The 115,654-nt window shown below is 54.1% G+C and overlaps 4 protein-coding genes across 15 annotated transcripts; all 4 read left to right on the plus strand.

The window, feature by feature from the left end:
* The first annotated feature begins 672 nt into the window (after positions 1-672).
* Positions 673-54,519, plus strand: HIF3A (hypoxia inducible factor 3 subunit alpha). 10 transcript variants are annotated; one of them, XM_053268176.1, is made up of 17 exons: positions 673-829; positions 21,521-21,711; positions 22,027-22,172; positions 24,591-24,675; positions 26,910-27,019; positions 27,510-27,724; positions 28,775-28,881; positions 31,505-31,652; positions 32,522-32,682; positions 32,762-32,994; positions 33,461-33,556; positions 34,638-35,017; positions 38,560-38,671; positions 38,818-38,908; positions 39,414-39,482; positions 41,339-41,441; positions 43,505-47,286. In XM_053268176.1, the coding sequence occupies exons 1-17, from the start codon at positions 804-806 to the stop codon at positions 43,587-43,589; spliced, it is 2,358 nt and encodes a 785-aa protein (XP_053124151.1). In that variant the 5' UTR covers positions 673-803; the 3' UTR covers positions 43,590-47,286. The 10 variants fall into 10 exon arrangements, 7 of the variants coding, with proteins under 7 accessions (XP_053124151.1, XP_053124156.1, XP_053124150.1 ...); XM_053268181.1 differs by lacking the exon at positions 673-829 and adding an exon at positions 4,323-4,463; XM_053268175.1 differs by lacking the exon at positions 673-829 and adding an exon at positions 18,905-19,238.
* On the plus strand, positions 50,736-65,421 carry PPP5C (protein phosphatase 5 catalytic subunit). The gene is made up of 13 exons (XM_053268186.1): positions 50,736-51,066; positions 54,383-54,624; positions 55,381-55,528; positions 57,343-57,464; positions 58,071-58,136; positions 58,899-58,997; positions 59,654-59,759; positions 61,217-61,359; positions 61,449-61,536; positions 62,063-62,103; positions 63,029-63,207; positions 64,664-64,745; positions 64,950-65,421. The coding sequence occupies exons 1-13, from the start codon at positions 50,751-50,753 to the stop codon at positions 65,010-65,012; spliced, it is 1,695 nt and encodes a 564-aa protein (XP_053124161.1). The 5' UTR covers positions 50,736-50,750; the 3' UTR covers positions 65,013-65,421.
* Positions 65,422-73,439: 8,018 nt separating this feature from the next.
* LOC128333099 (protein jagged-1-like) lies at positions 73,440-97,851 on the plus strand. Of its 3 annotated transcripts, none has more exons than XM_053268183.1 (14): positions 73,442-73,796; positions 77,391-77,696; positions 81,972-82,035; positions 83,172-83,426; positions 83,724-83,784; positions 85,844-85,974; positions 87,059-87,178; positions 88,662-88,796; positions 90,448-90,561; positions 91,527-91,640; positions 92,315-92,361; positions 93,372-93,548; positions 94,139-94,283; positions 95,424-97,851. In XM_053268183.1, exons 1-14 carry the CDS (start codon positions 73,476-73,478, stop codon positions 95,786-95,788), a joined length of 2,355 nt encoding a protein of 784 aa, XP_053124158.1. In that variant the 5' UTR covers positions 73,442-73,475; the 3' UTR covers positions 95,789-97,851. The 3 variants fall into 3 exon arrangements, with proteins under 3 accessions (XP_053124160.1, XP_053124158.1, XP_053124159.1); XM_053268184.1 differs by having other exon boundaries at positions 73,443-73,796; positions 94,142-94,283; XM_053268185.1 differs by lacking the exon at positions 88,662-88,796 and having other exon boundaries at positions 73,440-73,796.
* Positions 97,852-103,601: 5,750 nt separating this feature from the next.
* Positions 103,602-112,847, plus strand: CALM3 (calmodulin 3). The gene is made up of 6 exons (XM_053267958.1): positions 103,602-103,747; positions 108,507-108,537; positions 108,931-109,074; positions 110,186-110,292; positions 110,495-110,630; positions 111,380-112,847. The coding sequence occupies exons 1-6, from the start codon at positions 103,745-103,747 to the stop codon at positions 111,406-111,408; spliced, it is 450 nt and encodes a 149-aa protein (XP_053123933.1). The 5' UTR covers positions 103,602-103,744; the 3' UTR covers positions 111,409-112,847.
* Positions 112,848-115,654: the final 2,807 nt, after the last annotated feature.

Here is a 115,654-nt window from a genome sequence, read left to right on the forward strand (position 1 = left end):
CCACGACAAGGATGTGAATGCGGAGTCACTGCTTTTTGTACCAGGCATGCTCACTCAGAAGTACATCCAATTTATTTGGGATTCCCCCACCCCGCAATAAATGGAAGTTCTCTTCCAATCTGTGTCTAATTCGGAGTCACACCTTCCCCCACGCCCCCACCCAATTGGATGCGGCTTTCTGTTTAGTGGCTAACATTGCATGCACGTTTACAATGCAGTCTTGGGTATGTTTAGTCTGCTGCAGCCCCATGGAGACCAATTACTCCGCCCCACCCCGGGAAAACAAGATTGCAGATCGATCCTGTGCAGTTTGCGGAAAAAACAGACCCGGCGTGACTCCGGATTAACCCTAGGCTGGATGAGCGCTGGGTTGGCCAAGCAGCCTCCGCTGAAGTTTCTGGTCCGCCACACCAAGAGCTCCCACCCACAGCCGCAGTGGGGCACCCTAACCCAGCCATCTTGCCAAGGGGGGGGTCCCACACCCCCAATGTCCAATCAGCGCGCGCGCAAGCGGGAGGAGGCGTGCCAAAGCGGCTTCATTCTGCGGGGCTGGGGGAGGGGGAGCGCCCGGGGGTGGGGGTGGGAGCCAATGGCACGGATGGGGGAGGGGCGGTGGGAGTAGCCCGGAGGGGAGTGGGCTTCGCGGGGAGGGGGGGGAGAAGGCGCTCCTCCGGCAGCAGAGAGAGGCAGCAGCAGGGAGCGCGGCGCGGCGCGGAGGGCGAGCCAGCCGGACGACCCGGAGGGAGGAAGGGAGGGCAGCAGCGCGAGCGAGCGAGCGAGGAAGCGAGCAGCGGAGCCCCGCCATGGAGAATGGCTTGCAGTGCCCCAGGTACAGCCGCCGCAGCCGCCGCCGCAGGCAGCGGCCGGGGGCGGGGAGGGGGGCCGTTTGGCGGCGGCGGCCAGCCCTGGGCGTGGGAAACTTGCCAGCCCCGGCGGAGGCTCGGGGGCGAGCGGGAGAGGAGGGGGAGGAGGGGGAGGGCGGCTCTGGGCCACTTGTCTGCAGCGGGGCGACCTCTCGCGGGGCCGGTGGCGGCGGGCGCGAGGAGGACCCTTGCAGAGTCAGCAAGTGCGCGGCGGGCGGGCGGGCTGCCCTCAAGGGGATGCCTGCTGGCCTGCCTGGGGTCCCCGTGGGGGGGGGATGCGAGTGGGAGCCCCCCGCCCGCCCCGCGCTTCCCCTTCCTGCACGAGGGGGCCGCCTCCTCCTGCTGCCCCCCAACTCCCAGGGGCCCCCCTGTCCGCGTCCCGCCGCCGGGGAGGGTGCGCGGCGCGAGCTTCGGTCGCGATCCTGATGTGGCCCTTCCTGGCCGGGGCATGCGGCGAGATGGGGGGGGCGGCGTTTGCCCTCCGAGGGGCTGCTCCTCCTGCGGGGGACGGGGCGCCTCCCTGCTGCTCGGAATGCCTCTGCCGCGCCGGGAGGGAGCCGCGGCGGGGCCAGGGGCCGCTTGGCAGCCGGGGAGGGCTCGAGCGGGGCGCAGCCAAGAGCGTGGGGGCCAACTGTGCCCCGGCCATTCAAGGCACCTTCCCCCAGGAAGGTGCCCCAGCAGCCAGGCTGCCTGCCAGGTGCGTCGCGGGACCAGCCCAGGCGACCCGGGTGCCTCCTGCTGGGATGGGCTGTGCGCTTTGCAGGGCTCTGCCTGCAGCCTTCGCTTCGCCCTGCCGCGACCTCCCGTGATCGCGACCCCCCAGCCAGAGCATGTCAGCAGAGGGGTCAGATTGGGAGGGGGAGCCAGCACGGGCGGGGTGGGGGGGACACACACACCGATGTCTCTCTCGCTCCGCCACTCCAGGACGTTTGCCGCAATCTCTGCTTGCCTGCTGGGCATTGCTCGCCAAATGCAAACCCTTGCAGGCATGCACAGGCGAGCAAGGTGCCTGCCTGGAAACTCCGGGATGTTGGCCGGGCTCCGTGGACAGTAGCGGAGGGAAGTCAGCCAAGAGGGAGTCGGGGAAGAGACCCCGCTTGCCAAGAGGAGGAGGGGGGGCTGCGGGCGGGGGGGGGGAGGGTGAAGGGGCTCTCCTGCCCCCAAAGAGGGGTGTGGGAGCAGCCGGAGGGTCCTTGGCCGACAGAGCTGGAGCAAAGCGGGGCTTGATGGTGGGACCCAGAGCGGCCGCGTGTGCCGGCGGCGACTTGAGTTTCCCGGGGCTTTTAAAAGTCGGCAGCGGCCGGCTGAAGTTCCTGGAGCAGAACTTGCCCGCCCGCCGGTGTGGTTCGGAGGCAGGCAGGATGCGCTGCCGATGTAGGTCAGGGCTGTGGGGATCATCTCAGAATTAGGTCACCGGCGGCGGGAGCAGGCTGGGGCTGCCCGGACTCTCCCTGGCGCGGCGGGGGTGCAGGACAGCCCTGGGTGGTGCCAGAAACGGGCAGGCGAGTTTCCGGGGGCCGCTTTGGGCTCTCGGGACAGCCGCTCTCTCGGGGACCTTGCAGGCAGCGCAGCAGGCGCCTGGGCGTGGAGGAGCTGCCCCCTCCCCCGTTGGCAGAGCGTGTGGCCAGGGCAGCGCCGCCGGCCCCCGGGGGGGCGGTGTGTCGTCGCCCCCTTGCTCGGTTTCTGCTGGGCTGCCCGGATTCCGCGCGCGGGACGCCCCCCTGAGGAGCAGGGCCTCTGCCCCTGGGCGGCACGGAACGGGCACTGCTGCTGCACCTGCGCCAAGGGCACCCGGCCGGCAGGGACCTCACTGGGCCTTTGGAGTTTGCCACGCGGGGCAAGTGAATTTGTTAGCCGCCGCTGAGCCAGGTGCGGGGAGCTTGCTGGGGCCTGGGTGTACTCGGTGACCCCCCCCCCAAATGAAAGCCTTGCTTAGGGCATACGATACGGCCAGCCTGTCAGAAGTAAGAGAAACGGGCATCGCTCCAGAACAAGGAGCAGCCCTTTCAGGGAAGGAGCAGCCCTCTGAGGATTTCTTGCTTCCACCCCTGCTCCCAGCCAGAGGCAGGCGGCTTGTTCCCTGCCTGCCCCTGCACTTCTGGCTAGTCAGCAGGGCCTTTTGAAGACCCTGAGAGGCCTGGTGGCAGAAAGTTCATTTGAGGGGAGCCCCCTTCTCTGGCTGGCATACTGCGCAACGCTGTGCTTGGGGTGGGATGCGTTGCACAGGGGTGCGAGAGCGCTGTTTCACCAGTGCAAACACAGAGGGGGGCCCTCCTGCACACTTGCACAACTCAGCTTGCACAGTTTTTGCGCTTTTACGATTGTGCATGCGTTGCATTCCACCGGGTGTGTAACTTTGCACCGTCGGTCAGCTGCGGCATCCTGTGGCAGTGCAAGAACCCCAAATTGTGAAAAGGACTCTCAATCCTGGCGTTATCCTTTAACTGATTTGTTTTACTGCCTCAGGTGAAAAGGCTCTATCTAATCATTTCAAATACTAAACCATGCTTTGGATGGGGAGTCCCTCCTCCCTCCATGTGTGGGGCCTGGAGCAATCCCCCCCCCACCCCCAAGGACCTGTTAGAACTCCTTTCAGAGTGCTGGCAAAATAACCTCAGCATCTTAAGTGGAGGCTCTGACCCCTGGATTCCATTTCCTTCTGCTGGTCTCTGTGACCGCCCCCCCCCCCCCCGCCGCCCACCATATTGACTCCAGACCATAGACCCAAACGGCTGTCTGTGCATGGCCTTTCCTGCCCTTCACCCACCTGAGTGCTGCCTCCTGCTGGCCAGGGCAGGAACTGCTCACGTTTGTTAGACTAACTCTGTGGCACCTCAACTTTTTGCAAAGGGAATCCACCTGTGGAATCTCTGCCTGAAGTGCCTCCATGTCGTGTCCCAGCCCATCACCGACCTGGAAGAGGAACTCCAGCAGCTGTCGGTGCCACGTCGTGTGCAGTGCCCACAGCCGATGCCCCGAGCACAGAACTTGCATTTGCAAAAGGAGGCTGCTTACGCTTGGATTAGAGGATCATTTTTAATCCTCGCCTCCCATTTCTGGCTGGTAAGAAGTTCCTGCTAGACGGAGTCCCGGGTGACGTTTCCTGGGTGCCCTGCCACCCTGCCTTCTCCCCCGCCCCCACATACCTCCCAGGGCACCGCAGCTGGGTCCTCATGCCCCCGCCCGCAGCGCCCCCTGGTGGCCCTCCCCGAACTCGCTCTGTGTCCCTTTCACTTCGGCATTTCTCCACTCGCAGGCAGATCAACTGGCATCCGTCCCAACCCAGCCTCCTCCTCGCACATGTCCGTCCTCCGCAGCCTGGGCTGTTGACTGTTTTCCTTCGGGCTGGGAAGCCGGTGGCCCTCGTGTGCTGGAGGATGAACACATGACGGGTCTTGTGTGCATCACGTGTCCCCAGCAGCCCGGTGCCAGGCCATGACGCAGGGGGCGGAGGTAGAGGGCCGTTCCTATATGGAGAGGAGCCTTCTTGGCTTGGAGTTGGCAGCGAGGCGTCGGTCAGCAGGCGGCGAGGGCAGGCAGGGCGCTCCGGCAGGAAGCAGGCCCCGTGGGCACCTTGCCTGTGGGGAGCTCGGCTGGCTGGTGAGTGTGGGCACTGCCAGGGCAGAAGCAGCTGCCGCAGGAGAGCCTTGGCTGGGCTCCCTTCTCGGCTGCCTCTCCCTTTGCTGCTGGGTCCTTCTCTGCTTTCCGTCGGTCTCTGCGCTGATTTGTGCACTTTCCTCTTCCCTTTCTCTCTTCGTGGGATCTCTTGTCTCTTCTGGACTTTTCCGTGCCCGTGTTTGCCCGCCTTCCCCTCATCTCTCCTCTTGCTTTTCTGTTCATGTGGTTTTCTCCTCCTCTTTAGTTTCATCTGCTTTCTCACCTACGTGTGATCCTGCTATTGTAGTCCTCTGTTGTCTGGTTTATTCCTGCATTTGGCCTGTGTGCGTGTTTCCCTCTCTGTGCCTTCTTTTTGTGCCTTCCCCAGCCTTCTTGTTCTCTTCGTGCACGCACGCCTTTCCTCTTTTCCTCTGCTCTCCTGCCATGTTTGCCGCGTCTCTGTGGCTTCTTCTGTTTCCTCTCCTCGTCCGACCTCTCTGCACCCAGGCTGATGGGACTGCTGTTTTCCACCTGTGGCTTGAAGGCCTGGCTGACCCTAACTGTTTTGGGGTTTCCAAGCCTGGTCGTGGTTTCTACAGGGATAGGCAGCAGCGAGAGAAATCCAGCATTTCCACATTGCCTTAAAGAGTGGTTCTGCTATGTCCCGCTAAACTGTCTAGGCTTCCGTGAACCCAGAACTTGTGGCAAATGGGTTTTTGCTTTTGTCTGTGCTCTGCATTTGGATTGTCAGAATCTAGGCTGTGAGGCGTCGGAGTTCTGTGGCACTTGGGGTTTTTTCTTCTGTTGATGGAGATAGAGGAATCGGGCTGGTAAGAGAGGGAATTCGGTTGCGTAAATGGGAACAAGGATTTCTGTTTTCTTTTGCCCTTCCGGAGAAGGACGCGTTCTCTCGAGGGTGGAAGCTGGAGCTGGGACTTTGAGCTTCTTGGTTTCTGGTCCTGGGGAGGATATACTGCCATGCATTTGGATAAGGGGTGTTGCCAGGATTCTGGGTTCTTTCCCCTGAGCCTCATTGCGGACTTGATCTGCAGCTTCACTTCGGAGTCTTTCTTGGGCCATGCCTCGGTTTCCCCCTCTGGCACCTACAGGATGCAAAATTATCTTTTTGTGTCCCTGGACGAGCGAGGGGTCGTTGGAGATTGGCGTTCCCGTTTTGGGGCTGGAAATGACCGGCAGGAGTTGCTGGGGAAGGTGGTGGTATTTAGCCCTTCGGCAGGACGTAGGAATCCTGGGTTTGCCTGCTGATCGGCTTGCTCTCTTTTGGTCTCTTCTAAAATTCTGATTAAACTAGCATTTTGTGGGTGCCAAACAACCCTTGCAGTTGGCAAGTCCCCAGGGAAGTGATTCTTGCTCTTTGTAGGCCAGAGAGTCTTTGGTACAGGAATGTATGTTGCCACTCTCTCCCCACCCAACGCGGTCTTTTGGTGGTTGTGCTTGTCGGACACCTAGTAGTTAATTTTCTAAAATAAGTGCCCGGGCTTGTCCTGGCCTTGAAATGCTGCACCCTTTGACCGGCACGCTCCCAATGCAGATACGTGGTGTCTGGCTGTGAATACTTGCCGGGGAAGTCTGAGTGCTCTGTGCATGTTCAGAAGGGCCCGTTTTACTCCTTTGCATCTTCCACAACTGGCAGTGAACCTCTAGGGCTGAAGCCTGGATCCGATGAACCGCCCATGGGCACCAAACCCAGAGCGGCATGTCTGTAGGATGCGGCCATGATAAGGGATGGAGGAGTCTTAGCTGTAAGATCTGTCCGTCCTCCTTGTCTGAACTGTCCTGTGTCCGTTATCGCTGATCCCCAATCCCTAAAATGAAATGGGGCGAAGAGCGACCTGTTGGCGTAGCGACTGCGAGGGTTGCATAAAAGAATGATGAAAGCACTTCCTCTGTTTGTAAAGTTCTGTGAAATTTGTCTTCATATCTCTGAGTTGGCTTCCAGCACACCAGGTTTGGTCCACTGTTATTCTGCTTGCTTCCTAACCCGCCCTTCTTCAAAAGACATCGCTTGTCTCATTTTATGCTCACAACCACCCTATAAGGTAGGCTAGGCTGAGCTGAAAGAGAGTGACTTGGTTACCCAGCGTGACGGGCATCAGCAGTGGGCATGCACAGGCATTTGCTGAGGCCTGGAGATGGTTCAAGGCTCCTGCCACCTTCAGTGCATGCATGTCGGTGTGATCTCCCGCATGTGCCAGGAGTGCAAATATTCAGTGTGATCTTCAGGTGTCAGTTTCATAGATGCCAGACATGGGAGATGGTACCAGGAAGGAAAAAAGTCTAAAAGTCCGAGGCCGGTTGCAGTGGAAAGGCAAAGCGCTTTGTACGTTCCCAGAGGCACTGTTTCCACTTTTTTATCTTTGCACGTCCAGGAGCAAAATGGGGCTTGGAAGCCCCACCTTCGTGCTCAAAGGCCTTCCAGTGGCTGGAGTCAGCTTTGCCACCAGTGGGCTTTAGGGCTGAAATCCAGTTTCCTTGGTCTCACTCCCTGTTAATGATGTCACGCTGGCTCTCTGCCTCGGCCAGGTGGGGAATGCAGTGTCTTAGCAGCGGTTGGGAGTTATGAATGCAGGATGGCAAGGCTGAACCTGGGCATTTGGGAATGCCCATCTCTGCTGCCCCAGGCTCAGTGAATAGCGGCAGGGTAAGGTCACTCATTTTCAGCCTTGGTCCTTCCATCTGTAAAGTGGGGGCTCTGCCATAACCCGCCTTGCAGGGTGGTTGTGAATGTGAATGAAATATTTTGTTATGTGATTATGGTCTCTGTGCAGCTGAACTGCTGAAGATTATTATCCATAATGATAATTATAATCAGATCTCTTCAAGAGATGGATGCTCTTGGAACCTGGATTATCAGGAGAGATACTTAAGTTCACTTAACACCCATACTTAATGTTCACTTAGCACAGGTTCTCCAACTTGGGTCCCCAGATGTGGTTGGGACTACAGCTCCCATCATCCCCAGCCACACGTGATGATGGGAGCTGTAGTCCAACAACATCTGCGGACCCAAGTTGGAGAACTCCTCCCTTAAGACCTCAGCCACCCTTTGTTATGGTAGGCAAGGTGGTACCAACCAGGGTGAATTTTTCCTCCACTCTTCCTGTGGATGCTTATGAGTGGAGCAGAGGCTCTAGTCCTCATTATTATGTTTTTCTTTTAGTGTTGCTAAAACTTTCCCATTCGTCTTTCTCAAGGCAGCTAACCAAGTTCAATTATTTGTGAGCATGGAAGCAGAGGGCAACAGTTCTGAATGAACAAAACTGGAGAAGATGTGGTGTACTGAGTGCCTGTTGTTTCCTTAGGTTCTAACTCATTAATGTGCCTCCAGAACTTAGGGGTCCTACTTTCTGACCTTCCCACCATAACTCATTAAGTTCCACTTTTCTCCCAGAGTTGGGGGGGAGACCCCAGAGACTCCTGCCTGACAGGTGTGTGCGTGCCATAACCCAACACATTCCAAACTTGGGCCCCCAGATGGTGCTGGACTACAATTCCCATCACCCACCACCATTGTGGCAGGGGATGATGGGAATGGTAGTCCAACACTCTATGACAGGCCTGCTCCACTTAGGCTCCCCAGCTGTTTTTGAACGACAACTCCCATAATCCCCAGCTACAGTGGCCAGTAGCCAGGGATTATGGGAATTGTAGGCCAACATCTGCAGGAGGGCCGACGTTGAGCAGCTTTGCTCTATGGGGACCCAAGGCTGAGAATCCCTGCTGTTAGCGATACACTCTGTTTCACTATTCGAGGCCAGATGCCCTTCTCTTGCCCCCCTCGTCCCCTTAGAGATCACAAAACTCCACTCCCATTCTTAAAGAAGAAGGGCTCACTTCGCCTACAGGACCACAGTGTGTGCTTTGAAGGAGTCAAGGGCATTTCTATCACCCTTTCATGCTTTTATCACAAATGTTGATTTAGTGGCACAGTGCAGCACTCGAAGACTCCCTGCCTGCGTTCCTTTCCTGGGCGAGCAAGGGAGATTTTTGTGTCCTCCTCTGCTTCTGCCCATTGAATCCTTTTCGGAAGTTTTCATTCTTCAAACTCTGACGTGCGGATTTTCGCTCCACGGAGGCCTTTCATTTCGCTGAAACATTTGCTTCTCCAACGTGTATGTCGTTAGTGCAGTATGGCTGTGGTTAGGGGGCAGCAGGTAGAGCCTCCTGGGTCACATTTGGCCCCCCCTAAGTGATGCCACTTCCCCCCTCCCTCCAGTTGGCTTTGCTCCTGGAGTTGAGAAGAAACCAAGGCTGGAGGTGAATAACATTTTAAAAGCAAATGGAACATGGTTCAAAGGAAGCTTTGGTTCCCGTGACCTGTGTGCACACCTCTCCCTTTGTCCTGGAGTCATTTCTGGTCAGAGGTTTTTGGAACGGTCTGAAAGCTTGCTAGACCTGTTCACCAAAGGCGAGGGTGGAGTATGTGCACACACACACACACACACCACACAAGCAATCCTCCTTTTTTAATGTGATCCACCACCTTCAGTTCTCTGAAGGAAAAACACAACTCCCAAGTCCTCACCCCTAATTCTGCCAGGCTGAAATTGACCGTGCCCGTGTTCAGGCGGTCTAAATGGACGAGCAAGGCGGGTTCACTGTGCCACACTATTGCAAACCTTTCTTTGCGGGAATTTGCGACTCTGTGCTGAAACCAGTGCCTCCTGCTTTGTGCGCAGCAGCATGCCAACACACAGAGTGTTTTCAGGTGGTTTCCATGGAGCCGGCATGACACGCAAACTGGTCCTAAACTCTCTGTCTGAATGACATTACATGAAAGGAATCTAGTGCTTTCTGGGGAAGGTGCTTCAGATCTGGCATGAAACCTGACTGGCCACCGAGAGAGGAGAGAATGGAAAATGCCAAACCCTTGGGATGTCTTATCTTGAAAATGGAGAGGGGAGTTATTCTTGTCCCCCCTCCCACTGCTGGATTCAAGGTGCAAATGGGATTGCCCGCTGGTGATTTGAAAAAAATGCCTTCTGAATAGGGGAAGCTGGAGGTGGATTTTGGCTGGTCAGAAGTGTAAACTCTCAGATTTTGGCTCATCAAGGGAGAAAAGCCTACTTCTCAAACTTGAGTCCCAAATGGTGGACTACAACTCCCATCATCCACATTTGGCCACTGGGGCTGTGGGTGATGGGAGCTGTAGTCCAGCGACATCAGGGGACCCAAGTTTGAGAACCCCTGGCCGAGTAGACTGGATATGTTGTCAATAGCTTAACCTCAGCACACCTGCTTGATTGCACCAAATAACTAATTCCGAACCTGAGTCAAAAATACCAGTGGGCAGGAGAAAATCTGGAGCATATTCAAGACTGCTTCACACAGATTAGTTCTTCTTTATTTAACTGTGCTCTCAGGAGGATTCACAAGTGCTATTCCTACCCCCCCACCCCCCATTTTGATTGCATGCTTATGGGCAAAGGAGTGTGCATGTATACAGAGTCCAGCAGCCGTAGTTGCTCCGGATTAAATGATATGGAGTTCAAGGATGCAGATTTTACATGTGGCAGGAGCAATGAGTGGAGAGAGGGAGTAAATGTGATGTGGTGTGCTGTTGTCAGAAGGACCGCAAGTGTGGGGCTGGAGTGCTTTCAGCGGGGAGGAAGAATGCCACCGTCTCTCCCCTTCCCCAACTCTTCTGTAGCCCCTCATGCGAATTTTATGTAGCTTTTTTGCGGGGTTGGGGTGTATCGTATTTTGCCCAAAGCTTTCCACTTCGTGTGTCATATATAAATGGCTTCAGCTCATTTACTACTGAATAATTTCCAGTGATTCTGATGCGTTCGTTTACAAAGAGGTGGGGGCATCTTTTCCGTATCTACAGAGGGGAGCCACGGAAGTACTTCAGCTGTTTTAAAAACGCCGCTGATACGGCTGGGTGAGAATCCAAATTGCAAAATGCCGCCGTGTGCAGTGTATTTTCGGGAGCCCTTGAAAAAGTGGTTGGCGACTCGGTGCCTATTTTAATCGTTGAGAGGAGAATATCTGGATGATGAGCCTCGAGTGATATTTTCCTCCGGTGGTTTTGGAACGCTTTTGCAAACGCAGTTCAGTCCCCCCCACCTTTATGTATTTATCACACGTTGCTGGATCTGATGTTTCTGTTTGGGGCTCCTTTCTCCCTCGCTCCCTTCTGCCCGTACCCCTAGCCGGCAGCAGCAGTGGCGGCAACTCGAGCTGCCATCTGGCGAAGGGCCTGAGCTTTGCGCATTGTAGGCCGGCGCCCAATGGCAGCACAGTGTTCCCAGCCGAAATTAGCAGGCAAACAGGAAAAAGGCCGGGCGCTGGTTGGCTGCTCCTGGCCGACTCTGGCCCCCTCCCGTCGCTCGGCTCACGTAGGCCCGGCCTGAGCAAGGGGCCTCTGGGCTGCCTTCCAAGGGAAGGTGGGGGCGGGCTGCCGCCGCTGCCGCTTTGCAAGCGATACGAGGCGATACGAGGCGCTAGGCCTCGCCAAGGCAGCAGGCCCCAGAGGCCTGAGGGGAGCCTGCATCGAGTCGAGGCCTGCCTGCTGCCTGCCACCCAGGGGCCGGGTGGGGTGGGGTGGGCATCTCCAAAGGCCGGGGCGTGGGGCAGAGCGGCAACAGCCAGCCCCCACACTTCTCAGCGGACAGTGTCCACGGTTGACTCGCGCTAGTCCAGCTGTGTGCACCTCACAGCCTCTCTTGCTAAACGGACCGCAAATCACAGCGCACACCATTAGCAGCTTGGGAGGATTGCTGGTCTGGTGGGTAGCCAGCATGACTTGTCCCCTTAGCTAAGCAGGGTCCGCCCTGGTTGCATATGGATGGGAGACTGGAAGTGTGAGCACTGGAAGAGATTCCCCTTAAGGGATGGAGCCGCTCTGGGAAGAGCAGAAAAAGGTTCCAAGTTCCCTCCCTGGCAGCATCTCCAAGACAGGGCTGAGAGAGACTCCTGCCTGCAACCTTGGAGAAGCCGCTGCCAGTCTGTGCAGACAATACTGAGTTAGACGGACCAATGACCTGACTCAGTATATGGCAGCTGCCTATGTTCCTATGATAGTGTCCGGTTGCATGGGTTGCCACCTGTCTCTCTTCTTCGCCGGCAGAATGGACTTGCTAGGGCCCCGTTTTTCTACCCCAGGAAAAAACCCCAAATCCTCAGTCTCCCTCCTTTTCATCCTCTGAAGGCGAAACTGCCCTTCGCCACCTCACCCTCGGTTCCGGGGTTCATATTGTCCATATTGTCCCTCCCCAATGACTAGACATCGGCTTTTTCTCATGGAGGGCTTGAAATGTGCTTAATGACTCCCTGGTCTCCTGGGGCAACTGTTTGGATGGCTAGCAAAGAAGCAGAATGGCATTGGCTTGAGAATGGAATTTGGCTTCGAGGCCATGTGTGCAAGAGATATATATTGCTTTTCTGCCCCAGGCAGTGTGCATCGGTTGGAAGGACTAGAAATTGGGGCACCTGGGCCCTTTTCTCACCTTGCGACTGGAGCAGAAGGTTGTGGGGTTGAAAGTCCGGCTTGGGTACGGTTTGGGGTTGAGGCAAAGGGTTCGGACCATGGCTGAAAGCTGTCTGTTTAGGAAGGGGGTGGAGTATGCAGCGGGCGTCACCCGACACCAGGATGCCTGGGTCCTCGTTTCAGAGGCCCGTGTGCTTTCTAGGGCAGTGGGTGAATCTCAGCACACGGGTGTCCCAACGGCCTTGGCACCGTTTGCGAGGGAACTCTCGGGCTCTGGTTCCGCCTTGGCCGAGCGCGGGTTCTGTTCCGGCCGTGCTGTTGATTCACACGCTATGCATGTTCTTGGCTTCCTCTGCTGGCCCAGCCAGAGAACAGGCCATGGAAATGCGCCAGGGAGAGGCTGCATTGTCGGCAGGCCGCTTCCCCGCTCGGCCCAAGGAATGTCGGAGGTGGCCTGGCCTTCCTCAGCGTGTCCTGGGAGCCTGGGATTTTCTGCTGAAGCAGGAGGGATGGAGACTGCTGAGTGACAGGCCCCTGTGCTGGGGGAAAGTGGGGTGGGAGGTTTAGGGGGTGTGTGTGCATGCATGCGTGCGTGTGCACTGTCCTTTCGTCCCGCGCACGCTCACCGCATGGCACAGCTGAATCTCAGCCCCCACGCTGAGAGAGAGAGGTGCATTTCTCTGCTGTGGGGTAGCAGTGGGGGAAGGTCAGTATAAACGATTGCTCCACACCAGAGGTAGCTGCATTTAGTTCTCAGCAAGGGATCCTGCAGATGCTGTTATTGCATCAGCATCAAGAGATGCTGCACCTCAGTGTTTGTGGTGGTGGTGCTGTGTTGTGTGTGTGGGCAGTGGGAGAATAACGGTGGGGGGTGGAGTGGCTGTCCTCGTATAAACTGGTTCTGCCTTTCCTCGTACTCCAGAAGTAATTCGACTTTTGACACTGGCCTGAGCAGCTCCCCTGCCTTGGAAGCAGCCTGCATCTTCTAGTCAGCAGGTGGGGAGGAGCAGATCTGCTTGCAGAAAAATCACACATCTTGTGTTTTTGCTAATGCTCTGGAATAACTACCACCCACGGGGTCCATGCACACATATTTGCTAGAGTGGCTGAGAATCACCATAAGCAAGCATCGCCTGTCCTTTCATTGTCAGTGCCGGTTCTGGGAGTTGAGGGTCCCTTGTGCAGGGGATGCCCCCTTAATATGAGAGAGGGAGGAGGTGCACGGACCAGGAATTCTCTCCCCCCCCGAGAATTCCCCCCCGAGAATTCTCCCCCCCCCCGAGAATTCCACCCCCCCGCTTCCAGTAGCTGCTGGTCCTAACAAGCGGGGGGGGGGCATGCCAAAGGAGGCGTGCCAAAGGAGGCTCCCCTCCCCTCCCCTCCCCTCCCCTCCCATCCCATCCCATCCCATCCCATCCCATCCCATCCCATAGCTGGGATACCTGCAGGCTGGCCATTTGTCAGGTAGACTTGTGCAGTGAAACATGAAGCTCCCTCTCACCAATGGCCAGCCTGCAGGCAGCACAGCTCTCCGGTGGGGCAGGAGAGAGAGGAGCAACCCGTGCTGCCTCCTTTGGCCGCCCCCCCCCGATTTGTCAGGGCAAGTCGCTACTGCCCACACCTGAACGCTTCAGGTGTCTTGTGCAAAGCGGAAACGGCGGAGTTATCTCAGGGCATCCTGCCCTTTGCCATCATCCGGAGCGCCCACAGCTTCTCCATCCCCTGAAGCTGGCCCTCCTGACTGGGAATGCGGGGGGGGGGGGGGGGCTCGTCTGTGTGAATGAAATCCGGAATATGCTCTCTGAGAGCCGATGAGGTGGGCAGGGAGTTGGCTGTGGACCTGTGGGTTTCAGGGATGAAACCTGGGCTCCATCGGTGGCCTCGGGCAGACCCGCGTGCCATTGACTTGCGTCCCCGACCTGTAAAATGGGCGCAATGGTAGCGGGCTACTTAAGAAGCGTTGGCTGTAAGCAGGGGTGCACCTAGGTCATTGGGGAGCCTGGACCTAAAGGCCTTTGGAGCCCCCCCCCGCCTGCCTGCTGCCACTGCTGCAAGTTAAGCATCATTTTTTAACATGCCAGTTCTTGAGGGCACAAAGCATGCCATCCAGGACAGACGAAAGAGGATTGGGGGAGGCAGGGGGTGTCATCGGCCCCAAAGTCCAGGGGTAAGAGCATCTCTGGCTGTAAAGGTGGAAATGGAAGCAGCAGGTGCTGGAGGTGCGGGTGGCGTCCTTTGCCCCTGCTGCCCCTCTGGGCCCTGCCCCGCCATCCGGCACAGGCTCAGGTGAAAGGTAGCTCGCCCCTCCCTTAGGCACACAAGCAGGCTCCCTCTCCCTCCCCGCCAGATGTGGAGCGAAGGGTGGGGAGGCCAGGTGGCTGCCAGGAACATTGCGTTCCCACCCAGCCCAGAGGGAAGAGGCCCTTGTGGGGGGAACGGGAGGGGGGCCTCGCTGTGCTCGCCCGGCTGTGCTGTGGGGAGGGGGAGAGGAAGCCGACTGCCTGACATCCAAGTGCCCCCTGGCCTTAGACTCCCCCCCTCGCTGGAAGCCAGTCAGTCGTGAGCCCCCACAGAATCACGGGGGGGGGGGAGGAGCGGCTTTCAAAAACAAGGGGTTGTGTGTGCGGGGGGGGGGCAGAGACGTGGGGTCCCCAGATCCCGGCTGTGCTGGAAGAAGCATTGCCGAATGACCCTCTGCTTTTGCACGCGGAACATGCAAAAAGGCTGCTGCTTTTGTGGGGAGATGGCATGTCCCTGAAGAGCATCGGGGTGCACCCCTTTCTTTCCCGGGGTGATGCCAGAGGTGTCTGGGAGGCTGGCGCCAGGGACGGGAGATCTCTTCCTCCTCCTGCTCCTCCTCCTCCTCCTGCTCCTGGCTTGAGCCGCAGCCGCTTTCCTCCTCCCACCCACTCCCCTCCCTCCCTCCCTCCCCGCGATGAGTCCTTGGCACTGGTCCCTGTCTGCAGTACACAGTGTCCTGGGCGGCCAGGGACAGAGCAGCCAAAGGGACTGCCAAGAGCACGTGCAGCAAGATTTCTGCAGCGGGGGGAGCAGCACAAGACACACACACACACAAGGCAGCGATTAAAGGGCTTGGATCGATGGCGGCGTTGGGGGGGGGGAGCTCAGGGGGCCGGGGGCCGAGGGAGGGCCAGCCAGGGGCTTGGGGGCACCCAGGAGGAAATGACTGGGGATGGGGATGAGGGCGTGGCGGAAAGAGGAGGCGTGTTGAGCGCAGGGAGGGAAGTCTGTGCGGCCCGAAGAGGCAGCCGGGCTTGGAACCACCGAGGGTGTCATTTGAGGTGGTGTCAGGCTCCCTAGTTCTGGGGCGCTGGCCGAAGCCAGGCAGGCGGGAGTGCCTTTCGGCATGTGCAGAGGGCCTCACTCTTGCCACAGGGAGTTTGCGCCGCTAGCTAGAATGGCCTGGGATTGGGGACGAGTGCTTTGGGGGCAGAAGGCGTGGACCCCGAGCAGGACTGAGCCCTGGCAGCTCTCCGGTCCGAAATGCATGTTAGTAGGGGTTGATTCTGCGGTTGGAAGGGACCGAAAGCTAATCTCGCCTCCCACCTGTGGGTCTCTTCACAGCCTGACCCAGTCACAGCACTATAAGCGGAGTACAGGAAGGCGACTCCGGGGAGTGATCCCAGCTACAGGAAGACCACCCTCCGTTGGGCTTACTAGCCAACTGGACTTGGAGAACAGGAGAGGGTTCCTTCCCAGCTCCCCCTTCCACCGGCCCCCAAGCGTGGCAATTGGTCCAACTCTGATTGACACACAACCCACCCACCACCCCATCCTAAAAGGAGTCTTCTCAAGATGCTAGTCCACACTAGTCAACAGCCTCTCTTTTCTTTTTTTTTAAATGACAACCCTTCCTGCCCCAGAAGAGATGTGGGGGAAGAGGTCAAATCCTTGCACCTTCTCACAGCTAGCCTCCTAGGGACTGGTCCCAGCAATCAAAATATTTCTGATTTCCCTGGTGGTCTCCCAGCGTGCATTTGCATCAATGCAGGGGTTCTCCCCCTTGTTGTCCCCAGATATGGTTGGGCTGCAGCTCTCACCATCCCCAGCCACAATGGTGGGGGGGCCCTGCATGAAACAAACCGATGAAAAGACATGTGCTCGATCAGCTAAAACTTCTTGAATCAGCAGACGGCCCTCGCTGGAAGGAGCTGCCTGGTCTTTGAGGGGACCCCCCCTGCCCCCCAGGACTGGCCTAGGCAGGGCACCAGACAGGGAGGGGTGCAGACGGCTGGGTCGTGTGCTACCCACGCCGGGTCCCCTTGCCCCCACAGGTGCACACCTCCCAGTAAGTTAGAGGGCGTACGTTAAGGAAGATCCTGTCTTGGAAGGACTATATATATATATGGGGGATCCCTTGGATGGGAAGGAAGAGATGTTGCCAGACACAGACTTTTTAGGTAGAAATGCACAGGATACCAAGAAGGGAAGAGGCAGCAGGCGGGCAGCTGAGCGGGAACTCCCCATCCCTGTGGCTTGGCTGCCCATTTTGTAGCCTGCCTCTCCCTGGCCGCGGTGCGTTATAACCCTGCCGCCATGTTGCACGGCGACGCCATTGTGATGCGCTGTGGCAGGCTGGCCGCGGCAGGAGCAGACGGCGGGCGACAGGGACCACCTGCCCACCCACCCACCCACCGGGAGGTGCCCACCCATGCGGGTGAAGGGGGGCACCCAAGCGGGCAGGGGGCACCAAAGTCAGGCCTCGCCAGGGAGGGGGTGCAATCCTTGGTCCGGCCCTGAGGACGCCACATCCGAGCAGCCCTGGGAGCGGGGAAGCTGGCTGCCGGAGTGGTCCTTGGGCTCAGCCCCCTTGCCCTGCCCCCTTCCTCTCCCTTCCACTGTTGTGGCATGCAGGGGGAAGCAGGTCTGTGCAAAACACCCAGGCGGCAGCAGGCAGCGTGTGTGCGAAGTGGAGATATTCTCAGCGGAGGAAGGAAACTGACGTCAGAGATGCTTGATCTGAGCAGACGGCCCTGGTGATGCAGGCGGGATTTGCATCTCCTGCTGCTATCAAGCAGGGACAGCCGCTGCCGCCGCCGCCGCAGAAGGGCCAGTGCTGGGATGGGGCTCAGGTCCTGGCGCCCAGCACTTCTGCCTTGAGCTTCTTCCAGGACAGTGAACTGGCCACCCAGCCTCTCTGGGGAATCTTGGTGGGCGCAGACCAGAGGAGAGGCAAGATGCCAGGCAAGGCACCGAGGTCTCTGCGGCTCAGTCCCGTTCTGACGCTGGGGGTTTCTCCCAAGTGCGCTCGCCTGTTTTCAAATCGAAGCCTGCATAGTTGCACATTGCCACGGGGAGGCTGGAAATGGCACAAACATTTGCACAGGTTGAGCCCTTTGCACTAGTGCAGACACGTTTGTGCTCATGCATCCCTAGTCTGACTTGGCAAAGAGGCACCTTTTAACATGGTGCTTCTCTTTATTGAGCAGGGGGAGAGGAACTGGCCCTCTCCACCCCCTCCAGTGACTGTTGTTGCTGGTGTGTGTCTTATGTTTCTTTATAGATTGTGAGCCCTTCGGGGACAGGGAGCCATCTGATTTATTTATTATTTCTCTGTGTAAACCGCCCTGAGCCATTTTTGGAAGGGTGGTCTAGAAATCGAATGAATAAATGAAAGAATGAATGAATAAATAAATAGTCTGGAACTCAAGTTCCGGACTTATTTTTATCTTTTCCATTTGATGTTTACATGTATATCCCGCTCTTCCTCCAAGGAGCCCAGAGCAATGTCCATGGTTATGTTTATCCTCATAACAAACCTGTGAGGTAGATTAGGCTGGGAGAGAAGTGACTGACTAGGAGTCACCTAGTGAGATTTGTGTCTTGACAGGGATTTGAACTCGGCTCTCCTCAGTCCTAATCCAGCACTCTAACCACTAGTGAGTGCCACAGCCTTACAGAAGCTTGGTGTTAGGATGTCAGCCAGCGTTTCCAGAAGAGCGTGAACCTGCCCCTTTTTGCTTGAAATGAACCACTTCCTGTCTGAGATGCTTTCTTGTAAATTCTGTGTGGATTTTGTCTTCTAATATAAAGTGGCACCTAGCAGAGCTGGTTATCCTCTCTGATCTTCAAAAGAGGATTGGAGAAATGCAGGAAGGATAGTCCTAGTGACAGCTATTAGCCATGTTAACTAAATGGAACCTGCAGGCTCAGGGGCAGTCTACCACTGAAACCAGTGGCAGGAGGCTGTCCATGCCTTGTTTGTGAGCTTCCAAGAAGCTTCAGGTTGGCCACTGCGAGGCAGTCAGGATATTACGTGGACTCCTTCAAATGCTTCACGAGCGTTCCTGTGTAGAGGAAAGTTGCCGCATCGGAATGGTCATAAGAACATAAGAACAGCCCTGCTGGATCAGGCCCAAGGCCCATCTAGTCCAGCATCCTGTTTCGCACAGTGGCCCACCAGATGCCATTGGGAGCCTACAGTCAGGAGTTGAGGGCATGCCCTCTCTCCTGCTGTTGCTCCCCTGCAACTGGTACTCAGAGGCACCCTGCCCTTGAGGCTGGAGGTGGCCTACAGCCCTCCGACTAGTAGCCGCTGATAGACCTCTCCTCCATGAAGTTATCCATACCCCTCTTAAAGCCATCCAGGTTGTTGGCTGTCACCACATCTTGTGGCAGAGAATTCCACAAGTTGATTATATGTTGTGTGAAAAAGTACTTCCGTTGGTTGGTCCTAAATTTCCTGGCAATCCATTTCATGGGATGACCCCTGGTTCTAGTGTGATGTGAAAGGGGGAAGAATTTCTCTCTATCCACTTTCTCCACACCATGCATGATTTTATAGACCTCTATCATGTCTCCCCGCAGTCGTCTTTTTTCTAAACTAAAAAGCCCCAGGTCCCAGCGCCTCCAGCTAGCCAGTGTTTTTGTTGTGATTGTTGACAGCTCTTAACCCCCCCCCCCCCGCGCATACACATGGCCTCTTGCGCCTGGCCGCGCACGAGGATCCCCCTGCTTGCTCTCGGCCACGTCTGCTGACCTGTGGCCCACCTGGCCAGGGGCCAGGCCTTCTAGGTGAACCCTCTTCCTGTGTGTAAAGCGAGAGCAGATAAGACAGGGTTGCACCTTGTGGCATAACAGGCTGTTCTCGGCCACCCAGAGTCCCGGAGCGACGGGCAGCGCGCCAGCGGACAGAAATGGAACAGCCTGTACTACCCTTAATGGGACCAGGGAGGGAGGAGTGCTGGGCATAGGGGGTGGAAGGCTCCGGCTGCAGCCTCTTCCACTCGGGGAGTGAGCGGCGAGCGAGCTCTGGGTATGCGGCGCCGGCGGCGGAAGCGGCTGAGGGGCAGGAGGTGGCACAGGTGTGGGTCTGTGTTTTGGGGAGGGGTGAGGGGAGATGGGTGGCTGCCCACGACTGGGGCCAGCTAGGATTCTTGGAGGGAGCTTTACGGAAGGACCGGGACGGGGCAGCGTTGGTGCCGGCTTGCAGGGGAGGCTTTCCCCCGACGAAGCCCCGACTGCCCGGCGTCCGGTGACGCCACGGGGCTCGCTCTGTATGGTTCCGTGGGCAGCAGCCTCAGAACAGTGCCTCCTTCCCCGGACTGTGGGTTTCCAAGAGGCCGCTGCAGATGGGTTGCGGCATCTTCCAGGTTTGGGGGACGACAGGCTTGCGGCGGGAATCTGTGCGGCGGTGCGGGTGTCCGTTTCCTGGCACTTCTGGGGGTGCGGCTCTCTGTGCCGTCCTGCAGCGTGGCCGGTTGTGTGGGATTTCTGCGGCGCCTGGCAAATGCATTCCGTGCCCTCCTGCGAGTTTGGGGGTGCCTTCTTGTGGCAGGCGATGGCACGGTGCCTCTCCAAAGCTCCGGGTGGTGGGTGTTCCCTGCCATCTTCGTGAGCTGTGGGGAGATGTGGGTCTGCCGGGTTCTCGGGGGTGTCTGTGTCCTTTCTGAGGCTTGTTTGTTTCTTGAGGAGCCCCTCGGCTGCCTGGGGACATATCGGGGGGAGGCGGAGAGGAGAGGCTTGTGGGGAGAACTGCACGCCGGCCAGCGATCAGAATGGGCGAAGGGAGTGGGCTGAGGGGTGCCACAGAGAGAGAAGGGGCAGGCTTGCTTCGTGTGCGCCATACAGGCTCAGCTGGAATATTTGGGTGCCGGTGAACCAGAATGTGGGGCCTGCCTGGTATAGGCCTTGATCGGGGCCGTGGGATTGTGGGGTGAGGCTCAGCTGCTCTGTGGTGCGTCTGAGATGATCAGACTTCGCCGGCACAACTCTCTTCCGTATGCAAGCGAGGGGTGGTCTTCTCATTCTGCCAGGCTTTGCCAGCCTTGCCCCGTCCAACCCCCAACCCGCGTTTGCAGTTCCTTTCTTCTTTGTGGGATCTTCCCCCCCCCAATCATCTCTTTGTAGGCTGGGGGGTCTTCTGGGATGTCCCTGATTCATCTCGTCCAACCCCCAGGGGCCCCTTTGAGCTGGTTTGCTTGTCTGAGGCGCTTCTGTTCTGGTGGGCCTCGGGTGGCTTTTGCGTCGGTTGTGGTTGTGAGGGGAGGGTCCGCGTTCGCGGCAGGCTCTGTCTCAGCCTGTCAAGAAGAGGATGCGCTGTGTCTGCAGGGGGTGGTGTGTGAGGATCAGGTGCCTGGCCTGTTGGGGGAATGTGATCCTTGTAGCCCTGGCGGTGTGTGATGTTCAAGGCGTGCACACTCTGCACATGCAGATCTGTACACATGTGTAGTGACGCATGGATTCTGCTCCACGTGCCTGAGAAGTCCACTTCCTAGCCCTGCCCTGCAATTCTACGTCCCGGTGCTTTTTAAAGTACAGCCATGCACACAAAAATACGCACCTGTGTACAGACACCTGTGTGTAACGACTGAATAAAGTTTGTGGGGTGTCGGAGAGAGATGGGGAGAGAGAAGGAGAAGCTTGTGAGAAGCATATCAGTCACAGCTGTTTGTGTGGCCGTTGGGAGTGTGTGAATAATAGGGACACACAGGAAGCTGCCTGCCTTCCACCGAGTCTGACCCTTGGTCCATCTAGCTCAGTATTGTCTGCACAGACTGGCGGCAGCTTCTCCAAGATTGCAGGCAGGAGTCTGGAGATACCAAGGAGGGAACCTGGGACCTTCTGCATGCAAGCATGAAGAGGCTCTTCCCAGAGGGGAATCTCTTGCAGTGCTCACATGCAGTCTCCCAGGTGGACCCTGCTTAGCAAAGGGGACAATTCGTGCTTGCTGCCACAAGGCCAGCTGTGTGTGTGTGTGTGTGTTTGAGTGTGCTTTCATGACTACACCTCATGTGGACAGCGCTCTCGAGAGCCGGCAAGCTCAGACTGACAAATGGGCCAGTCTCCACACAAGGGCAGCCCCGATTTTGCTTTGCGTGGGGCATCCAAGAAGACCAAAGGTAGCTTGGGTGAATTGCTGCTTTGAAAGCCATGTCACAGTGCAGGTGACATAGTGCATAGCGGTAAGCATAGTACAGTTGTGTGTCTGTGCGTGGGGGGGGGCGTGATGGGAATTGTAGTCTCACAGCAGCTGGCGAGCCTCAGGTGGGCCACTGCTGACATCATGTGCAGAAGCCGGCCCGGTCGGCTGCCAAGTGGCCCCCTTCCGGTGCTGGCGCTGACCTTCTGCGTCCCTCCTCTGCAGGTCGACCACAGAAATCCGGAAGGAGAAATCGCGGGATGCAGCACGATGCCGGCGCAGCAAGGAGACGGAGGTGTTCTACCAGCTGGCCCACACCCTGCCCTTCGCCAGGGGGGTCAGTGCCCACCTGGACAAGGCCTCCATCATGCGCCTGACGATCAGCTACCTGAGGATGCACAAGCTGCTGACCTCTGGTGAGGAGCATTGCCTTTGCTTGTGGGGCCGGCCCCTCCCTGCCCCAGGGGGGCCAAGGGAGACTGTTCCCAAGCCCCACAGGGGAGCCACCACCCCCCAACCCCAGGGGGCCAGGTATGTGGTCCTCAGCCACAGACTGCTAAAGGCCGCTCCCAGTCATGCCCGATGATGCCACCTAGAAGGGGTCTCTTCCTCCATCACCTGTACTCCATTCCTTGGAGCCGAGGGTTTGGCACGGGCACTGTGGCATACTCAGGGCTCACTGTTGACCTGGCCTTGTCCCTAAGCAAGCATTCCCTGCTTCCCCGTAACAGGAGAATGGAGAGATGAAGTGGAAGCCGAGGAGCAAGTGGATTCCTATTACCTGAAGGCCCTGGATGGCTTTCTCATGGTGCTGACTGAAGAAGGGGACATGATCTACCTCTCGGAGAATGTCAACAAGCACCTGGGCCTCAGTCAGGTGAGGGGGCTGCTGTCCAGCTGGGGCAGGAAGGCACCTGCGTGGGGCGGAAGTGTGGGGAACATGCCACGGGCAGGAATCAAGCTCGGGAGGCAAAATGTGGCAGATCCATGGAAGAAAACTGGGAACTCCCTGCTGCAGGCAGCCAAGGCCTACAAGCCAGAAGGCAGGGGGAAGCTGAGGGGTGGGTCCTCCAGCTGTGTGTTGGGGTGGGAGATCCGTCCAAGCAGTTCTTCCCAGGCAATGGTTTTCAGCTCCGCCAGGGCAAGAGAATGTGCAAGATCCCCCTGGGAATCAAAGGTCCGTGCCTTCCGGGCACATCTGCTAGCTGAGCAAAGAGGCCCCTTTTCAAAGTGGTGGTTCTCTTTATTGAGCAGGGGGAGAGCAACTGGCCCTCTCCGTCCCCAGCACAGCATCCCTCCAGTGGCTGTTGCTGGTGGTTATCTTCTGTTTCTTTTTTAGATGGTGAGCCCTTTGGGGACAGGGAGCCGTTTTTCTTGGTTTGTTTGTTTATATCTATGTGAACCGCTTTGGGAACTTCTGTTGAAAAGCGGAATATAAATATTTGTCGTAATCTCTGTATTCGTATGTGGCAGAGCAAGTGAAAGAGCTTGACAGGGAGGAGAGCTGGTCCTGTGGCCGTGTGAATTGTCCCCTTTTGATGAGCAGGGTTTGCCTTGGTTTGCATTTGAATGTGTGACTCCATGTGGTTGCTGTAAGATATTCCCCTTAGAGGATGGGGCAGTAGTTCAGTGGTAGAGAATCTGCTTTGCAGGCAGAAATTCCCAGGTTCAGTCCCTGGCAGCATCTCCAGTGAGGGTTGGGAGAGACCCCTGCCTGAAACCTTGGAGAACTTGAGCTAGGTGGACCAAGGGTCTGACTTGGCGGAAGCAACTTCCCATATTCCTATGTATTCACGGCGACATTGCATGTACACTGTCCTTTTGTTCTAAGCAGCGGGAGGAACATTGGAAGCTGCCATATCCTGAGTCAGACCACTGGTCTACCTAGCTCAGTATTGTCTACACAGACTGGCAGCGGCTTCTCCAAGGTTGCAGGCAGGAGTCTCTCTCAGCCCTATCTTGGAGATGCTGCCAGGGAGCGAACTTGAACCTTCCGCTGCTCTTCCCAGAGCAGCCCCATTATCCCCTGAGTGGGGAATCTCTTCCAGTGCTCACACTTCTGGTCTCCCATTCATATGCAACCAGGGCAGACCATGCTTAGCTAAGGGGACAAGTCATGCTGGCTACCCACAAGACCAGCTCTCCTCTCCTCTCAATAGCCAAGGAAATATTGGCTTCTATGAAGCAGAACCCGGGGCCTTCTGAAAGAGAGTTTTTCATGCGGAATTGGTTTGCGTATACTTTGAACATTGCTTGCGCAGCTTTTTAGTCGGGAAACAAATGTCTTCACATTGTTGCTGTTTCTGTGCATTGAGAGAATGTTCCGAATGTTCTCAAAGGCGGCTGTGGCAATAATTGCCTTTCCAGCTGTGCTGAATGACACCCAGTGTGGATGTTTCCCTGGCAGTGCTAAAGAGATTTTTACAGATCTTTCTCCCCACCAGCGGCAAATTGATTCCTAAATGGATCTCTTTGTTGTGCTGGAATATTTAAAATATGGTGATGTCTTTGACTTCGTTCACCCACGCAATCTGCTTGTTTGGAGACTCAGCCTTCAGGAAACTGATGTGTGGAGAGGAGAGCAGTCCTAATGCTGCAGTCCTAAGTGGGTTTACTAGGGAGTAAGCCCCACTGAACATAATTGGATTTACTTCCAAGTATGCATGAACAGGATTATGTTGCTAAGGCCCCAGTTCACGCTTCTCCCGTGTTTGGGATTTGCGTTTTCTCCAAAGCAAATGGAAATGAAATAATATCGTTGCCTCCGAATGTCTCTCTGGAGTATTTTGCAAAACGCCCTGTTTATTCATAACATTCCTCTTTAGAAAGTGACATGCGCTGGTGTGGCTGCCGAACACTGATTTTGAATTCATGCAATTGCCGAGCAACCCTGACCGACAAAAACAGTTTGGTTGGGTCTCGCCCTGCTATCGAACTCTGCTGGCTGTACTCAGGCCAAGCCTCTGCTGCCCCCGTCTCTCCCTAACACCCTTGAAAAACTTTGGCTGGAGAGGAGAGAAATCCCAGCCGTGCAGGCCAAACGCAAACGCCGTTTGCGTGTTCTGGCTTAATGGTCTACGTGGGAAGCTGAATGGGAACATGGGGAGGGGCTGGGATTTCGGATTGGCGGGCGCTGCCTGGAGCCGGCCAATCGGCTGGCTGCTGGCAGGCTGATTCTCTTGCACATGTCCTAGCATCTGGTGTCACGTTTGTGGGCTGCCCCCAGCCTCTCTCCCCCCCCCACTCCCACCGCTTTCTGACGCTCCTGATTGGCTTTCCCTCTTTCTCCCGCTAGCTGGAGCTCATTGGTCACAGCGTCTTTGACTTCATTCATCCCTGCGATCAAGAAGAGCTTCAAGATGTGCTGAGCCCCAGGCAGGGTGAGTCATCACTCTCTCCTAGGTCGTCGTCATCATCATCATCATCATCATCATCATCACTGCAGGGAGGCCGGTCTCCAGCCTGCCCTTCTCCCGCGTGGGTCCTCATCCCCCCCCCCATCCATGCACACTCCACCCTGCCCACTGGCACGCATCTTTGGGGCCCGGAAAGGGTTGTTATAGGCCAGGTGGGGGCCAGCTGTGAAAAGGTGTGTTCTGTGCACCTTCTGTGCACCATCCTCCTTGTGCCAGGTGGAAGCATCACATCTTAACTGCTCGCGATGTGCGCACGCACGCACACACACACACACGCAGAGAGGATTGGGCTGTCAGGTTCTGTCTCCCTCCTTCCCAAAACGTTTCTTGGCTGGTGTCAAGGCTGATGTGCATCCCTGCCTCGCTCCACCAGGCTCAGCGGTCTGCATGAGCTGGTCTTGTGGCAGTGCGCATGACTGGTCCCCTTTGCTAAGCAGGGTCTGCCCTGGCGTGCATTTGAAGGGGAGACTACATGTGTGAGCACTGTAAGATATCCCTCTTAGAGGAAGGAGCCGCTCTGGGAAGAGCGTCTGCTTGCTTACAGGCAGAAGGTTCCCAGTTCCCTCCCTGGCAGCATCTCCAAGATAGGGCTGAGAGAGATTCCTGCCTGCAGCCTTGGAGAAGCCGCTGCCAGTCTGTGCAGACAGTACTGAGCTAGACGGACAAATGACCTGACTCAGTATCTGGCAGCTTCCTAGGTTCCATGTCTCCAGCTTCCTCAAGTGGTTCTGCCTTTTCTCCCTTGCTGCCTCTTATACCTGGACCTCCCCTCCTCCAGCACCTTCTCCTCCCATCTCTCTAGCCCAATTCAGACATTGTGCTGCACGAGTGTACAGGTGTCTGTACACTCATACATGTTTTTTGTGTGGATGACTGCCCCTTTGTTCATTTTAATGGTGAACCTGGGTACCGGCCTCCTTACATGCAAGGTAATGCTTCTGTCTGTACCCGTGCTCAACATAATGTGTGAATCACTCTCCCTGTGTACAAATCTGTACCTGTGTACACTGTGCATGCATAATGTCTGAATAGGGCGCCTGCCTTTATATCCTGATTTACCCTCTTCCAAAGGTTAAAATCCCTCCACTCACTCCCCCTTGTTGTCTCTTAAGCCTGGAACTGCCAGTTAGCACTCCTGACGTGCAGCATAACGGCATCCGTGCCTCCTTCCCTGCAAAACCTCTTCTCTCCGCCGCCTTCCTCCGCTGTCTTCTCCCTCCGTTGAAATTTGAGTTGCAAGCTCCTTCAGGTGGAGATCTGCTGTCTTGGGTGTGCTGCTGCATAAAGCGCCGTTCACTGCAATAGCGCTGTCTGAATAAGAGAGCTGGCGTGACATCGTGGCAAAGAGACAGAGCTGCCACTTCATGAGTCTCAAGGCCTGTTCACACAATCATTTGAATCCAGGTTTACTGTGGGTCACTGACATTAGTGTGATTGTGTGAACCCACGCCAAGGCGGGAATCTCAGATTTATCTTGGGCAGGCTTGCACAACATAAGGCCCGGGGGCTGCATCTGGCCCCCTCCAGGGGCGGGCCCCAAGTTTTGTGGTGCCTGAGGCAAGGTGCAAAAGTCCAAATTAAGCTTTGAAAGTACATGAGGGGCAGGAAGGAGAAAAGGTTGCTAGCAAGTTCCTCTTCTCTCTTTATGCTGTGGTTAACTAATAATTGCTTTCATTTATATATTTAATAATTTATTTAATACAATAAAGTATTAAATAAATAATAATATATTTAATACAATAAAGTAATTAATAATTGCTTTCATTTATATTTAATATTTAATTTTAATGTAGTCATTCATGTGCAGAACATTTTCCTCGGTCTCCACACACCAAGTCATGGTTGGTTCTGGCCCACTGGAGTATTTGTGTTGTGCATCCATCCCTGATCTAGGGCCATAAGCCAGCTTGACATGGGATCGCACCATGTTGGTAACCCACATTAAACCTAGATTCAAAGGACTGTGTGAACAAGGCTTTGAATCCTGCCTCAGCTGCGAACTTAACCAGGTGATATGCAGATAATAATCCTGAACCTTCCTACAAATGCTTTATTATTGTGAGTGATGTCCAAATAATAATAACAATCCCTCAGATTAGGATTCCCATTAATTTTACGCCAGCAAAGACATGCCGTCTTCGACCGCATTTCTGCACCCCTCACCGTGATGGGCTTTCTCATCCCTGATCTTCCTCCAGGTTTCTCGAAGAAGAAGGAGGTGAAGACGGAGCGCAGCTTTTCCTTGCGCATGAAAAGCACCCTCACCACCAGGGGGCGCACCGTCAACCTCAAGTCCGCCACCTGGAAAGTGAGTGAGGCCCGTGTGGAGCTCCAGGGAATGGGGGAAGAGTCCAAGGCAGGAGGGATGGCTCGAAGTCTGAGGCTGGGAGCTGAGCTTGTAGAGCAGGTTTCCACCCCTGGAACAGGCTGCAGGATTCTTGTCACCCCCTCTCAACTCAGCGATTGCCCGTTTCAGCGGCAGCCAGCCCACCCACCCCCCTTCAGAAATATTTTGGACCTCAAAACAGGGCTTTTCAAGGGGAAAGGTGGGATGAAAACACCTTCAGTAACTAAATCTTAGAAGGCAGCATCTCCAGGTAGGGCTGGGAGAGACTCCTTGGAATGATGCTGCCAGCCAGGGTAGGCCATGCTGGGCTAGATGGACTTTACCCAAGGCAGACAAGAGGCTGCGCTGTGCTTGTGGGCTCCCTGGAGGGAATGAGAAGCTGGACTGGACGCCACATGCGTCCTCACCCAGCAGGAATCTTCACTTTCCATGCTGCTCTGCTGTCCTGCAGGTTCTGCACTGCGCTGGGCATATGAGGTCCTACGCGCCCGCCAAGCCGGCTGGCGGGAAGGAGGCCGAGGGCGGTTTCGTGGAGCCCCCGCTGCGTTGCCTGGTGCTGATCTGCGAGGCAATCCCCCACCCCGCCAACATTGAGACGCCCCTGGACAGCGGCACCTTCCTCAGCCGACACACCATGGACATGAAGTTCACCTACTGTGACGACAGGTGAGCACAAAGCTGCTGGACCCTGGGAGTCTCCCCGGACAGGTGAGTCCTCTCCAGTGCTCCCCGGAACAGGGTTTCCCAGATGGCGTGCAGTGCCCTCTCTCTTTCATGTCTTCGTGAAGCTCCTTTTGGTTGCACCACATTTTCTGTCTTGGAGACCCGAACGACGGTTTCTCTGTTTCTCCCCGAGAGAGCCCACTTTTCCATTATTGTATGGTATCCCTTCGAAGGATGGGCGGAATGGAGCAGGCTTCAGAGATTGGCCGCTGGCGGTTAGCTGTGTGAAACCTCCATGTTCAAGGGCAGTGACCTTGCAAGGGAGGCCAATGGCAAGGAGAGGGAGGGCTAAAGCTTTCTTCTGCTTCTTCTGGGTTTCTCTGTGGGGAGACAGGATAGAGGTCTATAAAATCATGCATGGTGTGGAGAAAGTGGATAGAGAGAAATTCTTCTCCCTCTCACATAACACTAGAACCAGGGGTCATCCCATGAAATTGATGGCCAGGAAATCTAGGACCAACAAAAGCAAATACTTTTTCACACAACGCATAATCAACTTGTGGAATTTTCTGCCACAAGATGTGGTGGTAGCCAACAACCTGGGTGGCTTTAAGAGGGGTTTGGATAACTTCATGGAGGAGAGGTCTATCGACGGCTACTACTCGGAGGGCTATAGGCCACTTCCAGCCTCAAAGGCAGGATGCCTCTGAGTACCAGTTTTAGGGGAGCAACAACAGGAAAGTGGGCATGCCCTCAACTCCTTCCTGTGGGCTTCCAGAGGTATCTGGTGGGCCATTGTGCGAAACAGGGTGCTGGTCTAGATGGACGTTCTTGGGCCTGATCCAGCAGGGCTGCTCTTATGTATGTTCTTACGAAGACAGTGGCAGGAATTTGCTCCCATCAAGGGAACCGTTTTGGGACATCTGCACCCACAGGCAGGGGTGTGGTGGCGTGTGTCAGTTTATATGCTCACTGGAATAATAGCCTCAGCCCTGGGAGGAACACATTGCTGTCTCATTCTGGGTGTCTGCCTCTCACTGTCTCTCCGGGCAGGATTGCTGAGGTGGCTGGTTACACGCCTGAGGACCTGCTGGGCTGCTCCATCTACGAATACATCCACGCCCTGGACTCGGATTCTGTCAGCAAGAGTATCAACACCCGTAAGTCAACCATACCCAGAGTCTTGCCTGTCTTTTCCTGCCTCCTGTTCTCGAGGGGTGAGGTCCTGTTCGGGAAATGCCATTCCCTGCCGCGCAGAAGGGGAACGCATGAATCGATCTGATTTCTAGCACCCTTGGCGGGATACGGGGTGTGGTAATGGGAACAGAGGCCGACATTCTGATAGCCGCAGATTTCGTTCAGTTCTGTTCAACTCAACTTAAGATTCTAGTATTGATGACAGCTAATGCTGGGTTGGAAAAATGATATGTGATTGCTCTCTGCTGAAGTCTGAAGAGCCAGAGAGGGGCTGAAGACGAGGCTTAAATTTCTCGACCTTTTTAATGTGTCCCTACTCTGTGGCCAGCGGAAGCAGAGTAAATAATGCAAAATTAACGTATGCTAATTTGCTTGGTCCGTATAATACAGTGCTCTTCATTGTAAGGCTTGGGGGCCAGGGGCGCGTTCGGTGCTGCACTTTGCTCAACGCTGGGGGGCTCCTTTAAGGAAAACGGAGCCCTCTTGAGCCCCTGCATGGAAGTGTAGCTCTTCCTGGCTCTTTCCTCCTAGATCTCCTAAGAGAGGACTCCGCCTCTCTTAAAGACCTCCCTCCCAGCACTGAGAAAAGCGCAGTACTGTGCGGAGCTCAGCCCCGTGGGAAATGGCTCTCGCATTGGAAGGTTTTCTTTGCCACAGTGGCCTCCACTTGGAAAACAGTGGAGATCACTGATATAATCCATGTCAGTCCCAGCAACTGGCTGCTTTTGCTGCTGCATCTGGATTGCATATATAAAAAGAAGAAGAAGCATACCCTCCCTGAACAAGGGTGGTTCAGATTCACTGCTTAACAACAGGGAATCCCAGATGTTGTTGACAACTCCCAGAATCCCAAGCTGCAGTGGCTTTTGCTTGGGAGTATGGGAGTTGTAGTCAACAACATCTGGGAATACCTGTTAGAGGGAACACTGAACTTCAACAAAAGTTCTCAAAGTGGTTTACATAGAAAGATAAGCAGATACATAAAATGGTTCCCTGTCCCTAAAGGGCCCACAATCTAAAAAAGAAAGGTAAGATAGACCCCGGCCACAGCCACAGGAGGGATGCTGTGCTGGGGGTGGATAGGGCCAGTTGATCTCCCCCTGCTAAATCAAGAGAATCGCCACTTTAAAAAGGTGCCTCTTTCCTGCTTAGAGAGGAGCTGGGTGGGACAGCTTTTCCTCCTCCTCTGTTAAAATACTGAGTTTGAGAGATGGGTAGGGCTGCGCTATCCTCCCCAGCAACTCTCTCTCACACACAATCACTCCCCCCCCCCGCACAGTCGAAAATTGGGAGCGTGCACAGCTCCCAAAGCTGGGTGAGACACTTGCCCTCCCCGGTCTCCGATCGTGCGTCCTGCCTTCCTGAGTGTGGCCTCATTTGTCAGCAACGGACTGGAATGCTCCCCCACACCCAGTCTCCGGTGTGGCTTAGCCACTTTGCCTGTTCATCTGAACTCGCCTTTCGAAGGATCAAGTCAGAGCTCTTTGCAAGAACTCCGCTGTGGCATGAGTTGGGTTTTTTGCAAACACCGGTTAGGTGAGCTCTGCAGAGACACTCTTTAGATCTATTGCTTGGCTGAACGGAATAAGGCATTGCCTTGTGGTTTTTGCTTTTCACACCCTTGAAGACCAAAAGGAAACAAATATGAAAGTAGCACATTTCCTCATCGACCCTAAGTATGCTGAAAACATACTAGTTTTCTATTGGCGGTGGCTTCCCGCAAAGCATCCTGGACATAATGGTCTGCAATAGATCCCTAATAGATCCTGCAATAGATCCACCACGGGCACGTCTGGTGGTGACTCAGAGCCTGGTGTGCTGTGCAGCTGCTCCTGACCTGTGGAGTGCCCGCCTGGCAGATAATCCGTAGTTTAGGCTCATTGTTGGCCTTTAAGAGAACCGTAAAGACTGACTTGTGTGGCCTGGCCTTCCAAGGTTTTTAAATTGTTTCTAAGTATTTTTAATTGGTTTTAGATCGCTCTGAACTGTTTTGAATTTGTTTTTATATTGCTTCAACCTGTTTGTTTTAAATTGTGTTTTGTTTTTGTATTTTACTGGTTGTGCACCACCCAGAGCCTTCAGATGGGGCGGCACAGAAATGCAATAAGTAAACAAACTCAATAAAATAAAATAAGCGAAACCTCCCCCTTTCAAAGACTACAGTTCCTAGAGTTCCCTGGGAAGAGAGTGACTCTTTTAAAAGCCGCATCCCAAGGCACATTCACTTGGGAAGCCCCAAAGAACTTAGTCAGACGGCTGCAAAAACATGTACCGGATCGTCACGTGGAGATATTCTTACAGGGGTGACTTTGAGGATGGACACAGAGGATGGGCGAGTGGGACTGTTTGGCTTGCGGGGTGGTGGCGGTGGCGGTGGCGGTGGTGGGAGGAGTCCCAGTTGATCTCTGTGGGGACCTCAGATTTTGCCAGCAAGTCAATTTGCAGAGAGAGAGAGAGAGAGAGAGAGAGAGAGAGAGAGAGAGAAAGAAGCGCGCCTGCTCCACCTTACGAACTCCTCCCCTATCTCCCAGCTTATCCGTCTGTCTGTCTGTCCTAGACTGTCTGTATTTCACTTCCTTCCGGTAGTGCTGAGCAAAGGGCAGGCAGTGACCGGTCAGTACCGCTTTCTGGCCAGGAACGGCGGCTACCTCTGGACACAGACCCAGGCCACTGTCATCTCCAGCAGCAAGAACTCCCAGCCGGAGAGCATCGTGTGTGTCCACTTCATCCTGAGGTCAGAGTCCGGCACGGGCTGGGGAGTGTCCGCCTTGCGGGAGAGGAGGGGGCCGAAAGCCCCTCCTGGTATGAAAGGGGTTGAGGAGGGGTTGATGATCGGGAGGTTCTCGTGATTAAAATTAGGGTGGGACAAGCACCCAGCCCTGGTTTGGGACTTCTGCACGGTCTCGTTTGGTGGCCGTGTGCAAGGGAGACAGGCGAGGTCGAAGGGGGAGAAAGCGATCGATCGTCCGGGGGAGAGGGGCCGGGCAGGGCGTCGATTCCTCCGCCCTGGGTAAAATGCTGGGTAGGAGAGCTGGCTAGGAAGGCGCCCTCTGACCCAGCTCCTCCCTCTGACCTTGCTGGGTGAAGAAGTGCCTTTTTGGTGGGCATTCTGAAGACGGCAGCCCCTCCCCTACTGTCCCTCTCCAGCGCTTGGCATTCAGCAGGAGGCTGCCTCTGCATATGGAGGCTCCATCTAGCCATCGTGGCTAAATCACTGATTGTCCAACAGGACACAACAGGGGTGTTGTGAACATGTATATTGGGAGAGCATACACGTGAAGGGCTTTCTGCAGCCCCATTGGAGGAAGAAGAAGAGATCTGCTCAGTTCCCACCAGCCCCTCCCGAAACGTTTCAGTTCACCTCCAACGTTCATCGAGGCAGTTAACGCTGGTTTGGTTCCTGGCTGTTTGGGGCACGTTGGGAATTGGGCGCAGTGGCACCCTTCAGAAACCTGCTCTTCTTTCCCCTGGTTAATCCGGGGCCAGTAAATCGCCCGAGTTCATCCCCGTCGTGCAAACTGGTCGCTGCCAGCTGGCGGAGCTGTTGTGCGGTGCCGGGGACGCTCCGTTAACAGCCGCCTTGCTTGAACACCGTTTTTGCAGCCAGGTGGAGGAGAAGGGCTTGGTGCTGTCCCTGGAGCAGACGGATCGGCAAGGGGAACACCGCCGCCTGCCGCCGCCTTCCCTTGAAGGGCTGGACTCCGACGGGGCCCTTGATGAGCTGGAGCCCAATGGAGGAGACACGATCATCAACCTCAGCTTCGGTACGGCGCGGTGGCGGTGGGGAGAAGGGAAGTTGGCCCGTTTCTGCCCTGTAAGCATCCGCTCTCTTTTCTCCCCCAGAGCTGCGCGGCCCCAAGATCCTGGCCTTCCTCCGCCCTGCCAATATCAGCGAAGAGGAACTGCAGCTGGACCCCAAGAGATTCTGCAGCCCCGACCTCCAGAAACTGCTGGGCCCCATCTTCGACCCACCCGGGGCCCAAAGCCAAGCAGGAGGGATTTTGCGGGCACGGCCTCCAGCCCCACCTCCCAAGCCGGCTCCCGTCACCAAGAATGCTTCCGAAAGCAACGGCCCGGTAAGACGGTTGCTGAGGAGGAGTTGGGGGTTTTTCTATGTGGGCGTAACTGGGAGGGTGGATTTCGTGGGCCCATCCTAGCTGCTGGCTTGTGTGTGTGTGTGTGTGTGTGTGTGTGTGTGTGTGTGCATGTGCGTGCACAGGACAGGATCACTCTCCTGTGCACAAGCAAGGACACGGGCCACATGCAATGTGTGAAGGGCAGGGGGAGAGTGTACAGGGAACAGGGCTGTCCCACCAAATGGGCAAATATAGCCATACTACTGTGGAGACACACACACACACACACACACACGTATTTCTCACCTTGGGGTGAGGTGTCCCTGTAAGTTTTCTCTAGGCTCCTTTTGAGATTTGTGAATGCTGGGCAGGTGGGAGAAAAACGGCTTGATGTTTTCTTGCTACAGAGTGCTTGTTTCTTGAGGGTTTTCTGCTTCTCTTTCATCTCCCTGCATCTACCTCCCAGACGGAGCTGCCAGAAGAACTGCTTTTCGACATGGAGAACGTCCAGAAGCTCTTTGCTTCAAACAAGGAGGTGCAGTCCATGGAAACCGCACTGCAGGTACAGTTCTCTTGGCTGTGGGTTGGTTGGAGAGGGGAGAACACGTCCATTTTCTCCCCTTGCTTTGGACTGAGGATTCCCAGTTCCTTCCCTGCCCGTGTCCATTCACATTTGAATATGCACATGCGTATGTGCGTGGGTGTCTTCTTCTTATAATGGCTACCCCTCTAGAATTTGCCAAAAGTTTAAAAGCAGTCGTATTAGCTTTATGCTATTCTTCTCCACACACTCAACAGCATTGACTAGGGAGTGAACAAAACTGGTTGGCCCGGTTCGGTTTGAGTCCGAACCGGACTTGAACCGGACCAGGCATGTTCAGTTTTGCACACCCCTGAACACCCCCTCTCCCCGGCTCGATTCGGGTGTGAGCTGCCTCAAGGGTTCTAAATGTGTGTGTGTGTGTGATTTATTTTTTTAAAAAACTTTTAACTCACCGCTGGGGCTGGGTTGTCCGGCTGCCACCGGAGGGGGGTGGGGTGTGCGGCCGCAGCCACAGGGGATCTCAGAGGGTTCCCCCTCACCCTGCTGTCCTCCCCCGGGCACACAAATGGCTGGTGTGCGTGCGCGGTGGCCTTCAAAATGGCCACCATGATCTGGGAGAGGGCCAGAAAGGCCCCAAAACGGGCCTTAACGGCCCAAAGAAGACCGGAGGGAACTGGCGGGGGGGTGGGGAACCTTCTGAGACCCTCCCGTAGCCATGGCAGTATCCCCTGGAGGCCACCAGATGACCTGGACCCAGTGGTGAATTAACCCCCCCACAAACACACATTTAGAACCCCTGAGCTGGCCCGGGCGGTTCGGCTCCGAGTCGAGCTGAACTGGGCCCTGTTGGCTCAGGGGCGACGGATCGAACAGGCCCGGTTCGATGGCGAACCGGCTCGACCTTGAGCTGGTTCGCACATCCCTAGCACCGACGATTAGGAATGTTGTCTAAGACAAGCAAACCAAATTAGAATATAAGCAGCTTCTTAATTTGGCAACTGGAGAGAGGTGAATCTGCTTAAGAATCCCGCCCCACCATTCGGTCGGGCTCCTCCTGGTGCATCCGTTGCTGCTTCTGACCCTCGGCTGCCCCCTGCAGGATTACGAAGGCCTGGACCTGGAGATGCTGGCTCCCTACATCTCCATGGATGACGACTTCCAGCTCAGCAGCACCGAGCATCCTCCATGGCTGGCTGAAAAACGTGGCGACCCGGGCACGGGGACCCGGCCAGCCTCACCCCCTCCGCGGCCTCGTTCCAGAAGCTTCCACGGGGTGTCTCCCCGCCCACCGGAACCAGCCACCCTTCCCCGCTGGGGCAGCGACACCAGCCTGAGCCAGCCCCGTCTTGCCCAGCTGCTGGAAAGTGGCCAGTGCATTGCGGACCAAGTGGTGGAGATGGTGGCATCCGTCAAGATTCAGGCTGCGCCGGAAGGGGCCAGTCAAAACGGGCAGGTGGCCTCCTTGGGCGGCAGGAAGAGGTGAGGGGGATGGACTTGCCCAGGTGGGAGGGGCGGTGGCCAGGGGATCCACCCAGCTGTGTGGGTCTCAAAGCAGACCGACGGGCTGCACCGAAGCCACACGTCTAACAACAGCCCCATCTTTTTGAAAGCTACAAGAGGGAGCAACCCCACCCCCCCGTCAGCCTTCCCCATAAATCTGTGGCCGAGAGCTGTAAGTGAGCTTCAGTGTAACTCCCACTTACAATTGAGCATAAGAGCAGCCCTGCTGGATCAGGCCCAAGAAGGCCCATCTAGTCCTGCATCCTGTTTCACACAGATGGTGGCCCACCAGATGCCTCTGAGAAGCCCACGGTAGGGAAGTGCATAGAACCGGCGGGGGGTGGCTCAAAGGCAGTTCATACACCTCCCTAGCCCACAGGCAAGAGGCGAGGGCATGCCCTCTCTCCTCTCTTTATTTATTTTATTGTATTTTAGCACATTTGTGTACTATTCAGAACTGCCATCTCTGGGCAGTTTACAACAAAGCCATACACAATAAAACAAAATAAAAAGGTTAAAACATTAACCAACTTCTGAGGCTGGAGATGGCCTATCGACCATTGATAGACCTGTTCTCCGTGAATTTGTCTAAGCCCCTTTTAAAGCCATCCAAGCTAGTGGCCATCACACCTAGTGGCTATCACCACAGAGAGGAAAGCTGGTCTTGTGGCAGCCAGCATGACTTGTCCCCATAGCTAAGCAGGGTCTGCCGTGGTTGCATATGAATGGGAGACTCGATGTGTGAGCAATGCAAGATATTCCCCTTAGGGGATGGAGCCGCTCTGGGAAGAGCAGAAGGTTCCAAGTTCCCTCCCTGGCAGCATCTCTAAGACAGGGCTGAGAGAGACTCCTGCCTGCTACCTTGGAGAAGCCGCTGCCAGTCTGTGAAGACAATACTGAGCTAGATAGACCAATGGTCTGACTCCATATATGGCAGCTTCCTATGTTCCTATGTTGTGTTCCCATGGCAGAGAATTCCATAGATTAATTATACCCTGTGTGAAAAAGTACTTCCTTTTGTAGGTCCTAAATTCCCTGGCCTGTAGTCGCCTCTTTTCCAAATTAAAACCCCCCAGATACTTTAGCCTTGCCACATAAAGAAGGTGCTCCAGACCCCTGATCATCTTGGTTGCCCTCTTCTGCACTTTTTCCCCAATGTCCTCCTAAAGATACAGTGACCAGAACTGCACACAGTAATCCAGTTGTGGCCGCACCATAGTTTTGTACAAAGGCATTATAATATTAGCAGTCTTATTTTCAAACCCCTTCCTAATGATCCCTAGCATGGAATTAGCCTTTTCCACAGCTGCCGCGCACTGAGTTGACACTTTCAACGAACCGTCCACCATGACCCCAAGATTTCTCTCCTGCTTAGTCATCGACAGCTCAGACCCCATCAGTGTACTGTATATGTGAAGCTGGAGTGGGTTTTTTTGCCCCAATATGCATCACTTTACACCTACTTACACTGAAACCGCACTCGCCATTTTGTCGCCCAGTCACCCAGTTTGGAGAGATCCTTTTGGAGCTCCTCACAATCTGTTTTGGATTTCACTACCCTAAATAGTTCAGTGTCATCTGCAAATATGGCCACTTTGCTGCTTACCCCAACTTCTAGATCCTTTATGAACAAGTTAAAGAGCACTGGTCCCAGTACAGATCCTTGGGGGACTCCACTTCTTACTTCCCTCCATTGTGCAAACTGTCCATTTATTCCTACCCTCTGTTTCCTGTCCTTCAACCAGTTACCGATCCACACATGAACCTGTCCCCTTATCCCATGACTGCTAAGTTTACTCAAGAGCCTTTGGTGAGGAACTTTGTCAAAAGCTTTTTGGAAGTCCAAGTATACTGTGTCAACTGGATCACCTTTATCCTCATGCCTGTTGACACTCTCAAAGAACTCCAAAAGGTTAGTGAGGCAAGACTGGCCCTCCCAGAAGCCATGTTGGTTCTCCTTCAGCAAGGCCTGTTCTTCTATATGTTTAACCATTTTGTCCTTAAGTATGCTTTCCATCAGTTTACCAAGCACAGAAGTTAAGCTGACCGGCCTGTAGTTTCCTGGATCCACACACACCCCGCCCGGGTCCCTTTTTGCAAATCGGAGTTACATTAGCTACTTTCCAGTTCTCTGGTATTGAGCCTGATTGTAGGGACAAGTTACATATTTTTGCTAGGAGATCAGCAATTTCACATTTCACATTTGACTTTCTTGAGAACTCTTGGGTGGATGCCATCTGGCCTTGGTGATTTGTTAATTTTTAGTTTTTCAAGACAGTTTAGAACATTTTCCCTTCTCACCTCAAATTGGTCCAGTTCTTCAGCCTCTAAACCTGAGAAGCTCAGTTCTGGAGAGGGTATATGGTCAGTATCCTCTGCAGTGAAGACAGATGCAAAGAACTCATTCAGCTTCTCTGCAGTCTCCTTATCCTCCTTAATAATCCCTTTCATGCCCTCATCATCTAAGGCTCCAACCATCTCCATGGCAGGTTTTCTGCTTCTGATATATTTGAAGAACTTTTTGTTATTCCCCTGGACACTTCTAGCTATATGCTCCTCAAACTCTCTTTTTGCATCCCTTATTGTCTGCTTGCATTTCTTTTGCCAGAGTTGATGTTCCTTCCTGCTCTCTTCATTTGGGCAGGACATCCATTTTCTGAAGGAAGTCTTCTTCTCTTTTATAGCTTCCCTGACTTGTTAGCTACACTGGCATCCTCCTGAACTTGGTGGTACCTTTCCTCCTCCTTGGTATACATTCCAACTGAGCTTCTGTTACTGAGTTCCATGCTTTCTGGAGTGATTTGAAGTTCCAGAGTTCCATGCTAGAAAGTTCCATGCTTTCTGGAGTGATTTGAACCCCTTGACTTTCCCTTTCAGCTTCCCTTTTACCAGTCCCATCATTTCCCAGCTGTTGTCTGTGTGCCTGCCAGTCCCTGCCCATCAAGAGGGAAAGGGGAGGAACACTTTCGCTCCATGGTCTCTGGCAGAATCTCCAGGATCTCTGGCTTCCATCTCTCCAGTGCTGGTTTTTTTGGGTGATTTTTTTTGTTACCATGATGGGAGGTGGTGCTGAGTTGCTTGGACTCCAGGTGGCTACAGCATCTTCTGCTTTACAGACACTTCTTTTAAAAAAACCAGATTACTCTAACCAAATGTCATGTTTCAGTGGTGCAATTTTGTCTAGCATTTGCCGTTTATCTACTTTAAAAAATCAAAGGGGTCGTTGGTTATGAACTTGGGTGACTTGACTTTGGGGGATTTAAGATAAATTTACTCTGGGTTTTGGTTTTTTATTTATTTTTATTATTATTTTAATTTTATTTAACATATTTCTATACCGCCAAAACTCGCGTCTCTGGGCGGTTTACAACACAAAGGTTAAAACGTTAGTTAAATTTAATTTTAGTGTGGAACTTTTAGCCCTGTTGTTTGTGTCCACCTCACCATTTTCTGGCTTGCTTTCCAGGTCATCACCCACACCTCTTCTTTGCTCCCACACTTCTCTGCTCTTCCTCTCACAGGGCTCGGGAGCTGAGCATGGAGGAGGAGAGAGATGTCTTTCTGGAGGCGGGGCCCCCTAAGCGTGCCCATGGCCATGAGCCCGATGGCTTCCTGATGCCCTCCCTTAGCCTGGTATGTGTTGAAATGATCCACCCATGGGGGTGAGAAGCCTCCCTGGGCAGAATTGCTGAATCCCCCTGAATCCTCGGCTGGGATCTGGCGGACTGTCTCAGAGCGTAGGCGGCTTCTTGCTAGGAACTTCTTTCTGCTCCCACCAGGGTTTCCTGTTGAGTGTGGAGGAGTGTTTGGATGCCAGGTCTGAGCGGGTGGCACTGGGCAGGAAGCTCCTTTCTTTGGAGGAGCCAATGGGTGAGTGCCGCACAACTCTGAATTGGGGCCACTTGGTGGGTGGGTGGGTGAGTAATACTGGTCAGAAATGGTCTGACCACTGGTGCATCCATCCTGGCCTCCTTTGGCCAAGGGTTCTAATTGGAGGATCATGTGCAGTGAGGAGGACCACTCCTCAGGCTGGTGTTAGCTGCAGTTGGTGCAGTCCCAGCTCAGTTGCTGGGAGCCCCCATGCTATCGCTGCTCCTGCAGCAACTGTGCTTCAGAGCATGTTGATGCCTGTCAAATGACCCCATCCCCAGGTTTCCCCCAGGGTGGGCTCCGCCTTAAGTTGGGATAGGGTTTTGTGCTACCATCCCAAGCAGCTCAGGTTACACAGAGGGTGGAGTTACCTTAGCTCTAGTAAAATGTTGACCTAGTGTCTGTGGAACCCCCCGCCACCTGAGAGTAGTTCCCTGCCCTGACGGACGGCTTTTCTCTCTTTCCCTCTCTGCTTTCTGCTCTGTTCCCTGCTCCTCGCATACAGGGCTCTTGGGAGACATGCTGCCTTTCGTGGTGGACGGCCCAGCGCTCTCTCAGCTGGCCCTGTATGATGGTGAGGATGAGGCCTCCGTGCGTAGCGGGGAGCATTTCCAGCTCGGGGAGGAGCTCCTCGTAGAACTGGACCAGGCCACCTGAGGTGCTGGCCCCAGTTGCCACCACCCCACCTTCATCCCACACTCCTGCTCCGTAGATGGGACAGACGGAACCAAATCCAACCCCAAATCATCCATGAGAGGCAGAGTGGGAGGGGACCCTTTCTTCTTCTTCTTCTTCTTCTTCTTCTTCTTCCTCCTCCTCCTGCCCCCTCCCACCCCCTTGCCTCCCCCACCTCGCCCGCCCCCTTGTGCTGGCATCCTTCGAACTCGTCCTACCTCAGGCCTGCCCCCCTCACCGGGCTGCCTCTGCCCGCTGGAGATGGCGAGGGTGGGAAGCCTAGCCCAACCGAGGCCTCGCCTGCGCTAGCTGAAGGGATCTCTGGCCGCCCATAGTCTCTGAACCGTCCCTGAGGTTCGAAACTGGGTGTCAGCTGCGGGCTTCTTCAGAGCTGCCAGCTTAGCCTCAGTGGACGGGAAATCGGCTCGGTCAAATTCCCAAAGCAAGAGGCACCCTGTGACATCTTAAGGTGTCCGTCCAGCGACAGTCATGACTAGAGGTCTGCCTAGCGCTTTCAAATCAGGGGTGCCGCGTCCATCATGCTTTTGGCTTTCCGTTACCCTTGGTGTCAGTTGCCAGCCCGGAAGAGGCCACCCGGAACATAAAAGGGCGATTCCCTCCCAATGTTCCCAGCTTTTAGCATGAATTCGCCCTTCCTTGAAGTAACTGGGACCACCTGTCCTTGGGTATGGGAAGGGGAGGGGACTTGCTCTTGAGTCACCCCAAGATTTTGGGAAGAGGGCTAATGCCTTCTCTCTTGCCCTCTCAGGAGACGCCTGTCCTTGACTTCCCAGAATCCTTCAGGGGCCTCCATGTGCCCCACTTTTACCTCAGTGATGCTCTTATCCTAATGAGAGGAATGCAGTGGGTGTCAATGACACCCTCATTAAGGGAGAAACACAATTTATTTTTGGCCATGGCAGAAAGGTTCTCCAGCCAATTGGTAGTCCAAACTGATTTTTTCTGAAGTGGCCACAAACTTGATAGATACCATTTCTCCTAGAGAGAGGGAGGCAGTTGTGGTGTTCTGGTCCTATTTTTGAGCCAATTTAAGGTCCGTTTACACTTATAAAAGGAGCCCTAATGCTTCTGAGGATCAAGACCACAGGTTTTAAAATGTAGAGAAATTGAATGTATTGTAGAGAGAAGGGGAGCTGATGTCACTTTTTTAAAAAGTCTATGTAAAAATAGAGGTTTAGAGCTCTGTTCCTCCTATTATTGGAAATATTTCCAAGTCTTGAGGAAACCCCACCCCCTTTTTTCTTGGTCACCTCTCTGGGGGATTTTGGTGGTTCCTAGAATCCTAAAAATTGCAGGACGTGGGGAGAAATAAATCCTAAGTCTTATATCTTTAATAGGAAAGAACCCAAAAAGAAAAAAAAGATTTCCATCATGTGAATAAGGCAATGGTAGTCAGAAAACCTGGACAATTGATAGTGATTAAACAGAGAAACAAAAATCAGGAACCAGAAGCAAATGCTAAGGAGGCCAAATGCTTTTTTTTTTTTTTTAACAATCTGAAGCTTTTAAAGACAATCTTTTGAAAATTTGAGGGGAAAGCTGACCTTTTTTTAAAAAAAAACTTAAAAACTGGTAGCCCTCACAATCAGATCACTAGTTGTTAAGCAAACGTATGAAGTTAAATGAATTTGAACCGTAATCAACTTGGAAAACAGGTTGCTAGGGACATTTATTGCTAGGAAATGTCATTTGTATCACTCTTTCATTCCAGTTTCTCTGTTTTAATTGGGACAGGGGATGAATTATTGAAGAGGAAACCTCCTGATTTCTCCTGGGTTTGCAGCCAGGTTACCTGGAAGCGAGTTGCATTGAAACATGGTTACCTGGTTGAAACAAGGTTAGCTAAACATGATTTCCTGGAAGCAAGTTCCACTGAAATCAATGGGACTTCCTTCAAAATAACTGGGTAGTCTTGAGGTTTTTGCCCTTCATTCACCCCTTTTAACAACCCAATCCTATGCATGTTTACTCAGAAGTAAGTTCCATAGTTTTTGATGGGGTGTACTTCCAGGTCCATATGCCTAGGACTTCAGCCTTAAGCCCTATTCCCATGCTATGTTCAACACATGTACAACGAGAGTGTACATGGGTACAATTGTTCACCTGTTATGTCGAACACAGATACAGCAACCCACTTCCTATCTGTACCCTGGACTTGAGGGGCCTGTACCAAGCTTCACTTTTAAAATGAATGCAGGTACAGTCCTTCACACAAATACATGGATGAGTGTACAGACATCTGTACACTTGTACAGCATGATGTCTGAATAGGGATTCTGTTGATAATGGCATGGAAAGGTAACTTATTCTCAGCTACTATGGAGCGGGGGAAATGTAATGGTGTCACCTTGAAGGGACTAGGATGTCTGTAATTGTTGCAGATTCTATTTCGCCTTCAAAATGAGCTACCTTTCTGTTCTGCCCAAAGAGAAAGAGTTCTGTGTAACTCAGAACTTTGCATATTCCTGCGCCAGTCCAAGTTGGTGCAAAGATTTAAATGGCCTTATCTCCTTTTGTGTCTTTTGATATAAAAGGACCACTATAGTATTAGTCAGTGCTCACAGTAGGGTTGCCCCTTATTTTATGCAGGACAGGCCTCCTCTGCCTTTAATTGTTAGCCAGAGGAGAGAATATTGGCAAGTGCCTCTTCTCCCACTAAGTGCTACAGTTTTGGGTGAAGCAGCACCAGCTGAAATTCTCCCTTCTACACAACTGTTAAACTCATAGGACCCCTTTCCCTTCAGAATGCTGGCGACCATACTCCTAAGCCCATTTAATGGAAATATTTCCCCAGCAGTCTCAGATTAAAAACAAAAAAGGTATTTTTATTCCCTCATTTTAAAAACCTTCAGTTATTATTGAGCCCTTGACATTGTTACTTTTCACCAAAATCTTTTAGGATTTTATTTTTTTTAATGGATTCATACCTACATCCAAACCAGGCTCAATCGACATTAAGTCATCATTTCCCCTGCTGTCCAAAACCCTTGGATGAAAATGAAGTAGGGAGTCTGTAAGTCAGGAGTTCTCAGCCTTGGGTCCCCAGGCTTTGTTAGACCCAGCTCCTATCATCCTCAGCCACAACGGGAACAACATCTGGGGACCCAAGGTCGAGAACCCCAACCTTCTTCAGGCTGCCCTTGCAGGGGTGTGCGTGAGAGACCTGTGTTTGCGAGAAGGGTTGCCAGCCAAGCCACCAATGGCCAAGCATTTTCAGTTGTAGGGGAGGCTCCAGCAGCAGCAGCAGCAGCAGCGCGTCCTAATTAGTGGGGGGGGGGGCACCAAACAAGACACAGCTGCCTCTGGTTCCCGGCAGCCTGATTGTGCCTCTTTCTCCCCTCCCACCCTGCCCCTGCATTAATGAGCTGCCTGCAGGCTGGCCATTCGTCAGGTAGAGCTCTGTCAGCTTAGCTCATTAGGACAAGCTGCTGATGGAATCAAGATGCCGCTCCCCACCCCAAGCCTTCCTGTCCCTTGCTGCTGCCTTTCCTCCCCTTGATCCTGCCCCACATGATGAAGCAGACTGTGGCAGTTCATTGGGGGGACCCACTGAGAAGCAGGTGTGGGCCTCTCGGGCCTGCCGAGGAGAGGAAGCTTGGAGGCTTGGGTTAGAGTGAAGCTCTGCATGCAGATCTTTGGATCCTGCCCAGCGTTGGGCAACCCACCCACCCCTGCCCACTCCCCCCAAAAGCAGAGTACATCCAGGGGCTGCTGCATTAAGGAAGTGCAAGAAACCCTGAAGGAGATTTCATTTTGGCCCCTGCTTTTCAGCCCAGCCGGGGACGCCCATCTTGCAAAAACTTCACTATGCCAGGATAACGCCCCCCCCCGCTCCCCATGAGTGGCGGGGGGGGCAAGAAGGGGGAGCCAAATGGCTCTCTCTCTCTTTTTTCCGATCAGCCGCGTTGAGAATTGCAGTCTGCAAGGGACGAACACCCTGACACCACTTTGCCTGAGTCACCATTCACCTGTGCCTTCACGCTGACAATTTCACCAGCACCAAAAGAAAAAGAAAAACGACCCCCCAACCCCCTCCGATCTCTTCCGGGTTGGTGAGAACAACTGTCGGTGGCACGGGAGAATGGGAGGAAACGGGCTGCGGGTTCCCCCAGGCCCCCCATTTTCCGCTCACGGTGGGGGAACCCCCTCCCTTATTTTCGGCAAGCAAGAAAAGGGGAGGGGGTGCGAGCCCCATGACTACCTCCCTTTTCCGATCAAGCTTTCTCTTCCCACATTTGTCCTGCCTTTTAACTTCCAAGCAGTTCAGTTTGAAAAGCAAGGAGGTTGGGAGGGGATGGATGGGGGCGGGAGCAGTGGAGGAGGAGCGGGCGGCCCCATCTCGGGCACCAAGATCTGTAAACACAGACTGTTCAATTTCATTGCGAGCAAAAGACACGTGTACATACCCACACACACGCACAAAAGACACAAATGCACCAATGTACACACACAAGCTTGTGCAATCTCACAACGACGGGCCGCCAACTGGCCCAGGCAGCTGTTTGTTTTTTCCCCAAAAGCCGCACTTGATAACACGCACAGAACAATAGAAACTCCAAGCCAGGTGAAGAACGCGAGATGTTGCGTCTCTCTTTTTCTTTGTTTTAATTCTTGTTCTTAATTGTTGTTGGTTGTTTTCCCCCCCCTTCTCCTTCTCCTTTTCCTGGCCACAGGGGATGTGTCTTGCCTCCTGCTTTCCCCAGCCAGCCTGCTGTCGGGTTTTTGTTTTTTTTTAACATGGTTTTGCTTCTTTTCCTTTCCCGAGACTGTGGTGAAATGATTATGGCGCCCTCCTATTATGGTTGATGTTGCTGTTTTGTTGTTTATCGTAGGGTTGTAGCTTTTTAATTTCTCGTCTGCCCGAAGCCTGCCACTCTGACCGCTGCCACTGCCTTCCTTTGAAGTTTAACCAGTCCTGCTACTTTTTTAAAAGATAAAGGGGGTTGTGTCTCTCTTTCTCCGCTCACCTCCTGTGACCAAGACTTGTTCCACGGAGCCCTTGCTCCTCTTCAAGGGATATCTTCTCTTGCCCTCTCGGCAGTGGTGGCGGCTTCTTCTGCCACACCAATTCTCGGGGACGTGTCATGCAAATTTAACATGAGGTGCTAAAGTTACACAAGTTGTGGCATTCTGTCCCTAGTGGCAGTTTCTAGGCCATTCCGTGGCCATGGTGCTCTTGCTTCCTGCCATACACCAATGATGGTTGCCGCCTAAGTCGAGACTGTGGCGATCCGGGTCTCCTCCCGTCCTCGCTCGGCCCTGACCCCTTCTTGGCCCTGGGTTGCCCCACCCCAAGTGCCATGGTGCTCAGCTTACACTCCCCCCTCCTGCCCCCTATGGTCACAGAGGCCACCCATAGGGTTGCCACTTTTTCTGACAGGGCTTTTGCGTCTGCATGAGTGCTTCAGCAGGTTGCCAGGCACAGACCCAGAGAGCTCTGGTGCCATTTCACTCGCGAGGTAAAATGGGGGGGGATGCAGCTGAGTGCAACGCCACTGTGATGTGGGGTGGGAGGGGGCGGGATCAGCAACTGGGGCAATTCGACCTTTCTATGCAACTCTTCAAGGCTGCTAGTGTCTGCTCTGGTTCTAGGCCTGGCAACCTTGGCCATTCAGCTCTTGTTGAATTTTAGCGATTCGAGAAGAATTCTACCGATTCGAGAAGAATTCTACCGATTCGAGAAGAATTCTACCGATTCAAGAAGAATTCTACCGATTCAAGAAGGGTTGCCCAAGCTGAGGCTCTCCAGCTGTCGTTGGACTGCAACTCCCATCCTCCCCAGCCACGATAAACAGCTGGAGAGTCTCGGGTTGGCAGAGGCAGAAGGGTTGTATGGGGAGAGGTGACAACCCTATACCCCCAGGTCGCAACACTCTGTTGCTAGTGGTAGTTGCTAAGCTACTAGTGAGGCCCTGGTGCTCCGCCCCTCCATTTTAGTGCTGGTGGCGGCTGGGCTACACAGAGGATGCGGCCTCCTCTCCTCCTGCTCCAGGTGGTGGTTGCTAGGCTACCTGTGGCACTTAGTGAGCAGCCGCACAAAGGCTAGTGGCATGTCTCCCTCTAATGGCCAGTGCCGGTATATGGAGCTATCTTGTTCCAAACCCTTGAAGGAGCACATATCCTGGTGCAAATGTCTACGTGAAAGAGACACAACCCCCTTTCCACGCTCTCACACGCACATAGCCCCCTCGCCCCAAATGTTTGCCATGCCAGCCAGCACCCGGAAGCTAGCTGGGTGGCTTTCTTGAAGTCCACAGAAGCTGTTCAGGGATTCCTCCGCGAGAAGGACTTGCCCACCTCTGCTGGTTCTCCCCCAGCGTGCGGAGAGCATTGAGGGCATGTTTGAGAAGACACTCTCGCGTCAGCTGGGGCGATAACGAGGCTCAGGTGGGCCGGGCCAGTGTCCAGCGTGAACTGAGCATGCATTGGGGAACGTGGGCCCCAAGTAGGCATGGGACGGCTTTCCTGGAGGCAGAAAGTCTGAAATCCACGGAGTGAGATGATCTGGAATGAGGCCATGGCCTAGGGGCGTCCAACCTTGGTTCCCTAGATGTTGGACATTGGGCAGTGTTGCCCATTGGGCAGTGTTGTAAAATGGGAGTTGTGGTCGGACAACATCTGGGGACCCAGGATTGCGGACCCCTGATGTGGCCTTACAATTTTGGTAGTGGGAGCCTTCTGCATCCTGAAGGGCCCCAGCTTGATTTCCAGGGTCTGAGAGTGCCAGTACTTTTGAACTGACACTTTTTTAGGAGTAAGTTTGTGGGTGTGTAAATGAGAAAGCTTTACCTAGAATATCATTCTAGGGCACGGGTAGGCAACTCTGGCTCCTCAGCGGTTGTCAAACTACAACTCCCATCATCCCCTGGCACAGTTTATTGTGGCTGGGGGTGATGGGCATTGTAGTTCAACCACAGCTGCAGGACCAAGATTGCCTACCCCTGTTCTAGGGGTTGGCTTGATTTGGAGTGACTCCATGCTGCTATGCTGCAGTGCAGGGGCTTCCAAAGTTGAGTCCTCAGATGTTGTTGGACTACAACTCCCATCATTCCCAGCCACAGTGGATGAAGACTGGGATGATGGGAGTGGTAGTCCAACATCTGGGGACCCAACTTTGATGTGTTTAAGAAGATGGACACTACTCAGTGAGGAAGTTGCACTTGGGTGTTCAGGGGATGGGTGCTGTTGGCCTGAAGAGACGACTTCTCCTGCCTCTGGCAACAAGTAGGATTCCATATGCACATTTGGACCACTGCAACGTTGGGATGGGAGCAGTCACATCCCTAGTGCTCTTCAACAAGTGCCATCTCTAGGTCAGAAAGTGGAGGGATCTGGCATTCTGTGGATGCGGTGCTCCAAAGTCAATCTGCTGTGGACCATTTGGCTTCCTTTGTCTTGGAAGGGGCTACAATTTGGAACTTGATCTGTCTGTGGAAGGGCTGGCTGGCTTTGACAAGGGAGTGCAGGAAAGGCTCTTTCAAAGGGAGGCAGTTGGTAGGAGGCTCCGGTGCTTATTAAGGCTTCGGCAATCTGTTTATATATAATTTTTTTAAAAATATATATTGTTTCCTCTACCCTCGTGTATGGTTAATTTTTCCTCTCTGTGGCGGGATTGGGTTTACCCCCTGCTGCGTCTGTATCTATTGCTGTTGTGAAACATAAAATATGTCTGGTAACCTGCAGTTGTCTCTCTGTGTCGTCTTTTGCTGAAGGGGACAGAGAGCGCCAGTTTAGCAAGCGACTTCTGCAGTCTGTGGTGTATGCCACCAGGACTGGGGGTCAATATCTGGGGCAGCCTCTGAGCATCCAGGGCCCACAGAAAGGCCCCCGCTGGTCCCTAGGGGCACTTCTGTGCCCAGAATCCTTGTGCAGTGATGGTAGAGTGATTTGCAGCCAGAAGTGCTTCTTCACGGTTCTAATTCTGTCCTGTCCCATCCCCAAAGTAAGTACCATTTGGGGATGGAGGGTCACAGCTCATTGGTAGAGCATCTGCTTTGCATACAGAAGGTCCCAGATTCAATCCCTGGCAGCATCTCCAGGTAGGGCTGGAGAAGATTCCTGCCTGAAACCTTGGAGAGCTGCTGCCAGTCAGTGTAGACGATACTAGACAGACTGTAGAAGACATTACTGTGTTCCTACCATCACAAACGTGGGAGGGGGATCCAGTTCGGAGGGCACCTGGAGGGTAGTTTGTCAAGAGGTCACCAAAACCTGGCCTTTGCCCCACCAACCCATTTTGCAAGTATGTCAAATCTTCCCTACAACCACCAAGGGGAAACTGATTCCTTTTTAGATGACACTTCAGAAGTGGCTTTTAAAGTTTCTTATTATTATACAGCCTCATATTTTCAATCTGAGTGTTTAGAATTCCAAAATTCAATTGTTCAATTCCCAAATAGATACAGTTGCTATTAGGCACAAATTCAGAAATGCCAAACATACATAGGCTGATAAATGTCAGGTGGTTTGTCGATCTTAATAGTTGGGGTGTGTGTGTGTTGGAATTTGTCATTTATCTGTAGGGTCTCCTCATTATCTGACCCCAATTCCATTGTTGCTTGGCATTCTGAATTTCAGAACCCAGTGGGCGCTAGCAATGATGGGTGATGCTGAGATGAACAGGACAGGAAATGGGTCCAGGTGTAGGAGGCACCATCAGCCCAGGCAAGTGTGTGGGACCGGAAGGGAGCCTGCCTGTTTAGTGTTCCCTGTTACTATAGCCTGGGCATCTAGCCCAAAACCCATTCTAACCCCAAGCTGGCGTGCAACATGGGAAATGAGTCACTGGATCATCAGAAACCAAACCAGAGAAAACACAGCTATGGTAAGATGGAAATAGTTGTTCTTTGATCCACGGTGCAGGCTGAGCAGGGGCTATTGTCATGCAGCTGTTACAAGCTGGTTTTTCTGGGGCTCAGGCCCATTCATACAAGTATGCAAAAAAAAACACAAAAAAAAACACCAACAACAGGGCTCTCCTGCCTCTACACCCCTGTTCAGACAAGCCTCTCCGTGCGTATGCCCAGTGCACACAGGTGATGGCTTTGCATGGACATGCTTGTGCCCGCTGACTCTGCTTTCCAACTTGTGCAGTGGGATGTCTATGCACATATGTAAGCCCTTCACCAATCAGGAGTCAAGAACTCTAATCATACGTGGAGAGTTTCCAGGTGTATAACTGCAGCCACCCCCTTCTGACATTCTACTGCAGGGTTGGCCAACCTGAGGCTCTTCCGCTGTTGTTAGACTACAGCATCTGGGAACCCCACATTGGGAACCTCTGGGGTACTGGATTGCACCTTGGATCAAAACTGGCAATCTTTGTTTACCCACCAATCCTCTTTCCTGGATTTTCATCACCATCTAGTGGTAGTGAAACGTGCAAACAGCCTAAACGATGGGAGATTAGGTGTATTCATATACCATGCACTGACTGAAGCTGGTTTGAACAAGCAGTGGACCCAAAACAAGTCTGAGAAAAGCAATTATTTCTCAACTATTTTCTGCATAGAAATTGCACCTGAAAATCGTTGTTCTTCATCAAGAGAGCTTCAAAAGGTGACTGCAGTGTAGAAGGGCTTCATTTAGAGTTTACCAAGAACAGGGATGGCCAACCTGGCAGACCCTTCAGCTGTTTTTGAAGGGTCCCATCCACAATGCATTGCAGCTGGACACATATACACACACACACACACACACACTTTATAGGTTATAACCAGCACCTTGCATTTTGCCTGGAATTTATTGGGAGCCAGTGCAGCTCTTTGAGTAGAGGAGTAATATGATCTCTCTGAGACGACCCCGAGACCAGCCTGGCGGCCACATTGTGCATAAGCTCCAGACATAGTACGTGCAAGTATATATTTGAAACATCTGATTGATTGATTGATTGATTGATTAAGTGCCATCAAGTTGATGTCGACTCTTAGCAACCACACAGATTCTCTCCAGGATGACCTGTCTTCCACTTGGCCTTGAAGGTCTCTCAGTGGTGCATTCATTGCTATCGTCATCGAGTACATCCACCTTGCTGCTGGTCGTCCTCTTCTTCTCTTTCCTTCAACTTTTCCCAGCATGATGGACTTTTCAAGGAATCTTCACATAATGTGTCCGAAGTAGGATAGTTTGAGCCTGGTCTCGAGTGAACATTTTGGATTGATTTGTTCTATCATCCATTGGTTTGTTTTCCTGGCTGTCCATGGCATCCTCAAAAATCTTCTCCAGCACCAAACTCTTGCTTCTTCAAAGTCCAGCTTTCCCATCCATAGAGTGTCCCGGGGGAAAAACCACCGTGTGAACGATTCTAATATTATTATTATTATTTTGATTTCTATACCGCCTTTCCAAAAATGGCTTAGGGCGGCTTACACAGAGAAATAATACATAGATAAGATGGATCCCTGTCCCCCAAGGGCTCCCAATCTAAAAGAAACATCAGATAGACACCAGCAACAGTCACTGGAGGTCCTGTGCTGGGGGTGGAGAGGGCCAGTTACTCTCCCCCTGCTAAATAAAGAGAATCACCACATTAAGAGGTGCCTCTTTATAGGTGTAGACACCTCACGGCATCTAAATATCCTTTCCAAGACCTATTTGAAACAAATAGATCAGGAATTCGGACAAGCCGTTTCTGGATCGTAGAACTAGGATACAGTTAATCACAAAGACATCCGTTATTATTAGGAATCAGCGGAAGTCTCGATGACATGAAGCAAAGCGGTGCACGTTTCCCCGCTCAGCAGCAGCAGCTGAGCACGCGGCCAGGGCTACAAGAAAACCGACTTCCGCGCAGATACTCCGCACTACAGCGCGCAAAGACTTCGGGACCCCTAATAACAGCAGAGCCTAGTTATGGACCAATCATATCCACGACTCCTCCCACGTGCAGCGCAATCATTTCGCGTCATCAGCTCGATGTCCGCCTCCAGGCGCTCCCGTGACCAATCACAGAGCTGCTGCCCTACTACGATGGTGACCCCGCCTCCAACTCAAGACGGGGACACTCTAGCCCGCCCACTCCACCCTCCGTCTCTGTGGAATCTCTCTCTCTATGGTGAGGCGCCTCTTCTTAGCCACGCCTCCTCGCTGACGAGCATTTGCGTGGCGAGGGAAACCACCAGGATTCCTCCTGGCTTCGTTTCTGCGCATGAGCAGCAGCGCGAGCCGCCTCCCCCGCCCTCCCTTTTCGCGCGCTCGAGGTCGTGGCTCCGCCTCCGCGCCTTTTCCCGCTAGGCGGCGTTTGCGACGGCCGCGCTTGACGGCTGCTGGGTCCCTCGCCGGTTGCCAAGGCGGCTCGCTTTACGGCCCGGCGGCGATGGCGGAGGGAGAGCGGGCGGAGAACGGAGGAGGAGGTGGCGGCGCAGGCAGCAGCGGAGGCCCCGGGAGGCCGCTCCAGGACGGCGAGCCAGGGGCGGTGGGGCGGGCCGAGGCCTTCAAGACCCAGGCGAATGATTACTTCAAAGGTAGAGGGGGCGGGGCATTCGAAGGAGGGTGGTCAATGGGGGCGGGGCGCCGCCAGGGGGCGGGGCTGACCGAGGGGAAGGGGAGGAGCTAGTGGGAGGCACGGGGGGGGCCCTGAGGAGGGGGACCATGGGGGGGGGAGAAGGTGCCTTGGTGGGTAATCAGTAGGGGGAGGGGAGACCCAAGGGGGGGGTGGAAGCGCAGCCGCCGCCGCCAATGGAGGGAGGCTGATGGGCTTGAGGGAGGGTCCTCCTGGGTGGAGGAGTCAGCCTGGGGAGGGGGAGCTGTGGGGGGGATCAGATCACCCTGGGGGAGGAGGGGGACCTTGCCTGGGGGCTGGCATGCCTGCGAAGGCCCCAGCCCCCTCCCTGCCCTGGCAGCCTCTCCAGAGGGCTGCCCTGAGGGGTCCCAGGGGTTGGCAAGGCCACCTTGGCACCTCCTGGGAGAGCAGGCCCAGGGCGGAGATGGGCGGCCTGGAGGGGTGCAGGGCAGCTGCGTGGTCAGCAGCACAGGCGCCTCTCCCTCCGCCAGCCAGGGAGGAAAGCCAGGTGGTGAGGACGGGCCCCAGCTGAGGGCATCTGCCCTGCTTGCCGAAGGTCTTGGGTCCCCCGGCTGGGACGGCTGCTGCCAGTCCACTGAGCTAGACAAAGCAAGGGTTTGGCTCTGTAGAAAGCATCGTGGTTAAGGAGTCCTCCTTCTTGGGAGAGTGGAAATAAGAAATGCCCGATGGATGGGAGTTCGTTAGTGGTCAGTTGGTGGAGAGCAAGGAAAGGTCACTTGGGGGCTCTTCCCCTCATGGGATAAATGAGGGGTGAAGTTGGGGTGGGAGTGTCAAAAAGAGAGCCAGTGGGGAAGGGCTGTGTCTTGGTAGGGGGGACTTCCTTGGGGGAGGGTGAAGGGGGAATGGTTTCTTCATTGGAGTGCTAGGAAGGAGGGGACCCTCGGGTCCTCACATGGGGGGGCAGTTGTGGATGGGGGTGATGGGAGTTGTAGTTCAGCAACATCTGGGGGACCCCGTGGGAACCCCTGGCCGATGGGGACAGGGCAGTCCTGGTGGGGCATCTCTTGAGAGGATGGCTTTTATAGGAGGGGTTGAGGGCACCGGGGAGTTGGGTGTTTCCTATCCTGCTTTATGTTTAAGTTGATCTTACAACTTGCTTTCTTGAAATTAGTGATACTTGGGCCCTTGGTGTCTGCTGGTGGTGGTGGGAACAAAAGCCCACTTGATCTGTGCTGTGCCGGGGTCATCTGCTGCTGCTGAATGGGCTAGGGAGCTTGCTTGCCCCTGTTACAAGCTCTCTCTCTCTCAATTTCATGCAGATAGGCTGCTGCCACCAACACACGTCCAGTGAGCCAGCAGTCCTCGTGCAACAAATTGTCCAAATGTGCTGGCCCACAGTGATTTTTCTGGAAAGGGAGAGAAGCATTGTCAGGCTTATCATTCAAAGAGGTCACGATCTCTGGAGGTGGCCAGAGCTCTGCCTGCGTGCTGCAGCTAGCAGATGTGCCAAGCTTTGTGGGGTCATTGCTGAACAGCGAGTCAGTTCCACTGCGGCTCCTTCATGCTGGTGGTTGGGTGCTTGACTTTGCTGATAGGGATTTGTTTTCAGTCGTGGGGCTGAATACCTTCAGAAGAAACCCTACATGAACCATCTGTGTGCCAGTTCTAAGATAAACCGGGGAAGACTGGCTGCCTTGGAGAAATATGTGACAGATAGGGCTGTGTTGGGATTCCACAGCATATTGGGATTCTGCAGAATGGGGAGGCTCTTCTTTCACTAGGGAGCGCATTCCAAAGCCTCGGGGCAGCAACGGAGAAGGCCCGTCCCTGAGTAGCCACTACAAATGCAGACGGACCTCTCCTGATGATCTCAATGGGCAGTGGGGCTTAAGTAAACACTTAAGTTATTGGATCATGGACCCCCAAGATGGTGGCTTGCCCGCCTAGACTGGGATAGCTAAAGAAAGAGCCCCTTGGAGTCCTGGCCTTAGGTGTCCAGATCTTCCTTGAGCTTTATCTCTGAAAGGTGGCTTTGGGCGGCTTTCTCATGATCATGATGTTCAACTCTTAGTTATGCCCTCAGGCTGTGGTGATGAAGTCTGTAATTAAACAGTTTAGGCTTCTTGGATGTTCTGCTGCCTTTGGTAGCACCATTGCCAACTCCCAAAGCATGACTCTCCTTTAATCCCTGGCAATGTTGGCTCATGCCCTGAAGCAAGAGGTTTTGCAGCCTCCTAGAAGCTTGAGTTTAATTCTGACTTTTATGGATCTGTGCAGGCAAGAGAGGGGAGTTTCATAGATACGTCAATGTCCACACTTCTGTTTATTTTCTAGAGTCATTACATCTGTTTCTACTTTGTCATTTAATCTGTCATAACTCCTCGTGAACAGTTTTTTTCAGTTTAACAAACACGTAATGTACTTCTAGCCTCTGTCCTTGCTGGCATTATGCACATAAACTCACACTGTGCACCTTGTGGAGAAAAGTGTGACAGCTCAGTCCGTCGAGGATTACAACTTCCTCTTGTTCCATGTTCAGAAACCCTGCGTTGCGCAGATATTAAAATTATCTGTGAGAAGTATAGGCAAACACTCTTCTTGATTGTGAGTTCAAGATGGAGCTTAAAATGTGACTAATCCTTAATCCTGCTACTAATCTGAAGGCCATTGTGACTGGGGATGATGGGAGTTGTAGTCCAACAATGTCTGGGGGCCCAAGGTTGGGAACTCCTGGCTTAATGATCTGTCTCCCATGTTTTTCAAAAACACATAATGGAGTATGAGTTCTTCTTTTTCCTTTTTGTAAAGTATCCTTGTGCTTCAGTGGCTTGTGTTGGGTGTGTGATTGTGAGCGAGAGCTATTTCCTCTTTAGAAAGCAGAGGAAATGAGAGCTCTGGACTCTCCTGGCCTGATTTCTATCCATTCCTTGTTTGCTTTGCCTGGAATGTACTTCTCTGTGTGAAGAGAGGATCAATGGAGTCGCCTTGGTTGGGGTCAGTGTTCTCCCCAATTTTTGTTTCATCTGTGTGCGGAATGAGTTCTGTTCTGGGCGGCAGTATCAAGGCAGTGTGTGTGTGTGCATGTGTATTCACAGTGAGACCTTCCTGATTCAACCTGAGCGGGAACTAAACTGAGCAGACATCAACAAAACTTGTGAGTGCACAGATATGTGCACACCGGAGAGGGGACACTGCTTGGAGTGCCCCCCACCCCTTGCTTTTGGCACTTGAAGCCTGGGCTGTGCAGCTGCTCCTGTCGAATGTGTTGCATCTCCTTGCTAATGGCCATCTCTGTGGTTTCCCCCTTCCCCTTCCAGCAAAGGACTACGAGAATGCAGTGAAGTATTATACGCAGGCCATTGAACTGAACCCCACCAACGCCATCTATTATGGCAACCGGAGTCTGGCTTACCTGCGGACAGAATGCTACGGCTATGCCCTGGCTGACGCCACCAAGGCCATCGAGTTGGACAAAAAGTACATCAAAGGCTACTACAGGAGGGCGACCAGCAACATGGCCCTGGGCAAGTTCAAGGCGGCCTTGCGGGACTATGAGACGGTAGGTGGGAAGGAGAGCAGGGCAGTGGCAGGGCCAGGATGGGTTTCTCTCCATACTTTGGGGACATCTGGGGTTGCCCCAACTGCAGTAATACATTGGAGTGCACACTGTTTGGCTCCACTCACTAGCCAGGTATTTATGGTAATCATTAACTCCTTCCTCTGTAGGACTGACAAAAGGAAGGCCTTTTCCACCCCAGCACATAATTTTGATCTGTGGAATTCTCTGCCACGGGATGTGGTGATGGCCACTAGCTTGGATGGCTTTAAAAGGGGCTTAGACGAAGACAGGTTTATCAGTGGCTACTAGTCTTAATGGCTACAGGCCACCTCCAGCCTCAGAGGTAGGATGCCTCCCAATACCAGTTGCAGGGGAGCAACAACAAGAGAGAGGGCATGTCCTCAACTCCTGCCTGTAGCCTTCCAGCAGCAACTGGTGCGCCACTGTGTGAAACAGGTTGCTGGACTAGATAGGCCTTCTTGGGCCTGATCCAGCAGGGCTGTTCTTCTGCGAATGTTTACAGGTATCCCAGTTGCTCAGAAGTTTAGGGAAACAACCAGCATACTGAGGACTGATGAGGTTCTGTGCTGTTGGTTGGAAGGGGTTCAGAGGAGAGGAAACAGGCACCACAGATGGAGCACCGGGCGACTGGGGGGGCTGTCTGATGCGTGAGAATGGGGTGTGAATGGCGGCCAGCTGGTATTATGTGCATGTGCGCTGATGAGGCTCTCCGTGTGCAAATTGCTGCTCCTCCAGGTTGTCAAGGTGAAGCCGAATGATAAGGATGCCAAGATGAAGTACCAGGAGTGCAACAAGATCGTGAAGCAGAAGGCGTTTGAGCGGGCCATTGCCAGCGACGAGCACAAGCGGTCTGTGGTCGACTCCTTGGACATCGAGAGCATGAGTGAGCCGGGGGTGGGGGCCCTGGAGTGGCGGGGATGCGGCTGGGACCCGGGGGGTGGGGGGGCTGCGCGTTCTTCACTGGTCTGCGCGAAAGGGCTTGAGTGCCGCTGCATCGCTTCCCCCAGAGCCGCTGGTAATAGCAGCACCCTGAGTGGTATTTTGGGCAGTGAGAAGAACAAACACTTGCCACAGCGTGCAAGGGCTCACTGACAGGGATGTGCATGGAACCGGCAGGCGGCGGGGTGGTGGATAACTTTAAGGGTGGGGAAGGGTGCACTACACACACACACACACAGCGTTCCCCCCCCCCCCCCCGCCTGCACTTGGTTTTCTGAAAGTCCATTAGGGCGGCAGCGTACCTCCCTGCCGCCCTGTTTGCCCCGTTGTCGGGATGTACCCGGAAGTAGCTGACATGGCTGCGCCTTTTGGAAAACCGAATGCAGACCAGGGGGTGGGGTAAGTGCACCCTCCCTCGCCCTCAAAATAATCCCTCCCACCCACCCCAGCTGTCAAACCAGAGGAATCTTGAAGGAATTCCCACCCCCGACTATGTTGGACTACAGCTCCCATCATCCCCAACCACAGTGGCCAAAGGGGGTGATGGGAGTTGTAGTCTAGCATCGTCTGGGGGCTACAGGGTGTAGTCTGGGGGCTACAGGGTGGGGACACCAGATCTAGAGATCTGCTAGTCGATCCCAATTGCCTTCTGCCTGCCCCTGCCTTACCTCTGTAGGATTTTAGTCCCCCTGTATAAAGGCTGCTGCGCAGTGCCCTGAGGAGAGCTGGTATTGTGGTAGCAAGCATGCATTGTCCCCTCGGCTAAGCAGTGTTTGCCCTGGTTTGCTTTTGGATGGGAGACTACATGTGGGAGCACTGTAAGAGATTCCCCTTAGAGGATGGGGCGACTCTGGGAAGAGCACCTGCCTGCTTGTGTGCAGAAGGTTCCAAGTTCCCTCCCTGACAGCATCTCCAGATAGGGCTGAGAGAGGCTCCCACCTGCAATCTTGGAAAAGCCGCTGCCAGTCTGGGGAGACAGGGCTGAGCTAGATGGACCAAGGGTCTGACTCAGTATCTGGCAGCTCCCTGTGTCCCTATGTGTGTGTTTTCAACTGGCTTAGGTGCCTGCTTGAGCCCTGGACTGGGCAGCGCTTCCTGGGAGAGAAGCTTTGGCTGCTCCCTTCGGCAGCATCCTTCCTTTCCGAGGGAGCCCTGCCATCCCAGTTCCTGTGACTAATGCCATTCTGCACGGGTGTCTGCGCCAAGGCTTCCTGCTGGCGCCCAAAATAGATCGAGACCTCTGATCATAAATAGATCCCTGCATGGAGAGGCTTAATCAGTGCAAATAAATAGACTGGCGTTGACAATGGGGCAGCTGCCGGCGTGAGCGGGGCCCTTAATCCCGGCATCCCGACTGAGCCGCTCCGCCCTGGCATCCCGGACACTCCTGAACTCTGCGCATTCAGAAGAGGCAGGCTAGGTTTTCCTTCCCTCCTCGAGTTATTGAAGGGAGGGCATGCTTGCGTTTTCTACCCAGTCCTGCATAATTCATGTATGGAATGTGCAGCCTCAGGATGTGGTGATGGTGGGAAGAATGGGTTAGACAAGTCGGCCAATCTGTCTACGCCAGGGTTTGCCAAGCTTGGGTCCCCCAGTGGTGTTGGACTACAACTCCCACCATCCCCAGCTGCAGTGGCCTCTGGGAATTGTAGTCCAGCACCACCTGGGGTGGGACCCCCTGTGCAGACAGTACTGATGGGCCCACGGTCAGAGTCTCGGAGAGGTTCCGCTCTTAACCTGCGTTTGTGTGTTCCCAAGCCATTGAGGACGAGTACAGCGGCCCAAAGCTGGACAACGGAAACGTGACCCTCGCGTTCATGAAGGAGTTAATGCAGTGGTACAAGGATCAGAAGAAGCTCCACAGGAAATGTGCCTATCAGGTAATCCTCCCCTGCCTCTTGAGAGGGCTGTGCAGGTGCCAGCACCCCTCCCTCCTTGGCCCTTGTGACCCCTTCTGCCGTGGAGGTCATTGTGCGGCAGGCAGCAGGGTGTCTTCTCCCAGACCTGGCGGTCCGAGGAATTCGTGCCAGCGACTATTTCTGTAGGTGCACAATTAGCCATGTCAGCAGCAAAGGTGGAAAAAGTTCCAGGAGTGGAGGCCAGGGGAGCAGAGAGGGGGGCCTCCACCCAGCCCTCTCCCTTGCGGCCCCTGTCGACTTCTGCCCTTGGGCACCATTCTCAAGGCAGTGTCCTCTGTCCGGGGGTTCTCCAACTTGGCTGATTTGGCTATTGTGGCTGGGGACGGTGGGAGTGGGAGTCCCACCACATCTGGGGACCCAGGTGTGAGAACCTCTCCTCCTGTTTCTTGCCTGGGGTCACAAAGACTTGAAACCTACATTTTGACCTCTCATCAGATTAGAATCCTGGTCGACCCAAGACCTGCCTGCCTACGAGATCTGTGGCCTCCCCGTGTCCACCCCCCACATCACTCCCCCGCCATTCCATACTGGCATCCCCACTGACATGGTATTTTTCCCCTCTTGCAGATCTTGGTGCAAGTAAAAGAGGTGCTATCAAAACTCCCCACCCTAGTAGAAACCACGTTACAAGAGGTGGGTGTGTCTCTCTTCACCGTGAGCTTGGACTGGAAGGAACAGCTCCAGCATTCTCCCCACCACCACCACCACCACCCCCCAACATTTCTTGCTTTGCAGTTCTGGGGCTGCCCAGTTTCTCTCTCCGAGAAAGAGATCTTGCCCTGTCTTTTCTGTGTCCTCCAACACAGAGGCCTTGGGAGAGCAGGGGTTCTCGCCCTTGATTCCCCAGATGTTGAACAACCCCTCCCATCACCCCCGGCCTTGAGCCGCTGTGACTGGGAATGATGGGAGTTGTAGTCCAACCACATCTGGGGGCCCAACCGTGAGAACCCCCGGAGTGAATAGTAGTACCTTTGCACCGTATACCCAACTCTGCTTTAGCTGCAGCTGCTTCTTCCAAGGAAGCCATACTGTGGTGAGCCGAGGGCCTTTTCCTGGGATTATTCAACCTTTCACGGCTGTCATTCCAGGAGGAAACCCGGGGGGTTGAACTGGTTGGCGTCCAAAGCACACGCTGTCCCTGCACCCCAAGTGGGGGGCCTGCGAGGTGAAGTGGTGTTGCCCATTCCCTGGGCACCCCAAGAGGGAGAAGCAAATCCTGAGGCCGAAAACCCACACAGCAGCCCCCTTCCCTTCCCCTCCCACCCCATCCCCACTGATTAGTGTGGGGCACAGTTGCTCCTGCACAGCTGCACTGACACGAACAGAGAAAAAGTGCTTAGCTTTTCACCTCTGCCCTCTCTGCCTCCCTTCTCTCCTGCTGCCTCTTGGTTCCAGACAGAGAACATTACTGTCTGCGGAGACACCCACGGGCAATACTACGACCTCCTGAATATATTCGAGTTGAATGGGCTGCCGTCGGAAACAAATCCATATGTATCCTTTCTTGGTGCTTCTTTCTAGGCTTGCTGTAGGTCAGCTTGATCCCCCTCTCTCCCTCGGTGGAAGGGTCCCTGTCAGTGTCCTTGGGGGCAGGATGGGGGGCCGGAGGGGGGATTGTGAGGGGAGCAGGTGAGTGGAGCTGCTCCTCTTTCCTCACTCTCCTGCCTTCTCTTTGAAGCCAGGGCTGAGAGGGCTGGATGCCCAGCAGGGCAAAAGGCTTTTTTAATCTGCTGGAGGGGAAGCCGCCGTGGGTCTCGGTAGTTCTTCTGGCTGGGCCAACATGGGGTTGCCTAATGCATGATCTAGGAGAGGGGGGCAGGGTGAAGAATGTCTAGAGGTTGTTGAGCACGGGCGTGTTTTGTGAAGATGTGCTGAAGTCTTTCTCTGTGGCCATGAGGGATAGAGACTTGCTGTGTGTTTACTTTCACTTGAAAACGAAGAGACGTCTCAGGATTCCCTGTAGGCTACAACTCCTCATGGAGGACCTGGGGGTGGGGGGGGGCTCCCTAGAACTGCTGGGCCAGGAACGTTCTGGAAGCCCTCCTTCTTCTGAGGGCGGGGTCTCGCTGATCAAGCAGGGTTGTGTTTCTCAATAGGACTCCCCCCCCCGTCTTTTTTTTTCCTGAGCGCCCCCCCCTTCTCTGCTGCAGATATTCAACGGGGATTTTGTAGACCGCGGCTCCTTCTCTGTGGAGGTGATATTAACACTCTTTGGTTTCAAGCTGCTGTATCCAGATCATTTCCACCTACTCCGAGGTATGGGCTTCCTCTCCATCCCCAAATAGCTTGGCGGACAAAGGGGTCACAGGGCGGCTTTCCGCTGACCCCCACCACCCCCACTTCATTGCCTTTTTTTTTTTTTTTTTTGCCTTGCCTTTATCAGCTGTCTTTAAAAAAAACTAAAAAAAAAAAAACTGGCTGCAGTCCTGGCCCCGTTATGTCTGATTTGCAAGCTTGGAATTCCACCTCGAATTCTCTTTGGAGCTAAACAGGATTCCGATATTTAAAATCAAGTAAATTCGCCCATCTTTTTGTGACACTTGGTTAACCCGGTAGAGGTGCCGTTTCGGCCCCTTTCCTGAGCTCATCCCTGTGAGAGCACTTCTCTCTCCAGGAACAGATGATATTACATTCTCCCCCGCCATTCTGCCACAGCTGCATGTTATGCCTGGGGTGGGGGGCAGGGGGTGATGAGGGATGCAAAACTATGCCCAGCCAATACGTCTGCTACTGCTAGGATTGCCTCCTGGGGCGGGAAGTGGCCTTACGCTGAGTCAGACCATGGGTCCATGAATAGCCCAGCAGCTCTTCAGTATCTTTCTCTACCCAGCTCACCTGGGTTCCTTCTGAATGGGAGAAGCCAGGGGCCTTCTGCCTGCAAAGTGTGTGCTCTTGACACTGAAGAAGCGGTGTGTGTGTGTGTGTGTGTGTGTGTGTCAGTGTCAGTGTCGTAGGCACCGTCCCTGAGAGAGTCGCCCAGCTCTTCTTGCCCTCCCCACTTGTGACCTGGTTGACTCTACAAAGAGACCTTCAGCCTCAGCTGGAGACCCCGGAGAGCGGCTGCCGCTGACCATAAACTGCAGTGGACTAAACGGAGCATTGGCCACCTGACGCGATATAAAGCAGCGTCTCACCTCTCTTTTGTGCCCCGTTCCCCTCGTTCTTCAGAGCCTATCGATGGCGGGGTTCGGAAGGTGTTTATTATTATTCTTAGGAGGAATGTTCCACTTCCAGCAGAAAGTTCTCAAAGTGGTGGAGACAGGAAAAAAAGAATAAGAGGGTTCCCTGTCCTCCAAGGGCTCGCAGTCTAAAAGGCAGTCCGCGGTAGACGCCAGCAACAGCCACTGGTGGGATGCTGTGCCAGGGCTGGGCAGGGCCGGTTGCTCTCCCCCTGCTAAACCAAAGAGAGGCATCCCTTGGAAAGGTGCCTCTTTCCCCAGGCAGCAGCGCTCGGCACGCGCCCCCACAAAGCAGTCGCTCTGTTAAATCCAAGAAGCACAGAATCCGGCATCCGCCCTGCCTTTGCCCCCGGAGTCTGGCTCTGTGTTACTGGCACCCCCAAGAGCTTTCTGCCCCAGACAGTGGCTTGTGCAGTTGCCCCAGACTTTGGGGTCGTGGCAGTCTCTTGTTTGAAAGGTGTATATGTGGTTTGAATCGGCTTGCCGGCTCTGCCTGGCCCCTTCATCCCCCCTCCCCGCCCCACTGTCCACCAGGGAACCACGAAACAGACAACATGAATCAGATCTACGGGTTCGAGGGGGAGGTCAAGGCCAAGTACACGGCCCAGATGTTCGAGCTCTTCAGTGAGGTCTTTGAGTGGCTCCCGCTGGCCCAGTGCCTCAACGGCAAAGTCCTGGTAAGAGGGTGGCGCTGGGGCCTCCTTGGGTGGGCTGGCTTGTGCGGGGCGCCCCTGCTGACCCCTGCTGGGCTTGGTCTCCCCTCCAGATCATGCACGGGGGGCTCTTCAGTGAAGACGGTGTGACGTTAGATGATATCAGGAAGATCGAGAGGAATCGGCAGCCTCCTGACTCAGGTGTGTGTCTGGGGCTGGCTTGTGGGCCCCGCCAGGGGCAGGGAGAGGGGTTCAGAGCCTACCCCTTGGCTCTCCATACGTTGCGGGGCTAGGAGACCCGTCATCACACGCCACAACCGTCAAGGGCCATTGTGACTGGAGAAGATGGGAGCTGTAGTCTCGCAGCGCCTGCTGCTGTGAATATCGTTCTCTTGCCTATCACTTCGCAGAGCAGTTTACACAGAGAGTCTTGAGGTGAAACTGTGGCCCTGGCAGTGGTTATTTCTCCGTGGTCTGGGCATTTGGACGCGACAGCCAACCCCAGCTGTGGCTCGTGCAAACCGGCTCCCAACCATCGTTTCCGATCCTGACCTGTTGGCCCCCGGCTGGCCGCACTCTGAGCAGCCTCCGGCCCAGACATTAAAGCGAATGTGGCTTGGCTAGAGGAGGCGGGGCAACGTGCTGCCGCTAAGAGCTGGCCGCAGGTGTGGAGTGGCCTCCCGCAACCCTGCTGCTGTTCCTTCACTTTCCGCCTTCTCGTTGGCAGGTCCCATGTGCGACTTACTCTGGTCAGACCCTCAACCCCAGGTGAGTCCTGTGTACCGGTGACCCATATGGCAGGCACCCTGGGGGTTTCCAGCTGCTGAGCACCCTCTGATTCTGGGCACCCGGAGTGGCGTTGCTGCTGCGGGACGCAAGCCTGCCTGAGCTGGCCGTCTGGGGGTCTGTGTTTATCAAGGCTCTGGCCTGCCTGGGACCTTGGCTGCTCCTTCAGTGCCGCACAAACCCCTACCGGCCTTTAAGAGCCAGCAGTCCAGGATAGGAGCCCTCTTTCCTCCCTCCCCGCCACATCTGCAGCATCTGGACTGGGGTGTTTGGCAAGAGATGCTGCGGAGAAAGGGGCTTAGACAAGAAACAGAATAAGCTGACTGAGGCAGGTTAGCCAAGCCCCACATTGGGGTCGGACAGGGCTGCTCAACTTCGGCCCGCCTGCAGATGTTGGCCTGCAATTCCCATAATCCCTGGCTCTTGGCCACTGTGGCTGGGGATTATGGGAGTTGTAGTTCAGAAACAGCTGGGGTGGGGCCTGCCTTGAGCAGGCCTGCTGTAGGGGATCTCCCTGCCCCCGCTGCCAAAAACGGCAAATAGGGGCCAATCTACCCTTGTCCTGGAGGAGGGGGCAAAGCGGAGGCAGAAGCATGTAAGAGGAGAGCCCACCAGCCCCATGCGTGTCTCTCTTCCAGTCCTAGGCAGCTTTAAGCGGAGTTTAGGGGAGTTGGGAGGGTATTATGCAGCCCCCTATCGCACATTGGCAAAAAGCTGGTGGCCCAGACTTCTGGGTCGACTTCCTGCTGTTTCACCAAACAATAGTTCTTTGGTGTGGAGGGGTGTGAGGTTGCTGGGGTTACGTATATTAGGATCAGAAAAGCCGGTCCTTTCCTCCGACGTTCAGCTCCTGCGCTCAGAGTACCTTTGACCCGACACGGTCTCTTCCCGCATTCCTCTCGCCTAGAACGGCCGGTCCGTCAGCAAGCGCGGCGTGAGCTGCCAGTTTGGACCCGACGTCACCAAAAGCTTCCTGGAGCGCAACAACTTAGACTACATCATCCGCAGCCACGAGGTCAAGCCGGAGGGGTACGAGGTGGCCCACGAGGGCAAGTGCATCACCGTCTTCTCGGCCCCCAACTACTGGTGAGTGAGCAAGTGTGTGCTGCGGCAAAGTTGCATCCCGCCCGCCCGTTGCGGGAGGCTGAAAGGCAGAGGCCGCCACCGGACGGGGGAGAAAAGCTGGGAGCTCGGTGTCCTGGGAAAGGCTGCCTTTTGTCTGAGAGGGTGGGCTCGGGGGGGGGGGGCCTCTGGGGGGCCTGGAGAGCCCGAGGACCCAGCCTGTCAGCCTGGCTTAAATAATATTTCATGGGTTCTCAATGGTTTAAAATGAGCTTTGTGTTGATTTATGTTATAACATATGTTTGTTTGTGCTTTTATTGTATGTGAAATGTTTTAGATGTGAGAGTTCTGGGGTGGACGGTATATAAATGAAATAAATAAAAACTGTCTGGCCTGGCGCAGAGCATCTGCACGCTGGTTCTCCCTGCCTCTTTCCCCCTCTCTTTGGAACTCCTCACAGGCTCTGGGCTCCCTCCGCACTGGCCAACGGTTGCCGCCCATGCCCGATGCGCACACCCAGGGACCTCCCGTCCCGGGCCCGCTCCTCCTGCTCCCTCTTCCTCCCTACAGGAGCAGCCGTGGCAGTTGACTGGTCCGACAGGCTTCACGTTGCCCTGGCCTGCCAAGCACAGGCCCCCAACATCTTACTGCTACCGGCCAATCCAGGGCCCTGCCCCAGCAAGCCAGGACCACCTCGCTTGGCCTCTGTCAAGGGAGAGGAGAGCGGGTCTGGTGGCAGCAAGCAGGACTGGTCCCCTTAGCTAAGCAGGGTCTGCCCTGGTTGCAGATGAATGGGAGACTTGATGTGTGAGCACTGGAAGATATTCCCCTTAAGGGGATGGAGCCACTCTGGGAAGAACATCTAGGTTCCAAGTTCCCTCCCTGGCGGCATCTCCAAGATAGGGCTGAGAGAGATTCCTGCCTGTAACCTGGGAGAAGCCGCTGCCAGTCTGTGAAGACAATACTGAGCTAGATGGACCAAGGGTCTGACTCAGTATATGGCAGCTTCCTATGTTCCATTTTATATAGAGAGATGTATGCAGAACACATGCCAGCCCTCAAGGGATAGACCATCTCCCGTTTTTAAGAACCCAAAGTCTGTTGCATTTTCTAACAAGAGTTTTGTACTGGCCCATTACTTGTATGATAAAACCCTTTTATGCCCTTCCCACTGATGTCCTGTGCCTTCCTTGGGGATCTCCCCTACACCCCACGACAAGTTGTTAGTCACAGTGGCTTGTGTGGACCCACCATGTTCAGAGGCAGTCTACCCCGAATCCCAGTGGCTGGGGAGAGACAGTGGAAGAAGGCTGTCGTCTTCAGCGCCCACTTGTGGGCTTCCTGGAGGCACCCGGGGGGCTGCTGTGAGAAGCAGGATGCTGGCCTCGGTGGACCGGCCCCCCTGCCCGGGCTGCTCTCTCCTTCGCCCGTCTGTGGAATGCTGTGCTGACTGCCTCTTCTTGCAACTCTCTCTCGCCAGTGACCAGATGGGCAATAAGGCTTCCTACATCCACTTGCAAGGCTCGGACCTGCGGCCGGAATTCCACCAGTTCACAGCAGTGGTGAGTCCTCCTCCCGGCACGCATTCCTGGAGCGCGGTGCCAGTGGCAGTTGGGTGGTGCAGCCCTAGCCCCGAGCACCCTCTCCAGAGGGCATGCGGACGCGCCAGCTCCCTTCCCTCCCGCTCTGGCCTTGCGTCTGTGCCAGCTTCCCAGGGGTGTTGTGGACTGACCGGGTTCCTCCTCCTCCTCCTCCTCTTTCCCCAGCCTCATCCGAACGTCAAGCCAATGATGTATGCCAACTCGCTGCTGCAGCTGGGGATGATGTAAGCCGCCTGCACCTCCCTTCAGCACCTCCCGCCAGCTGCCCCCTCCCTTCTCCCCCCTGCCTGGAGACCCCCGCGCTAGGCAAAGGACCACTGTGGTTTTTCTTTTATTTCCTGGTTTTAAACGACCTCTTCCAGCGTCCGCCTTGACTGCAGAGCAGGGCGATTTCTTCGGCAGGGGAAGGGAGGGTGAGGAAGCCTGGGCCTCTGCTGGGGGGGGGGGATTGTGGAGGACAGCACACCTGGCACCCCCTTGCCCCAAAGGCAGGAACCAGCCCGGAGTGGCCCTCTTTCTATTTTTTTTGTTTTGTTGCTAGCGTTGCATACAGACACACACAGACACGCGAAAGAACGACAGCCAGAGTGTTCCAAACTGATTTCTTTTAATATATATTGGAAGGTTGTATTTATTCCGTATCTTCTCAGATCTTGTTTTTCTTCCTGCTTGCCCACCTCTCTCCAGTGGGATCAGACCCTGTCTGGTGCGGGGACGGTGGAAAGAGCCTGCCGGCCAGAGCCTTGCCTCTTGTCCCCCGTTCCCCAGCTGATCTGTTTGTCCTGGAAGGCAGAGCGAGCGGCCGTGTCCGGGGTGCAAAGGCTTTGCCCACTCCCCTTCTCAAAAATGCTGCCTCTGGTCCCATAGGAGCGCCGAAAGGGCTCATCCGGCATCCTGAGGTCAAGGGTCAGGGGGCCAGTCCCAAGAGGGAAGGGAATCTCACGCCAAGGGCCACACCATCTCCTCCTCCTCCTCCTCCTCCAGATAAGCATTGCTCACCCACAGCAAACCACCTGGGGTTTGCCATCTCTGGACAGCTGCTGGCAGGTGGGGCAGGAACAGGGCTCCACCTGCCTGTCCTAGCCCCCCCCCCCCGACCCCTGTACTGCTGCCATTTTGGGCAGGTTTGCCAGTCTGTCCTGAGGTGGACGGGGGAAATCGTAGGCAATATCTTGGTGGATGGGGTGTGATTGTGTGTGTGTGAGTGAGACTCTCTCTTCCCATCTTGAAGCCAGCTTAGGAGGATGTAAAGCAGGCGTTCTCCAAACGCGGGTCCCCAATGTGGTTGGTTGGACTCCCATCACCCACAGCCTGTGGATGATGGGAGTTGTAGTCCAAGCAATGTTTGGAGAGTGCCTGTCAGAGGTGGGGTTTTTGTGTGTGTGTTTTTAAAGATTGCTCTCACTCCCCACCCCCTTTCCTCCTCCCCCCAGCCGACCCCATACCTCGGAGCCTCCCGTTCTCGCTCCTGCTCCAGGAAGGGGCCGTCATTTCTGCTTCCCCAAACATCATTTTGGCTGCCCCAAAACGAAACGAGGCTGCTTTTTCTTTTTGTGTCTGAGAAGGAAGAGAAACCGGCTAATATTCCCAACGCACTTTGGGTGTTGTTTTCCGTGATGATGACCATAGAGGGTTTTTATACATCCAGGATCCCCTGTCCACTTGCCCTCTCACCTGTAAGCTATTTTACTGTCTGTAATTAAAAAGAAAAAAGATGTTAAAATAAAGTAACTATGGAAAGACCTGCAGTCTGAGGCAGAGCCTTCCTTCCAAAACATGGCATTGTCTCCACAGCCGACAGCTCATTCATTTCGCCCTCTTTGCACGATCATTTTGTGTTCTAGGCCCTGGTGGAGGCTCTTCTGGGGAGAAAGTGGGAATCCCACCAGCAACACTTCCACCTAGTGGCAAGAAAATAAATAAAAACCGGCTATTTCGATGTCCAGATCTCAGAATCTCTGGGTTTAGCCCATGAGCCAGGCCCACAGATTCTGTCCTCTCTCCATGGAGTAATCTTGGGAGGACATTCCTGTCAATCTTCATTTCCAATCCTCTGACAATATGGAGAAAATTTTATAGTAGTTTTTGTGTGTTTAAAAAACTTTTAAGAGTTCTTAAAACACCACTGCAAATTTGACCACTGGTCAGGAGAGTAAAAGCATGAAGGTTTTTGCAGTGCTCTCACATTTTCCATCTCTAAGGCTACAGACCTGGTCAACAGTCACAGTGGACACCCCCCACCCCCCTTGATGCGACTGATTACCCAAGTTGACTCATGTACTAATTTTAGGAGTCCATTAAGTTGGAGGTCTCCTCATCAACCTTGTGGGAGGGAGCAAAAACTCTCGAGGGAGAAGTTGGCAGGTGGGATCTAAGAGAACAGAGGGGTAAGCAGCCAGGAACCTGACAGGTGGGGTGTTTAAAATATGTTTAATACTACTACTAATGGCAAAACAAATCCCTTGCTCCTGTGCCTTTACACAGCAGCTTCATCTGCAGGAACTGGCAGGCAAAGCTTTTCTTAACTCTAAAACTGGCATTGTTGCCTGCTAAAAATGCGGAGCAAGCTGGCGTTAGAGTTTGGGCTAAGTGGGTCTGTGTGCTCTCTGAGCAACTCCAGGACACAACATTCACGAGACCCTTTTTCCTGTTAATTCACCTCCCCTGCCTTTTTTTAAATCCCTGCCAGTTACTGACCCGTCCTTAGTAGCATCTACACTCTGTTAACTAAATGTGTGTTGAAAGGTCTGTGGGAGGAGAGCTGGTCTTGTGGCAACAAGCATGAATGGCCCTGTTGCTAAGCAGGGTCCTCCCTGGTTTGCAGTTGAATGGGAGACTACATGTGTGAGCACTGTCAGATATTTCCCTGAGAGGATGGGGCCGCTCTGGGAAGAGCACCTGCCTGCTTGCCTGCAGAAGGTTCCAAATTCCCTCCCTGGCAGCATCTCCAAGATAGAGCTGAGAGAGACTCCTGCCGGCAGCCTTGGAGAAGCCGCTGCCAGTCTGGGTAGACAGTCCTGAGCCAGATGGACCAAGGGTCTGACGCAGTAGAAGGCAGCTTCCTCTGCAAATAGGAAGGTGGGGGTGCAAATAGCCTCAAACTAGCCGTTTATTTAAGAGCAGTTTCCCTAGACTGCACGACTCCAGACTCTAGGTCTGAATACGTTGGGTGTTCAAACGTACAACTCCCTGTGTGGCCTGAAGGGGCTTGATCGATTCCAGGGTAAGCGTGTTTTTGAGTGCGTTGCTGGCGAAGGGTCCAATAGGCCGTCTTCTGTCTGTATCCTCAGAATGGAAGAGCTTGGAATCGGAGTCCCCTTCTCTGCCTGTGGGTGTCCCAGTTGGCCGTGGTCTAGGGGGTTCTTCAGCAAGAAGGTGGGGAACCAGCTTCCCTGAACGACCGCTGGCCGTGTCTCCCTCTGGGGCAGTGTCTTGGAGGGGTGTGCGGCGAGCTCTCTAGGCCCCCTGGCCCTGCAGTCTGGCCTATGTAGTCCGTGTGTGGCCTGGGCCACTGATGGGAGCTAGGGGCCAAGGAGACCTGGGGAACCAAGGGTGGGAACCTAGAACACTCCTTGCAAACCTCTGCCACTTGGGCTGCTTCCATGATATGCCAAGACAGGTTGGGTTTTCTTGGCCGAGAGTCCCTGCAGAAAGGGTTCATTTGGGAGGAGGGACATTCGGAAGTCAACGGGGAGCACCGTAGTAGGGCTTTCCCCTCCTTTGCTGCAAAGAATGCTATAAACGGAGAGGAAGGAAGCATTCTATAAACTACAGAAAGGATGGCAAGAAGGAACAGGCTTGGCTCGGAGCAGATGCCAGCTGAACGGTTGGAGGATTTGCCTAGACAAACTGAGGAATGTCCTTCCCTGGAGGAGGTTAGAGGCTGCTTGATGAAGTTGCTGGCACGGAGGGTGGAACCCAGCACAATTCCTGCTGGAGGAGGCTGGGGAGAACCAGGATGCTTGGGTTCTGGTCTCAGGCCATCACCACTGGGGCTGAATTACCCACTCCCAACAGGGGCTGATTGGCAGGAGGCGGGACTCTGGCAAATCACGCAGAGAGGCAACGGGGAACCCATCACTTGAACCTTGAACTGGAGAGGCTATAGACGACTCCAGTCCATGCAGAGCATGAACTCTGCACTGGGTTATGGGTACTCCCCATGCCCGCCCCCCGAATGTGGAGGAAGGAGTGTCTTTGTCTCCATCACTCTTCTATTTGATCATCTCTCCTCCCCCCCCACCCCCTCATTCTGCTTGGACCTGGGGCTCAGTCCTGGGATTTCTCTGGGTTGGGATGCCCAGGTTTGTCTTGCAACTTTGCTGTGAGCACTTCTGAGCATGCAGAGAGTGCTTCCCCCCTCACTCTTGTTGAACAGCAGCTGCCCGCAGCCAAGATTTCGTGACCTCTTTGCAGGCTTGGTTTCCAAGTCGCCTTCAGCTGCTGCTCTGTTTTTTTTAAATGTAAGCACAGCCAGTTGGAGAGCGGAGGGTTAATCCTGACCTGTGTGGGGCTGGGGGGCTTGAGAAAGGCCTGACCCTTTGACTCTGGGGGGGGGGCTCTTGTTTTCTCAGCCGCCAAGTCTGGGCCCCCCCTGCTTCTCCAAGAGGACAAAGGCCGCTTTGTGAAGGTCTCCAGGCCAGAGCAGAGATGTCAGCGAGGTGGTTCCTGCCTCCTGATGATGCCTCAAACAAATGGAGAAAGAGCCGAGTCAGGCTGGGGGAGGCACTCTGCTTTCTGGCTCAGATGAACAGTCCCTGGGGGGTTGCCATTGCCTCTTCCCATGCAGTCTGAGATGATGCCTTTCAGCACCTTCCTATATTGCTGCTGCCCAATATAGTACCAGCGGGGATTCGAACCAGCAACCTCCGGCTTGTTAGTCCAGCATTCCCCTGCTGCACCATTAGGTGGCTTATAGGAGCAAGCATGACTTGCCCAGGTTCCCTCCCTGGCAGCATCTCCAAGATAGGGCGGAGAGAGAATCCTGCCTGCAACCTTGGAGAAGCCGCTGCCAGTCAGTGTGGACAATACTGAGCTAGATAGACCAATGGTCTGACTCAGTATATGGCAGCTTCCTAGAAGCATTCAGTGCAGCATCAGAGGGTCTGGCCAATGCTTAAGAGCCCAGCTGACCCCTGAATCACCATCATTTGCTGCTGCAAATCAATTTATCCCTTCCCAGGGCCCAGTGGAGGAAGTGTAGTAGGCAGCAGTGTTGGAAGTTCCTTTCAGCAAGTGCACCATTTTACATTCCCCATGGCTTGCCTGCCCCACCAAGAATCATAGGAACATAGGAAGCTGCCATATACTGAGTCAGACCATTGGTCTATTTAGCTCAGTAATGTCTTCACAGACTGGCAGCGGCTTCTCCAAGGTTGCAGGCAGGAATCTCTCTCAGCCCTCTCTTGGAGAAGCTGCCCGGGAGGGAACTTGGAACCTTCTGCTCTTCCCAGAATGGCTCCATCCCCTGAGGGAATAACTTGCAGTACTCACACATCAAGTATCCCATTCAGATGCAACCAGGGCAGACCCTGCTTAGCTATGGGGACAAGTCATGCTTGCTACCACAAGACCAGCTCTCCTCTCCAGGATCAGGGCTTTCTTTGTGGTGGTCCCACAACTCCTTGTCTGGTTCTTTTTCAGCACATGCTCAGTATTTTTAGTCTGCCTGGCATATAACTGAAGTGGACTTTTTAATCTTACGTCATCAGGTTGTAGCTGACTGCTGGTACAGTTAAACAATTCCGCTGTTTTCCTGCTGCTTCTTTTGACTCCTTTTAATTGGCATTTCTGTTTAAGTGCTCATGTTGCTTTTGACATTAACTGTGTTGTGAAAAGGCCTCATTTTGAAAAGAGTGTGCAAACATATGAAATGAAATAAATGAATACATAGCAAAAACAAGAGTCTTGTGGCACCTGGAAATATGAAAATATGTTTGTGGCAAAAGCTTCCGTAGACAACAAACGCTTCTGCCACAAATAATTATGTTAGCCTTTAAGTTGCTACAGGACTAACTGGATATAAACATCAAAGGTTGTAAACAAAAAATCCAGTTAAGAGGAAACTCTTGGCAAAGGATGGCATTGCCTGTGGTGGCCAGCAGGGGGAGACTGTATCCCACGGCTAGTCTGAAAATGCCTTTGCATCAAGGGTGTTGGGGGGGGGGCATAAATCTAAAATGCACTTTGCCCCTTCTATGCCCCCCCTCCCAGTTCTTGTTTCTGGTGCTGCCACGCCACTGCTTTGCAAGTGCTGGATGCTTGTAGGTTAAGAGTATGACAGGATGGCAAGAGGCATGGTGTTCAGTGTCAGGGAGCAATGCAAAAAAATTTTTTTTTAAAAAAAATTGGGGCTGCCAGTGAATATTGTGAGTTTCTGAGTAGCACAGAGCTCTTCCTCAGGAAGAACTAGAACAGTAGTGGTTGTATGGGAGCCTAAGGATTGGAACTACAAAGCGGGTACAAAAAACCTCATCACTGTACCAAAAGAGGTGTAGTGTAGAATTGTGCAAGCCTCAGTAACTCACATAATTGTTCATCAGCAAGAGCGGAAACCTACTTTCTCCCTCTACATTGCCTCCCAGCACTTTCAAAATTTAGATTACAAATGTTTGCTTGTGCTGCTTTGTTAAGCACTACTAGGTTAATTGGTGGAGATATAGATATATAAATGGCAAAAGAATCACAGTCTTATACACTCTCTTTTTGTTTGTTGATAAAGATATAAGACTAGTCAGTGAAGCAAAGATGTATTGTTTAACCTGTTAGAGACTTCATCATCACGGCAAGGAGATACAATCAAGAATTAATGTATGTTACCCTGTAGGCAGCAGTTTGTATGTTTCAAAGTACATGACATCTTAATCCAGGTGCACAGCTTGACAATGGATTAGAGTTGCTGCAAAAAAACTTGTTCCTGGTTTCTGTGCAGCTCATGCAGATTTGAATGCTAGTTTGGTCAGAAAGGCAGCCAACTATTCAGCCATTGGGAGTAGGGGTTCAATTAGTTTCCTTCTAGGTTTGGTTTAAATATGTATAGCCAGCTGAGGCTTTTGCTGATTAGCCTGGGAGAAAAGGGCATTTGCAACCAGACCCTGCTCCTGCGCATTTTACATCAACACTTTTATTTGCAGCAACAAGTTAATTAAGCTTGCCATGGTACACAGATGCACACACCCCTGCTATTGGTTGCAGACCAAACTAGTTAATGATCAGGCTTAAGTTAGAGGTGCAGGAGTAAGGGCCATTTGCAAAGTTGGCAACCCTCATTTTGTAGTCCTGCAACCCTCAGTTAAAGCGGCACATTTGTTCTGGCTCTGGTGCGTTCCTGACATGGGGAATTAAAATGCAAAATATCAAAGGGAGTCTTTCCTTCTAAAAAGAAGGGAAAAAAGAGAAAAGGGCAGCGGCTTTGATTGATTCAATTGTAAATGCATTTTCTCCAGGCTCGAGGCTTTGATGAGATGCACATTGGCTTAAAATGGAACTAATTTGATGAAAGGTGGCTTGGTGACTGCCTAGAAGTTTTAATTGTATTTTCCTAACAAAGTTATGAAAGGACCACAGCAAGACCTCGGGCAGCTTCCTCTGTGTATAAATTATAGCACGGGGGGGCGGGGGGGATACATATGGTGGTTAAAGATGATGCCCTTTCAGAACACGCTGGAAAGAGCCCCATCTTCAGTAAACACAGCAGCCGCCCGATTTTCGCAGTTTCACCTTAACACACACACACACACACAACACACACACAACACCCCCAGTCAGTTGGGTCATCAGAGCCCCGCCGCCGCACTGTGGTTAAGCCAGCCTCGAGTTCAGGCTTATGTGCATCCCTAACAACGTCAGGCAGTTGAAGGCTAAATCCTCGAGCTCTTCTTGCGGGGAGAGTGGCGGGGTCTTTGCCTGGAGTTGGGAGGGGGCACCTCAGGGCTCCCGAGATGTTCGGGGATTGGGGGCGGGCCTGGAGGAAGCGGGCTCCAGCGGACGTACCCGCAGCAGGACCAGAGACTGCGCCCTCTTCACGTGCAGGTTCGGCCAAGCGGGGCCATGATGGAAAGGCACTGAGAGTTGCCCCGCTCTGGATCAGCTGCAGTGTCTTTTCCAGGCAGCAGGAACACCTAGAAGACCCCCGTTGGGGGGCAGAGGGCGCCGATGCCCTCTTCGGGAGGAGGTCCACCCTGCAGTGCCCCTCCTTGCGCGCGCACACACACACACACACACACACACACTGCAGCCTGGAGCAGCCCGGTCTCCACACGGGAGGGGCCAGAGTTCAGCAGCAGAGCCGCTGCCGCCAGTCAGTGACGACCGTCCCGAGGCGAGCCGGGGCGTCTGACTCAGGCGCAGCAGCAGCGGGAGGGGACTTCCCACCCTGTCCATCAGCTGCTCCGAGCCCGCCTTTCCCCGCCCCGCGTTGTTCTGCCCGGATCCGCCCTGCCCTGCCCTTCCCTTCCCTGCTGGCAGAGGCTCCAGCCGCGCCCCCGGCCGATTCCCACTGGGAGGAAGAACCTGCCCGCTTGCCTGCCGCCGCATCCTTGCCTGGGACCCAGCCCTGCCCCGGAGGGCCGGGAGGGGAAGCGCCGCGACTGCTGCAGCCTCCTCCTCCTCCTCCTCTCCTCGGCTGGCTCGCAGCAAGCAGCAGCGCGGAAAGTTGTGCGGGCTGCTGCTGGCCACACCCCCGCGCAGCACATGATGTCAGGCGGGCGGGCGGGCGGGCAGGCAGCGGCTCCCCCCCTGGATACCAGTCGGGCTCTTGCTGCCGCCCAGTGCCAGGAGAGGCTGCTGCCGCCGCCGCCGCCGGACAGGGCATCGGCTCTTTTATGCGCTCCGCGCGGCGGCGAGCCGAGGCGTCCCCTGGCCGGAGCTGGGCAGGGCAACAGGCGCGGACAGGCAGCGGCTGACGCCACCGAGCAGGGGCCCCCGCTGAGCGGCTGCCAGCCAGCCAGCATGAGGCTGCGGAGCCCCGGCGTCGTCTGCGCGCTCCTCCTCCTGCTCCACCTGCGGCCTCAGGTGAGGAGAAGGGCTGCGCCGCCCCGGCTCTCTCCCCACAGGACGGGGCGCGGGGAGGGCAGCCAACGCGCTCCTCCGAAAGCGGGACCTAGGCAGGCAGCGGCGGGGAGGGAGCTGGCCACGAGGGACTGGCGGGCGAGGCCAACTTCTCCCGGGCAGCAGCAGCCGGTGCCCGCGCCGCTGAGAGCTCCGTGGATGGAGCGCGGCGCCGGCGGCGGCTGCCCAGGCTTGGCCGAGATGAGGAGCCCCCCAGCCCGCGGCCAGGGAGAGGAGGGCTCCTCCTCCCCACCCGCCGGGGGGCTCCTCGGGGCGACTGCCTCTCATTGTCCCAGGCGGGCTCCTCCGACAACGCGGGCAGGACTCCCTTTTCCCGGCCGGGGCGACACCCAGGGCTAGCCGGGGGGAGGAGGGAGGCGGGCTCCGCTGGCCTGGCGAGGCTGCCTTGGCGAGCAGCGCCGCTGGAGGAGGAGAAGGAGGGGGGGCGGAGGCGCGCCCGCCCGCCGGGAGAGATGCGGAGCCTCCCGCTGGCTCCTCGGCCCCGGCGCGACCTGCCTGGAGGAGCGGGCGGGCTGGCTGGCCGCCGCGGGCTCCGCGCAAGGTGCGCCCAGGGGACCCCGCCCTCCCCGGGCCTTGGCGAGGGAGGGGCTGAGGGGGGCGCAGGCTCCTCTGCTTGGGAGGCAAGTCCTCCTGCTGCCTGCCCGCACCCAGGGCAGGCTGGAGTTCCGAAGGCACCGGCTAGGGGCGAGGAAGCCCCCCCCCCGAAGCCCATCTGGGGGACTTCCGACGAGCACGCCCTGGCTGGTTCTGCTGTCGGGGCCTGTCTGCCCTCCCGACTTGGGCCGCAGGGGCAAGTGGGGCTGGGCTGGGCTGGGCTGGGCTGGGCTGGCTTCCTTCCCAAGCACCCCAGATGTTCTTGGACTCCTAAATGGCCACTGTGGCTGCTGGGAGGACGGGCGGTGTAGCCAAGCCACATCTGGGGAGCCCTCTGCCAGAGATGGCCTGGCAGGCCCAGAACGGCGCCTCTCGGAGCTCCCAGGAGAGGGGAAGCAACCACCCAAACCAGTTTGCGCCCGTCATGGAGACGCTCTCGTGGTGTTGGTCCGGCCACAGTGCTTGGGGATTGCGCGGCTGACCCCAGGATAGAGCGGGGGGGCATCTTTTGTTTGCGGGGGGCCTTCGAAAGAGAGGCCTGCACGGGAGCCTCTTCAGCCCAAGTCACCGCGACGGACAGACCCAGCCTGCTCCTGGGTGAAAGCCGTGGCCTCCCCCACCCCCCAGGTGTCGAGAGGGTGTGGGATCTTGCTTGGTGAAAACTGCGGGGTGGCGGTTCAGGCGGCAGCTGCTGCACTCCACCCCAGAAGCAGCTGCATCTTGGGGCTGAGAGTGAACCCCCCCACTCTGGAGGCGATTTGGTGTCCCTCACCCTGGGACTGCCAGCGTCTCTGCAGCGTGACTGCTAGTTCAAGAGGCCTTGGGCTGCATCTGCTGCTCTGCAAGGAGGCGAAGGGAGGCGGAATCCTCAGATGGTGGATTCTGGGTGCCGGTGAGACTGGAGCTGGATTCTGATCCAGGGGAAGTTCTCCAGCACTGTCCTCGCTGGAATGAACCAGGGGGGTTTCAGTTAGTCCACAAGACGAGCCAGGGGAGCATCAAAGGTTGCTCTTCTCTCCCCCATCCTGGTTGACTGTGCTGCTCTACCTGTTGAATGGCTAGCCTGTAGGCAGCAAGGCTCTTGGGCATGGCAGGAGAGAGAGGAGCAACCTTGGGTGCACCCCCCTGGCTCCCTAGGACTCACTGCTACTGGGAGATGGGCAAGAGCAGTTGTTATGGGTCAGGCCCCATCTGGGTGGGGTGGGGTGGGGCTGGATGCTCTTTAGCTGCTGACCCTTGCCTCCAAGATCTCCATGCTCAGACACTATAAGCGCAAGCCTTGGATCCTGTTTCTGCCCGGGAAGCACGTGTCGTTCTTTCTAGCAGCGAAGAAGCCTTCTTTCCAAGGCTGTGGAGTTTGCAACCCAACAGCTGTGTGGGTTTTGTAGGGCTGGCGTGGGGCTGTGTCAAAGGAGTGGGCTGGGCTCCTCCACGGATCCCGGGACTTGGCAGCTGTGCCATCACAGCCCCACATCTGGCAAGCGAGAGGGCAGGGAGCACCTCCCCTCCCAACAGGCCCCCGGAGAGCAGAGGTGAAATCCTGCCTGAGATCATTCCAGCAACGCCCTGGATCCCCCGAGGGAGATGGATTTCCTCCTGGGAAGAGGAGAGGGAGGGGAAGGAAAGTGCCTGGGTGGGGACAGAGACTGAATTCACCCTTTTGCTGCCTGGCCTGGCTATCCGGAGCTTTTAGTAAGCGGAGTCATTGGACAAACATTAAATGCTGGGGTCCGATCCTCCTGCCCCCAAAGTGCAACGCATGACCCCATTCAACTCAGATACCTTGGCTTGGATTCAGGGCAAACTTGGAACCTGGCTGATGTCCCTCGAACTCTTTCTTTGCCGTGCCAGAGCTCAATATCAAAGGAAAGCATGCCTATGAGGATGTGCAGAGTGCATTTCCCTACCCATGACCACCAACGGACATTTAATTTAACGTTGGCAGATAAGCCTTTGATGTCAGAAGGTGCAGGCTTGAGCTTTGTCTTCTCCTTTCCCCCCTGTTGGTTATTTTTGGTACCTTTGAGCATGCACAGAGAGCTGTTCCTTTACTTGTGAGTAATGCAGATGGAAGTGTTCGGGCGGTTTAGAAATTACTCCTGGAAAAATCAAGGTGGGTGGGTGGGTGTGCATACATGTGCACACAGTTTGTACACTTGGAACTGGAATACTTAGGTGGGCTCCCTGTCCATGAAGGAACATTTCTCTGCACATGCACAGAGGCACTGAAATATAACAAATAAGAGGCAGAGGATTAGGCAAGGCTCACCAGTACCTCCTGCCCTCAAAGTCCTATCCACTAATGTCCACTGTGCATCAAAAACTGTGGGTAGGCAGGTTCACTCTACGCATGCTCAGGGGCCTCTTTTATGATACACACTTGCATAAATATTGAAGCTTGGCCATCAGTACGGGTTCTGCATTTGGATTAGAAGCTAGCCCTCGTCCTAGCTCCAGGTTGTCACGCTTAGGGGCATGGTCTTTGTTTTGGGTGTGCAGTGTTCTAGCTTCAAATCCCAAACAAGCCTGTGCAGACTAGGGGAAACACCCAGATCGGGCAGCAGCGATCTAGGAAGATGCTGAAAGGCATCATCTCATACTGCGCGGGAGGAGGCCATGGTCAACCCTTCCTGTATTCTACCAAAGACAACCACCGACTCGGCGGCACCCTTAGCCTTTCCCTTTCTGAGGCAGATAGAGGGCTGTCCTTGCTTGTGGGCGTCCACAGGCAGCGAGCTGGCTTCTGCTAGAAATGGATTCAGCCGACTTGGGCCGAAGTCGCTCAATCAAGGGGCTTGTCTCTCGTTTTCACCCTCACTCACCACCGTGGTGGCGATGCCATCTTGTGGAGTGTGCGGGAGGCGGGGCGGTGGGAGGCTGGTGCTCCCTTGCATGTGTGTTGCATGTGTCGCTCACCCCGCCTCTCTCTGCTGGGCCCTCCAGGTCCCCGAAGCGGTGGGCATCTTTGAGCTCCAGATCCGTGCGGTCCGTAACGAGAAGGGGGTCTTGGCGGATGGCCGCTGCTGCCGTGGAGGCGGCCTGGACCCACCGTGCCCTGTGGGAGAGCAATGCCGCACCTTCTTCCGGGCCTGCCTCAAGGAATACCAGCTGCGGGCGCTCCCGGGCGGGCCGTGCGTCCTGGGGGCTGCCACCACACCCGTCCTGGGGGGCAACGTCTTCTCTGCCAACCACCAGAAGGGCCCGGACCATGCCAGCAGGATGGTGGTCCCTTTCGACTTTGCCTGGCCGGTAAGATCTTTGGGCTTCTTGCCCAGGTGGGGGGAAGTTCGGGCATTTTCTTGATTTCTTAGGAGGTGAATTCCCAGTGCTCCAGCCTCTCACTTGGATCCATCAGGACCAGCGGTGATTACTCGGTAGCGAAGGGAAGCAACACTCTGCGCTCTGTTGCAGGGGTTTCCAGCCTCTGAGTCCCAGATGCGGATGGACTACAACTGCCATCATCCCCTGCCACGGCGGCCTCTGGTCATTGTGATGGGGATGATGGGAGCTGTAGTCCAGCATCATCTGGGGACCCCAACCTAGGAAGCTGCCATATACTGAGTCAGACCACTGGTCTTACCTAGCTCAGTATTGTCTTCACAGACTGGCAGCGGCTTCTCCAAGGTTGCAGGCAGGAGTCTCTCTTAGCCCTATCTTGGAGATGCCGCCAGGGAGGGGACTTGAATCCTTCTGCTCTTCCTAGAGTGGCTCCATCCCTTGGGGGGAATCTCTTGCAGTGCTTGTGCATCTAGTCTCCCTTTCATATGCAACCAGGGCAGACCCTGCTTGGCTAAGGGGACAAGTCCTGCTTGCTACCACCAGACCAGCATTCCTGGGCTTGAGAACCCTTGCTCTGTTGTTTACTCGTGCCAAGCAGGCTTGAGTCCTCGCTAGATCTTATTCTCACCGCCTGGTTCACTGTCTTCTCCTGGAGTTAGGAATGGATTCTGTTTCATTTTCTTGGGAAAGGATTCAGCCTTATTCCAGGCCAGCTTTCTGTACCTGAAGCTCCAACCCTGCCATCCTAACATCACTGCTAATGGATAGGAAGAGATGCAAAAAGAATTAAACAGCTCTGAATAGCTTAATTGAGGCTGGCTGGGAAGCATGCAGGCTTCTGAGTTTCACAGGGCGCTTTGTCACATCGCATCATATGAAGAGTCCAGTGAAACCTGAAAGTTTGCCTACGTCTATACCTGCCGAAGTCCAAATTGTTTCCTCTCCAAAATACTTGTCCTCCTTGGAGGCGGGTGGCAGAAAGTTGAACTCTGAAACCTGACCCAGCCTCTTTCTCATGAGAGGGCCTCAGGTGTTCTGAGAGAGAGACAGGGGGGAGGGAGCAGCAGCAGCAGGAGGAGGCGAGAGGAAAGTGGAAACCAGATGGACTTTGCTCACTCTCCTTTCCCTGGGGAGGAATTGAGGCAGATGCTAAATCTCGCTCGACCTATAAATGGGGCAAGACAGCTCCTGCGTAAACTGCCTCCTTACTGATTTATTGATTTTTCTCTAGCGTTCACTGCCTCCTTTGGCAGAGTCATGGAGGGATGCGTCTGTGTGTTTCTAATGCCCTTATTTTAATTAATTACATGCCGAATGATCGTATCCCAGTGGGGATTGCGGGAGGCGCTGGGCCAGCGAGAGACCCATAGTCACCCCACACACCCTCCAATCCTTAATCCACAGGAGATGAAAAAGGCAGAACGGCTTCAGGGTTCCTGTAACTTGAAGGTTGGCCTTGGAGGGAGAATTCTACCGCATGTGGCTTTTCCCATCACTGTAGCACTGTGAGGGGGGAAGCTGCATTTAGCAAAATTCTCCCTGAGACTTTGTGAGCTGGTGGCAAGCACCTTCGGGGAACAGCCAGGTGGGAGGGGCCTCATGGCACAGACCCCCTGAAAGCTAGGCGGCCCTGCTCTGCTCTGCTCACACCCCTGGGCCCAACTCCAGGTGTTTCCTGGCTCCAGTGAAGTGATAGCTGTATCTGGACACACAGCCATCCCCTGATTATTGCTGCAGGGCTCTGTGGGGGCATTTGGATTCTCTGGGTCTTTCTCCTGGGGAGCCTCCACTGAGCCCATTAGGAGCCTGCTGAACAGACAGGACTCCCCTCCCTCCAGGAACCAGCATCCATCCCCAGGGAACTCTGGAGGTTTTCATGACTTGATCTTGTGAACAATATTGGGGGTGGGGGGTAGGGGGGGAACCTCCAGGAATAGCTTCAGTCAGAGCTGACTGCCTAGTGGTGTGGACAATGCGTAGTCTATGTGCAAAGTCTGTGTTGCCCTGTGTTGGACCTGAGAGATCTCACTTCCACGTCTTGCAAACATGGTCTGTTTTTAAGCTTTAAGCACACAGGAAGCTGCCTTTTACCAAGCCAAACTGGTGGCCCATCTAGGTCCGTGTTGTCTACACAGACTGGCAGCGGCTTCTCCCAGGTTGCAGGCAGGAGTCGGAGACGCTAGGGAGGGAACCTGGAACCTTCTGCATGCAAGCAGACAGGTGCTCTTCCCAGAGTGGCCCCATTATCCCCTGAGGGGAAGTTCTTCCAGCACTCACACATGTAGTCTCCCATTCAAATCCAAACCAGGGCAGACCTTGCTTAGCCAAGGGGTCAATTCATGCTTGCTACCAGAAGACCAGCTCTCCTCCTTTGCCTCTTAGCGACTCCTGGGATACCCTCCTCTGATTCGGAGCCCTTGGCTGACACGGAGAAAAGATTTATGATGATGTGAGAAACCTCGTGATAAATGAATCCGAGCCATAGTGCAGGGTGCTTTACGAAAAGCAGGGCGATGGGTGCCCTGCCCCTAGGGGCTTACAGTCTAGGACAGCAGACCACAGAGGAGGGAAATGGAGCGTGAGGGGAAGCGGAGAGGAACACTGCCCAGTTTTCTCTGCCCTGGCCCTGGGAAAGGTTACTGAGCGTGGAGAACCTTTGACCCCCGGAGCACTCCGAGGGCAGAGGTCCACTGCTCCCAGATGCCTCCCCCTCGCGAAGGGGGACACGTGGGCTACATCGACGGGCTGCATTTTCCGCGCCAAGTCACGCCACCCCGCTGGCTGTGCTTTCCCCTCCCGAAGCCTCCCAGGCCAGGGTTACAGCTTCAGGAATATGCAGGAAGAGGCCAGGCCAAGCCATGGGTTGTCCAGACCCCAAGTTCCCTGATTGCTTGCAGGGTAAATTTGGCCAATATGTGAATGCACCCTCTCCATTCCAGAGGGGATGCGGGCGAGAAGCCGGGTGTGAAGAACTCCCTGCTGTCCGCTTGCTTAGAAACTAGGAGTGTGTGTTCCTTTGGTTCTCCAGTTTGGGTCCCCAGGTGGTGGGGGTGGACTACAGCTCCCATCATCCCCAGCCACAACGGCCAACCCCCAAAAGAGATACTAGAAAAACAAGGTGTTTCTTCAATAGGTTATCAATAGTTTAAAAAAATCAGGGAGGCAAGCCAAACCTGAACCCAGAAGAGGTTTAGAGAGGGTGTCCGTCGCCCCCGAGTGCAACTGAATCAGGCTAATAAATCTCTTGGTTGTCTGGAACCGAACCCGTAAACACAAGAAGTAGGGATCCTTGCCAAAAGTTTTTGTAATAAGCAGTAACTCCACTATCACTCACGTGGTTGAAGTTTTTAATATTTCTGTTTGTTTTTTGTCCTGTTGGCTGTATTTCATTTGCAAAAACATGTTTACAAGATCAAAACTAAACAGTTTGTAAAATAATATTTTTTTGCTCCAAGGTAAATAGTTATTCTATTTCTATTTATTCTATTCTAAGCAGAAATTGGGTGTGCAGGGTGGGGCCGGAGTGGGTGCCTCATACAGACCCACGGCGAGCCTGTGTTCCGGCCGATCAGATCCTTCCCATTCAGACCCCCATTTCTGGACGCGCAGGAGAAAGGGCTTTGCATCACTTCGCTGTCTGCCCTACCTGTGAGCAGGCAGAGCTTCCCCAGAGGGTGGCTGGGAAGAGGGGTCATGGGGGCCGTATGGCATTAGAGCGCTCTTGCTCTCCCCGCCGTCTGCAAAGCTGGAACTCTGTGTGGGCAGGAGGCATTTGTGTGAGCCCGCGCCAATGCCTCTGGATCTGTTTCCCAGCTCCTGAGTGGGGGGGGGGAGCAGTGGTGCCTAAGGGTCACAGCACAGGAGCCAAGAGCTGGAGAGACAGTGGGCAATAAACCCCGTCGTTGGTTTATTGTTTCCTGCAGCGGTTACATCGAGCGGCAAGCTTTAAAGTGTGGAGGTTGTATGCAACGTGTCTGAGTTGGGACACGGGGAGTCAGGATTGTGCTCCTCGATCCTGCAGCCTCTTTGTGTGCCTCCCTTTCCTTCTGCCTAAAAAGGGTTCGGCCCCCAGACCGGGCTCTTTTCCCCTAGCCTTGCATTCCAGATTCCTGGGCCTGGTGGCTGAAACGAGAGTCTCTCCGTTTTGCTCTGCCCTGCGCCCAGCCTCTGGGGAATGTTGCCTTGCCAGCTGCACTCCCCGTGAGAACTCTCTCCTCCTCTCACCTTATTCCTCATTCCTTCTAGCGTTCCTACTCGCTGGTCCTGGAGGCCTGGGATGCTGCCAATACCACTGATGTCACAAGCCAAGGTAAGGATCAACTCTGCCCCCTGCTGGGGACGTGGAAAAGCCCCAGGGGGAGCCCGACTTAATTTCCCCCCTGGAATATGTAGAGATCAGCAACTGGCCATGGCCCTTGTGTGAAATTTGACCCCGCTCCACAGCTGACCACCGGAGGGTGTGGAGGGTTGGTATTTGGTGGGTGGATGCTTCCCCCTGCGATCTCCAACTGTGTTTGCCAAGTGGCAAAACTAGTTGCTGACTAGGGGCATATGGTGGATAAGAAAATAGGGTGCCTCTGAGCACGTACAGAGTCACCACTGAGCTGGACTGCCTCCAGCCATTGCACGCTTGGGGTTAGAGGGCAGGGAACAAGCCTGCCTTCTGGTCCAGGGTTCTGTGCCTTGACACCAGCGTTTGATGGCTCAAGGTGGTTCAGCTCAGTGGTGAAGAAAAGGCTCTCTGTACATGCCCAGAGGTCTTATTCTGCCACTGGCCTACAACCTGTAGAGTAGAGGAACTGGAACCCCAGGTTTTGGAGGCCATATTGGGCAGCATGCCATCATGCCAGTTGCTGTTGTATAAGAATAGCAGGAAGGGTCTGGGCCCCCAAACACCCTGCTTCTGGCCTTCCGGCAGGCATCTGTTTTGGCCAAGCTGCGAAAGCAGGAGGCCGGCCTAGATGGACCTGTGGTCTGATCCTGCAGGGCTCTTCTTAGGTTCTTAATTGCCTCCGGGTGAGTCAGTAGGACAGATCTTGTCAACGGGATGGAACTGCTGGTTTCTTGCACGCTGCCGCTGTGCCCCATATTATTTCAGTGGGAATGCATGTGGGATGCCACAGGGTGGGCAAACCCTCCAGCTGTCGTTGAAATAAAACTCCCATTCCCCTCGGCCACAGTTTGGCTTGGGGATAAAGGGAGCTGTACGTCAACGACAGCTCTAGGGCCAAGTTAGCAGCTTAGCAAACCTTTTTGTGGGCTAGAAACTTCAGCGGTCTTTGTTTGTTTGTTTGTTTGTTTGTTTGTTTGTTTGTTTGTTTGCAAGGCCGTCAAGGCACACAACATCGCTTCCAGAGGCACTGGAGCTCGTAAGACCCTCCCTTTAGAAATCAGCCAGGTGTGTTGTGAGTAGCAGCTTCCCATGGTGGTGCCTTCTGTTTGCAGGATCGGGACAGCTGATGGAGAGGGTGACACGCCCGGGCATGCTGAACCCAGGCGAGGGCTGGCAGGACTTGAAGCACCACGGCCGTGGCACCTCGCTGGAGTACCGGGTGCGAGTGCGCTGCCAGGAGCACTACTACGGCCCGGCCTGCACCCTCTTCTGCCGCCCCCGAGACGACTTCTTCGGGCACCACATCTGTGACGCTGCAGGCAACAAGGTCTGTCTGGACGGCTGGACGGGAGACAAGTGTATGCGGGGTACGTCCCCAGGATGGCTTCCTCCTCTCTGGGAAGGGAAGTGCACATGTGGGGTGCCACAGTCAAGAAGGCCCTGCTCCTCCTGGTTGCTCCCCACTCACCCCCAAAGGGGCGGCAGCCAGAGGAGGGCCTCCGAAGATGTCCTTGGGGTGTGGGGAGGAAAGCAGCCCCACTCAGCTACTTGGGTCCCAAGCGGTGCTGGGAGTTGTGCATCTGTTTAAGCACCAGCAGGATGGGGCCCCTGGCAACTGGTCCTGCTTCTGAGCTAACTGTGGGCATCTTATTGGTATCTTGCAGCTCTTTGCCGCCAGGGGTGTCACGAAATGCATGGGTTTTGCGAGGTGCCTGGTGAATGCAGGTAAGCAGTGGGAGGCAGGGCAGGTAGGGCCCCCAAGAGACGCATGAGAGGAGTCTGGCTCACCTGGGCGCTTTCCAGACTAGCTGCTCATCAGCAGCAAAATGCCTCCGTTCGGGCAGGGGGAGCAGTCTTGCGGAAACGAACCACCCGTAAAAACAGCAACTTTTTTTCATGCTGGATGTACGACATCCGTGCTCTAAATTGCAGCGATTAAATTCGAGACAAGGCATCAGAAATGTGAACGGCCCCCTGCTGTCTGCGTTGGGACTGCCATGTCACGATGCAGGAAGTGTGGAAGCAGGCTTCCGAAATACGACATGACCCCGTTGCAGGGTCTAGTCTGGCAAGCTCCATGCAGTGCCAAGCGCCCCTGGGCTTCCATGCATGTTTCCGAGCTGTGCTGTGGAGTTTGTAGCATCAGCCATTTATGCCCACCCCTCCGCCAGCTTTCCTCAGTGATGGTAACTTCCAGGAAAACCCTTTGTGGATTCCTTGTAAGGAGAGAGTTTTGCGTAAGAAGTCATAAAGGCACTTTTGTAATATGTGCTTATTTACAAGTATCCTTGCTGAGCGACACAGCATAGTTCTGAATTTGGCATCTGTACCTCCTCTACAAAGCAAAGGAGTACGTCAGCCAGCTCCCCAAACTCAAGGCTTCTTACCTCCTTCAGTGGCAGTGTACAAAAGCACCTACCTCTTTTTTTCTTTCTCGAGCCCACCCACGCACATGCTGTGTGCCTGTTCAGCCTAGCAGGCACTGGGCATCAGTGTTCATGAAAGAAACCTCTTCTAGCCACCGGAGTGAGTTGAGGAAGCATCTTGAGCTCTTCATTTCAACAAGCGTTGTTTCCAGGCTGCAACAGATTATTTCCCCCAGATCATTGTGTGTGTGTGTGTGTTTTGTTTTTGTTCTTGGGGAATGCCTTCAGAATTTCCCAACCTTCCCTTCTTTTTCTGATCTGGACACAGTGCCAAGTGGGACGAGCACAGTTCAGAACGAATTGTACGGATTCCGTCATTGCTTGCTTTTCCCTTGACTTTCCCAATTTTCTTTTCTCGGCGGGGGGGGTTGCCCCCTCCCCAGACAGAAGCCAGTTTTCGGGCAAATCCCAACGTGTGGGAGCCCGGAAGCTGCTCCTCCCAGCTGCTGAGTCGATGCTCCGGGGCAGAGCCAGCCAAGCTCAGCTGGGAGGAGAGGGAACTCTTGGCCCCCAGCCAGGAAAATGAAGTCACCGTCCGATTCCTGGGGCTGATACGGCTGAGGTGTGGTGGAGGGTGAGGAAATGGGGTTACAGGGCCACCCGCGTGCTGATTTGGGAGGCCTGGCCTGGGTCAGAAACCTCGCTGGCCACTCCACCCACCTGCGTGCACGCACGCACACACACACACACATGCACGTCCGGCCAGGTGGCGATGGGACCCAGGAGTCCTATCCATATTAAAATAAGACGTTGGCAATTAATGGGAGAGAAATCCATGGCTGGCTGGCTGCCAAGACAGCGAAATGGAAGCTTCGTGTGCAAGGACAAGTTTAGAGTTGCGAGGGGATCGGATGAGCATTCAGTACTCTGGGAGCATGAGAAACCTGCCCGGCTGCATCAGGCCCCGGGGTCTGTTCTGTCCGTCAGCATCCTATTTTAACGCAGCCTCTTCTGGGAAGCAAGCGGCTCTCTTCTGCACTTGCTCCCTAGTAACTGGTGTTCAGATGCAGACGGCCTCCGACCCATGGAGGTGAAGAGTCCTTGACAGCTCCTCCTTAAAGGCCCCCACACCCTCAGGAGGTTCTCGGCGTGTCTCTGCACGAGGACCTGATCTGAGTGTGCTTCCAGGTTGGAGCAGTGACCCGTGCAAGGGGCAGCCTCTTTGAGGGCGGGCCCTTCCCCTGTGTCTCTGCACTGGGGCGACTGGATGAACCAATCGGACACAGCTCCGATGGAAGCCGGGAAGAAGGCAGTGAGGTCAGAACGGCGACTCGTGCAGAGAGGCAGGGGCGCTGCAAGAACCTCCATGGCGGCTGAGTGCTTCCACCCTGGCTGTTTCCCTTCTCTCCTTCTCCCAGGTGCCATTACGGGTGGATGGGTCTGCTCTGCGACAAATGCATCCTCTTCCCGGGCTGTGTTCACGGGAGCTGCACCGAACCCTGGCAGTGCAACTGTGAGACCAACTGGGGCGGCCTTTTGTGTGACAAGGGTGAGCGTGTGCTTTGAGGGGGCCCACCAGAAGGCAGCTGTGTGCAGCCCCAAGCTCTCTAGACCTAACACAGCTAGACTCACAGGCACTGCCCAGATTCTGGGTGCTCCTCAAGTCTTCCCAGTACAGTTGGCTGCTCCTGGCCCAGAGACTGCGGCTATTGATTCAGCAGGCCAGGGACAAGGGGAGGCAGTAGGGGGAGGAGAGCTGGTCTGGTGGCAGCGAGCATGAATTGTCCCTTTTGCTAAGCAGGGTTTGCCTGGGTTTGCATTCGGATGGGTGAGCACATGGGAGCACTGCAAGATATTCCCCTTAGGGGATGGGGCCGTTGCTCGGTGGGAATTGGGAAAGCATTTGTATGCTTGAAGAAGGTCCCAAGCTGGCACCTCCAGGCAGGGCTGAGAGAGAGTCCTGCCTGAAATCTTGAAGTGCTGCTGCCAGTCAGTGTAGTACAGTACTGAGCTAGATGGACCAAGGGTCTGACTCAGTAGAAAGCCGCTTCCCATGTTCCTCTGGAATGTCCTTTGAATAAAAAAAAAATTAGAGTCAGTATCCCCATATTCAGGGTGTGGGGCTCAGGTGGGTGGCCTCTGACTGAGAGAGAGAATGTAGCTTGCGACCGCCCTGCAGTTTAGTCCACTGTTAACATTGCAGGTTAGAGGTGGCATCGAAGCTGGTTTGGATGTCGAATATTGATATACCGCTTTTCAACAAAAAGCTCCCACAGCGGTTTACATAGATATAAATAAATAAATTGGCTCCCTGTCCCCAAAGGGCTCACAATCTAACAAAGAAACATAAGGTCGACACCAGCCACAGCCACTGGAGGGTTGCTGTGCTGGGGATGGAGAGGGCCAGTTGCTCTCCCCCTTGCTCAGTAAAGAGAATCACTGCGTGGAAAAGGGGCCTCTTTGGTTCAGTGAGCAGGGGATTCCCAGCCAAAAATCCTCCCTCGCACTCTGGAAAGGGGGCAGCAAAGGTCGATCAGGAGACATTGCTCTCCCCCCCGCCCCCCCCGGCCCAAGCTAAATCCAGCAGGACCTCCCGGAGCCAAGAAAACAGCTTTCCTTTTATCCCTCCCTAGATCTGAACTACTGTGGGTCCCACCGTCCATGCAGAAACGGAGGCACGTGTGCCAATAAGGAGCCCGACCAATATGAATGCATCTGTCCTGAGGGGTACCACGGCCGGAACTGTGAGAATGGTGAGCCAAGGGGGCTGATATGGGGGGGGGAGACTGTCCTAAACCGTTGCCCCCGCATGATCAGAAGGCATCCCACCCAGAATCCCGGGGAGGGGGCAACATGTTCAGGGGTGTTGTGGCATAATGGTTAGAGCTGAGCTGTGTCCAGTTCCCCACTCTTCTTGGAAGCTCAGTGGGTTCCCTTGGGCTATTCATCATGGGCCATTCGTTCCCTGCAGACTGCTGTCCCAAACTGGACCTGCCCCCAGCTCCTAAACAAATCCACAGGGCCAAATGATGTGTTTAAGGTCCCCTCTAGTTCAGCTCTCAGCCTAGCCTATCCTGCAGGGGTGTTGATGATAGGAAACTATACTACCCTCCGCTCCCTGGAGGAGCGATGGGGTAGAGAAATCTAAAACACGACTTGACAAGGGATTTGGGGGATGCCACGTGGCTGATCATGGGTTACTTCACTGGGCCCCTAGAAATACAGTTGCTCTGGGTGAGCTTCGGCACTGCCTGTACAAAAGTCACAGAAAGCCCAGATCTGCTCTTCTTCCCATCTCTAGCACATCTATAAATGTTGGGTTTTCGGTGGGACAAGTCCCCGCCCTGCCTTTCCCACCACCACTGCACACACCCTTTTCCTCTTTCTCCAGAACTGTTTTTTCAGCTGTATAATGCGGGTGACTGGAAATTCGGTGTGGGTCTGTTACAGGCAGTTGAACAGGAGTGGCGGACCAGGACTTTAGCCTCCACTCTAAGAGGGGAAGTGGGGTCATGGATGCAGTGGGGCGGGTGGGGAGGAGGCCAGGACACACAGACTGTTTCCATCTGTGGCCGGGAAGTAGAATGCAGTGGTTAGAGAGGGAACTGTGTGTTCAACTCACCTGGGTTCTTACTCCCCCACCGCATGGATGTATTTATGATTTTTTTAATCTGTACCCCACCTTTCAGTGTCAAAGCTTGCAGAATGGCTGCCAAGAAGCATTTAAAAACATCCTGCCTAACCCTAACAATAACACTAGTAAACCTAACCATAACACTAGTAAAACAACCATGAAAATGGACACACAAAGGATGGGGATAATAAAGACAAAAGCATCCCCAAACCCCCAGAATAAATACATCTAGCAAAAAGCACTCACAGCAGCAGCAATTCCCCCCCCCCCCAGCTCTGGGAGAAGACTGGGGTTTTGTAGTTGAAGTGGGACTTGGGGGTGCTGAGAGGTGAACAAAGTCTCTCTGGGTGAGGGGGTCTTGGGCCTCATCTTAAAGCAAAGCCACCAGCCTGATCACCCTCTGGCGAATTGAGAAACCCATCCAGGCAACCAGATGGAGAAGATTTTCCATTGTTGGTCCATAATTCATTGAGGTCGGCAAATAGTTAATATATGTGTGCACTAGCAGGCTGGCTAGTGGATCTTTTTGTGGGCTAGAAACCTTTGCAGACATAGTTGCAAAATGGTCTTAAAATGGGTGCTTCTCCTTTTGATGCCTCCAGCTACTCTGCTGTCACCCGTAGCCGAATTCACTTGCACCTCTGAACCTTGTTCCAATGGTGGGACGTGCCTCAAAACTCCCTCGGGCTTTCGGTGTGTCTGTCCCCCAGGATGGAATGGGGAGTCATGTCAGAATGGTAAGAGGTTTACAGCTCAGGGGTGTTGTGGGAAGGGAAAGCAATGAGTGGGTAAGTCCATCCCATTGCGACTTCTCTTTCCCACCACCTGTGCAAATATATGCTGTTATGAGTCTGGGGAACAACTCATATCTTCCATAGATGAGAAGATCTGAAATTGTCGGAAAAAGCAAGATGGCGTCTGGAACGAAAACTCCTGACTAAACCAGCTGTCAGGGTTTTCAACAATCGTTTGGTCCTATCACCTTTCATCGGTCAGATGGCGGTCGGTATGTGTGCAGGGCTCGGTCCTCCCCGGAAACCCCTGGATGAACATCTGGAGAGACCTTTCTGCAAGCATCGAACCGAACGAAGAGAGGCATTTCATTGCCTAAGTACAGACAACCTGCTCTATTCTCTTTATCTTTCCTAATAAATCTCTGAGATGTCCACGGCCATGAGTTTGGCAGATCTATGGGTTTTTTCTTTTTCTTTTTATTGAAAGCTCTTGCCAATTTTCTGCTATCTTTACTTTGCTGAAGATCTCAACATTGCAATGCTAACAGCTTTCAGTTTTTTCTTGAAGAGTTTTTTTTTTAATGTCTAATATCCCAGCAATTACTTATTTCTTACTTTAATCTTGATCTCTAAACTATTTATAGCTTTTGTCGGAGATCATTATGGGCTTTTTCTGTTGTTGTTGTTTTCCACTTTAAACTCTTTGTGGAAACGCCCCCCCCGCCCCCCCCCCCCGGCTTGAACTTCCCGGCAGACAAGAACTTGCAATGGAGAAGAGGAATGGAGAAGAAGATAGACTTGGAGAGAACCCTGCGCGGACAAATTCTGCTACCTGCTTGCCAGGAGGCTCTGACTCTAGAAAACTTCGCTTTGAACTAACAGTTTCATTTACAATTCCTTCTGTTTGCACAGCTGACAAAGTGTTTTATGGCTGAACAATCGCCTTGTTGCCACTAATTATCTAAGCTCTGACTGGGGAAATTAAAGTGTTGGAAAAAGAGTTTGCTTCTTTCATGTCAAGACTCTGACTTTATCTTGAAGAATTCCCATATAGGTCACTTGGTGGAGCTGGAGCTGTGAAGATTTATTATTCCTCATTACTCTCATTCCTCATTACTTTCACTTTTACTGAATGTTGATCTTGTTAAAGACAGGCTGGGCTGACCGGTATGGGGAGATGTAACCTTTCTGTTTCCACTTATAATACTAATAAAAGCATTTTTTTAAAAAAGAGAGGAGATCTAAAATTGTCAATTTGCACGCAGCATTTTACAACTATAACATCTCAAAACTTGAATAATTTTTGGGTGGGGGGGAATTGTACATGCATTATAGATGTGTCCCTCACTCTTGCACAACACTAAAACAGTTCCTTTCTGTGTGGTTCATTTTTCCCTGCAATCATGAGAGCTAGAAACCTGAACAAGTGCTATCTGAGCTAGCCAGGTTCTGCTGCTGAAGTCCTTGGCCGTGGTCTGTGGTAGAATTGCGGTGGCTTCGCACTCTGCTCGGGTGCCTGTTAATCCACTTATGGAGCTCAGCATTGCCCCAAGATGTGGTGACTGTGGCCACTCTGTGAGACGTGTGGGGAAGGTGCTACAGTTGGTGTTAAGCCACGTCCTCTAACCACAGTGTGTATTTTGCTGCCCCCTAGAGGTGACCGACTGTCTCTCAGGACCCTGCAGTCACGGAGGGAGTTGCAGAGACCTCCCCAGTGGCTTCAAGTGCATCTGCCCACCTCAGTGGACAGGGAAGACCTGCCAGATCGGTGAGTCTTCCTGCATTTTCCACTGTATGCGTGAGGGTCAGAAACGTGAGAAAGTTGTAGCATCTATTTGTTGTGGTTGGTTGGTTGGTTGGTTGGTTGTTTTTTGAACCAGCCAGACTACCCATTTGGAGTCCTTGACCGTGATTTCTGGCAAAATGACGGTGTCTGGTCTTCTGGTAGCAAGCATGAATTGTCTGTCCCCTTTGCTAGGCAGGGTCTGCCCTGGTTTGCATTTGAAGGGGAGACTGCATGTGACACTGCAAGATATTCCCCTTAGGGGATGGAGCCATGATTCAGGGTAAGAGCCCCTGCCTGCTTGCCTGCAGAAGGTTCCCAGTTCCCTCCCTGGCAGCATCTCCACAATAGGGCTGAGAGAGACTCCTGCCTGCAATCTTGGAGAAGCCGCTGCCAGTCTGTGAAGGCAATAATGAGCTAGATGGAGCAAGGGTCTGACTCAGTATAAGGCAGCCTCCTATGATCCTTTTTTCCACACTCTATTTGAATGCCATGTTAATTAACTATATACATATTTTAGTAGTAGTAGTAGTAGTTTGCCACCCAGTGTAGTAACGGCCACAGTCCTATATGACTTTAAAAGTAGATTAGATGCCCTTGCTCAGGTTAGGTGAATTTGGATGTTGGCAAGGTGCCTCAGTTGATCCTCCATGTTCAGAGGCATTCTAGCTCTGAGCACTGTTGCCTTCCTTTCCTGCTTGTGGGCTTTCTGGAGGTATCAGTCTGGCCTGGCCACAGGGATTAGATTTTAGATTAGGCCAGAAGTTCTCAGCCTTGGGTTTCCCAGAAGGCGACTTGGGTTGGTTTCCCCCCAGCAGTTGCTAGACCACAACTCCCATCACCCCCTGCTGGGATGGTGGGAGTAGTAGTCCAGCGACATCGGGGGAGCCCTGGATTAGAGGGCCTGCTGTCCGGCTCTAGCGGGGCTCCCCTCCTGCTCTGCATTCCAGATGTGAACGAATGCCAGAGGAAGCCCTGCCTACACGCCCGCGGGTGCAAAAACCTCATTGGGAGCTATTTCTGCGATTGCCTGGAGGGCTGGACGGGACCGAACTGCAATATCAGTAAGAGGGGGGGCCCAGTGGGGGGCGGGCGAGTGGGGAGGGGGGCCCGGCTGAGCGGGGCAAGTATGTAGCCAGCTGGGCTAGGAGGAGGGGGCCCACAGCGCCAGCTTACCCTGCGCAAGGTCTCGGGCTCAATCTCTTACCCTTGGAAGAGGATGGCCGGGACGAGCCGCTGCCACCCGTCACGAGGAGACCTGTTGGGCTACGAGAGCCAGGGGTCCGACTTGTGCGCCTGAGGCCTTGCAGATCCGTGACGGCACCCCCGTGAGGCAGCCTGGGGCTCAATGGGCCAGTGGTGAGCAGAAGGCGGCAATATGCCTGCATCTGTAAGCCTCCCCGTTACAAAGGCTCTTCTTTGGGCAGTTCAGAAAGTTGCCCTGCTTCACAACACCGTTTGGTCTGAGACAGGCCTCTGCAAATCCACTTGCCCACCCGCCAGGGGTGAGTGCCCCCCAGCCCTCTGGCCAGCAGGGCACCCAGCCCCACACCCATCTCCTCTCCAGAGGCCTCCTATCCAGGGAGGGGACTGGTGGCCACTGCAGATCATGGCTGGCTAGTGAACTAAGCCCAAATTGGTGGGTCCCTGGCCTGAGAAGTGATGCCCCCCTCTGGAGCTCTTTGTGACTCTGCAGGTAACACAGACCTTTTTCTCCACTCCCCCACCTTCTGGATAGGCAAGAACCCGTGTCAGGGACGGTGCCACAATGGAGGAACTTGTCAGGTAGGTGTCTCTCTCTCTCTCTCTCTCTCTGCAAACCTGTTTACGGAATCAAGAATCGGGGCTGCTTATCCTGAGAAAACTGCTCCCTTCTGCACCCACACAGGCTCCTCGGGTGCTTCCAGCCTTCTTGGCTTTCTTGTAGGTCTGGCTCCTTGATGGGAGAAATATTTGCTGATTATATCTGCCTAGCGTTGCATAGGGCGGAAGCAATGGGTTGCGATGGAAAACAGGCTGCCTTCATTTTTAGGGGGTGCGTGTCTGGGCCGCAGGGCAGAAGAGGCATTCTCTCCCGCGCGGGAGTGAAGCGGGAGCGCTTCTTCTGAAACGATGCCGCCCACCTGGGGGGGAAGATTCAGCTTTTTGCCGCCCATCAGCAAAAAGGCTTTTGCCACCCTTTTACCTTAAACAAAAAAGGTTTCTCTCTTTTTAAAAATAAGGTAAAAGGGGGGACTTTCTCCTTGCCCACTCCACCCTGGCTGCTGCAGCCGCCGCTGCTCACAGAGAGGGGAGGCAAAATCTGCTGCTCCTCACATGTTGCCGCCGTAGGCGAATGCCTGCTCTGCCTCTCCGTTAACTCACCTGCAATTCTTAGAAGTATTGGGGAAAGCATTGCCCGATTGGGGAATATATTTTTAGTCACAAAGGGTTTTGATGGATGTGTCTAATTCAGGGGTCCTCAGCCTTGGGTGTGGTTGGACTACAACTCCCACCCACCCCCTTTGGCCATTGTGTCTGGGGATGATGGGAGTTGTAGTCCAACGACATCTAGGGATCCCAGGTTGAGAACTCCTGGCCTGCTTGATGCAAGGTGGCGATTCGACTTCCTTGAGTGGGTCACGGGCAGCACTACCAGATTGCATTCCGGCCAATCCGCCATCCTGCTGTGCTGAGGGTGCATCCTGCCCTGTTCCTCCCCTGGGCCCTTTGCCCACCAAACTGCCCTTTCTAGACCCACCTCTTCTAATGTCCGGCTCTCCTCTCTGCTACCATCTCTCTTTCCTCCCAAATAGGTACAAGGCGGAAGACGGACCTGCTTCTGCCCGGCGGGATATACAGGCACAGAGTGCGAGACGGAGCTGAGCTCCTGCATCAGCACCCCCTGCCTGCATGGCGGGCAATGCCAGGAGATGGGGCACAAGTCTTTCCGATGCAGCTGCCCACCCGGGCTTAGTGGCCCCCACTGTGAGGTAAACTACCCACCCACCCACCCCACACACACAATCTGCAGGTGGTCTATGCGGTGAAGACGCAGCAAAATCAAAGCAGCCTAGTAGCCAGCTCCCGAGTCCCCTAGAACAAGGGGGCTTTAGGCCGGGCTGTGTGGATTTCCTTCTTTCTAGTTTCTTCCTCAAGTTTCTAGTCCTTCAGCTGTAGAGAGAGGTTTGAAAAGGTGTGGGTCTCCGAAACTGGTTGGGTGCCCTAGTAAGCATCCCTGTGGACAAGGGATGGGTTGGCCGTGCCCTGCTTCGGTCTTCCCCGCTTGCCTGACGGAAGTGGAATGTGTTATGCAAAATGTATGCAAATGAGCTTGCTCTGCAAACGATAGGAAGGTTGCAGAATGCGCTTCATGCCAAGAACGCATGGACCTGTCTCTAGGAAACGATGGGCAGAAATGAGTGCCTGGATTCCCAGCTTTCTACCATTTGCCCTTCTGCTAACGTGAGCCTCCACAGAGCCGCCAACTCTGCAGTTTGGGGATCTCTCTGTGTTTTGCCACCTGGCTGTAAACCCTCCAGTTGCCACCCCGGCCTCCATCTGTCTCCTCCTTTTGATCCAGCAGGTCCTTGTGGATCTCTGCTCCCCGAACCCTTGCCCCGAAGGGGCCTCCTGCCTGGACGGAGGGGGCAGCTACGTCTGCTCCTGCCCTGAGGGTGCTGCGTGCCAGAAGCTGCAGGACCCGTGCCTGGAAGGGGAGTGCCAAGGTAGGTTCTAGGGTGTGGGCGTCTGCAAGAGGGATCAGGGCCTCTCCTGGATTCATGGCCAGGCTAATGTGGAGCAGCTGATTGATTGATTGATTGATTGATTGATTGATTGATTTTGCCCTGCTAACTGGGCAAAGAGGCGCACCTTGTTAACATGGTGATTCTCTTTATTTATCAGTGGGAGAGTAACTGGCCCTATCCGCCCCCAGCACAGTACCTCCAGTGACTGTGGCTGGTGTCTCTCTTATGTTTCTTTTTAGATTGTGAGCCCTTCGAGGACAGGGATCCATCATATTTATTTATTTGATATTTCTCTATGTAAACCACTTTGGAAACTTTTGTTGAAAAGCGGTCTATAAATATTTGTTGTTTGTTTGATTTATATACCGCCCACCCCAAAAAATGGTTCAGGGCGGTTTACAACAAATAAAAACAATTAAAATCAATAAACAGTTAAAATCAAAACTAAATCAATTAAACAATTAAAATCATTTAAACATTAACACTGAAATCATTTAAAACCAGCATTAAAATTTTAAACCATGTATCTAATTAAAAGCCTGGGGGAATAGCTGTGTCTTCAGCAACTCTTAAAAAGTTGCCAGAGATGGGAAGGCTCTTATTTCAACAGGGAGTGCATGCCAAAGTCCTTCATATATGCATATGCTTTGCCCTCACCGGAAAATTTGTCTGCAGACACCCATGTGCCAGGGGCTGTCATGGGACCCAGGATGAGACATGGGGGGACACAGGAAGCTGCCATATACTGAGTCAGACCCTTGGTCCGTCTAGCTCAGCATTGTGACCACACAGACTGGCAGCGGCTTCTCCAAGGCTGCAGGCAGGAGTCTGTCTCAGCCCTATCTGGGCTACAATCCCCATCATCCCCAGTGGCAGGTTGCGGCTGGGGATGATGGGAGTTGTAGTCCAACAGCAGCTGGGGAGCTCCAGCCAGCCAGCCCTGCCCTAACTCTGTTCTTCGGAAGAAGGCCGCTTGCAATCCAGAAGGACGGCTTGCGTGCAGAGAGAGGTGATGCCAGGGGCCCAAGGGACCGGGAGGGTCGAAGGAGACGTTTCCCAGAGCTCTGTGCCTTGGAGTCTCCGCTCGCCAGGCCTTGCTTCATCCGCTTCTCCTTCCAGGGGGTGCCGGCAGCCTGCTTCTCTACACGGCGCTGCCGCTGGCCCTGCTGCTGGTCTTGGTGGCTCCTCTCTTGGCATTGCTGGCCCTCCGGATGCGCCGCAGACCCCGGGAGGCCCCACCGCTCCCGGCAGAGCCCGCGGCCAACAACAGCCTCCAGCCCGACGCCGTCCACCTCATCTGCAACATCAACCGCCGCGATGCCGAGCCAGGGCCGCGGGGGGGCAGCCTGGCGGCCAAGGCGGGCCAACCCCCCCCAGCCTCGTACCCCACTGGCGGGCTCCCAAAGACAGACATTTCCAACGAGGAGCGGGCCAAACTGAACCGGCTGAATGCCGCGCGGAGCTTGCCGCGGCCTTCGCTCTGACCCAGCGGGAGAGGACGGCAGAACTGCCGCGTCGGCGTGGAAAGGGAACGTGGGGGGCACGGACCTTGCAGAGGGGGTCTCTCGGCACTGGGGTCAGGGGCTCAAGAGCCCAGGGGCACCCCAAAGCGACTGAGCCCCGATGCACCTTCCTGACCCTCTCTCCACATTGGCCAGGTCACCAAGGCAGTTCTCCCGCCCCCGGAAGGCAATAACCTGACTCCAGGATTTCTCTGTGGCCTGTTTTTGCCTCCTAGATGAGGCATTCCTCTTGGGACAGGAATGAGCAGCATCTATGGAATTGCATGGGCTACCAGACAGAAGTTCAACAGGCTGGGTCACTGGGTGATCTCTGACGGACATTTGGGGGAATTAAATACGGAGACTGGAGGGAGGATGCCGTGGGTCTGGCTAAAGCAAGGTGGAAGCCAGGAAGGGCTGCGATCTCGGCTTCCTTCATGGGACTTTCCTGGGAGGCTGGCAGAGTCTAAAGGGAAGGGGGTGGCCGCGTGATTGGATGAAGAGTGATTATTGGAGGAGCTGGGCCACACCTACCTGGAGCTGGCCACTGATTGGCTACTAGATCTGGATAGCAATATCCCATGGGACACCCTGGGACAAGATCCGTCTTCAGGTCCCTCACTTAGAGGGAAGGATTGCCCCATGGCCAAAGCGTTACTAACCACTAGCCAGCTTTAGGTGGGAGAGACATGTTAAGAAGACCGCGCAGTGCCAACTCGGCCAACCACCCCATGATATGGGTACAGAAGTGAAGATCTACCTTGTTGGATAAAGACAAGGTCCATCTCATCTGGTCTCTGACAGAGCCAGCCAGATGACTCAGGGAAGCACCCATGCAGGGCATGGAGACCTTCCCCAGCATTGAGTAACCCAGGGTATTGTGCCACTGAACGTGGAGGCTCTTCACCGATCCGTTATAAATGATCATGTATAAGAGCCATCTCCTCCATGAATCTTTCCAATCTAGGAAGCAGCAGTTGTGACAGCACAGGGCACATCCAGCCCAGCTACGTGGTATTGTCTGACCAAGCAAAAGAGGGGTGCAGCCTCTGTGGCAGGAACCAGGGGGCCTCCGCCTTCGCCCCCTTCCCAACACGGCCCATCCCGCAAAACTCTCTCTGCTGACCAGATCCTTTTTAAAGCCAACGGCAAGAACATAAACAGTATGAATCCAAACGACAGGGAGGTGGGGAGGCTCGAACCGAGAACTTCAGCCCCAGTTTTAACCCCAAAGCAGTGGAACGAGATGTTGGGCCTAATGCAGAACGGCGTGTTTAGACCGCTCTGGCTGAAGAGGTCACATGCCCTGTGCTCAGCAGATGTGACGCCAGCCACATCACAGGAGCAGGGTGTCTCGACCCGCACAGGACGGGAAGAGAGGCAAGGAGAGGTTCTGAGGAGGGAGAAGCCTGGACAGCCCCAACCCCTGGGGTGTCTTTCCCCAGGGATTGGGGCTGTCCAGGGGCTTGTGGGGCAGCCCCTTTGCTGGAGCTAAGCAGGTCAGTGCCTGGATGGGTGACCACTGGGGAAGCCCAGGTACGCCGCCTTGAGTTCCATCATGGAGGGAAGGCAGGATAGAAACGTCACTCACCATTTCTTGGTGATCATCAATAAGCACCAGATTCCGTGCTGTGCTGTGGTTATGCCTGGTGCTCCATTTTTATATCTATTTTGTTCAGAATAATTAAATGTTAGAGTTGGATGGAACCTTACAAGGTCTTCTAGTCGAGCCCAGGCTTTGTTTGGAAACCTGGGCTCGAACATCCAGGTTCTGTTTGGAAACCTCCAGTGGAGAATCCACCGCTGCATGAAGCAGGCTGTTCCACTGTCAAACGGCTCTGATGTCTAGCCTGAATGTGCACCCTTGCGATTTTAATCCATCGGTTCTAGTCCGGCCTTCAGGAGCAGCAAGGGACATTTCCCCCTCCCTTGTAAATGAGAGGCCCCACTGAGATGTTTCCCAGACTATGGGAAACTCCTCGGTCGGGCAGCAACGATATAGGAAGATGCTGAAAGGCATCCTCTCACACTGCGCGGGAGATGGCAGTGGTCAGCCTCTCTTGTGTTCTACCAAAGACAACCACAGGGCTCTGTGGGTGCCAGGAGTCAACATCGACTTGACAGCACAACTTTACCTTTAGTTTGGGAAACATACCATAACATGTTTGGTATACATAATATGTATGGGGAAATAATATGTTTGGGGAAACATATTATATTTACATACCATAATATGTTTGGGGAAACAAACATAACATTCCCATAGTCTGGGAAACATACCAGCGGGGATTTGAACCGGCAGCCTCTTGCTTGCTAGGCAAGTTATTTCTCCACTGTGCCATTAGGTGGCTCCTAACTTGGCCTTTAAGGGTAAAGTGTGCTGTCGAGTCAGTGTCGACTCCTGGCGCCCACAGAGCCCTGTGGTTTTCTTTGGTAGAATACAGGAGGGGTTTGCCATTGCCTTCTCCCGCACAGCATGAGATGATGCCTTCCAGCATCTTCCTAGATCACTGCTGCCCGATAAAGCACCAGCAGGGATTCGAACCAGTCACCTTCTGCTTGTGAGTCAGGCATTTCCCCGCTGCGCCATTAGGTGGCTTAACTTGACCTTTAGGCAAGTTTAAAAAGAAAAGGAGGGGCCCGAGGAAGTTTTCCACACCCGGCGTTTGGCCCACATCTCCTCCAGAATGGAGTGGGGGGTGTTCACATATTGGCCAAATTTACCCTGAAATCCCTATGAGCTATTGGGGTGAACTTCACACACAATTTGGGTTTTTTATTGCACATTAGAGTGTAACCCGATTTATATCTGGGGTAAAAAATTCCACTCTTCGCATTGGTTTTGGGGGGCAACTTTGAACTCGCAGCAAAGTATCTCAGGAAACCTCCTTAACCCTCTCCGTCAAGCCTGCTGTTTGGGGAAGCTGGAGGTCTCCCTTCCTCACCCACCACAAGTCTTGTTGTTGTAACCGCTGCCACACCCCTCTTTTACATCTGTGTTGGCAAGGAGGGGACCATATGGGGCGGGGGGGGGCAGGAGCTGAGGACAGGGTGGGATGGGGGCCACAAATTGACCGTAACTCCAGCTGGGAATGGACTAGATATTTAAATTGTAATATACTGTAAAGATTTCTTTATAGCTTTTTGTTGATTTCTGGATTCCTTATGATGATGACGATGAATAATTCTTTTGTACCAGGGCGAGGTTGACGAACCACAAGTAAATATTTTAATTGCCTCCGTTTTGAGAGATGGAAATTTCATTTTGAGGCCAAGGGGGCCGCCCCCGAGCTGTCTGGACTGTGCCAGAGGGAAATGTAGACGGAAGGCGTGGGGCTTATTCATAGCCAGAGGGTGGGGGGGAAGGACTGAAAAACCAGGCGGGTGGGGAGGGGGGGGGAGTCTCAAAGATGCTGGATAAATAATTCATTGTTTTGCTAATTGCCTCTGAAGAAGAAGAGTTGTGCCAAGCTGGAAACATGTGAGGCAAGAGGTTTCATGATGGGGTAAAGAACTCTTTTTCTTTCTTTCTTTCTTTCTTTCTTTCTTTCTTTCTTTCTTTCTTTCTTTCTTTCTTTCTTTCTTTCTTTCTAGCTAGCACATTCCTATGCCGCCCCATATAAAAATTTCCGGGCCGTTTCCAATCTAAAACACAACATTAATAATAAAAACAATGACCCAATTAAACCAATTTAAAATATAGATGGAACTGGTAAAACTACAGATTAAAAACCTGATCCATCCAGCATCTGGAGGTTCCACCCCCGGCTTCTCTTCTTGGCTTATCTATAGCCCCACCGCGCCCAATCCAGAAGGGAAGCCCAACCAGTCAGGCGGAAGCATTTCACTGTGGCCCCGTTCTGCACACATATATATGTGGGGTGGTGGCACTGCCCATTACAGCTTAGCATGTGGGCCCTCTGAAGCAGGGAGCCCACCGGAGTTTGGGGGCCGGTGGGGGGCCCCCACGGTGGGCGCAGATCCACAGGCAGCCTTGGCACCTGGCCCATGAACCCTGGCAGTACCCGGACTGGGCTGACGTGCTGCCTCCGACCCCAGTGCCCTCCTCCCTCCAGATCACGGAGCAACGTCCGTGCCTGCCTCTGATGGTCTTCCACGTTCCCAGCGACTCCAAGGCCTGTGCTCCTGGGACCAGCTCCCTTGGCACGGCTCCTCCTCCCTGACGTCCGCTGGAGGAAGAGCTGGTGACTGCCCCAAAGGCAGCAGCGGGCTAGGGTGCAGATGGGCGCGATTGGGAGCAGGCTGTGGCCTGCCTTGCCCTGGGCGCTTGACTGCTGAGAAGATGGCAGAGATGCCGGGGTGGAGGCGGCGGCGGCGGCAGCAGCCCTGCTCACAACCTGTATGGGCAGAGTGAGCTGTTTGCAAACAGTTGCACACTCAGCCCGCCACACCAGCTGTCGGCCCCAGTGGCTATGGAAGGGTGTGGGATCGGCTGGGATGGAGAAATCCTCCCAGGGTGGGAAGTGGCAGGAGTGTTTCCAAACCTGGCCACCTGGAGCGCAGAAATGGGTGGCTTTCTCACAGTGCCGGCAAGCTTGGCTTTTTCTTTTTTCTTTCAAGTTTCTAGACCTCATGGGTTCAGGCGGCTGTTGGGATTCTGGAACTGGTATGGCTTGAACTTCAAGGGCCTGGCTGGAAATCTGCTGGAGATGGCCTGGTTCTAAGATCCCAGCAATATTCAACCATCTTACACAGAGGCATCAGCAATGTTCTTGCAAGAGCAGACGGTGTCTCTGATTTCAGCTGTGAAATGTTGGGGGGCAGGATATGATAGTCATGCCTTTTGGTTGGCAAGCCATTGGGGGCAGTTGGTGGTACCTGAAGGTTTGGGAGGGGTGGAGTATTTAAAGGTCTGCCTGTCCAGAGAGCTGGTCTTGTGGAAGCAAGCATGTCTTGTCCCCTTAACTAAGCAGGATCTGCCCTGGTTGCATCTCAATGGGAGACTAGAAGTGTGAGCACTGTAAGATATTCCCCTCAGGAGATGGGGCTGCTCTGGGAAGAGCATCTGGATTCCAAGTCCCCTCCCTGGCAGCATCTCCAAGAGATGGCTGAGGGAGATTCCTGCCTGCAGCCTTGAAGAAGCCGCTGCCAGTCTGGGTAGACAATACTGAGCTAGATGGACCAATGGTCTGACTCGGTATATGGCAGCTTCCTATCTCCCTATGACCCAGACTGTAGAATTCTCTTCCATAGGAGACCATGGAGAATTCTGGCCACCTTACTGGTGAAGACTGTCTTAAATAAGATTTGCCTGAGGTGTGCAGTAGCTAATGATCCCTAAACAGGGGTTCCCCAGATGACACTGGACTACAACTCTCCTCATCCCTTGCCACAATGGTCAATGGCTGGAGATGATAGGAGTTGTAGTCCAACAACAAGCTTGGGAACCCTGGCCCCCAAGGTAGAGAGTACCTCTCTCTTAACCCTAAGCAACATCCGCCTTTCCCCACACACTTGAGTGGGGCTTCCATGCAGGACAGATAACTGAGGTTTTCATACAGGCCTGTGCCCTGAAATTAAGTGTGGGCCCCGTCTCACTTGGTACTATCTGATGTCCAAAAAATACCATGCAACCTTTAAAGCTTCTGGCAGCACTGCTGAGCCTCATGCCGAGAGGCTCAGCACCGCACCGGACTGTAGCGACTCACTTCCACCCTGAAAATAAAGCAACCTGAGGCTGCAGGCGCCAGACAGCATTCGAACTCGCTTCGAAGCTCATTTTGGGCCATAAAAGCAGCAACAGCAAAAAACCAAACTTTCCGCATCTGGCTGGCCACGCTCTCCGCGCCACTCAGAGGCTCTTGGGTAACATTATCCTCCTGTTTTCCGCTCACTCAAAGTCCATTACAGCCCATGAAAGGCAGACAAGCCAGTGTGAGAGGAGGTCTCGGTTACAGGCCCTGCAGCCAGAACCATTTGCTAAATCGTTAATAACTGCAGAGGAGGCGGGGGAGAAGCGGATCGGGATACGGATGGGCGCTCAGCCAAGTGTGTGAGAACATGGGGGCAAAGATCAGGATGCTTCTCCCTGGCAGATCTAGCCCCTCAGCTGGGGCTGAAAATCCCCAACGAATGTATTTACTTTAAAGGTAAAGTGTGCCATCAAGTCAATTTCAACTCCTGGCACCCACAGAGCCCTGTGGTTGTCTTTGGTACAATACAGGAGGGGTTGACCATTGCTTCCTCCCACACAGTATGAAATGATGCCTTACAGCACTTCCTATAGTGCCAGTGGGGATTTGAACCGACAACCTTCTGCTTGTTAGTCAAGCATTTTCCTGCTGTGTCACTTAAGGTGACTAATACATTTACTTTAGTAGTAATAAATTATTATTTATAACAATATATGTTTTATTTGCATTCATCTCCTTTTCTATAAAAATGTAGAATCCATGCAGAGTCCAAAACAAATTCAACCCTAACCCTGTTCAGCAGGCATGGGGTAGGGGGAGAGGATCTCTCTCTGTCAATTCCTAATTGGAGATCATCCATCAGGCTGACCAAAGGCAGACTTCACTCCGTAGCCACTCAAACGCAGTTTGAAATCAGTCTAGATAACCAGTTTCCTCCAAGACTGTCTGGAGTTGGGAGGCTACCAGGCTCTCAATTATTACCTTGCCCAACCACAGAAGGTTGGAGACAGGTCTATAGTTGCTTAACTCTGAGGGACCCAATGCAGGCTTCTTCAGAAGAGGTCGAATGATTGCCTCTTTAAGACAGGAAAGCATCCTGTCCTCCCTCAGAGAAGCATTGATAATATCTAGAAGGTCCTCTACAACAACTATCCTCCCAGATAATATAAGCCTTTAATTAATTAATAGGGTTATTGCTATGCTATGTGTTTTTTTTCCTGGAAAAGGCCAGAGAGAGCACCTATTTATTTTGATTTATCATTCAATGGGCAAGCCTGTAAATTGCATTTTTAAACAATTGTCCTCAAAGCCCACTACAATAAAAATAAAATACAACTATAATGATAGCATTCATAACAAAACATATCGGGAAAGTTAAAACCCGAGAGCTGGTGATAAAACCGGTGCCTTTAGAAATGCAGACAGCAGGCTAACAGGTAGAGCTCTAAGCCTAAGTGCATGCACGCTGGAGCTGCTGATGCTGCAGGTAGCATGAAACACGCGAGAGGGCGTGGTCTACAGGTAAGGGCGTGGCTGATCCAATTGTGAAGAGCGCGTGCTAGGGGCTGAGCTATCGACTGTCAGGTGGTCATTGTGACCCCGCCCCTCTCCTCAGATTGATCTATTTGTGTCGGGGGGAGGAGTGAAAAGCTGGATTGCACCAACTAAGAGAGTGCCGGGGGGTTCTTCTCTTGTCTTGTACCCTCTTAGAACAATAAGCCCGCAGCTTTCCGGGCAGCTCTGTTGATCCGCCCCTCTTTCCCTCCCAATTTGGTTCCTCCCTCCCTTGCCCTGCCCCCCTTCCCTCTGCTCAATATGGCCCACTCCAATTTTGACGCATTGCAGGTGAGAGGCGACAAATGGCGGCGGGAGTCTCATCCTGCGCCTCCTCTCCAAGCCAATGGGGACGCGCGGGACAAGTATGTACTCACAATACTGTATCCTTCCGCCGGGAGGCGGAGCGGTGCGTGGGGGAGAGAAGGCGGGAGAGCAGCAAATAGTCCCCCCTCTCCCGCAAAGAGGAGGAGGAAAAGTGGGCAGGGCCAGCGCGGGCGAGCCAGCGCTTGGCCGCAGACGGAAGGGGGCGGGGCTCTCCGCCGCTTCGGATAGGGAGCGGGGCGGGGCCGAGGCGGCCGTTGGCGGAGGGATCCCGCGCGCGCAGTGCGTGGTGGCGAGGCGGCTCGCGGGGTTCCGGCCAGTGCTGCTCTAGTCTTGCCTCCTTTACCGCGGCTGCTCCCCGAAGCTCCCGGACGCTTCCGCTCTTGCCGCCGACCCGGACCCAGCCATGGTGAGCGGGGGCTGGGAGCCGCAGGGCCAGCCCTGGGGGAGCCCCCATTGGAGGGGGGAGGGGAGGGGAGGGGGGAACCAGACAGGTAGCTGAGTGGGGGGGGGGCTGGGTGCGGGGGGAGTCCGAGGGGAAGGCCTGGGGGGTGGGGCGGGTCGAGGGGGCTGCTGCTGGAGACCCCCAGCGCAGTGCTTGGGGGGGCGGTGTTGGGTGGCAGGGCTCGGCGTGGGAGCCCTGGGCCGAAGGGCAGTAGGGCTCGGGGCCCATGGGGCAGAAGGGGGCAGGGGAGCCGCTGGCCTGATGTGAAGGGTGGGGCGGGCTGGGGTGGGGAGGGGAGGGGGGCGCGAAGGGGCAGAGCCTGGGGGGGGGCAGAGAGGGGACAGGCTGGGCTCGGGCGGGGGGGCAGGTGTTGAGGGGGTGGGGCGTGTAGCAGCAGCAGCAGCTCGTGGGTGGAGGGGGCGGGGGCCGGCCGAGTGCCTGTGGGTTCAGCATCTGGGGCAGGGAGCCCACTGCAGGCGGCTGAGGCCCTTGGCATGTGCGGGGGGGGGAGGGATGCTCGTGGTGGGGCCTGTCCTGGGCGGCGGCTGCCTCTGGAGGCATCTGCTTGGCTGGTCTTTCTCAGAGGAGTGTTGTTGGCTGCGGTGCAGGGCAGAGCTCCTGTGCAGCAGCGGAGGGGGCAGCTGGCGGGTGGAGGTTTGGTTGTGCCTGGCACTGAGGGGGCTGTGTGGGAGACGTCAGCTTGCCCATGGCCAGCCAGTGGGGCTTTGGAGGAGGTGGCTGTGGGGCGAAAGGTGTGGGCTGGGGAGCCTGATGGGGCCCACACTAGAGGGGTGGGCGGTGGAGCGAACTCTAGTGGGCAGCGGTGTGTGCAAGGCACTGAAGGCAGGGTGTCTTGAGATGGCTTGGGATCTGGACTTCCAGGCTGGATGTGTAGGGTTGGTGGTCTTTGGACCACCTCATATGACGTCTCTTTGGTCTGGATGGAGCTAGGCATGGAGTGCTTGAGTTTGCTTCTGCAGTGCATGGAGGGGGTGGTCCTTCTGTGAGTTGGGTCGGAGGAGTTGTGCATATTTGGATGTGGTCAGCTTTGTTTTGAGGGATGTAGGGAAATGGGGGCGTGGGTCTTGGCAAAGGTGCATTGAGCAGTGTGCTTGGTTTTGAAATTCCTCTTGTGGGAGGCTCCCAGTGTCTCCCATTCAGATTACTGGGCAGCTCTGCAGCCGCTTGACTGCTGGGAATCCCAGATGCTGCGGTATTGCTGGACACTTGTCCAGCCTGCCCCTCGCCAAGCCATGTTGATTTGCCTGGACAAGGAAATGCCAGCTCAGCAGAACCAAGGGACAGGCCAAATCAGCTCGGAGCACAGTCTCTCTAGTTCAGTGTCACGGCACTGACTGGCTTGGGGAAGTGAACTCAGTGGCGTAGTTGCTTCATGGCGAGCAGTCCACTCCTGGGTGACAATGCTCAGACTACTCTGTGATGTGAGGAAGAGGCCAGGGAATCCAGTCCCTGTAGCCTTTGGAGGGGGCGGGTTGTGGTTCTGGAGGGCTGCCAGGAGGTGTGAAGTCTGGAGGAAGGGAACTCGACTTCTGCAGAAGCATTTGGCTAGAACAGTACAGACGGAAGGCCCGCTGCCTTGAAGATGTCTGCCTTTCTGAACCAGCACAGAGCAATGCTTCAATTCTGTCCCATCTTGAGGGCACACCTAGCCGAGACCGGAGCGCTAAGCTTGGTCCTCAGCCTTGCAGTGTTTATGAGCGGAAAGGAAGATTGGAACGGGCGCCCCATGGGCACTCCTCTCTTGTAAAGAAACCCTGGATCCTTCCAGCCTCTCGCCTCCTCCCTCCCCCCCCCCCGCATTGCAGCTTCCGGCGCATGGATGACGCACTAATGCCTTCATTCCACTGCTGGAGCCTTCCTCAGCCCGTTGCAAAATGGGAGACTGTCTTTTCTTTGGGGCTGTGTTTTTCTTGGTCAGCTGTCAGCTGCCATGAGAGAAATCTGAAACTGACTGGCTGCTCTTGCTGTGCTAACCTGCTTTGGAGAGCATCTTTCTACTTAAGCTGTCTAGAAAGGTCCTGAAGGGCAACCATCTCCCTCTGGCAAACTCGTGTTGCAGAGCTTGTTAAGCAAACCTGGAAGGAGAGCCCCCGGATTGGGATTTGGGGAGCAAATGCCAGGGTTGTCTTTTCCTGATCTTAAAATGGCCTCAGACTTTGGGGTAGAAGCGCCAAAAGTCACTTCTGGAGACACACCCTTGTGCTGTGCAGCCACCATTGCCCTTTCCCTGTGTGTCTCTTTCAGCAGGCCCTGCATAGCTTATGAGATCCAAGAAGTTTAGTTGGGGTGGAAGAGTTGAAGGTGTAGAGCTGTGGCCCCAAATAAGGCTGCTGCTCTGCCCCAATCGCCTACTTGCCCTCTGTGATGGAGCTCAAAGGCAGGATGGGACCCGTTGAGTTTTCATGTTGGCCCTCTTTCCTGCACTGATGTGACCTTCTGGCGCAGTGGAATAAAACCTTTCCCTGGCTGCAGAGTTGGAATTCTCTGTTGGCAGAAGGCTGTTGAGTCCACTGCAGGCTACTTAGCTGAGCCCCACTTACCTTACCCCACTATAGACCCAGGTTGCTTGCAGAAAGTCCTTTTGTCTTGAACCAAACTGGATTTTTCCAGAGGGTGGGGAGGAATGACTAGGGCTGGTTTGCAACCTTTATCCAGGGGACCTCCCACCCCCACCCCGGCTTCCAGGCTGCACCACTTGGAGTGCTGCATCCTTGGCAGTCCTTGGTGCTGCCTGCATTCCACGAGGAATGGCCAAGCAGTCCTTGTGTGGCCACTCTCTGCTTTCCAAAAGTGGAAGGCTGGAGTTCTTCACGAGTGCACTGTCACTGGGGTGAGCTGCAGTCGGGTTCCTTGTGAGCCAATGCAGGAGTCTGAATGGCGCAGCCAACTCCAGCCAGGCAGAATGCGGCAAAGAGGTGCCACCTGGGTGGGATGCCCAGAAGTCCCATGGCGAGGTGGTAAGGCAGGCATGTGGATTCTCCTGGAGAAGGCACTTGACTGAGCACCTGGATGATGCTGAGAAGCCGTACTTTTGCTTTCTTCTGCATTTGTATCCTGCCCTTCCGCACAAGAGTTGAGAGGGGTGTTCCCTTCTTCCCCCTCCTCTTACAGTGCAGTTGGGTGGGTGAGCCTCAGAGCTGGTGGCTGGTCCAAGGTCACTAAGCAAGGATCAAACCCAGGTCTTTCTGATTCCTCCAGACTATTTGCCACACCACACAGCCTCTCATTTCAGAGGCCCAAGTTTCCTCCATAAAACGTAAACATGAGCATCAGGAAACCTTGTGATTGGATTCATGACTTTCTGAGGTTTTGGTCATCACGTGCACAAGAACATATCTGGGAAGGACTTGGAGCTCTCCGTTGCAGCCTGTGAAGGACTGGAAGGCGCTTGAGCTTGGATTCTCCTTAGCCTCCTGAAACTGCGGCAGTGGATACTGACTTTCTGTATCCAGTTTTCTTAACCCAGTCAAGGTTAAGGATTCCTTGGAGAGAGTTTTGCTTAGGTTTGGCATCTGGCTGACTATTGGGCTGGAGAAGAATTTCTCCCAGTTGAAATGGACTCCTGATCCTATGGCTTTTTTGCTCTCCTCCTCTGTGTAAATTGTCTGGGGCGGTTGCTCTTTGTAAGCCCCTTTTGTGGTCTGCTTGGGATGCACCATGGCCTGGTAGAGCCAGCCAATGGGTGGGGGTGTTCCAGGACAGGGCCTCAGTGGTGCCTTGCTTGCTCAGGGCAAAGTGGGCGTGGACTTGAGGGCATCAAATTTCAGAATATTACAGCATGTTACCAAATGCAATCTCTGTATCTGTAAATACCCAAGTTCCTCAACAAAGATTCCACCACATTGCAGTCCACCCCCCACAATTTTGCTCAGCTCTTTTGTACTCTTGCCCTACAGTATCTGAAGATGGACCTAAAGAGATCTTGGGGCCCTAGAAAAAGATGAGATATGTTCTGATGGCTTTCAGGAAAGCAGCCTGAGGTTGGCTGTGGAAGAATGTCGTAGAACAAGTCGGCCACTGGGGCTGAGAAACTGAATGGCTCTTTGCAGGTGGCTTGTCCTGGTGATGCCCCTGCCACCTCCCAGCTGCAGTTCTGCCCTAGCTCCTTGCTGATGAGGGAGGTTCACATTTCCTGCTGGGGACCAGGGTAACAGCAGGCAGTAGTTGGTGGAGAGACACGGAATGGGGGCCAGTGTTCCCTCTAACGGGGATTCTCAGATGTTGTGGACTACAACTCCCAGAAGTCCTAGCTGCAGTGGCTTTTGCTTTGGGATTATGGGAGTTGTAGTCAACATCTGGGAATCCCTGTTAGAGGGAACCACTGGTGGGGCCCATGGCTGAGGGGCAGGGAGCAGTGTGCTGGAGGCTCCCTCCAGTGTGTTAATGTAGCAGGAGCCCCAGTCCGTAGCGGGGTGACTCTCGAGCATAAGAACTTGAATGGGCCTAAACCACCACACCCAGTGCAGCCAAGAAGCCATGCACAGCAGCCTGCTGGTGGTTTCTACAGTCCCAGGTAGGCAGGGAAAACTGGGTGGTGTATTGAGCACTTGATGTTCTGACATGCAGGGTGGGAGAAGGGACACGAGCTGTAGGGGCCCCCATTGGCTTATCTGGACTGGGAGGTTGAAGACAGATACCAGGACTTGATTTGAAGAGTGGCTGTGACTCTGCAATTAATGTCCCTCTTTCTCTGCTCTTCTAGGCTGACCAGCTTACTGAAGAGCAGATTGCAGGTAAGGTCTCCTGATTGCTGCTGCAAGATTGGACTGGCTTAGCTGGTGCACTCCCTCTGCATGCTGCATTGATCTGGGGACTGGGAACAAACAGCAGCACCCCTTCTTTTGCTTGAAGCTGGCTCTCAAGTTGGGGTGTGGAAGTGGGGCCTTAACTTCCCTGCAAAAAGAATACAGGTGAAGGACTGGTAGTTCTTCCAAGTACTTGGGAAGGGATTGAAGTAAGTATGTTCCAGGATAACTGCTGGTGATGCACACACTGGTGTGTGGTGTTGGTTTTAATCCTTGCAAGCCAGCTTGAGCTTTCCTAAGAAATGGAGCAGGATAAAAGTGAATGAAGTGAAATGATGGAGGATCTCTGTGTGGTTCTGAGCATCCCTGCCTTTTCTCCAGAATTCAAGGAGGCCTTCTCCCTCTTTGACAAGGACGGGGATGGCACCATCACCACTAAGGAGCTTGGCACTGTGATGAGGTCGCTGGGGCAGAATCCCACTGAGGCAGAATTGCAAGACATGATCAATGAGGTGGATGCTGATGGTGAGTAATTCTGTACATTCTGCACCATGGGCAGCCAGAAGGTTCTGCAAGTACTTGATGCAAGAATTCAGCTGAGTTTGGCTTGCTTAGGTTGGGGAGCAAAGTCGGCAGGAGAGAGAGCAATTGGTTACTAGCCCAACAAGCCTCTCCACCTCCTCTGCGGTTGCCTCTGCTCCTGGTGGTTGTCAGTGGCCACCAGTCTTGAGAAGTGGGTCAAGTGGTAGGAGAGAGAGAGGAAGACTAGCTTACTGAATGCAACCAGGCGAGCTCAAGTGGCCTGTCATAACTGCAGACGAATGACATGAGAGCTCAGTAGTGGAGTAGGGGGTGCCTGGGCAGGGTGGGGGTGGGGGGTTCCACTTCTGGGAGGCTCCACCATGTTGACTTGTAGGGGCCACAAGGTTGGCTTGTACCAAAGAGATCTTAAGCACATTTGGTGTGAAGGGGGGTCTTAAATATGCCATCTGCAGGGAGGAGCTTATTTCTAAAACATGTGTATTGCCTTTCCATGGTGTTGTCCAAGATGCTTAATCATAGTTTGAATACTGACAATAAAAGACTAAAAATGACTGCTTATTTATTTATTGGTTTGAAATATTTATGCCCCACCCCTCCGGTATACTACTGCTTGGGGTAGCTCACAACATTAATAAATTAGATACAAGGTAAAATGAAAGCTTATTAAATTCAAACGCATCAAAAGACCAGGCTAAAGCCACATCTTACATTTTTTAGAAGGTATTAATAAAAAGCTAAAAACGGAGAGTCATAAAACCCAAAGGACCTACCAGATATCAGCCGCTTGAACAAGGAGGACTCCTGCAGGTCTTCAGTGCTTGCTCTCCAGATGGACGTTTGAGCAGCCACTGGCTTCCTGGTTGCACTGCTTTCCCTTCTGGAACCAGGACAACGAGAAAGTAGAGGGAACTAGAAAATGACCGTTGCAGCATAAGCACAGAGTCAGCCAGTTAAGTGATGGGGACTGAACTCTCTTCTAATGGGGCTTCTGTTGTCAAGGGTTGCTTTGCCTAAAGGTTGACAGGTACAGAACGCCCAGCTTGGAGGTCCTGAGATGCCAGCTTCATCTTATCAATGCTGGTTGCTGTTTTAGGGAATGGCACTATTGATTTCCCGGAGTTCTTGACCATGATGGCAAGGAAGATGAAGGACACGGACAGCGAGGAGGAGATCCGGGAGGCTTTCAGAGTGTTTGATAAGGTGAGGCTCCCAGCCTTTGTTGTGGGGGGAGGTGGAGGTGCTGCTTCACTGACCTGAAATGCACCCCATATCCTTGTGAGGGTAGCTGGGAAGGAAGCTGCCATATCCCCTTCCCTAAAGAAGCTGGAACGTCCACAGCAGAAGGCGCTGAGAGGTGACACCCACCACCACCACCACTACTAACGCGTCCCCTTGCTTCCAGGATGGGAATGGTTACATTAGTGCAGCTGAGTTGCGCCACGTGATGACAAACCTAGGAGAGAAGCTCACCGATGAGGAAGTGGACGAGATGATCAGGGAGGCAGATATTGACGGGGACGGGCAGGTCAACTATGAAGGTAAGGGCTGGGATCCAGAGGAGCTTGTCTGCTGCCACTGAATCAGCTTTGTGCAGTCACCAGGTTGTCTGCGGTCTTGAGGTGCTGCTAGGCCGAGGGCGCCATGCAGAGCCTTGTGAGCACTGGAAGAGATTCCCGGGGGTGTGTGTGTGTGTGGAGGGGGGGGGCTGCTTCTGGGGAAAGTGCCTGCTTGCTTGCATGCAGAAGGTTCCACGTTCCCTCCCTGGCAGCATCTCCAGATAGGGCTGAGAGGGACTCCTGCCTGCAACCCTTGAGAAGCCGCTGCCAGTCTAGGAAGACAGTACTGAAGTAGATGGGCCAAGGGCCAAAGCAGTTTCCTATGTTCCTCTGAACCTTAAGGACTTGTCTGGGTGGTAGACATGTTGCCTTAACTTCAGCTTTCTGGATGGTGTGCAAGTGCCTGGGCTAGATCAGGTCAGTGGTCGAGCTTGGCGTAAGGCAGCTGGAAAGAGGGGAGCAGGTAGGTTTGCTTGTGATAGTGGCAACTGGAACACTTAAGAATCCAGGGCCAGGTGCTCCTGCCTCGCTCCTCTGCACTTTTCTCCTGGCAGAGGAGTTCAGGAACTGAAGCCTGTTGAACCAGATTGCACTTTCTGTGAGCATCGTCAAGGTGGTTGTCTGGGCCAGAGGGTTAGGCTGAGATGATCAAGGGACTCCTAGCATGGAAGGGTGGGGGTTGGCTAGGCATCTCTTACTCACTGCCCCTCCTTGGCCTCTGTCTCTTGCAGAATTTGTGCAGATGATGACTGCAAAGTGAAGCCTGCAGAGTGGGCGGCTGGCAATGCCCATTCTCCTTCGATACTTTTTCTCCAACACACTCTCTCTACTTAAGTAACCTGGTTCTAAGCAAACAATCGACTGTGGAATAAATCTGACCAAGCAATTCTTTTAAAAAACCAACCCTTCCCAAGCTGCATGATTGCACTCATCTCTCTCTCCCTCCTCCTCTTCTTGCTTTTCCTCCCCCCCTTCCTTCCTCTCCCCCCCCCCCGCCCCAGTGCAGCCCCTAAAATCCCCAAGAGCCCCCTAACCTTGTGGATGTCTTTGTTTCCATTGGGTCTTCTGTTCTGCAGTCGGAGCTGGTCTGTCTCCCAGGGCACCGATTGCTTCTCTTTCTTTCCGGGATCCACATGATAGGGGTGGAGAGAGCGCAGAACCCTCCTTAATCGTGTTGCATGCGTCTGGCCACGTGGTCGTGTGCGTTGACCTGGCAGTCGCCACAGAAGGTCTTGCCCCGAGGAACATCAGGGGTATGAGGAAGGAATTGGGTGCTTTTTCTTAAGTTTTCTGGGGAGGGTGGGGAGGGGAAGCGATCCCAACATCTACAAGTGTGTGGCTGAAGGTAAGATTCCAGAGAGCTCCATTCATCATGATCTGGGAAGGGGCGGGAGAGGGGGTCTGATAGTGTCCAATTGTCTCTTCTGAAAAATGCAAAAACTCCAAATCTAACCACCCACAATTTCAATCTCTGCTCTTAACCCTGTATAAATTGTAAATGTCCTTACAGTTTCCTAAGCGTTGTGTCCAGACATCGGAGCTGCTGTGTAAATACCTGATGCTCCCGGGCCAAGTGGGGTGTGCTGCCCCGTGTGTGGTGATGGCAGATGCTTTTTGATTGGCAGCTTGGGGGGGGGGCGGGTGGGGGGGAGGCGTTGGAACGGAGCCGCAATAAAACAGTGAAGCCGCTGCTGAGTGACTGCCAACTGCGCCAGAACGCCCTCTCTGCCCTGTCCCACCCCCCACCCCCGTGTCGCGCTTCTTTTCCTTTTTGGTCGTGGCTCTGGTTTGCTGCTTCCGTGTCTGTGCTCTTGGTGTTGCCACCTCCCTGCGCCTGCCCTCCCCTCCTCCTTGGCGGCAAATGGCATGAGCTGCCCACCCGCTTCTCTTACTTTTTTCACTTTCGTTTTTTTAATCAAAAGAAGTTTTGGAGGGGAAACTGAACCAGGCAGCAGTGTCTCCCTGAAACCGGGTGAATGAAGAGTGCTTTGCGCAGTCCCTGGCGGATCTGGCCGGGGCCCCTTGCTTCCTGTGTCTCCTGCGCCCCTGCACGAGCGCAGGTGGAGGAGTCTCACCGGAGCGCTTGGGAAGGTTGGAGCGAGGTGGTCGTTGAAAGCAGGTGGTGTGGTGTGTTCAGTTCAAGCTGTGAAAATACAACTCTATCAATGTTTTCCAATAAAATGCAGTGACTACCTGAAATGGCTGCTCTTCCTTGGGACACGGCTTCCCTCGGTCAGTTCCTTAACTTGCTGGTTTGTTCCACAGCTGCTGGGGCAGGTTGGAGGGGAGTCTCTCTCTGCTCCCCATGGGGGGGTGCGGCTACAAAGATCCCTCTGGGCAGAGGGTTTTGCAGACCAGCTTGGACCAGCTTTCCTCCGAAGAGTCTCTGCCAGGCAGTTGCCAGGACACCCCTGCATGGAGACGCCACCTTCTGTAGGGAGCTGCCTTCCCTTCCTTGGCAGGAGGCAGGCCCCACTTCATCCAGTCCTAGTGCCTTGTCGGTCACCAGAGGGCAGTGCAGTTGATTTGCTGGCAGATGGGAGGGCGGCGGCTGGAGGGTCCAAAGCGGGTGGCCTGCAGGCAGTGGGTGGGGTCGCTTAACCCTGGGAGGCTGCACAGGCTCACCCCACCATAGAACAAATGTGGCTTTGGGCCCTCCAAAGGGATTCCTGGCAGTTGGCAACACCCTGAGCGTGTACTTGGCTTCAGGCCTGCTGTTGCCTATCTACAGGCAGTGAGGCTTGGTTCTGTGCAAAGCAGAACTGGGTTGTCAAGCGAGCGGTGGGGGGGGGGGAGCTCATCACTTGTAGCTTTTTGCCCCAAGGGCCTTGGTTGCTATGTAGGCCACCCAAATACTACTGAGGTGTCTGCATCTCAACAGTTGGAGGGGAGAAACCGGAGAGATGGCAATTCCCCCGCCATCAGCTCTCCTTGTCTCTCTTGTGGGTTTCAGTGCCAGCACAATAGGTACTGATGAAGCGAAGGTCTGGATGAGGTTGTGTGGTCCAGTTGCTGAGCATTCTGGACCAGTTGGAGGCGCTGGAGTGTTGGTAGGAGGCAGGTTAAAGGAACAGCCATCTAAACCCAGACTTCTCCGGGTTGGCTGAGTTCTGGATGCCAGCAACCAGCTGCTGCACCCCAGCCTCCCAAAAGGTGTGGGTTGGCCTGTCAGTTGTCAAGCCAGGACCCCCATTTTCACTTCCCCTTGATGCAAATGGGGTGGTCAAACTGCAGATGTGTGATGCAGAGTGTGGCTTGGGTTAGCAACAGCCCCCAGTTGAGTTGCTGGACAAGCTGTGGTGGGCCATGCTCCTGCCAGTCTGCACTTCTACAGGAAGGAAGGCCGACCCAGCCCAAGAAGGCTTCCTGGATCTTTCAGTTGGCTAGAGCAGGGGTGCCCCAACTCTGGTCATAGCCTTGTAGGCATGTCAAAGATGAGCTTGTGGGGTCTTCCTTTCTGCGCACCCGATAGAGGTCCTGCCCTCTCATGGCTGCTGGTCACCTTATCTACCATTTCAAATGCACCACAGAGCGAAACCTTGAGTTCTGTTAAATTAGGCGGGCAAACTTAGCCCTCCAGCTCTTTTTGAACTAAAACTCCCAACATCCCTGGTCACAAATTGTGGCTGCTCAGAGGAGTTGTCCAAAAACTGGAGGGCCAGGTTTGGCCTTTATGCTCTTGTCTCCACCCTGTCCCCACCCTCATTAAATGTTGGCAAACCTCTGGGTTGTGACTTTGGTGGCCCAGCTCTGCAGAATGTCTTTGAACAGATGATGTAGACCCCTAAATATTATCTTGTGAAGGGCCCTAAACTGGTCATAGCAGTTTTGTGTGATTCACTCCCTCCACCCTGCTGCCCAAATCCTGACAGTTAAGCTTCCTTCCAAGGTTAAGATAGTGGAGTCTTTCTCTTCCCACCCACTCAGCTTGGATCCCAGAAGCTTGACTGTTGGCTGTAGAGGCTGCTAAATTTTGTGAAATGGCATAAGAACAGCCCTGCTGGATCAGGCCCAAGAGCAATCTAGTTCACCATCCTATTTCCCACAGTGGCCCACCAGATGCTTCTGAGAAGTCCACAGGCAAGAGGTGAGGGCATGCCCTCCTCCTATTGCTCCCAGCAAGTGGTACGGGGAGGCATTTTGCCTCTGAGGCTGGAGGTAGCCTATAGCCACCAGACGAGCAGCCACTGATAGGCCTGTCCTCCTGATTTCGTCTAAGCCCCTTTTAAAGCCATCCAAGCTGGTGGCCATCACCACATCCCGTGGCAAAAGATTATGTGCTGTGTGAAAACATGCCAAGAGTCCTGCCATTACTTGGAAGGAAGTAGTCCACTGCTTTGTGACTGAGATTTCCCCCCCTGAAAGCACAGAAATCTCGGGGGGTGTTTGAAATAATGGGGCAAGTGGGATGAAAAACGTGAGATGGGAAACTTGGTTGAAATTGAAAGAAGTTGTCCTGCTGAGGACTGCCGTTGCCAGTTGCCATCTAGGCCAGCAGAGGGAGCCGTCCGCCATCAAAAGGTGGGATCTGTCTTGATCACTTCCTGGGCAGGGGCTGTGCTTTTATCCAGTAATGCAAATATGGATGACTTTTGATCTAGGTCTCCTTTGATTAGCATGAAGGCACTTCCTGAGGGACTGCATTCTGCTACCTAGGCACAGCTTGCTTTCTCCTTTTCCTTCCCCACAACTTGGCAATTTCCCTAAAGATAGAACAAGTACGCAGCAGGCATCCTGCCTACCACAATCTCCCTTGCTAACTTCAAGGCTAAAACTGCCCTAGATCCAAACGAAAAAGGCAACTAAGCTCTGCTAAGGTAACTCAAATGCTGCACAAAGGGAAACTGAAAGCTGTCTTCAGCTTGGATACATTCCTGCATATCATCATCTGCCCCCCTCCCTTTGGCTGGCTACCTCCTGAGTTGGCTAGTAATTTGAGAATGGGGCCATGGCTCAGTGGCTGAGAGTGGGGCTGGTGGAGACCTCTGGGCTGAAACCTCGGAGAG

The sequence above is a fragment of the Hemicordylus capensis genome, chromosome 7 (assembly GCF_027244095.1).
Source record: "Hemicordylus capensis ecotype Gifberg chromosome 7, rHemCap1.1.pri, whole genome shotgun sequence".
NCBI lineage: Eukaryota > Metazoa > Chordata > Lepidosauria > Squamata > Cordylidae > Hemicordylus > Hemicordylus capensis.

Coding starts and splice junctions, on each gene's coding strand:
- HIF3A (XM_053268175.1), top strand. CDS start 19,192: ATGCGGCGCCGGCGGCGGAAGCGGCTGAGGGGCAGGAGGTGGCACAG. Junction 24,676..26,909: donor TGTGCTGAGCCCCAGGCAGG/GTGAGTCATCAC, acceptor ATCTTCCTCCAG/GTTTCTCGAAGAAGAAGGAG. Junction 27,725..28,774: donor TTCACCTACTGTGACGACAG/GTGAGCACAAAG, acceptor CTCTCCGGGCAG/GATTGCTGAGGTGGCTGGTT.
- PPP5C (XM_053268186.1), top strand. CDS start 50,751: ATGAGCAGCAGCGCGAGCCGCCTCCCCCGCCCTCCCTTTTCGCGCGCT. Junction 59,760..61,216: donor TCATTTCCACCTACTCCGAG/GTATGGGCTTCC, acceptor ACTGTCCACCAG/GGAACCACGAAACAGACAAC. Junction 62,104..63,028: donor GGTCAGACCCTCAACCCCAG/GTGAGTCCTGTG, acceptor CCTCTCGCCTAG/AACGGCCGGTCCGTCAGCAA.
- LOC128333099 (XM_053268183.1), top strand. CDS start 73,476: ATGATGTCAGGCGGGCGGGCGGGCGGGCAGGCAGCGGCTCCCCCCCTG. Junction 77,697..81,971: donor CTTTCGACTTTGCCTGGCCG/GTAAGATCTTTG, acceptor CATTCCTTCTAG/CGTTCCTACTCGCTGGTCCT. Junction 88,797..90,447: donor TGGGGAGTCATGTCAGAATG/GTAAGAGGTTTA, acceptor GCTGCCCCCTAG/AGGTGACCGACTGTCTCTCA.
- CALM3 (XM_053267958.1), top strand. Junction 109,075..110,185: donor CAATGAGGTGGATGCTGATG/GTGAGTAATTCT, acceptor TTGCTGTTTTAG/GGAATGGCACTATTGATTTC. Junction 110,631..111,379: donor CGGGCAGGTCAACTATGAAG/GTAAGGGCTGGG, acceptor TGTCTCTTGCAG/AATTTGTGCAGATGATGACT.